Raw genomic sequence first — 121,896 nt, forward strand, 5'->3', positions numbered from 1 at the left:
CTTTTCAGAAGCTAAGGAAATCTAGACTTGTCAAATTTTGCTAGACTTGCGTGGGCTTTCTTTAAGATATATACTTCAGGGTCTGTACAACAGACTAGCTCCAGGTTTATTAATAATGATAGGTCAGGCATGGATAGGGTAGGGGATGGTGGAGTGGGAAAAGGGTGGAGTACGATATATGGGTGAAATGATACAATGGTGCTGGAAATGATACATTGGTAATTGTGGGATACACGATACTCTTACCCAAATCACCTGCTATGCATTTAATGACACCTCACCTCAGGGTCATGTTTGTCAAATATCGGAAAGCGAACTGTGACAAGTGTTTCAAGTTTGCTGCTAAAAATATCCTCTGAACATACGTCTAGAGATGGCTTTTCCTTCGGAACCTGCTCTGAAATATTTATGGTGGAAAGGTTTCTGCTTAATTTGATGTGATCTTCGACATTTGGATGCATATTGTATCATGATCCATGCATCATGATAGCATCTTGTGGCCTTACTGTATTGTGTCACCCAAGAAGGGTGAGAAATGGGTGGGGGTGGGAGAAGATGGGGGTAGGGTGGGGTCTAAGATTTGAGCCTGGCAGATGCATTGTGGGATTAGGAGAGAATTTTGCCTTAGGTAACATTATTAAAGTTACCTGTTTCAAAACAAATTTTTAAATTTTCTTAATATATTAAAGAATGCTTTTTAATGAATATTAGTTATGAACATGTAATGTGTAATACTTCTATGGAGAATGTGACAATACAATGATCTATACTGGACAAAATAGGGTAAGGCGATTGGTATTTTTATGATTGATATTTTATCAGTGTGTCATTGAGTAGATAGATTGTTATTCATAATTTCAAAATTTGCATATATCCCTTAATATTTTTGTCCAGTGTAAATACCCTAGGGTGTGATTCAGCTCCTCTCTGTGACACTGATTAGCATGAATAATAGTTTGATTGATTTTGAGACCAACAAGCAACTCAGTTTTTGTGCTTAGAAACATGTTAAAATAGAGAGAAATGGTGTTGCTGATTCTTTTCTCTGCAGACATTGTCTTGATATTTAGTTTGGTGCTGAAATTATTCAGAAGATCCTGTTTGTACCAGCTAATGCTTAATCTTGACGAGGGATGTAGGAAATTGCTCTATTTAAAACATAAACTTTTGTTTGTGAGCAATACCCTATTTTTATAACATCATGACACGTAACCAGTTTCTTGGGCTGTATGTTCTCCAATTAACCTGCGCATGCTCCAACTGATTTTCACTTAATGGAAGAAATACTTTGAAAAAAGAACGCAATACAAGTCAGGAGGCTGTTTATTTAATACTGAGGACATTCAGAAACAGTTAGAGGTTTGCAGGTAAAAGTTTCTACTACAAATACGCCATGACTTGTGGCATAAATCGTCAATCAGTTGATCGACCATAAGAGCATACAGTTGCCAATATAGTTCACTGTCAATATCTGTATTGGGCCTTGTGTTGTCATAAGTTATTGTGTAAGTATCGATCAGGAGTGTTGAGTAATTCAATTGAGGCAATTAACCGTCACCCACGAGCGTGGGAATGGCCAAGGTGTGGGATTATGACAGCAGCTATGGAAGACAGACTGTATGCAGGCATTTCTTGGTTGAATTGTTGTACTTGAACGGTTTGGAGATTGTGCGATGAGTAATAGAACTGGTCATGGTTGGGTAATGGACAGAAACATATTTTAGAAAGTAGGTTAGGTCAGAAGGCTGCTGTTGGCATCCCAGGACCAATTAGGTGTTCAGCAGATCTCTGACATTCAACAGACCTCCAGTCAACCTCCAGCAGACCTCAGACCTTCAACAGACCTCAGACAGACACCCAGCAGACCTGTAGACCTCCCAACAGACCTCCAGCACACCTCAGACAGACGAGAGAGAGTGTTGTAATCAGGATGGGGACTTGGATCTATGTTCACTCTGTCAGTCACTGGATTGTCCACACCATCAGGACACCACTGCATACCAAGATACCATTATCACGTTCACAATACTGAAACACACCATGGAACCACACAAAGGTGCAACACCCACCAAGATTATATGTACCGTAACACCAATGGTCACTGTTTAACCCAGCAGAATATGGGTACCCAGTGGGATACAGTCATGTCGCTATAACCTGTTAGCTCTTAACAGATAGCTTTGGGTATCCATTTTCTTTTTTGACCCACAGTGTATAAATTGTGTTATTAACCTGAGATTCATAGACCTACATTCTTATACATTTATGTACATCATACTGTGGTAACTATCTCACTGAGTGAATATACACAGCACATTAGCACGTTAAGCACACATGTGCTTGCATCAAAATGAACATTAAAACCAAGTAACATTACAACAGCACTTGGCAGTCTATTCAGGGGTCACTGGAAAGTAACTGGACTTTTTTATGCACATCAGTCTACGAGAGCTGTTGGTGAATCATTGCGGCTGATGTGAGCTGTGATAGGGCCTAATTTACTACCAGTGTCGACTGGACTTTGTTGGAGCAATACTTCCTTTCATTAAGTCCCAGTCCGGATGTAGTAGCTGTGCAGATGGTACACAAGTCGGGCATGACATTTAAACAGAGGTTTTTTGACACTTGCACTATGAGATGACCTGTGACTTGTTGTGTAGTTGTTAGGGGATGTGTATCCGATATTTGTTGCGGTTAGGGAACATGTATGTGATGTTCATAGTGGTTAGGGGATGTATACCAGTCATTTGTGGTGGTTAGGGAATATGTATCATTTATTTGTTATGCATATTTGGTACGTTAATTACAATGTAGACTTTAGATACAGTGGACACTGTCTAAATCAGACTTTGTCTGTTCAGAGTATTCCAGTATGCAGACATCTGTAGTGATCAGGGCCTACGTGCACAAAGTGATTTTAATGCTATGACTATCTGAAGCTTATGTTAGAGAATGGGAGTAACAATCATTGAAGCGCTAAAATTGCTTTACGTAAATGGGCCCAGATGGTCATTTATTCAAATCCCAGAGATGTCTTATCAATGGCCTTGGTTTGTCCTTAACCAAAGTCATTGGCTTCTCTACTGTAGTAAAGGACAAAGACTACATCACTTGATGCTTGTCTTCCATTACTCAGGTAACACGTTCGTTATTGTCCCCATAACTATTATTTGCTGAATCTTTAGGCAGGTTCATACTTTGGGCACAGTCCATGCAAATGTGATGCATGACACAACGTTTTGGACTGTGGGCCTCCGACCTGTTTCTAGACATTGTGAGCTGCAGAAGGCAATGTCAAGAGCGTTGACATAGTTCTTTAGGCTCATTAGACTCCGTAACACTTTTTCTTAAATTTATTTAAATAACTGAAGAATTAAAAGAAAGATGTATATTCTGCATCTCTACCTAGTCATTTTGAAAAATACTTGCTTTGAGTGGCATGGATGAATTGTTGTTCAAAACAGCAATGAACTAGTCTCAGTCTAATGCTGTTTAGAAAACAACTCTTTGCATTGGCATTACAACTTATGCAGTTGAACAAATATTGGTTCAGTGCAACTGTCACGATACGTCTGAACTCTGAACAGCTAAAGATTGCTCCCATGTTAAATATGCTATGGGGACAGATTGATTACCAAGCTATGGATCATGTCTGCAATCTTCACTGATCTAACTTTCCAGGTTGTTATCAAGTCATTTTTTGGCGTCACACATTGGCCTTCTTGAGTCCAGCAGATGAGGGGCTTGGGTTGCCTTATTGTGATGAAACATGACCAGTGACATTATATGCATAACAATGGAATAATTTATCATCTTTGAGGATCTTGAGCTTATGAATATCAAGCAGTGCTAACATAATAATTGAGGATTGAACCTTGTTACACAAGTCTATTGACTGAGCTCCTGATAAGCTGTAGTAAATACAAAAATGTATAACTGCCTAATTTGGGAAGGATCATCTTTCTCAGTCTCTGAACTGTATTTTTTCTCTTCGACCTAGTCTGTCTCATTGTCCCTTAACCACATTATTCTCTCTACTGTTTAACTCTCCCTACAATGGTAAAGCCCAAAATTAAGCAGATTAGACTTCCTCTGAGTCTGCCTCCTAGGGCTCCTTTTCAATTTAAATGGGTGTATAAATTGCATCAATCAAAAATATATATACATGTATTCAGAGACTAAGGATTAGTCTACCTTCGACCCAGTCCATGCTCCACTGGTAGGATCCCAACAAAGCAAGTCTAGATTTGCCACAGGTGCAGAAAACCTGTCATCTCCCAGGGCTGAGTTTCAATTTATGTAGAGCTGTTTGTTTTAATTAAAACTATTTATTCTTGGATTGTCCCTGCATTTTCAGAGCGTGATCTTTTTGTTAAAAACTAAAGTTCCCTTATGAGCTGGAAAAAGACATGGGACTGTCTGCATGAAGCTGTCACAGTGTTGTATATTTGTATATATATCACTTCAACCACTGCTGCAACCTTTGACCTGTGTCAAAGTAAATCAAACCAAAGGTGTTAGGAGAAGGGGAAATAACATGGTATCTTAGCAGGCTGAATATGTTCTACTTATGTATCTATACATTATTAGTTCAACACTAGCCATGTGTTTACTAAGCAAATAGGGTTCACCTTTACATTTATTCTGTCAATTAAGAGAGGATGAGGTACAACTCCAATCAACAGTTGCAGGCTGAAATATGTCCTGTCTTGGATGGCTTTGTATGGGTTTTTTAGTTAAACTTGATGTATGGTAACTTCATTTTAACACCATCATCCTTTCAAATGTAAAGCTTTACAACTGTATAGACAAACATATTTACTTTCTTTCCTGAATTCAGTGACCTTATGGAAAGTCATCAAACTGATCTCGTCTAAACAAACTTGTGATCTTGGAAACGTTGTGTACATGTATATTAATGTCATATTTTAGTCCACAAAGATACATTAACTTTTGGGTTGTATCTGCCATCTTGGCATGTGAAGATGCTGCTGTTGTTGTTGATGGTGAAAACACTGATACTGTATGTTGCTGTTGTAGCCATCATTTATGGTGTTGTTTGTGTTGCTGCTGCAACTTATGTATACTTTGGCATTTATTTTAGTTTCTATTAATTGGTTTGGTTTACAGATCTTAAGTGTGAAAATCAGTAAGCATCAAACTTGGCGTACTAAATGCTGAAGTAACGTAAGTTAGTTACTTTTATGATGACCACACATATAACTGACTGATATAGCAAGCTGTCTTATCAAAACTGCAGTCTGAATACTTTAGTTGAAATATTGTGATAATTAGTTATCCCCTTGATTTTGTTATTAACCATTGCTTAGTCTGTTAAATCTTGTATTGCAGAGTTACTCTCTATTTTCCAGCACCTGTAAGCTGTATTTACTGGTTTTATCATAGACTGGTGTGTTATTGAATTATGTGCAGGACTGTCGTAGTTCAATCTATGCTACATTTAACTTCATGACTGGAAACTGAAACCAACATGTCACTGAAACCAATCCACTGTAACAGTATTATTATTAAGCCAGGTTTTATATACGTGGACACTGATGTGTGGATATATCGGCCCTGGACATAGATGTGATAGGAAGGAGCACATCTCCTTGCTATGCTCCTACCACTACCACTACCATCCATGGGGCGCAGGACAAGTGTTTTCACGGTCACTTCAGAGCATATGTTTACACACAGATAAGATAATGTTGATGTAATTGGCTAGTAAACCTGTTCACAGTTCTAGGTCCCACCTGTTTACTTGACGAGATGGCAGGTTGAGAAAGGTCACAGCTGTGTTTTGTGATTAATCAGATGTCCCAGTTGATGCTATGATGAGTCTATTGGGTTAAATAGTATGAAAATGTTTTCCTGGGTCCTTTGAAATAGATGCCCAGAATGATACCACTAGCCAGAAGTTAGTGATTTCTGAATTTATGTCCAACCATCTTAAGCTACACAATACCATGACCATGTTAACGTTTGTGTGGGATATGGAAAGCAGCAACTAAAATGGGTGCTTGATGTCTACCTTTGTTACTATCATCAAAAGTTAACCGACTGGCTGTTACTGACTGGGTAGTTTTGTTGTTGAATGAGCAAGACCGTTTACATGTGTTACAGTTTTGCTGTTTGGGGAGATAAAGAGTGAAATACAGTTTAACATTTTTGGTATGAATATCCTGAATGGAAAAGGTCTGTGAGAAGTTAATTTGAACAAAATGTCAGTAATACTGTTCACAGGCATTAGCCATGGTATTTCTATATCCTGGAATCTTCTGTTAAAAAACTCTGTAGGTGTAAACTGTAAGAATTAGAACACAACAGACAAATTGGAAAAGTAGATGTCGCAACATGACTTGCAAGGTTTCCATGTATCTTTCTCAAGATGTTTGCCATTTGTGTTCATGAATATTTATTGAAACTAAGAAGGTGCAGCTGATTCAAATACAACTCACAGATAACCAGATATTAATATTGTTTCACTTCTTGTGGAAGAGTATGGATACTGATATTTATTCCCTGTTGCCTCAGGGTAATGAGAGGTTGGTTGTTCAGCAGAGACCAGCAGTGTCTGTAAGTTAGGGTTGTGATCCATCAGTTTGATATATTCTGTCATATTTCTCATGTAGATTCTTATACTTACCAGACAACAGAGCAGGTATAGCTTCCTAGCTGATGCATCACCATGGATACTATGGTCTTGGGGTGCATCTCTGAAGAGACTGGGACTTTTCATCAGTGAATCAATAGGATAATGGGCAGCCACTTGTTTAATTGTCCACTTGAGACCAATAGCTGTCCGGTGCACTTTTCTTCAATTACATTTAGTTGTCTGGGGAATAGTTTTGGCATGTCCATCCATGTTTATCTGTAATAACATTAGTCTTCTGGGAAATGTTATCTATATAGTTGTGAGGTTTTGAATATTAGTGTTTAAACCTCTGTGTATCTTCAAGACTGAATTATTTTGTACTTGTGGTACAATAAGCTGATAATTATTATGAATTATGTTTATGTTTGTCATGGAAACTGCATAATTTGTGTCTTTGTGATGAGGTCATTTTCTGTCAATTTCATGGTCACTGCTTTGATTTGCTTGTCATACTTTCAGGCTTGCTATCAAGATTAATCTTTGTCACATTTATGAATGCTCTCTGCAGCCTCTGATTATGTGATCCCTGTTATAGGATGCTCAAGTTGATGGCTGCCTCTGACCAGTGGCCAGCTTGATGATCATATAGATAAGTTGACGCCTGCTTAATGAATGTCCAGCGAAATGGCCAGCAGATGAAGGTTATGACTTTGAAGTCACCTCCATCAGCCTAGAGGGCACTCTGTCATGTAGTGATGTAATGGCTGCCATTGTGACCAATGTTATCTCAGCTGGTTCTCTGACAGCTGGGGACGGAAGGACTTCCTGATCAAGGAGCCTCTTGATAAAATCAATGATTGGACTGTTTGTCAAAACTTTCTTTCATTTGTATTCTTAATTTTTCGAAAAACATTCTAATATAATTGTATTAAAGTGTCTTGTCCACCATGAGTCTTTTTGCCTTGAACAGAGTCTTGTTATTACTTATCAGCAGGTAATTTGTACCCTAAAACTTGATCAAAGAAATCACAGCCCATACCCACCACAAGTATCAGCAGAGGGTTACTTAACTAGTGTTCGCATGAATGCAGTAACCTATGTGTTTCAAGCAAAAAAATGATAAAAACATGCAAAAGAATATTTTGAGTGCATGTTTTGTACACATACATTCTGTTCTACCTAATTTTGAAAAGTATCTTAAAACAGCAACATCCAAAAATAACCAATAATTTTTGAAGTGTTTCAGGATTATAATGAAAATTTCATGTGCAAAAGATTGGACTACATACGTATAAGTTTATTTCTGCATGCCTTGTACAAAACCTACTGCGAACACTGCTTGTGATTGTGAGTAGGTAGGAACTTACGCTGCCTTTAGCAGTATTCCAGCAATATGACAAGGACACCAGAAATAGGCTTCACACATTGTACCCATGTGAGAAATCAAACCCAGTGTGACAAGCAAACACTCTAACCACTGGGCTACCCCACCACCATGGCAAAGTGATTGTGTGTGTTGTGTATCACTGTATATTTAATCTTTTATTTATTTCTGCTACCTGAGCTTATGAGACTGTGGAAAGTTTTTGTTGGACTACAGGACTTTTGGCTTAAGGGTTTACTGTTCATTTGTTTCCACTTCTTGACATGACTGAATCTTCCCTACAGTCTGTTTGATTCCATTTGAGACCGATGCATAGCTCACTAACACAAAATCTAATAATTGCAACAAATTGCACAGCCACATGAAATCGACAGACCAACTCTGATGATGTGTCTGATAATTTGGGAAACCTGAATAAAAAAAATTCTGTTTTACAAATGATCATTATTTTCTTGTCACCTTTCCCTAGCTTATATGAGTGTGTGTGTGTGTGTGTGTGTGTGTGGGGGGGGGGGGGGGGGGGGCACTTGCTGGTAGAACAGCCAGGTAATTGAACCTTCCCAAGGTATTGGTAACCCTGGTCTGGAATTTATACAGGACTGGAGTCATTTTGTCATGCGAGTGAGCTGTGTGAACTGGTTGACAAATAGAAAGTCTTGTTTTGTTAGAACTGCTGACTTTGACCATCAAACTAGGGGATAAATCTAATTTGGTATGTTTACACAGATAATGGTAAATAAATACTCCAGCAGGAAGTTGTGTTGTTCTGTTGCCTGTCCCAAGTTCTACAGAGTGATGGGCATTTGGGGATGAAGATGAAGGATATATGGGTCAGTTTTATTTGGAATTGAATTCTTCATTGACAGGATGAAGTAGAGCATCTAGTGTAGTTTGAAAGGGACTAGTTTCAGAGACTAGTTGTTAGTCTGCCAAGGTGTAGGAAGTTGAGGGTACGAGTGTGTGACGTGTGGTGATATTGACACAACCACACTGGACCTGCTGTAGTAGCATTGCCTTGAAAACCCAGATTTACTGTAAAACATGCTTAACGTAAGTGAGTGATTTTTTTACAGTGCTGTTAGCAGTGTTCCAGCAATATCACAGAGGGGAACATGAAAAATGTTCTTCACACATTGTGCCCTTGTGGGGAATTTTGTACCTGGGTCTTTGACATGACAAGCGAATGACCACTAGGCTACCCTGCCCACCCTTTTTAAAGTGAATGACATAGGCTTACAATATATATCAGGAAAGAAAAACAAACTTTTCAGAAGTCAAACATCTTTAATTAAATACTGAGGAATTACTGAATGGAAAATTGCACAAAATGTTGAGGTCTCTCTTGAATTTAGACAATGCTTTGAGAATGTTGGTCCTTCTCCCAGTCTTCACTTAATGTTATATATGTTAAACATTTCAAAGAAAACAATTCATAAATATCAGCATGTTGTCTAGTACTTATTGAAGTACTTATTATTGGATATTTAAAGGAATGTGGAATAAACTGTAGTACATTTGAAGGCCTTGATTTGAAGGTGAGCCCAGAAGCTTGTCAAATTTTGTTCTGAAATTTTGTGTGTATGAGATGTGTGTTAGAGGTATAAAGTTACATAATGAAAATTGTGCAATAATGACATGCTTTGATTTCGGTGTAAGTCAGAGGAAGGTTTTTGTCCCTATCTTCTCAACATTAATCAAAACATAAAATCTTAGTGCCATTTTGCCCATCATCAAACGTAGAAAAGTTATCTTCCTCGTTTCAAGTCGACAAATGTTCACAAATGAACAAGCTGTTAGCAACATGATCAAGATTAGCTGTTCCAACAAATGACTGTGTCGATCAGTCATTGCTCGAGTACATCATCCGTGCACGGTAGTGTGAATGATCACGTGATATGTCAGTTAATTACATCTCAATTATTGCTTCCTCCTCAAGTGCCTCCCATTGTCGCAAAGTGACCCTTCAATCAGACGCTGATGAGGTTGCATAACGCTGCTGGACACTATCCTCAGCACACTGCTGTCCCTGTTGACACAGTGCCTGTGTCAGTATCACAGATAACATTGATGGTCATTAGCTATGCTTCACTGACCTGGGGGGGAAGTAGGTTGCCATGGTAACCAGGTGTGGTATTGTTGCAAAAAGAGGCTTTGGTTAATAACTTATTCAGTAGGGTCAATTCAGTTCAGTCGTTATGTTTGTGTTGTTTTATAAGAAGTTTCTATTATAATTAAGTCAGTTCTAGTCTTCTGTTCACAGAGTGTCGCTGGAGCTTGACAATGAAACTCATCAACTATCTCACTTGCACAGTATTGAATGTAAGAGAGATGATTTGGGTCAGAAGGAATGGTTAAAACAATGGCTTCAATTCAGTATTTTTGATACTTATGCTATTCTATTTGGAGAAATCTGAATAACATTTATCTTTCTGATATGGATATTTCCTTGCAATTTCGTGGTCACAGAATACCTTTGCTTGTAATGGTTTCAAGGTTACTCTTGACACTATACTAGTTTATAATCATTGAAAAGTGTTGGCTTATAGCATGATTTGCTGGGGCTTTCTACCTTGTCAAATGCTCTGTTTGAAATATTTCTTGATAAGCAGTGAGAAACAAAACACATTAACTTTGTTAGATTTAGTAAATGAATTTTTTCCATGGAATCAATTTTTTGCAGCTTTTGCTCCTCATTTTGCTGGATATTTATCTGCACAAAATTTGAATCAAAGGACAGGTATTTGAATTATACAGCCTTAAATTACCTTGAAAATATACCTCCCATTAAACTGGAACGATAGAGTTTTAAAACCTGGACAGTTGTAGTGTGGGTGTAATACGAACCCTAGGTTGAGAAGTCATGTGACTGTCATGTGTCATGGTGCATGTCAAATGTGACAGGTGAAACTATGGCAGGGCATTGATGATATTTAGTCCATGGATATCTGGGCAGTTTCGCTTGATATCACTCTGCCATGGCCCAGACTGATAAATGAGACAGCGTAATTCAAGGTCAACTGGGTTCAATGCAGAAACCAAATGGATGATGTCAGGGTTCAAAATAAGGGTAGATTTTTCAAGAAAATCAGTCAGAAATGTTGTTTATGTGTTATTTTATTAATTTGTTTGTGTTATGTATGTATACTTTTAGAAACATAAAATGTCTTACAGAACAGATACTTCCAGTGATAAGGATCATGTAAGTGTCTCTGAAGAATCAATGTAAAATTATGTGTGGAATGGAAATGACAACCAGACAAAATCTCCCCGAAAGTGCATTGTAGGACAACTCTCTCTCTCTCTCCCTGTCTCTTTCTCTAACACGCACAGAGAGAGAAAGACAAAAGCATTCACGAGTGTAACATAAGCATTTATATTTGTCCATTTGTCAATATTTCAAGATTCAACAAGGTCAATAAGCACATAGCACATATTTGTAGCACATGGGTCATTAATATAATACCATATCTTCACCAACCTTGAAACAATCAAGGACAGATTCTCATATCGGCTAATGTACTAAGCCCAGTGAAGCATTGTAGTGTTCGAAATTGACACAGAGATGATGTCTTGCCCCTAATGCTCGAATATTCAATTTAACTATATCCATTGGTTACTATCAGGACATACATGTAACAACTTGACCATGTTAACTGTTTAACAGGATACAAATAAACACCGTCTCTCTTGTCTTGTGGAATTTTCTATCATGATCATTTTGGCAAGTGAACATTTGACTAATTTGCGTTCCTTGTTTCCTTCTTCCTTATTTATGAAGTGGGGTGCTACAGATGTCTCTCAGTCTCATATTTCCGTTGTGGGAGTTTTAATCTAAGCGATGAAATTTCATGATGGTACAGGGGCTGTGATTGTCTTTGGCCCATAATGTTTTCAAAATAACAGGTTTAAGAATTAATGCAAATATTTTGCCAATCATTTGAATAATTATAGGTTCTAAGAAATAACACCTTTATTTGGGTTTTGCTCATCTTTATGGATACAGCATGAAAACTTTAATTGAACAAATTTTGAATGCTGATTCAATTCAAGAGTTTCAATAATGGGATATATTTTATTCAGATTTTAAGGTGCTCGTTTTCTAGTGTTATAGAGATTGTTACTCATTCCCGGTCTAGATTGTTTTCGTTGTTAAAGAATATCTTTTGTGGGTTGCTTCTTGAATAGCAATTTCAGCGTGGTAGGTTGACAGTTTAACTGCAGGGGTTCCAGTGAATCACAATACTCCTTTCAATTCATAAAATGGCTTGACAGTTTCCTTAGCTCAGTCTTGTGGGAAAGGTGAAAATAGACACGTCGTGAAAATGAATATTTATTGAATTTTTTCATCTCACTTGATATATGTCTTCTTTTTAAAATGTTATTTTATCCATGTGCAACAAAATTATTTAGTAGAAGGGTGATGGGCTGAATATTGTATGTATTTGGTCAGTCAAGCAATTGTTTTGAGTAGTATTCAAAAACCGTATGTAGACAACTTACATTTTTCAACCCCAAACACATACACATGCCACATTTTGTTGGTGTTTTCTGTTACTGATTCACAAACTATTCAGGAAGAATATATTTGTAAATAACTTCATGATTCAACTTGGTTATTAATAATTGTTCCTGAAAGATGTTTTTTGCATTCTTAGGGTGGACCAGCGTAGGCATCTGACCAGACGAGGGTGATTTTAGAGTGTTGTCCTGTAGAGCAATCAGCTTATTCCATTATGTTCATTTTTGTCACATTTCAGTATTTCAGAGTCAGATTCATAAAAAAAGTCTCGCTTAATTTGCAGAAATGCTTGAGCCTTGCTCTCTGAGGCCTGGAAATTCTGTCCATAGTTCTCAAGCTTTTAATCTTTTTGTGCACGTCAAGATGCCCATTTGTCCCTTGTGTACTCATGTCATTGAAGGAACTCCGACAGCCTGTAGACGCAGGTTTTGTGTCTCTCCATGGAAATGCATCACTGCCTACGGCAACCAACTCCAGGTGGTGTACACACAAGCAGGTGCTTTCTCATGTGTGTAGTTTCAGTTTTAACACATGTACTTATAAATACTGAAACAATATTCAAAACCTGTTCTTTTTGATGAGATGTATGACAAATGGTATCTTGATTGTAGCAGAGGTGATACTGGTTTAATGGTAGTTGGCTATGTGATGGATGTTTGTAGACCTGCTTTAAAACATTGTTGTTGAAACATCCAGCAGAAATTTTATGCTAAATTCAGCATACCATTAACAAACATTAGAGCGGCTGTTATCTTCTGAAGAACGTGAATGCTTTCAACACCAGTCAACCAGAAGCTTTTACTGTCAGACTCAGAAGTCTTAGATAGAGCCTATTTTTATGTGGAAAATATGAGCTTGTAAAATGTGATTGAGTGAATGAGTGAGTTTAGTTTTATGCTGCGCTCAGCAGTATTCCAGCCATATGGAAGTGTTCTGTAAATAATTGATTCTGGACCAGAGAATCCAGTGATCAACAGCATGAGCATCAATCTGTGCAACTGGGAACCGATGACATTTGTCAACCAAGTCAATGAGTCTGACCACCCTATCCTGTTAGTCACCTCTTACAAGCAGAGTCACTTTTATGGCAAGCATGGATTTGCTGAAGGCCTATTCTACCCCAGACCTTGATGGGTCGTAAAATGTTATTACTTCTGCTTCTCATGCATCATTTGAAACGTCTAATCCTACTGCTGATACTTATAAAACTATTTACAACTTGGATAAGTTTATTTTAAGAATGAGACCTATTTGTATGGATAAAACTTCTTTATTCTGTATAGTTGTTTCGACATTGATTCTAATGTCGGTTTCAAGCAAGTTTATTTTAATTTTACTCATTTATAGACCACAAAGGAAGCGATTGGGCATAGTGATCTAATCATACTTAAAACGTATTTAGGAAGAAGTGTAGAAAATGGACACATTTTTCAGTTATATATAAACAAGTCATATGGAAACCATGAAAAAAATGCCCAGCATATACCCAGTAGATGTTGACACATTCTTTAATTTTGGATGAATATATTTCTAACAGATGCATATTTATCAGTCGTGGATGGTAATTATTGTCATGTAAGCATTACCATTTTGGATTGTGCCAACAAGACTGCACTATTACCATCTCCCAAAGTAAAAAGCTTTATTGCCAACAAATGCTGCCGAGTAATCAAATGGCTACTGCTTGTACAAGTTTAACAGCGTTAATTATGTTAAAGTTAACTTTAACACGTTAATGTTCCATGGATTAGGAGAAAAGATGTTAACAGATTTGATTGGAAGAATTTACAAACTGTGTCACTTGCATAAGTGTGAAATGTGTTCCAATGCTGCAAATCAGATGCACATTGCTGTTGATCAGTCATATTGTCAACCTTTGAAGCTCAATTCCAACTATTGATCCGAATGCAGTCACAGTTGTAAAAATGCTGTAATATTCGATGGGAATTACTGTAACGTAATGTAACTTACATGCCATAAGAATGGAAATGTGTGATGTTACAGATGAAGATCATGTGACATCAGCACTGTAAGTAAATTCTGCTGGACAGTAACTACCTTTGATATATATGAGTTTGATGTAGCCATAAAAGTTTTACTCGTTGCCAAGGAAAAACTGTAAAAATGTCATGGACACAAGGGGAGATTACTCTCAGGTGACTGAATTTTTGCAGTCAGTTGTGGTTTACTCGAAGACAGCAAATACTTTATTTATGTGAAAAGTTTCAAAGAGATGGAAACAGTTAGGGCGGTATCCCTTAGCCAAACTACATAGGAGGAATCTTAAAGCTGTGCTTGTTTTATGAAGAAGGGCTGACATGTGATATCTAGTCAAGTGAGCAATAAGGTTGATGTATAAACAGTTGTGTTCATGTTGATTTGGAACAGTAATTACGGTAATTATGGGAACAGCAGTAGTTGAGAAACAAGATGACCTCACACATGAAGTTCCAGTGACCTGAACTCACATTTAAGTTGACACAGCCATGAAAATAGGATGTACACACACAGCCATTCAGCATTTAGATTCATTTCATTTTGAACTATGTCACAGACACTTAGGATTAATCAAATGGGTTAGACTGTTGCTCAGCTAAAGGGGACATTCAAAACAAACATATGGTATTAAATACTATTAACCTTTTGTGGTTTGTTTGTGACAAATATATATAGTCTTGCATTTGGAAGTCATATGTGTTGGACAAGAGGATCTGTCTGATCTGTGGATGGTCTGTGTGGATGGTCCGTCTGATGTATGGATGGTCTGTCTGATATATAGATTGTTTGTCTGGCATGTAGATGATCTCTCTGGTGTATGTATGGTCTGATTTATAGATTGTCTGTCTGGTGTGTGGATGGTCTGTCTAATGTGTGGGTGGTATGTCTGATTTGTAGATGGTCTGTCTAATGGATGTCGTCTCTTTGTTGTTTAACATGTCACTCAGCAGACTGTAAATAATCAAGTTTGACCAGGCAACCCAGTGATTGACATCATGAACACCAAACTATGCATTAGGGATACAGTGACATGCGTGAAACAAATCTATGGGCCTGACCACCTACTCCAGTTTGTCACATCTTACATTCACAAGGATGGGCTCCTGGCTGTATCATACCAAAATATCTTGAAATGGTACTTGTTACTCTGAGGGATTTAATAGAGGGATAAAGTAAGGACGAGCGAGTCTATGGTCAGTATACTTAGTTCAAGGGGGTACACACGTCAACTAGTGCACATGCACTAGACTACCGGGGTACATCTGCTCTCCCTTTCACATATCAAACTGCCTACTTCGTGTAAACACGTTCTCTGAGCCGGTCCAACTTATTGTTGTTTGCCAGTAATTTATTTTAGATGGTCAGCATAAATATTATGTAGAATTATGTAGGACTAGCTGCACATGTTTTAACTCCAAAAAATTAATTTTACGTTGAAAAATCATGTTGTGCCCATGACAAGTCGGTTTTCATTTCGGGCAATCAAATTATGGTTTTGTACTTGTCTGTGGTCAGCTAGATAATTTCCACTTGTGGTTTCTAACTGCAAATAAACTTGGATTTCATTGCATATCTGCTCAAATGTAGATATTAAATTTTGCAATGATAATAGAGTAGAGTTATCTTTCTTTACTACAGATCACTTTTTGCTAAATAGTCCAGTCAACATTAACGTCAGCTACCAAGTTGATTTATTCTTTCATAATTACATCATCATAATTATGTCACAAAAATCAGTGTAAGTGGAAAATTAGTTAAGACAAGTTACTTATTAGTCTTGTGGCAAGTGGCTTTTAAAAAAATTTGAACCCCTGTAGCATGATCCCAACAAGCTAACACGGACTTGTGACAGTTCTAGAGCTACCATCTGGTGTTGGAAATTGGTTAAAACCTCATAATTGGTCAATGGTTAAAACCTCATAATTGGTCAATGGTTTATTACAACCATTCAATCATCGAAAAAAATAAATGGTTAGTGTCCTTTCTCAAATTTTTCTGTTGTGTTTCTCAATGCGCATAAAAATATAGAAAAATACATGTAGATTGTTGGGTTTTCTTTTTCACAAAATGCATTTGCAAATTTCACATCTTCGCAATAGGACAAGTAAGTTAGGAACATATATTTGCTGGATTTAAGATGAATCCAATCATAACTTTGTACAAGAATGTAGTGCGTATGACATGTCATTCAGTGACGCAGACAAAACCAACCTTGAGAAAAATATTGTGAGTGCAAATAAGTGTACAAAAATTGTTTGTGTTCAATAATGAAACAGCATCGATTGCTTGGTTGTTTTGTCAATGCAAGCTATCTTCGATTATTTCTATTAATTGGACCACTACTACTGTGATCCCTTTGTGAACTGGGTCCTGAGTCTTCACAAAGTGTATACCCTGGTAGTCATGGTGTGGAGTATATAGGATTTCGCTTCTCCTTGAAGAGAGTGTTATACTCATCTCCCTTCCATGTAGTGTCTCTTGGGGCAGAGATTTTACAGGAGATTATCTTCTCATGATCAGAAATTTCAAACCTAGACTAGTAAAAAAAAACCCTTGTGGACATGGAGTTGCATGTTTTCTGTCAAGATTTAAAAGATTATCTTGATTGAAATTGCCCCAATGATTTAAAGAACTGGGTGTTGATTGCTGTTACTCAAGTTAAAAGATTTTGTTTAGAAACTGTAGAATTAAAAGTATGTTATGTTTTGTACATGTGAAAATATGAAGTGGTATTTTAAATTTTACATGTTTAAAACCTAACATTACAAAAGTATAGGCAGGGATCAAAATTTAGTTTTCTTTGAGTGTGCCTCATTAGTTCTGTCATGATGACTTAAGTGTGCCATTTCAATTTTAGGTGTGCCATTAATTCATGGTATGTTAAACTGAACTTCAAAACATTATATGACTTGAAGTGAATGTAAAAGTTTGAATTGCATTGTAACATTCACTAATAAATCTTTAGTAATAAAGCAGTACTAGTTGTGTATTTTTGTTTATTTACTGACCTCAAAACTTTAAAAAGACATTGATGAGTAGCTGTCTGTCTGACCTGTACACTTTATCATTGGTAACTGTTTGTAATGTCATTTTAAATCATGAAAGATAATAATGGTAAAACTTACTTTAATGCACTTTCGCAAACAAATTATGTGTTCCATAAGGGCACACAGGCGAGAATTTAACCATGCCATTTCAGTCTTAGACATGCCATCAGTACAATGGCACTTATGATTTTAATCCCTGATACGGGTGCTTAATGAAATTTTTTTATGTGTACATAAATGTTTCATTTTGTGCATGTTAGGCAATTTAAGGTGAAACATCCATGTGAATGTATATGGTTCTATTTATAGAAGAAATTTTTAACAAAATGTTGATACACAAAATATATCAGCTGAATGTTATTAGATTCTTTTTAAAGGTATAAGTAATTGGACTTTAAAGCTTTATGTCAGTAACACAAAGTCTTCAGATTTCAGAGTCTTTGTGAAGGTACTTATATGAATTCCCCTGATCACACAATCACACGGGTGTTGTATTTGTACAGGTACAATGGCAAACACGCCCCGCCCAGTAGTTGTTTTTGCTGCTGATGTTCTGACCTGCCGCCATGTTTATGTAGATACAGTAATGCTGCTTCATTGTGTTCTGTTGTTTCAGTTTTCTTGACTGGGCTTATCAAAAGTTTAGTGGAATGTTGTATTATGTTTTATGAATTGGAGGGTGGATGATTAACTTAGAGTCGCATTTTGTTTGTGGTTTGTCATCACACATAACAATATTCCAGCCACGTGCTGAATGTTAATATTTGAGTCTGGACCAGACAATCTGATGATTGATTTTTTGAGGATGCCACAGACCTTTTCAGACCTACACATCGTGAATATTCGACATCAAGATTCGACCTCACATTTTTTAAATCCGTTGGATGTATAAATGTGTCATGCTATATTGAATCCATTATTTTTCATCTTCGTCTTATTGATGTAAAGAAATTCTTCTTACGATCTGTGCAGATGCTCAGTTAACAGACGTTTCTCCTTGAATCTAATTGAATACTCTTCACATATTTCATAAGAGATAATGATCTTGTGGTCAGGCTCTGTGTTTTGGATGATACATGTCTTTGTTTTCCAAATGCTCTTCAGGTCAGTCACTGAATTGCTGCTCAAGACTCACATGTTAAGTCCTTTGTCATGTTGGAAAATTGTTTTGTGTGTCTTGGAACATCAAACAAACAACAAGAAGACAGTCATCAATATCCCCTGCATTACCTCCAATTTCAGTCTAAGTCACACTTGTTGCCATGGAAATGCGAAAAATATTTTATTAAGAATACCCAAACTACCAAAAGGCACCAATACACCACCAAATCTCTGTGTGTGCCAAGTTTGGTGAAGAAATATGGAATGGTTTTAACGTTCTGCTCCGGAGAAGATAAATGTGCACGGACGGGGTGCATTTTAATACCCACCTCAAAGTGCATTGTTGGGGATAATTAAAACTTATAATAATGTTACCCAAGGTTTTCAATTTAAATCTAATGACTGAAGGTTCAGTCCCAGGTCATGTGAACATGAATCAGATCATTGATATTAAAAAATATATTACACAATCCAAAAACCATTAATTCATGGTTTTGCTGACAGGTACTTAAAATCCAAAGCACTTTGTGCTTTGATGTCAAAATGCAACAATATGTTTTAGTACCTCTTAAAATCACAAAAGGATCCTGAAAATATGAAGTAGAAGCCACTTGACTCCCAGGAAATATGTGAACTGTGTGGCCTTTGTCAGTTATGTCCTCTGTAGCAAGTTGGTGAGTTGGTTCATTCCCTGGCAACCATGCTAGTCAGTGGTCAGCCATATGATAGTCAGTGGTCAGTCAGGCATTTCAGAGAAAGAAGGAGATAGCATATTCTGCTTGTCTTACATCTTGCTTCACAGCACACCCGTTTGACCTCTGACACACGGCCATGAAGATGAGTCAGTGGTCAGGTTACCCACAAACTGACCCCACAGGACAGAGGGTGAAGGCTTCATATAACACCTTCCTTGCAATAGGAAAGTGTGGCACCTGAGGTGAAAATATGGACAATGTGTCAGCCTTTGTATCTCCCTCTCTCACCACCTGTTGACAGCTGATGTGTGATAAACTCAGATACCAAGGGGAGATAACCCATGGACAGTCAGTCTTTAGATTACAGAATGGTGATGGATATGCTACTGAATCTGAACATCTTGGCGTCAAGTTTCCATTTAGATCTCTAAATCTGACAGTTGGAGGGGTGCTTTTTTCTGTGATGGAAATTGTTCTGATAATTATTCTATTGCTACCTGCCATGTTATCATACAAATCTGAAATTGATGATGGCACTCCTTCCAGGAGAGATTGATAACAAGATTCAGCATTAAATGCACAGTGATACACCACATTTCTCTAGAGATAAATAAAGCATTTCTCTCAATAATACTAGTTAGAAGCCTGTATGGAAACTACCATATAGTTTATTCCCCCAAATTCACATATTTAGATTGCAATATTACCTTAAAAAAGTCAGAATGACGACTGAAAATTATTTCAAGCAAACCTCACAGGGTTATGTCTCAAGGTGAGCTATATTTGAATATCTTACAATTGAAACCAGTTCGTCAAACATCAACAACACTGCATGTGACAGTTTTCAATGCATGATGCAATCGTTTACATTCCATCCATGGCAAGTGTTCTCTGTTTGGAAGTTGTTTTTAATTATCGATTTCATCTGTGGACCCCAAGACCCGCGTTATGGCGAGGGATGACTGTATAGGCCAAAATGGGTGACATTGTGCCTCACCAAAATATGTGATATTGTTGCTTTGAACCTGGTACATACCATCTAATTGTTCAGATAACTCAAAACTGCAAAGTGCTTTGCTTTTTTCATTATGTTTAAAGACCATGGTTAGCTCCTCGATGGTTTGCCATTGCTGGTTGAAGGCATCGGGCCAAACATGGATGTTACCGTAAAATGTTGTGGTCGTGTTTTACGCAAAAATCAGCTAAATTCCAGTTATTTGGCAACAGTTTGTAAATATCAATTCATTGATCAACAGCATCAGCATCGATCTATGTCAACCATGTCAACGAACCTTATCACCTGATCCTGTAAAGCACCTCAAGCAAAGTGGTAGAAAATTTGAGACGAATGTTGCAGAAAGTGCTGACTGTCTTGCCATGACCATTCATAAGACTTTTCTTTGTTAAGATTAGGTACCAGCAACTTTAAGGAAGTGCCTGGAAGAGATAGGATGTGTGCTTGGTGACCACACTGATGAATGTCATCATATTCATGGATTGTTGCTCACAGTATCAACCACTTGATTGTCTGGTCCATATTGGATTCTTTACAGGCATAAAGGTAGAACAGTGCTGAGGGCACCATTAGCAAGCACAAAATTAATAGCAATGGTTTTGAAATATGTGCCATATCGTTTACAAGTCAAACAGAACTGAATGTCTCCTGCAGACTGTGTTTCTCAAGAACACAGTAGGTGGCAAGTTGAATGACTACAGTGTAGTAACCCTGCTGTACAAATCAAAACAACTAGCCTCCTGTCACTGAATAATACCCTCTCGGGTACATCTTATCTCATGTAATTCTGCAATAGACGATGCTTATATCGCTACATACGATGTGGATATCACCCTTTATAAAATACATCACCATGTACAATGAAATTCTGACCTATGCTTATCCACACTGTGACAGCTTATTGTGTACAACAAATGTGTAATATATCATGTATACAATGGTGTGTATATGAGCTGACAAATTTTTGAGGAAAAGCATGAGGTAAATTGCTGAAGCATGGAGGCACTTGTGAAAAGAAAGAAAGATTTCTCTCACTGCTCGTGACAGAAGTGAACCATCAGTTTAATGGTGATTTAATGCCATACTTCATAAACATCTGGAGAAATATTCTGATAATTTTTTAGTGTACTTTTTGCTATTGTTGCTATGAATTTGGTTGAATGTAAGAAATAATTTCAGATCACATGACCAACGTTTCACATGTAGTTGCTAGAGGGTTGTGTAACAAAATATATTCGTTGAATATTTTTAAACTGCTGTGATGTTTGGTGTTTAATGCTGCACTCAACCATATAATAGCTATGTAATGAAGCCTTTAAATATTGGAAGCTTGGGCCAGACAACCAGCATATCTTTCTGACTACCTGATTGGTCTGGAGGTTGTCATGTGACCGTCGACAGAAAAGCATATTAACTCCAACTGAGATCCGACCAAAAGTCTTATTGGCTTGAGTTACTGTGACATCAAGCTATGACATCAAACTGACATCAAGCTATGACATCAAACTGACATCAAGCTGTGACGTCAAGCAATGCTGGCAAGCTATGACACCGTTGTATTGTTTACATGTCACAGCTTTGCTGACATGATGTTATTGGTTTGTAGTGAAAATAAAATGACCTTTTCACTAAATGGGCATGTTTTGGTTTTCAGAAGTTTGTTTTTTTGAATTACATAAAAAAATAATTACAGACTGATGAATTTTGTCAATTCCTGTTTATATGGACCTGCGAAAAACAATATTGACTTAGGACGAAGTGTTAGAGAATACTCTGCCATGCAATGACGACTGTCAGTGTTAGAGAGTATACGGCCATGCGATTATGAGAGTCATTGTTAGAGGGTATACTGCCTTGAGATCATAGCAGTTGAACAGCCAGTGTTAAAGAGTACACTGCCATGCATGGTAAATGTAATAACAGCTGATACCAGTCATGTAATACAAAGCAATGGACAATCCATGGCACAGGTGGCTAGTACAAAACAAGATCGGTATAATGTTTAAATTTTACATGGTATGATTAGGTATTCTTGGTTAAATCATTTTTCAATGAAAAGCCTATAATTTCTTACTTTTGAATAGTGAAACACATGTAGTGTTTCTCAAGGGTTGTCGTCTGGTTGTTGCTGACGGCAGCTGGTGTTTTGATATTGATTTAATTTTTTTTATAGGAAATATGAAAATCCGTTGGTATTGTGACCTGACAAAGAACGTAGTTGTGGTGGGTGGAGGTGAAGTTGATGTTGTGTAGACACAGGTGCTGCTTATTGTACATGTTCAGTCTAATTTGAAGGAACAATAATACCCCAAACGTAATGCCCTTTCAGTACACTAGCTTTTATGTTTTACCTGTTCAAAGAAGGAGTAGTTGACATTTCCCCTTCTAATATGGTTCTGCTGAGCTAATTATATACTCCCAAGGGAGTTGAGATTGATAATGTGATGTCCCGTTGAGATTGACATCCAGTGATCGAGGAAAAAGAAAATACTAGCACCTTGAGCAGGCCCTAGTTACGTGGATATGTGTGCAATATAAACATCTGATAATTTAATGATTTAATTTTATTTAGTGTCAGAGTTATGAGTCTGATTGGTTCAACACTTTGAGATCAGGGCAATCCACATCTGTGAACCAGTATTCAAATATTGTTGGGATAAGAAAACCTTTAGCCTTTTTGTGTGTGTGTCTATTTTATAATGAATGGGATTCAGCTCCGATGGCAGCCATTAAAAACTTGAGTTGATAAGAGAATCCAGTGATTGATGTTGTTCTCAAGGACCAACAATTTTGGGTCAGGATGACATGCAGACAGTCAGTCCTGTCCAGTTAGCGGACAGTCTGATCTAATCAGGATTTTCTTTGGCAACCACACAGGGCTCTGTGTTCCAGGACAGTTGGTCTCGTTGTACACAGCGATCATGTGGCATGTATAGTTGACAATATCAGTGTTGGGGTGGCTGGGGGTATCGTTGGGAGTATCGCTCATAGTCAACTGATTTTCACCTGCCTGCTTGATGTTAGATCCTTTCTGTTTTTGTAATACTGCATTCAGCAACATTCCCACTGCATGATAATGATCAGCAAATAATCATGTCAGTGCCAGACAATCCTGTGATCAACATTCATGAGCATTGATCTATGCAACTGGAATTCAGTGACATGTGTCAGCAAGTCTTTTTGTCTGACGACCTAATCCTGTCTTAAAATTAACATGACTTTCTGAAGACTTAGTTCTAATCAGGATCTTCTTGGGAGTGCAAATCCACACTATAGACCCTTCTGTATGAGGATGGGATTCAAATGTCAGTGTCCCAGCTCGAGAACACTCAGTGTTGTGAGCGTGTGAATTATTCAGTGACGCTCATGGCTGTTCGTTACACACTTCAGATGTGTGACCTCTGTTTGCAGAAGAGGGAGGTCATGATGAGCTGGAATGTCAGAAATGAGCAAATAAGATGAATGAAAGATTCATGAACAGGGAACATGCACTTAGACGAAACAGGATACTGTGTCAATGTCAGATCATCTGGAGATGTCAGAGATGTGTGAATAAAACACTGATCTGTATTGATCTTCAGCAACTTGGTCTTGTCATATGAAGCCACTGATAAGATTGTGTGGTCAGGTTTTAATGCATGTTACTGACTCTAGATTGTGAAGATAATGTTCTTGATGTCATTCACTTGATTGTCTAGTCCTGATATGATTGTTTACATTGCCCTAATGTGGCCTGACTGTTTCTGTGCAGAGCAGTGTTGTGCAAAGCCAGACTCTAGGAGTTGCATGTCTGCCAGTTCTCTGTGCACAACCTTGCTTAACTTGAGTCATTATTAACTACATATGCATACATATCACTTATTGAAATAGGTATACTTGAGGCAGTGAAATGTCACAAGAATGTTAGCCGAAGATAAGAATGAGTGAGTGAGATTAGTTGTGCGCCACATTTAGTGTTTTTACAGCAATATCATAGCAGGGGCACCAGAAACGGGTTTCAAAAATTGTAACCATGTTGGGAATGAAATCAATGTCTTTGGCATAACAAGCAAACGCTTTAATGACAAGGCTACCCCACTGCCCCTTCAGATGAAATGATTTTATGTTCATTGAATGCTGTAGTGGTCAGGTGTTAATGGCTGCACAGTGCTTGAAATTAGGGAGGGTTGGATACACTGACCAATCTGCATGGGGCCAGGGCCATGTTCAGAGGTTGAAATTGGCGCCCATTGTAAAACTGAGACACAATCTTTGATGATCATTATCGGGAAATACTTGTTACAGGTGTTACAGAGATTTTTGTCAAATTTTCTTTGTTCAGCAAGTGACAGAGCTGAGAAGAGGCTGGGGTTTTTTTTGTTGAAGTTGGACAGTAGCTGAAAATTGAATGATACGGGATGACTGTTTTATCAACTGCAGACCAAGTCCTTCGAAGCTCAACAGTATTTTCTGAACTGTTTGAAAACTGATGTTTACGAGTTACTGTCCAATTGCAACTCAGTCACAGATAGCTGTATGTGAAATACCTGATTTACATGTTGACCATTATCAGATGAATAGACAATCCCACTAACAGCTGTTTCCGGCTGTGAACGGCCAATTTTCATGTTGTTCCTTAGAGGAGGGTTATTCATTGGCTGCAGTAAATGGTCTCCTGGCATTCAACATCCATTTGTGGGAATATTATACACAAGTTGTATCATTTAAAGTTTATTGGCGAAATGATGAAGCAGTAGCAATAGTGTTTGCAGATTAATGCTAATGTATACTGGAGATATTCAGGCTGAATGTTCGACTTTGTAGGCATCTTGAAGTTTAATGACAGTAAGTTACAGTAGCTGAATAAGGGAATTATCATGCTTCCTTCATTTGACAGAGAGAGGTTAGTGCCATGTTCAGCTATCTCACCTGTGTGTGCCTGTGGATATTTGGTCAGAGCAAGTAATCTTGTGGTCAATAACATGAGCATGACCTATATATATATGGGTTATAGTGACATTGTGGCTGATTCGCCTTTAGGCCTGTGAAAATTTTGGTTAGAATTGGTCTTCAGTAACCCTTGGTTGTCATTAGAGACGACTAATGGGATTGGGTTGTGAGGCTTGCTGACTTGATTGACACATGATCATTGGATTGCCTGGTCCAGACTCAGTTATTTACAGACCACCGCCATATAGCTGAAATATTGCTCAGTTTTATGTAAAATTAAATCTGTCATTCTCTGAGTAAAGAAACTTGATTCCTTAATCTCAAAAACCCTTCCTTTCCACCCCATGACTAATAATGGGATCACCTTATCTTAATGCTTAGAAATATCCTCAATGACCAGTGCGGATCATACTCATTAGCATAATTAGGTAGGGTAATAGCCATGGATTGTGATTGTTAAAGGCCTGTTTATGGTTGTGTTATGGTAACAGCAATAATCGGAAGGACCATTTATTGCCTGAGTTTACTTGTCAGGGGGGCTATATTGCCCACTTAATGGTCTGGGGTTTAGCTGTGCCCTTAGGGAAGACAAATGGTGCCTCGGTAATGACTTCACTCTGGCCTCCCCAATTTGCTTCTGGCAGAAGACTGTTTCCTTGTACTAATTATAAAGAAGTTTGATAATTGTCGGGTAGTTTTTGAACAGAAGCAAAGAGTTCTGGCTCCGAATATGAAAATTATTTCACATGTTATTTACACTGACCTAGGACATGAACTCAAGAAAAGAAAGACTCCATTTCTAAATTTGAGTTTTTCAAATGCCTAAACCTGAAGAAATGTAGACTTGCTGTAACACGACAGTGAGGGTTGGGTAGTAGAGGGGGGAAATAATCTGGTTCAGGGTCTGTGAGATATACAGGGGTTGTGTTTGACAGTGTGAAGAGCTCAACATCTGAAACAAACATTTGTTATGTGACAGAACTGAAGCATACGAAAGGTTTGCTTGCAGTTTGTGCAGTTTGAGGTATTAAATATACTGAACAGGATTGTTGTTTTTTTCACTGAACAGATGGCATTCAGTGACAGTCATCCAGAAGTAGGGTTAAGTAGCCACACTCCATTTCCTCCCCCCCCCCACCAACACACACACACACTCACCATACTGCACGAAATGGGGAGGTGGGGGAAGGGGGAGTGAGTTGTCATCTTCTTGTATTTAGTTGATGATGGATTGGAACTAAGAGGACGTGATACACACAATGACAGTCAGAATGACCCTTCTCTTTGCTGCTGCTGACCCACATGTTTTATAAATGGACATTCTGTTAATAACAAATGTGGATTAGTAGGTTAATGTCAACCAGAAGTCCACTGGCTGACTGGGTTCCATTAGAAGCAGAAAGGCCCTAGTTGCTGATGTTGAACAAAACACCATGTTGACGGTCACTCTGGAGAGGAAGAGGGTTTTTTGTGAAGTCTTTGGTGACACTCCCCCAACACACACATACATTTGGATGAGTGGTACATTTGGTTAGGTGGGCCATTGTGGGCACTTCTTTATGACTGCAGTAGGCATGGAGGCAATGTTGATCCTATCTTCTGCTTACTCAGGTGTTGTGATATTGAAGGGGTGGGTCAGGAGGTGGGTCAGGATGGGGTGAATTAGGGTGGTGTGGGTTATGATGGAATGGGATGGGCCAGAGACAGTGGTTCGGGGAAGATGGACTGAAGGGGTCATCAGAAACACACCACAGCCAAAATCAGAATACAGACATAAACCGTAGGAATTCCATTCTGAACTGTCTCATTTCCTTGATTGGAACTGTGATGCTAATAGCATCAGATGCATTTGATTACACTATGTAAGTAATGTGCATACACTTCAACATGTTTTATCAATGTACAATACCACTAAATATCTGTTGAACACGAACAACTGTATATGGTTTCCTTTTTTCCTTTTGAATACTGACTCATCCCCTATTTAGAATACTGCATACATTTTTGTATTTTGACTTTGACCCATATATCTGGATCATAACTGGACCCAATATTGAAGGTTGTCGACCCGTGAAGGTCAGGGGTAGAATACTGGCCTTCAGCAACACATGCTTGCCATAAAAGGCGACAATGCTTGTCATAAGAGGTGACTAACGGGATTGGGTGGTCAGGCTCACTGACTTGGTTGACACATGTCATCGGTTCCTAGTTGCAGAGATCGATGCTCATGCTGTTGATCACTGGATTGTCTGGTCCATACTCCATACTCAGCTATTTACAGACCACCACCATATTTGCTTGAATATTACTGAGTGTGACATAAAACTAAACTCACTCACTCATATCTGCTGTGCCTGTGGTGACAACAACCCGTAAGTTGGGCTGACACATAGCGTTATGAGTAAACTGTTGTAGTGACAAATGGACCCCAAATTCGAGTCTTGAAATGACTGTATAAGAATAAGTAAACAATTCTGGTTTGGTGTGAAGGCTAGAAGCAAGTGACTCTCATCCAGAAGCTCAGCCAGTAGCTCCAGACTAGGTCCACATTCAACTCAAGCATGAAAGTCATAAAATAAGTCATAACATCCTGTCCCAGACTTGAACAGATTTGACGGAAAATAACAGTTCTGTTCATTGAAAAAATTTCTAATCTGAGCCCCGAGACTTGGCACATATTGTAGACACTTATGTTCTGTATTGAATATTTGGGGGACTGTAGGACAGGCTTTCTCCTTATCAGCCCTTGGGTTGACAATTCAAGGTTTAAAGGTTTTCAGGTACTACAGGAGCAAACTGCAGGGATGCCTGATGACCCTTTATATTTTGAATAATGTTCTCTTTGATGTTGAAGCTAAGGGGACACAGTCATACCATAGATAGCCATTGTAACCCACAGTTGGGTAAGGTCGGTAGATTCACTCGTTAATACACTTTGTGGTGCAAACAGTCTTTGAAATAGTTCTGTGACAGATCCAGTGAGAACACATTCCCAGCAGCCTGTGAGAGGAGGAATGATAGATGACTGGTCAGTTCATTTATTTCATGTCATCCGTGGCTTTGATCACTGATCAAAATGTCAATCACTTGATTGTTTACAGTCTGCCATGACATGTCTCAAAAAACATCAGCCATCATAAATAAAGGTTTTTGAAGTAAATGCAAATCTTGCCGGAGTCCTCTGAGGAACTGTAAAGCTAATGCCATCTGTATAATTTGGTTTTATTTGATTGTCTTTGGTTTGATTGTCTTGGTGTAAAGACCCAAGATTGTGGTATTTGATTGTCACAGTTGCTCTTATCGGGATTGTGGACGATGACTTGTGTCGATGTTTATTGGGGGTGATTTGCATTTGCATTGACAGAAACAAACACACCAGCAATTATTCAGCTTTGGAAGCTGTTAGCTGTTTGATACAGTCCGCCTTTTATTTGCTTGACTGCCTTTGATCACCTGAGTCAAAAGGTCACTGCAAGATATGAAAGAAGTGGAGAAATGTTCATCTGGAATTAGCATAAGATAATTCGGTCAAGGACATTTCTGCTCTTGCATAATTGGTGTGGTTTTGTTCTTTGAAATAGCATGAACCATAAATTATATGAATTTTACATTTTAGAGAAAGATACCAAAATTTTTTTGTCTGTAACCAAGGTGACATTTTAGACTCAATAATCAGATTTAACACAATGAATTGGTATTTCCTACACTAATAACTTATGAATAACTCCTGAACTGTGTCTGTGAATGTTGAGTTATGTCAGTGTCTGCGTTCCAGGTTCAGGTAATTGGTTGAATCTGACACATGCAAACTAGTGGTCAATAATGTGAGCATCTCTCACTTTCAGAGCTGATGGGGCATGTTGACAACCAAGAATTCAGTTACCATGTGGACGAGGGAACTCTTCTGCCCTGTAAATCACACTGAGTTTTTCAGTGTATAGTAATGATGAACAATAGGTTTGAAGATATTCTCAGACTACTTAAGCCCAACTTTTGTTATTTCAGAACACGCAAAGTCACTAATGGTAATAAACTATTGTGGAAAATACACCTTGCACTTAAATTTACACTGTTCCACTTCATTGCATATTATTACCAATAACAATTTTATGTTGTATGTAGCGTCAGTGTGCAATGCTTCAACCCAAGTAATAAGCCAAGACTCTTTGTGCAAAGTTCAATAAACAGTCTGATGCTGAGAGCACGCAGCATTCCTTCAGGACAGGTATTATTAGAGTTCAGATGGAAGGTTGAATATAAATTGAAACGCCCCTTTTTTTCCCTCCATGACACCAGCACAATATCTGCACAGAGGTACACCACCGACAACATTGTTACTTACACTCCTTCCCACTCTGATCGCTCAGCTGTGACAAAATTCTAGGGAAAATGAGCATGTTTGAACCGTAGTTGTAATTGCAGTCACTCTGACGTTAGATCATTCACGGCACAAAGGAGCTTCCCGTTGGCCTGTGAAACTGCAAATATTATTAGATCACAATGGACTCCGATTGGCCCAACATTCACTTGTCATACTGTCTGTCAAATGTGCAGATTCTCGGCTTTCACCTTTATTGACTACGGCAATGGGGAAGTCATTGGGTACAGACTACCATTGATCAGCTGTTACAACGAGGGTCTGACGGATGGGCTCATGGTCATATTTTACTCATTTTTATGCAAAAAAATATGTTATGAACTTTTTCTGAACATTATTTGTAAAAGTAATAAATATTTGACTTATTCATGTTGGTTAGTGTGGGGAAACCAGTCCCATGTTCATGATCTCGTGAGTTGATAAATATGCAAATCACTAACCAGGAACTACTTTCAAATGAAAAACATCATTGTATTACCTTCCGTCTCAGTAAGCTATAGACTGATGTTCATTTCATGGAATGAAAGATGTTTGCCCGTGTGTAGACATGTCTGTAGACAAAAATAGCAACAAGTCATTGCATTCTACATGAAATGATCTGGTTACTCAAACACTGTATTCTGAAACAGTTTCTAAACCACGTCTTGAAGTGAAATTATTACTGATTATTTATTTCATCAATCGTTTTATGAATAATGTCATATGATAAAGGGATTATCACTCTTGTAAATCACATAAATTTCCTGTAAAAAGGAACTGAAAGTCACATTAAAATTAGTAATTTCAGATGTTCTTTTCCAAATCATATGTCAGTCAATGAAACATTGTCATTTAAGATATGAACTTGCGTGGTTATCCTGTTGTTCAGAGGGTGTTATGTTGTCACATCGTCATTGAGTCAGCAATATTCGAGCTATATGACAGCAGTCTGTAAATAATCGAGTCTGGACCAGCCACTCCAGTGATCAACAGCATGAGCATCAATCTGCACAATTGGAAACTGATGACGTGTCAACCAAGTCATTGAGTCTGACCACCAGATCCTGTTGGTTGCCTTTTACGACAAGCATGGATTAGTGATGATCAATTCTAACCTGGCTCTTCACGGGTCGTGATTGTGTGATGTCATAAACAATGGATAATGCTGTTAATGTTTGTATTGTTTTCAACTACACTATGTAATTTGACTTCCCAGTCTAAGTAAACTTATCCTCAGTACTTTTCATTACAGTCCACTACTGAGTCTAACAAAACCTTGTGGGAGGTCGCGTCAGGTAACCTTTGAGATAGACCAATCAGAACACAGCTTACCAAATCATGACAGTGCACATTCGCACATACCATTTGAACTTTTTATCTCAGAAAGTTTCATACCTGAACAATTTTGAATGCTATTTAGTGTATGCTCGCTTCGAGGTGATGCACACGGCGTACATACAACCATGACAACGGTGAGTAAACAGTCGCTGAAAATAGTGTTTTGGGCAATATTCAAGGATGTCATCTTGCGGAAATATTAGCTAATGGTAACCATGTCAACAGAAACGCCAGAGCGTATATACTGCAGGTCAAATAACTGTGTTATATGCTGATTTTTGTTTGTGGAGAGATCTGTGTCAGTGACGGGAATATTGTAAAGTCCCTCCGATCCCTAAATAGTAGCTGTTGTCTGATCGGTTAAATCTATTTAACCGTCTCACGTTTGATTGGACGGTCATTGGTCGCTCAGGGGTTACCTGACGTGACCTTCTACTAGGTTTTGTTAGATTCAGTGGTGGAATGTAACGAAATACATTGAGACTAAGTTTACTTGAGACTGAGACTGTTTGACTTCCAATCTGTTATAATGCTCATGTGCAACTATCGGAAAGCAGTTTGTGTGTGGATAATATTCCTACCTGCTTCGCGCTTGGAAAAGTATTCGCCCATCATACTGAAGACCTGGGATACAATGGGTATCTGGAATCCCCACCCTGACATTGGTGAAATATTGCTAAGAGTGGTGTTAAACTAAAGTCACTCACTCACTCACTCCATCTCGAACATAGGAAAAAAATCTGTGGATGTACAACTTTTAGGATACAATAATTGCAATATTCTTGTGTGGACCTAAACATTGTTATCAAGCATGTGATTCCCAGAATTATCTCTCTTTGTCAGCATATCAACTCAGAAGTGCCATTTAAGAATAATCAGATGATCAGACTTGCAGACTTGGTTGATGCATGTCATTGTAGTAAAAGTACATTGATGCTCATGATGTCAATCACAGGATTGTCAGCAGAGAACCTCTTCAGCTATCCCTCCATATAGTTTTCTGTAGTGGAGTGTTGCATGAGCTAAATCTTCATACGGTTCCATCTAGTGGAGTGCTACATCCATCCCTGTGCCATCCTTGTGGAGACTGAAGGCAATCTACATCACATGCACATCACATGCACAACATGTGTCAGGTCAGCCTTGACAAACACAACAGTGTATATGCAGTCACACGTTATGTTTTCTTGTTGTGATTAATATGTACCCCTGTAGTGCCCCTCATCATTCTTTTCCTGTTTTTCTGTACAGAGGTAATGAACCGTACGACTCAATGGGAATACAATGGTGTTAAGCTGTTTCCAGTAAAGCAAACACCACACCCTTACAGGGTCTTCCAGCAGGGCTAACATCATCCCTTACAGGGCTTTTCGGCATGTGAATCATACATCAACTAACAAATGACTTAACAGACTCTTTCAACGGGTGGTTATGACTTCATCTGACCCCAGGCTTATATTTACTAAAACAATCACCAATATTTCAGTCCAATCCTTCCCCAGCTCCTGCTGCACAACCCATTGCCTGTGGGGCACTCAGTCATCTATAGAGCTCCTTAGAGCTGGAGAGTCCCTTAGTCCTTCAGATGTCCTTAGTCCTTGGGGAGGTCCTTAGTCCTGGAAAGTCCCTTAGTCCTTGAGATGTCCTTAGTCCTGGGGAGGTCCTTAGTCCTGGAAAGCCCCTTAGTTCTTCAGATGTCCTTAGTCCTAGGGAGGTCCTTAGTCATAGAGAGGTTGTCAATCCTGGGAAGGTCCTCAGTCCTGCGGAGGTCCCAGAAAGTCCCTTTGTCCTGGGGAGGCTTTTAGTACTGAAACGTACCTTAGTATTGGTGAATCTTTTCTAGCTGACGAGACTTCCTTTTGGAAGGGAGAGTTGTTTAGTATTAGGGATCTCCTTAATACTGGAAAGTTCCTTAGTACTAAGTAGCACCCCTTAGTACTATGGAGCTCCTTAACAATAGAGAGCTCTCTCTACCAGAGAGATCCTAAGTACATGGAAGCTCCTAAGTAGTACTGGGTAGTTCTTTAGTAGAACTCCATTATACTGGAAAAATACTAAATCCTGGTGAGCTCCCTAGTCTTGGAGAGTTCCCAAAGAATTATCAACCTTGACATAATGTTTTCAAATCCTTATTTCAGATATGAAGGCTTGATGCACCTTTTACAGTTTTACAGCTATAATCATATTTAGGTTTCATTGTGAACACTGAACCGTGTGGTCAGTGTTGGCTGAGTTCTGGGCTTTGAATCAAAGAAGATATTTAGTAAGAAATTTAAACGGACAGTGTTCAAAAGACCTTAATAGAACCACATTACTTTATGGTTTTTTAACCCCACCCCTGTAGGGGGTCATAACAGAGCTATTCACTGTGTACAGAAAAACAGATTACTGGTCAAACATACAATGTACAAGTGACCAGAAGAGATTCACTGTATCAGTTGAATCCCACCCTGTAGAGCCTCCTAACCTGGTACTCCACAGTGTACATACAGAATAGAGAGCAAGTAACAAGAAATTAGATCCACAAGATTTCATGGTCTTTGAATCCCACCCTGCAGAGCCTCCTAACATGCCGTACTCCACAGTGTACAAACTGACAAACAGATCGGTGGGCAAACAGACACAGTATATAAGTAACCACACAAAATCCAGACCTGTATTGTTTGACTAATCTCCTTGTTAGTAGTTGTGGGGCAGTTCTTCCTGGAACGTCTGTCAGTGCGTGCTTTGATCTTCAAAGATGGATGTTATCACTCCTGAGCAATGCAAGTTGTTAATGTGTTCTGCAGCTGATAGCCTCCACTTGGAACTGTTTGAATTGTTAATCCCTGCACGGATGATGTCAAAAGTGATGTTATCTGATGTAAAATTGTCTTTGATCCAATGGATTGTAGGGTGATGTCCAAGGAGGGGTAGATTTCGCATTTGTTGTAGTCGATAAATTATGATCTATTAGTAACTATGGGTTATCAATGCGGAGGTGTTCTTTTCTCACAGGTCGACAACCTAAACTAGTCTGTGATCATCATTAATGATCTATTGTTGTGGGAAAATCACTGTCTATCAAACCATGTGACTGATATCTTCTATATTGTGGGGAAATTTCTGTCAAACGATGTGGATGATATCATAAAGTTGTGGGCAAATCTATATATCAAACCATGTGGATGATATCATGAAGTTGTGGGCAAGTCTCTGTCTGTTGAACCATGTAAATGATATCACAATGTTGATTCTGAGTCAGCAAGTCAGTCGAGGGTTCATTTTGTGCACTTTGTAAAACTATCACAACCACAGACCATTCTTGAAAGTTCTGTAGAAAATATTCATCAGCCATAACAGGAGTACATCCTGTAATCTCATGGTTATTCCAGGGTAATGGAGGAGTTCTTTCAACAGTGTATCTGCCAGGCAGACACTCTTTCAGATTCCACATCAAGAATCAGTTCAAGATTTAAGTGGTTACTCGATGGCCTAAGACGCTTCTTATTATATGTAAGGACTAGCTTATCTCAAGTGTAGGTCTGCTTGACCAACATTCTCATGTTCTGAAAACCAATGGATGATGTAATCAGTGTGTTGAGGACATTCACCGTATAGTATCACTTACTAACTACCAGTGGTAAGAACTTTTCTCAAGATTTGATCAAGTTAAAATATCCTGAAATAATCAGGACAGGCAAGTTCCAAGATTGATGTAGAATGTTGACAACTGTAACTGTTTGTCTAGGAAAAGATCAAGCCTTTAGTGTGCATATCTTCATAATTTTTTTTAAATATCAGTCACAATGAAAAAAGTTAGTCATGAAATTGTATTCAGAAATGCTCAGTTGAAAGAAACTTCAAGTGTGTAATGATCTTGTCTTTCAGTTTCTTGACGAAGAATTCAATCCTGGAAAATCTGCATGACCAATAGACTGTGTTTATATTTGTTTGAAATTGTCAGTGGAAATATTGTGGAATAAGTAAGCTTCACCTTAAATGTTTACATCACTATAGCTTCACTATAGCTTCATGTAGGATGATCATAACATTACAAAGAAAACAACACAAACTACATCAACAATGCAAGTGATGGGACCCGTGAAGGTCCTGGGCAGAATAGGTCTTCAGCAACCCATGCTTGCCATAAAAAGCGACTATGCTTGTCGTAAGAGGTGACTAACGGGACCAGATGGTCGTGCTCACTTGATTAGTTGATGCATGTCATCAGTTCCCAGTTGCTCAGATCGATGCTTCTGCTGTTGATCACTGGATTGTTTGGTCCAAACTCGATTATTTACAGACCGCTGCCATATAGTTGGAATATTGCTGAGTGCAGCTTAAAGTTAAACTAAACTCACTCACTCACCCACCCACCCACTCACCCACTCACCCACCCACCCACCCACCCATGTGGATGCCCTGGAACAATGTGTCCAATATCAGGTGTTCAAGGCTATGAGGTAGCTGTGTCTGCTGGCACAGCCACAGATAACAGAGGGTACTGACCAGTATGTACAAGATGTGTATGGAAGTCCAGCTGTGTCAGCACTGATATGACCATGCTGAGTCTCACAATAAGTACACCTTGTCTGATGACCTTGGTGATGATCTGCTGACAGACTACCTGAGTGGCTAGATTTGTTTACACTTGACATTATCAGTGGCACTGCCAGTGTCAGTATCTCACCTACTGTGATTGTAGAAATACCCTTAAACATGCTGACTACCTCTCACAAGCATACTTGTAGTATCAGTTCTGACCTAATTTGTCACTATGAGTTATCTCATAGCTATTTCAGTGGTATTTTAAAACAAGTGTCATGTTTGCAGAATAAGGGACAAGAAACAAACATCTCCTGATGCTCTTTTTTGCATCTGATGTAGCTAGAGATCGATAGCTTGTCATGGCAATTTCGATCAGAATTGATATTACGAGTAAACTTGTGGTGGCAGTCAACATGTTAATAGTTGTCATCCTTAAAGAATCTTGAGTTTCACATTTTCTAATGTCAGACATTTTGGAGTCATTTTTCGATGTTTGGACTTAACAAGTTTATTTTGAAAAGGTTTATGGTATTACAACAATGAGTCAGCTAAAGTTTAGCTCTTGTATCTAAATATCATTATTTCAGTAAACATAATACCATCTAAAAAATTGGTGAAACAAAATATTTTTGTGTCACAATGGCAGATATATACATGAAAGTACACATTTTAGTTTCAAGTCAGTGGCAGTGTTGTTTACCAAACATTTTTACTCTTGAAAAACAGGGTTACAACTGGTCTTCAGCAACCCATTCTTGGCGACTAACGGGATCGGGTGCTGACTTTGTTGACACATGTTATCTTATCCCAATTTAGTAGATTGATGCTCATGATGTTGATCACTGGATTGTCTGGTCCAGACTTGATTCTTGACAGACTGCCACCAAGTAGCTGGAATATTGCTCAGTTTGGTATTAGACAGCTACCAACCAACCAACCAACCAACCAACCAACCAACCAACCATTCTTACTTGGCTGCAGGTGTGGTGTAATGATACATCATGTTGAAACTGTTGAAAATCAGTGGAAGGATCTGTCTGTCTGTCTGTCTGACTGTATATGTTGTACCTGCTCATACTGGCATTGTCAGATGGCAGTGAAAGGTTAGGAGTCCTTTAGCGTCATCTGAAGGCTTGGAAATCTTATAATGGCTTTTTTACCGCATCACAGCAACCTGTGGGCTGAAGATAGATAATACCATGAACCTACTAAATAGTGAGAGAGTAAGAGAGAGATGTTTATATTAGTCTCACTTCTGGTACAAAGTCATTAGGCGCAAATATTTGGTGAAGATTGTGATAGTGTATTTAACTGTTGTAAATATTCCCAAGGGTCAGGAGTCAGTTGCATGTATGAGAGGAACCTCTGTGAAAAGCCAGGTTACAACTGGCCTTCAACACCCATGCTTATCGTGAATGGTAACTGTAGGGATTGGGCGGTCAGAATCGCTGATTGATGTCACTGTATCCCAGATGATGTCAAACACTGGATTATCTGGTCTTTACTCCGTTACATAGCTTGAACACTGCTGAATGTGGGATTGATCAACAGTTGAACATAATGAACAAACAGATCTGAGATGGAAGTTCGGCAATGGTGGTGGGCTTGTTATCATGGTTGAGTAGGAAGCAAAGGGGGTTGGGGTTTGATTGACCTTACCCTACTCCTCCTCCCAATTGTGTGTGGTCAGTGTACTGTAGACTGACCACCGCTGGACCCAGCAGGATCAGTGTCCATCTGGCTCTACATGTAATTACACTTCAAGTAGACAACTTCTTTCCTAGCAGAGATTCAATTTGAGGTCATTTGATTCACATTTCAAGGGTAATTGAGGCTGAATCGAATCTCAGCAGGAAGCATTACTGTTCCTTCATCCCCAGTTAAGATGTGGCAGTTTACAGAAGCTGTTGATCTTGGCAAGTTGATGTGAACAGTCTTCTGTGTCTAGTGGGAGTAGTGTGGCAGGAGAACTAATATATGCTCTCTGCTGTGAAGATATTTCACAGAAATAGCATTTTGTCTTGATAAAATATTAAAAAAGAGTATGGAGACTGTTCCTTAACATAAACTGCAGTTATCTAGACTATAATTTATAGACTTAGGAGGGCTGTATTTTATGTTAATGTATGTATTCTTATGTTCTATACCGGTATATGTTTCACTGCCTATCTGACTGACTGTGGTCAGAACAGACTAATGCCTAGGCTCTGAAATGAACATATTTCATAGAAAAATGTCGTTTGTTAATTATGTCTATAAAATATGATAAAACTAGACCAGAGGTTATCATTATTTTCAGAAAATGTGGAAATGTCCACTTGTCACATATTCTAGACTTTCATGGGTGGCTTTGGGCACATTTGTTTCAGGGTGTGTGAGACAGACCATTGTCAGTATTTAAGATGTATTTTGTCCATTTAGTTTACTGTGCTTTAGGGGTGGTGGGGTAGCCATAGTGGTTAAAGCTTTTGGTTGTTTCGTTGAATACCTTGGTTTGATTCCCCACATGTGTACAATGTGTAAAGCCCATTTCATTGGTGTCCCATTCTCTTCCCACAGAGGTTACTCCTGTCATATCTTCCTACGTAACCTCTGTTCTAATACGGCTATATTTCCCGGTCAAGGAGAAATCCCCTTGCAGCAAAAAATTGCAACAAGAATTATCTCCCTTATTACTATCCAATCAGAACACGCATTAAATAGACTTAGCTCCAATATGGCTGCCCCCATTGGTTGGTTGATTCATCAACATGCGAAGGAAAGATTCAGTATTTCATGTTTAACTGAAAATCAGAAATTGGCAATAGAGAGTGCAGGGATCAATCGCCATGATGTGTTTGTAGAAACAAAAACTGGTAATGGCAAGTTTTCCCAATGCATTCGGAAATTACCGAAATCTTGCGAATGATCACTCTTGAAACAACGTCTCTGATTGCACAACTAAATCTGAACGCCTCCAATCGCGAGCCTTGAACACTCGCACCATGAAAGGGCCATAATTAGAACAGAGGTTAGGTAGGAAGATATGACAGGGGTAACCTCTGTTGGGAAGAGAATGTTGGTGTCCCTGCCTTGATATTGCTTGAATATTTGCTAAAAGTGGAGTTGAACTAGTCACACACTGTTGTACTGTCATAGTTTGAAGATGTTTGCTTGGGATCAGATGAAACCAGGCTTGTAAATCCAGGAGTATATGAGATGTGCTGCTTCAGGTAGACTGCAGCTGTGTTGTGGATCATTCTGGTGATGACCTTTGTTAACCTTGACCTCATAGGTTGAAGGTTAGATTGGCCTGTTGTGGAGTCACTGTCTGGTACAGTTGACAGCTGTGTGACCTTGTGTCATGGTCTGAACCAACAGGTGGTTGATAATATGAATAACAAAGTATGTTGTGGTATGACACAATATACATCTGTGCACACAGATGTGTACTAGAGGTCAGTGGCCGTGATAGTGATATGAAACAGATTTAAAAACCTTTCAAGTCGTTAGATAGATACTTATGCACCTGGCCACTGTTCTTATTGAACATGTGATTTAAGGATCGGAACTACCTAAGTACCTGTGTACTGACTTTGTACACAGGTCCTAAAGTCTTACAAGCTTAGGTGAATCAGACATGCTATGTTCAGATCCTGTACAAAGTCACTGATGTAGTTGAACAGTATTTGTTGTGGTCTCTACAGTGAGTCCTGTAATTAACAGCATGCCTCTGTTCCCAGCAAGTAATCCTTCACTTCACACTGACAGGTTGTTGGATGTGATCAGCCTAGAGAGGAGCATTGAAGTCCTAATTAAAGGCTGCAGTGATTTACAGGTACATGGGCATGGTATATAGAACTATCACAGCCACTGCAGATAACAAGATGTGAACTCTCTTGGCTTGTATTGACACAAGCCATATGTGGAGCCTAACAGGTTGAAGTTTTATAGTGATGATAAGGTTAATTCGCTGAACAAGGTCACTGGTATCACTTGCCTGTGGTATCCTTCCTCCATGGCTTTGCATGTGTTTGTGATAGGTGCCACCCCTGGAGCAGAATGTGCTTATCCTGTGTCATCATTAATTCATTCATGATGTCACAATATCACAATATCACAGATTGACTTTAGTCAAGATTTCCTGATGATCATAGAAATGGGTTTTTGTCACTGTTTACTCTGTGTGCAGTATGGTTGTGAGACTTGTGGCTTGGTAGTCAGTGCACCTGAGTGTTCATTCCATCACCCACTGGTTCTGCTATATGGTGACCACAGTGATGTGACTGTGATATGAACAACTCTTTGTCAACTCACACACCCTGATGCTCGTTCCATCAACCACTGGTTCTGCTACACGGTGATGTTGCTGTGATATAACTGCAGTTTTTCATGATCCATCATGCTCTTGCTATCAACCAGTGGTCCTATTACCTTGAGGCCACAAAGGTGTGTCTGTAATATAGGTGACTGTAGTTGGTCATGATCATCCATCATGCTTTTGCTATCAACCACTGGTTCTATTACCTTGAGGCCACATTGATGTGCCTGGTATATAACTGATCACACTGAGACCTCCACGATGTAACTGTGATATAACTGATTCTAGAGGGTCGCAATCCACTCACGTATGCTGGTGCTCATACCATCAACCACCAGTTCTGCTACATATAGACCACCGTGAATTAGCTGTGATATTCTGACAGGAAGTGGATATGTTCCACTTTCTCAAGAGCTGTTTTACGGTTCTGATAGCTTACTGATTAATTCTTCACAACTTTCACCACCCAAGTCTTACAGCTACTTGAACGTCTGATATAAGATATTAAATTGTTATCAGTCTAGAGACAGAAAGTTAAGCTTGTATCTGGTCATGATACACCCATAGATAAACCTTTCCACCTGTTGCCATGATAGATAATCTTGATAACAACTGATTTCAAATATCTACAGCAAATTAGTTGATAAAACAGGTACTTTTGCAGAATCTATGCTTAAGATTCATAGTCTTTTCAAGCAGACCCCAATACAGATCACCTCAACTGTGTTTCAGTAATAAAACTGATCGTAAGTGGAGACTTGTGCTTATGCTTAGTCAATGAATATATATAATTTGGATAATAACAAATAAACTCATTCAAATTAAAAAGGAGACCAAGTGAGTGGGAAGATGCAGGGGATATGTAGACTTGCTTCATTTATGGCTTTAGCTAGACAGGGAGGTCCAGGCATTGGGGAAAATGGTGTGGTTCAGGGACTATGAGGCAGACAGGTGGAGACTGATTCGGTAGTGTGGGGGAGTGTATCCAGATGATTGCCAACAGCATCAAGGTGGTTTCTGGAACTGGATGAGAAACGCCTCCATCCTCATCTGGCCTAATTAGCAGGTGAAGATCATTATTTGGTGTCATCATTCTAGTTGCTTGAGACTTGATTGACTTTGTCATGCTTGAGGGTCGTTTAAGGCTACTGGATCTTTGTAATGCCTGTGTTGTGTTAGTAGGAACACTAAAGGTAAACAGCTTCAGGCGTGTTCACTTATGGGTAATGGCAGTAGAGTTAAGTAAGGATGTCACTGTTCTAGAGCAGAGATTGTTAAGTGTTAGTACTTCAGAAGTGTTCTCTTGTGAGTAAGGTATGAGAGTAATTAAGGTTTTGACTGTTCTAGAGCAGGAGGTTGTACGTTGTTAGAAGTGCTGTTACAGTTCACTAATTGTAGCCCCAGGGGATCCGGCATTAGAATTTGTCCTCTATTGCCCCAGCTGGTCACAAATGACGACTTAGTGTTAATGGTGGATCAGATGGCAAGTGTGATATTTGTATTGTGTGTCTTTATACCTGGAGGGAGCTGATTGTTGGGTACATCGGTCAGTGATTGTCTTGTCAGACTTGATTATTTAGAGGCTGGGATGTTGCTGGGATATTGCTAGGATATTGCTGGGATGTTGTTACGATATTGCTGGGATGTTGTTACGATATTGCTGGGGTATTGCTGACATGTTACTGGGATATTGCTGGGATGTTATATGGATATTGCTGGGATGTTACTGGTATGTTGCTAGGATATTGCTGGGATGTTGCTGTTAATGTTGTTAGGATATTGCTGGGATGTTACTGGGATGTTAGGATATTGCTGGGATGTTACAAGGATATTGTTAGAATATTGTTGGGATGTTACTGGGATGTTGTTAAGATATTGCTGGGATGTTACTGGGATGTTGTTAGGATGTTGGTGGGATGTTACTGGAATGTTGCTGGGATATTGCTGGGATGTTTCTAGGTATTCAAATCATTTGGTTTTTATGTTTTATTTTCAAAAATCTGTTGTATTATAGCTCATGTATAGCTGTTGTATTATGGCTCATCCCAAATATAGCATATCTTACATTTGACTAATTTCTAAATGACATTGTGGTTTCATATTACAGTTTCACTGTTTGTTTGAGGGAAATTGCCAGGGCAGTGATTGAATTGAACTGAATATTTTTTACATTAGATAAATGACATAACTTGACTATTAATACCTATGAAGGTTCAGGATAGAATATTGATCTTCTGTAATCCATGATTGTCATAAGAGGTGATTGACGGAATCGGGTGGTCAGGCTCTCTGACTTGTTTGACACGTCATCGGTTTCCAATTGCACAGATTGATGCTCATGCTCTTGACCACTGTATTGTCTATTACAGACTTGATTATTTACAGCCCGCCGCCATATAGTTAGAATATTGATGAGTGTGATCTAAGACTCACTCACTCACTTGATGATTTCAATTTTGATGTCAAGTTTTCAACACAATGAAGAGTCAGTCACTTTGTCCTGCCTAAAAGCATTTAGGTGCAAAGTGGAGTATTTCAGAGGTGATTATTTGTCAGTTGTATGGATGATTAGGACAGCAGTGTTATGTAGGAGGAATTACAAGCCTCACCCTCCTTAATGCTCCAGGGGTAGGGCTAATGAACACTCACTTAATGAGCCTCAATAAGCAGCTCAGTGGGCCACAGTGAGGCTGTAATGGTGAAATGGTGAATACATCACACTCTCAGTGTGCCGTAATTTGTGAGTTTGCTTGTTGGGAGCAGTGCACTTCAGTAGGACTAGCTGTTGTTGTCCTGTCCTGAACTGCTGCTGTTGTGTAACAAAGCCCAAGTCATTCTGGAACATTTTCTCACTTACGAATATCTGAAAACTAACATCAGAATCAGATAGGCCAGTCTCACCATAAAACACCTAATTGCTCTATAGTTAGTAAGTGTAACTATAAGTGAGTGAGTGTAGCTTTAGTTACTTATAGCAATATCCCAGCGATATCATGGCAGGGAACACCTTAAATAGGCTTACACATTGTACCCTAACGTGGAATCGAACCCAGTTCTTCAGCATGATGAGTGAACGCTGTAACTACAAGGTTATAGATACATGACATCTCTGTCATGAGTGCATGACATCTCTGTCATGAGTGTATGACATCTCTGTCATGAGTACATGACATCTCTGTCATTGAATACATTCTGCCTATGTCTTGAGTACAAGAGATCACAGTCATGAAATCATGAGAATTGTCTTCAGTACAAGAGATCACTTTCACGAAATCATGAAATCTGTCTTGAGTACATGAGATCTCTGCCATGCAAGATCTCTGTCTGTCATGAGTACATGAACTCATTTGATTTCTATGATGAATATATTATATGAATGCAAGAAATCTCTGTTCTGCATGTATGAGATCTCTCATGAATGCCTGAGATTGCTGTCATAAGTGCATGAGATCTCTGTCGTGAATGCATGAAGTCTCTGTCGTGAATACAGGTGCTAGCTGTGATGAGTGCATGAGAGATCTCCATGAACCTGATACAAAAGACTTCATCCTATGGCACCCCTGTAGCTGTGTAAGTAAGAACTGTGACAGCAGTATGACACAGCCCAGTCAGATACACCAGGTAGTCCACAGAAGGATAGCTACAGGTATTCTATTTCTGACTTAACCTACCTTGACGGGCTTCCAGCTGATCCTGATTAATTAACCTGGATCATTCCCTGTGACACTGATTTGTCAAAGCAGATCTTGTGAACATGTCTCCATTTGGATGTTTCCACTCCACAGACACACATGGATGGGATTACTCAGTTCGAAGCTTTACAGGTGTCAGATGGATAACTATTCCTGTGTAACGACCTGTATGAAGGTGTCCCTGTGAGACAGTGCTCGGAATCTGAGTGATGTATTCTGCTTGACTGTGGAGTGTTCAGCCTGTATTATGTATTCTTCCACAATGTCTAAATGGCATTGTGTGTTCTATGTCCACGTATTTTTATTAGTTTCACTTTGTGCATCAAACTTTTTCATTGATGAATATAATTCTAAAACACTAGTGCCAGGTGTTGCTATTTAAGATTACGTCTGCAGACAATGAATATGCTGAATGAGAGGACACTTGTAATGGATCTGTTTGAGCTGTGTGAATGCTAATTTGTTTTCCTTTTTTTCTTCAATTTCCATCACCAAGTTCAAATGTTTAAACCTGTGATCTGGAGAACGGTCCTCTAATGCACTGCTGCTTCTGTATTGAGCATTACTATATTCTTGTGTCTGGTGGGTTCAAATCCCAGATTCAGCTCCATTATGATTCTGGGTTTGTTTGTGCCACACCCACATCAAATGCATGAATCACTTTTTATACTGATATCAGGCCTGATAAATATAATGATGTTACACATGACTTCAGCATTTCATCCCAGACATGAACTTGTGTTTTAGATTGAGACCTTGTCATAATACGAATCACCGGATGATCAAGTCTGAACAATTAGGGAATCCAGAGATTATCCAATACTTTGGCACCAACCTCTGTGGCCCAGCAGTCTGTGATTGTCAAACACTGCAGCTGTCAGTTCAGCCGAGGGTCAGATACTAGACTGTTTGTTTAGCATAACATCCACTCAAAATGACAACTTAATAAGACACCTTAGCCCAGCAAGGTCAACAGATTTGGGATATGCTGGAATGTATGTCAGTAGTGGAAGTCTGGAGTTGGACAGCATGTCGTTGCCATGAAGAGCATACTAGGATAAGTTCAGTTTTTCTAAGATATCTTCTCAGGATCAGCAAGTGATGACCTCTTTGGATTTGTCCTGAGCATGTCACTCTGCCAGAAAGTGTGGAAAGGCAGTAGTTTCAGCATTATATTTATAGGACCTGGTGGTTGTGACTTAAGATCCTAGATTGTCTTTCATGCTGCATAATCTTAAGCTGAGTTTCATGGAGAGTTGTCTGCCTTTCCTGTTCCAGGATCTGCTTGTTGTGGGATCGGTTCCTGTAGATTGTCTGTCATGGTGCATAGGTTCTCTGTTATCACCATGTTGTACGACATATGCAAGGTGGGCAATGTTGTGTTTACTGTAGTAACTTCAAGCGAATATGGTTACAACGTGTGAAGCCAGCCCATTAGTGTTGTCCCCTGCCATGGTATTGCTGGCATATTGCTGAAAGTAGTGTAAAACTTAACTAAACTGACTCACTCACTCATTATACTTGTCACTAACTGTTCACTTACTCATTCGTGTTGGTGCAAAACAGTGCCATTCATGGTGATAATTATTTAGAAGCATTCTACGAAGGAGTAGACTAACAACTAGTCTCTGAAATAAACATACTTTACTGTAAAAAGTTCATAGTAAAAAAAATAATATAATGAAATTGAGCCCTGAGACTTTCTTCATTTTCAGAAGCTAGGGGAATCTAGACTTGCCACATTTTCTAGACTTGCGTGGGCTTTCTTGGATATATTTGCTTCAGGGTCTCTATGACAGAATAACAGAAGAGTACATCCATGGTGATAATTGTTTGGTCGTATGCTACTGAGGAGTGATGTCCTCGTTTAATCATAAAGAGAATTTTCGTGAACATTTTGGTTATATGTTTTAAATTTAAAACAAAACATCAATCTGTATGTCCAAGACATCTTTAAATTTTATGTTTAATATATTCTGAAATTATTTGTTTCCCATCTTCTCATTGAAATGTTTATGGATCCTGCCCAAAAGAATAACTTGTTGGTAGATTTTTCATAACTGTGAAGAATTGTAAAAGAATCATGTTTAGGTTTGATGACTACATAAATAAAATATCCGTCTCTTGGATTGTTATGTGTGTTTTGACGTCCTTGTTTTGTTTTAGCGTCTTGAATATCAAACAGTTCCCCAACAGAGTGCACACAAAATATGCATTGCCTACATCAAATAGTTCTGTGAAATGTTATTTTCAGCTAAACTAATTTCCCCGCCTATTCTGACAGATGTGTTAAAGTGCAGAGCTGTGATTCAGTTATAATTGTATTCAATGAACCAGAGCTGTAACATGAAAGAGTTCTAAGAGAAGCAAACAGTAATTTACAGATCAGTAATCCACAAGTGATAGCATCATGAATATTCCACCCAGGATTCTGCACAGAGAGGAGCATGTAAACGCTGAGAGGGCCGTGAAATGACCATGTAGTCTCTGAAAAAGTAAAATTTTGATGGCAACAAGGGACTTCATTTAAGTTGAAATTCAGGTCATGTGAGAGGGGAGATTCTGAACCTGAGGAGAGACTGTGGGACAGACCTGAGATGACCTGTACAAGGTTCCACGCCTAGGCTCATGCTTGCCTGTCTCTAGGACTGAGGGGCCAGGGATGAGTCTGGGTTCTATTGATTTATGAGTTCCTTCGCAGCCATCACACTGACCGCAAGCTTACTGGCCATTGTTTCTGACCGGTCACAAGTCATCTTGACATCTGCTGTCAGACCGGTGGTTGTGACTGGGTGTCCAACACATGGCTGTATGCTCTTCTTCACAGAAGATACAAATTATGTATTAACTGAATTCAATGGTGATGGAGTAATCTCATATAGGATTATGAAACAGCAACTTTGTGAACGTGTTTTAAAGACCAACATATCCTGTCAATGTTGACCCATGAAATGTCTGGTGGCTGTTGAGTTATTGATGTATGGAATTTCCAAACAGTATTGGCTCTAGAGAATTTACACTGTAGTGTGAAAGCTCCATTGGCAGCATATAAATGATTGACCCTGATTGTTGGACAGTTTTTCAATCTTCAAAATCCTGTGTGGTAGTTATTCTCTGTCACTGGAGTGGAGAATTCATCATCTGGTGTTTTGCTGAAGATTTGTCAGAACACGGGCAAACCACATCATGCTGGAGGAAGCGTTAAGTTTTGTCCACTGATGTCTTTAGTGGACGTTGTGGAAACAAGTTATCCACAGGCCCATGTGGCAGAGACATTAACTGCCATGGGCTTAGTGTCTTGATGGTTTGAGTATTGACCACAGTGCAATAACAGCAACCTAGCTGAGAACTAGAGGAGATAATTCATACATGTGCTGGCTCCTGGTGAGATTATTGGTACTTGTGTTGGCTCCAGAGCAGATAATTGGTGCTGGCTCCAAACTCGAGGCACATACTGGGCAGTGATGCAGGGAAACGTTTATTAAGGAAACACCAATCCAAGATCAGTTCTGATACAATCAGTTCAACACACATGTGGGAGATTTCGACACTGGATTAAATCTGTGACTGCTTTATTGGAGAGTGCTTGTGACCTCCATATAATAATCATTGCTCATGAAGGATTCCATCACACTAAGTGAAAATTGGATAACTCTCCAACATATTTATTGAATTCTTCATTAAACAGATACACTGGAAACTGGAACACCACATCAGGAGTGCAAGACTCAGTGCTGAGGATGTAACTCGTTATCAGGGCTGACCATCTGCTGTATATAGAACCATACAATTGGAAGTGAGATTGGAAAGTATGTTGTCATCTGCATGAGTGAAGAAATTTAATAAGAGCAGTATCAGAAGACCAAACTCTGATTTTTTTTTTAAATTGGACCCAGGAAAGTGTCATCCATGGGCAGGGGACTGTGAGTTCAGTGTGGTAATCTTGGAGATTATATTTTATAAGATTGCAGATTTGGAATGTTATCTATCATTGGGTTACCTCCCTGATGTTAAGCATAGGTCATTCTCTGCCACATGTTGGTGCATAGTCAGGATATTTGCCAGGGCAGGCATCACAGAGCTTTCCTTTCCATAGATCATTCAATAATCAGATCTGCCAATACATGCTCTGTTGAAGCTAGCTGCTGCACTTAGGTTTGTCCTGCTGCCAGAAGAAGTATTCATCATCACTCTTGAAGATATTCTGGATATAGACAGTCACATGACTTGATGCAAATAGACAGGAAGCTAATTGAAGGTTAGATCGTGGTTACATACACCCAACTGGGAGTTCATCAGAGACAACTGCCAGGACGATAGATAACCAGAGATGTCTGTGAACTGTCAAGCTTTGATCCTGATGAACTTGTATTGTGGATTATGTTATTGATCTGGTCCAGAAACATCAAAGACGTCTGTACATGTTTGATTGTGTGTTTTTTTCTGTGATGATGTTGACAACTGATAATTGGCCATTGACAGGCAGTGTTTCTTGAAGATTGGAGAATGAAAATATTGAATGGTGCACAAAAGTCTGGATTGACTGTGAGCTAAAATCATTGACAGTTGAGATTTCTGGATAATTGACACACTGACAGACAGACATATGTATGGAGATACTGCATGACTTCAATACATTTCAAGACAGTTTTTTAAGAATTGTGAATGAGATTCATATATATGCTGATGTGTTGTTACTGTAACATTTTGTGAATATAATTAGACATTCTACTGATATGATACTGCCAAGTAACAGTTTTGAATAAGTTGGAAGTTTTCCTTTGTGGACTGTGAACCATACGACCTGGTGACACCCAGTGAGAAACAACAAAGCCGACCACAGGCCACCAATTATTCCATGATGCCTCACTCTTTCCTTCTGCTTCTCACAGGTGCTTACAGTTACAAACATATGTTTCGCTAGCTGACTGAGTGCCAACAGCCAAAAATAAACCAGTATCACTCTTCAGCCTGGGAGATTGTTTTGTGTGAAGGAATTCTGAAGAAGATAGGAGGAGGCAGGCATCTGCATTTGTTTCTTGGACAGGGACTTAAGCTCAGTTTGGATTTTGTCACATTACCATTGTGTTTCTTAGCTGGTGACATGTGAGTCTATGGTTCTAGTTGATGGCGTCATCTGCAGATTCGCCAAACACGCTTCGACAGCTGAGGGCAAAGGCGATTTGGCTGGGTGAGTCTCGATAGTTGTTGGTTGCAGATGATTGCATAGATTTGAGTAGTTACCATGTAGGTCAGCTGATGATACTTGTTCCTGAATCAGATTTCCAGGCAATGGCTGTCTTTTAATGACCACCAACTTTTAAATACTTAGAACATATTTTACTTTTAAAAATTCAGAATATTGTTCATGGTTGGATTGCGTGAATGTTTTCATCTTAAAACTTGTAACAGTTTTCTAAACATTATATGTGTATTTTCACAGTTGTCAAAATGTTTTAACACAAAACTTTGGCTGACATTGACTTCAGAAATCGAGTTCAATTTCTATTTTCTTATTTGTCAGTAGCCCAGCTGACAGTAGCACACAAAGGATATGTTGTACTACAAGAGTTGTATACACATAGTGTCCTGGACCTAGACCTGCATGTTCTCTGAAAAGATTTACTTTTGGTAGAAACAAATGTCAGTATTTATTGAAAATGTTGTGCACTGAGATGGGAGTAGTCTGTCTCACAGTCCCAGAACCACATCCCCCCCGCTGCCTTGCCTTCCTGGCAATGCTAAAGACCTAAGTATGGAGCATCTGGATTCCCTAGGGCTTCTGTTCATTTTAAATGAGTTTATTTGTTTCTGTCAAAATTATATATATTTTGGGCCTAAGCATTAGTCTAAGATGGAGGGTTCAGACCCTGCAAATGATCTATTCTTGATTCATTTATGGCTCTTGAAGGACAGAGGCTGGAGTGAGGGACAATAATATGGTCCAGGGACTGTGACTAATCTTCTAAAATCTTCTAAAGGGATACCTAGTTAAAGATGGTTTTGGTAAAATTGTCTTCTACAACAATACTAAACACAGCTTCCTCCATGATGTATTGCTATCAGATCACTCACGAGATGCCTGGGAGAATTCTTCTGAAAGCACACTGGGCAGGTTGAGGGTTGTTAAGTGTTTTTCGTGTCAATCGGTTTGACATTTATGTTTGTGTAGTATCAGCAGTTATATATTCATATTTAGTAGCACATGTGGGTAATTATTTTCAGAGAACTGTTACATTTTGTAATGGAATAATTTCTGTATGTTGTGTTGTTAAAATAATTTGTTGAATCAGGATGAATTCTAATTTACATTTGAAAGTTGTTATGAATAGTTAAGTTCATTTGAAAACAGTGATATTTTTGTTTAATGTAAAAATTACAATTTGTAGAGAAAATCACAACTCATGGACTTGTATCACAAGCCTATAATGTCATCTTTCTGTAAATGTTTTTCTTCAATGACGCATACACATGGAAATGGACTGATGAAATGATGTAGTGAAGTGTTGGTCTAGTCAAGCAACCAAGAGAGTTACCTCCCTTCGGCATATCAGGATTCTTCAGTTAAACGTTGTGATTTGTTTAGACATGGTCAGTGAATTCCCCAAAGTGCTTTTCATCTGTTACATTTGTTTTGAAGCTGATGTGATGTTGGTGTCAATGTGCCTGTCAACTTGTGCCATTTGCATAGTTTCATCTGTGGCAATATATGGACCTTAACTGATTGGTCAGCTCCTGGGTATGATTGCCACGAAAGGGGATATAGTGTATTGGGTGATGAGTCTTCACAACCTGGACCCTGTTCCTCAAAGCGATCGTAGCACTACGACTCTCATAACTCCTATACTTTTGCATAAACTTACGACTGTCATAGCACTACAGTCGCCTTAAGGAACAGGGCCCTCGCTTGTTTCTTGAAACGTTCATAGCCCTACGAACTTCTGAAACCCATTCACATTGGCTACTGTCAAAGTTCTGAATTCTGAGGGCTTAGAATGTTTCAAGAATAAGGGCCATGGTAGATACCTGTCTATATAGCCTGACTGTGTCACATGTTACTCTTCATATCAATCACTGATCTGGTTCAGACTTGATAATACCCTTGCTGTCACATAACTGGAATATTGCTGAGTTCTGCGTTAAACGACAAGTCAGTAAGACACAAGCCAGTAAGACGTGTTTAATATCCATGCTCTCAGCTGTCAACAGTTTTTGAGTGGTATGTTTCATGAAAAACATTGTTGATGCGAGTGCGAGAGTGTTGTGGTAGAAGACATTCCTCAGTACATGTCTGTCGGTCTTGTGCTCATCCATCTATAACAGCTGTCACTGTGGGTGATATACGTGCTTATCACATACTTATCACCAGTTGTGCTTGAAGCACCAACAATCACTACTTAGACACCAACACCCAGCTGTGCAGCTACATCTCAAAACAGTATCATACTTTAATTTGAAATAGTTTAAATTTTTCAAATACGTACCAGTCTGTGCATTGTTTGGTAATGGTGACCACAATTTATACATAACTCGATACCCCATTGCGGAATATTTGTAGAGGGTGTTCACAGCTTGAGGGTTCCCTTGTCTAGTTTGAAGCAGATCTCATTTAAGTCATTTATTACAAACTTTATGTCCACTTCCGTTAATTACACTAACAACTGATGGTAATTATCAATGATGCTCTTTGAATTATGATTAAAACTTCTTTCCAGTATCCTCTATTATGATATCTGAATTGACCATCAATGACATTTTGAAGACCACAGAATGTGATTTGATGTATTTTATTTACAATTCCAGTAGAAATAGAGCTGAATATATACATCCAGTAGCTGACTAATGATCAGTAGATGGAATTTCCTGTGAACCATTATATGTATATGTTAGATGTTAGTCATCTTGCAGGCAGTTTCTAGACTAAACGTCTGTGAGACCCACCCTAAACAACATGTACTCATTAGGCTCCTGGTGTTCAGGGGCTGCATGGCCATCGTTAACTTTTATATGTGTAGGTCAGGGAATGACTTAGGTCAAGGAATGTTCACAGCATGATTTTTTTATTAAGGATATTTTCTGCGCAATTCTTTGTTCAAGGATGTCCTCTGCCCAACACTTTGTTCAAGGATGTCCTCTGCCCAACACTTTGATCAAGGATGTCTTCTACACGACACTTTGATCAAGGATGTCTTCTACACAACACTTTGATCAAGGATGTCTTCTACACGACACTTTGATCAAGGATGCTCACAACACTTTGATCAAGGATGTCTTCTACACGACACTTTGATCAAGGATGTCCTCTGCCCAACACTTTGATCAAGGATGTCTTCTACACGACACTTTGATCAAGGATGTCTTCTACACGACACTTTGATCAAGGATGTCTTCTACACAACACTTTGATCAAGGATGTCTTCTACACAACACTTTGATCAAGGATGCTCACAACACTTTGATCAAGGATGTCTTCTACACGACACTTTGATCAAGGATGTCTTCTACACGACACTTTGATCAAGGATGTCTTCTACACGACACTTTGATCAAGGATGTCTTCTACACGACACTTTGATCAAGGATGTCTTCTACACAACACTTTGATCAAGGATGCTCACAACACTTTGATCAAGGATGTCTTCTACACGACACTTTGATCAAGGATGTCCTCTGCCCAACACTTTGATCAAGGATGTCTTCTACACGACACTTTGATCAAGGATGTCTTCTACACGACACTTTGATCAAGGATGTCTTCTACACAACACTTTGATCAAGGATGTCTTCTACACGACACTTTGATCAAGGATGTCTTCTACACAACACTTTGATCAAGGATGTCTTCTACACAACACTTTGATCAAGGATGCTCACAACACTTTGATCAAGGATGTCTTCTACACGACACTTTGATCAAGGATGTCTTCTACACGACACTTTGATCAAGGATGTCTTCTACACGACACTTTGATCAAGGATGTCTTCTACACGACACTTTGATCAAGGATGTCTTCTACACGACACTTTGATCAAGGATGTCTTCTACACGACACTTTCATCAAGGATGTCTTCTACACGACACTTTCATCAAGGATGTCTTCTACACGACACTTTGATCAAGGATGTCTTCTACACGACACTTTGATCAAGGATGCTCACAACACTTTGATCAAGGATGTCTTCTACACGACACTTTGATCAAGGATGCTCACAACACTTTGATCAAGGATGTCTTCTACACAACACTTTGATCAAGGATGTCCTCTACACAACACTTTGATCAAGGATGTCCTCTGCCCAACACTTTGATCAAGGATGTCTTCTACACGACACTTTGATCAAGGATGTCTTCTACACGACACTTTGATCAAGGATGTCCTCTACACAACACTTTGATCAAGGATGTCTTCTACACGACACTTTGATCAAGGATGTCTTCTACACGACACTTTGATCAAGGATGTCTTCTACACGACACTTTGATCAAGGATGTCTTCTACACAACACTTTGATCAAGGATGTCTTCTACACGACACTTTGATCAAGGATGTCTTCTACACGACACTTTGATCAAGGATGCTCACAACACTTTGATCAAGGATGTCTTCTACACGACACTTTGATCAAGGATGTCTTCTACACGACACTTTGATCAAGGATGTCTTCTACACGACACTTTGATCAAGGATGCTCACAACACTTTGATCAAGGATGTCTTCTACACGACACTTTGATCAAGGATGTCTTCTACACGACACTTTGATCAAGGATGCTCACAACACTTTGATCAAGGATGTCTTCTACACGACACTTTGATCAAGGATGTCTTCTACACGACACTTTGATCAAGGATGTCTTCTACACGACACTTTGATCAAGGATGTCTTCTACACGACACTTTGATCAAGGATGTCTTCTACACGACACTTTGATCAAGGATGTCTTCTACACGACACTTTGATCAAGGATGTCTTCTACACGACACTTTGATCAAGGATGTCTTCTACACGACACTTTGATCAAGGATGTCTTCTACACGACACTTTGATCAAGGATGTCTTCTACACGACACTTTGATCAAGGATGTCTTCTACACGACACTTTGATCAAGGATGCTCACAACACTTTGATCAAGGATGCTCACAACACTTTGATCAAGGATGTCTTCTACATGACACTTTGATCAAGGATGTCTTCTACACGACACTTTGATCAAGGATGTCTTCTACACGACACTTTGATCAAGGATGTCTTCTACACGACACTTTGATCAAGGATGCTCACAACACTTTGATCAAGGATGTCTTCTACACGACACTTTGATCAAGGATGTCTTCTACACAACACTTTGATCAAGGATGTCTTCTACACGACACTTTGATCAAGGATGCTCACAACACTTTGATCAAAGATGGTCATTGTACAACACTGATCAGGATGTTATCTGCACAACACTGATCAAGTATGTCTTCTGAACAACACTTTGATCAAAGATGGTCTTTGTACAACACTGATCAGGATGTTATCTGCACAACACTGATCAAGTATGTCTTCTGAACAAAACTTTGGTCAAGGATTCCTCTTCTCAACACTTTGATGAGAATGTTCACAACCTTTTTGTTAACGATGTCCTCTGCACAGCACCTTGATCAGGATGGTGCCTGCACAACACTTTGATCAAGGATGTCCTCTGCACAGCAGGATCAGGATGATCAGGATGGTCTCTGCACAACACTTGGATAAGGATGTTTACAACACTTTGATCAAGGATGGTCTCTGTACAGCACCTTGATCAGGATGGTGTCTGCACAGCACTTTGATCAAGGATGGTCTCTTTACAGTACTTTGATCAGAGATGTCCTCAACATAAGGGAGGATCTTTGCAAAAAGCTTTTCAAGTAGCCTATTACTATCAGCAGCAAGACAAGCCTGATGAGTGTAAGAGACCAGCTGGAAGTTGTGAACACTCTATGTAAGAATGTAGACCTACATGCTGATTCTATCACCAAGATGTGCCACAGGATATTTCATCACCATTGCTGAAGTGTTGCTGAACAAGGAGAACCACACCTGAGTGGCAGATTTGATGGTCAGCTGTATAGGAACATGTGCCCAAGGTTTCCTCAAGAAAATATACTGTCTTTAGTATCTGAAACATATCTCAAGGTGCTGGTTGTGTATGAATGTCTTAATATGACACACGAAAACTGGATTCTTCTTAAACATGGTTGATTGTTTGGAAAATGCTTTCACTAAAGGAGATTCTGTAAGATTAATTTAAGAACCTGCTAAGGGAGATTGTTCACTGCAGGTTGTGTTAGACGGGGTATCCATTTGGCAGATTGAGTAAAACAGGTTGTGTAAAACAGGTTGTGTCAAAGAGATTGTGTTAGGCAGGTTGAGTTAGGCAGATTGTTTTACCTTGGCAGAACCAGTTAGTCTTCTTGTCTCTGAAACCTCTTAGTCTGCTTGTCTCTGGAGACCTGTTAATCTGCAGGTGATTTATTAACACTTAAGACAGAGGGGGCAGAGGCATTCAGTTTGTTGTGCAGAATTATGCCCCTTAGGCAGGCCAGAATCTGCTCATGATTTTTGTTATGGTTTCATTATGATTTCGGATTTGTCAGCACCAAAACGTCTTTTGGAAGTGAATGTTTATGATCTGCGCCACTTTAGACTTCCCTATCAAACTAATTTACATACTGTGGGAGTACTTATTATTGTTCAAAGCGGTTTTAAATCAGAAAAGTAGCAATGGTGTCTCTTTCAGATCATGAACATATGCCTCTTACAAATATTACATCCAACATTGAATACACTGCATTTCAAACAAGAAGCTGTTTTCCAACCCTGCCAATCTGTCGTTGCTGATGCAGAACGTAAACAAGTTCTGCTGCTGAATCAATACTGCTGCTCTCAATGTCCTGTTCAGGAACTAAGCTGCTCAGTATTTTATGTCAATACTCATCATCATAACTAACCATGACTAATGAACGTCTCATCCCAATCTCATCTAGACTATGTTGAGTCTCCAAAACAGCACAAGTACTATCTGACCCGTTAAGGTCTCTGGGTAGAATAGGCCTTCAGCAGCCTATGCATGCCATAAAAGGCAATTATGCTTGTCGTAAGAGGTGACTAACGGGCTCAGGTGGTCAGGCTCGTTGACTTGGTTGACACACGTCATCAGTTCCCAATTACGCAGATCAATGCTCATGTTGTTGATCACTGGATTGTCTGGTCCATACTCGATTATTTACAGACTGCCGCCATATAGCTGGAATATTGCTGAGTGCGGCATAGAACTTCACTCACTCACTCACAAGTACTATCCTCCTCCACCTCTTCTTCTTCCTCCTCTTACTCATTATCATCAACATCATCATCATCGTGTCATCTACACACTGTTAAAACTTGTGTATGAATTAATTTCTTCATCTGTGGACAAAAATATTGTTACTTCAAAGGATCACACCGGTTAAATCCAGTAATGTTTAACAAGATGGATAGTTCCAAACGAAGGAAGTTGTATATTTTTGTCAACACTGAGCTTACGGAACTGTAAATGTTTCAAAACATGTCTGCCGTGTTGACATGAAAACTTTGTATTTCCTTCAGCACAAGCAGTAGTAGTGACCCACCAATAGGGAACACAATCTTCTCCTCCACTCTCTGCACTGAAGCACTTGAAACAGGAGGAGAATTAGTTCTGTTGTGAATATTTTTAACCTTCAAACGCTGCAAATGTGTTTCTTTTGTTGACTCTCCACATGCCGTGTTGATTAGAAGCTCTGAATGTGTTAGGTAAATAATTAATCAATATTGATACCTATCCTCATCGTTTATGTTTGTCAACGTTGCTGCCATGCTGGATTAACTACAAGAGCGATGGTAATTATGGCAGAACTGGAGCAGTGTAGAAGTTTGTATAGGCTCTTTCGGTTCTAAATGTAGTTTGTGACATTAGAACTTTACATTTACTTTGCGTGAATTTTTAAGGAGGAGTGTGTTTGCTGATACTGGGTAACGTCACCATCTTAAGAAGTGTAATCTTGTAAATTACTCTGGGTTTCTGGGTCAGGACACATTGTAACCATCCAGTCTTCATTTAGTCGATTAACTGACCATTACACTGGGTCACCTGACCTGATGTGTGTCCACTAGTGACCTTGAAGATTTAGATGGGTGTTATGCTGCTCAACATGGAGGACCATGTGCTTAAAATCTGTTTACACACGTTGATGATGGAAGATGGTCTTCAGCATTGTATCATTCTTTGAAAAGAGAAATGTTTTGTGTAGTCAAGAGATTTTATGTTTTGTTGGATATTCCAACCCTATGTTTACAGTTCAACCAATGTTTACAGGTCAGTCCCAGATTTACAGTCCAACCCTCATGCTAACAGTTCAATCCCATGTTAACAGTACAACCCCATGTTTACAGTACAACCCCATGTTAACAGTTCAATCCCATGTTAACAGTTCAACCCATATGTTAACAGTTCAACCCATGTTTTTAGTCCAGCCCCCATGTTAACAGTTCAATCCATGTTTTTAGTCCAGCCCCCATGTTAACAGTTCAATCCATGTTAACAGTTCAACCCATGTTTACAGTACAACCCCATGTTAACAGTTCAACCCATGTTAACAGTTCAACCCATGTTTACAGTACAACACATGTTTACAGTACAACCCCATGTTAACAGTTCAACCCATGTTAACAGTTCAACCCATGTTTACAGTTCAACACTTGTTTACAGTTCAACCCATGTTTACAGTTCAACCCATGTTTACAGTCCAGCATCAGTGCAGGTAGCTGTAGGTGTATACTGATCACTTTAAATAGTAATGAAAAATATACTATAATAAGAGAGCAAGTGAGTGAGTGAATGAGTGAGTATTGTTTTACGTGAGCACTATGCCACCAACATCACTGTTGGGGACACTTCACAAATGGGCATCAAACATTTTCCCCATCTGGGGAATCAAACCCAGGCCTTTGGCATGAAGATCGACCAATTAACCACTAGACTACACCACTAACCGTTTGTAACAAGAAAAGCAAATACCGGGTATTGTTTATGACATGGGTGTAGGCATCAGATACAGCACTCAGGGAACCTAAGGTGGCAATCCAAACTGTATTCATATGAAACCACCACACCTAGTCAGTTACCACCAGATCCTCGCCAGAAACGCTACATACTTAATGAGCAAGTCCTGATTACTGGTAGCTTGTTTAGAATTCTCTTGATTAATGTTGCTGCATATGATTTTGCTTTACAACATTCCATGCATTCAAGTGAAATACAAATTCAAAAGTAGAAACAGTAAGTTTCATGTTAGTCAAAATGAAGTGTCTGATGTCTACGTCATGTGGCATGAAGTGTCTGATGTCCATGTCATGGGACATGAAGTGTCTAATGTCCACGTCATGTGACATGAAGTGTCTGATGTCCAAGTCATGTATTGCATGAACTGTCTGATATCCACGTCATGTGACATGAAGTGTCTGATGTCCAAGTCATGTATTGCATGAAGTGTCTGATATCCACGTTATATGAGGGCATGAGGGAATGCCTTTGATTACCTGTTGTTTTTTTTTGTGCCAGTCAGCTATGTCATGTAGGGGTATAAATAATCAGTTTTGTCACCTCTTGCAGTAAGCAGCAGACGTCTTCATCATCAGTGAGGGGCTATTCGATCATGTTCCAACAGAATGGTCACGGGTTTGAGTTCGAAGCTTGTTTCATGGTTTATCAGTGCCATACTGGTGCTCCTGGGTGTCACTGAGATGGTAAATGTTCCTATCTGCATCTCTTCAAACTTTCTTCCCTCATCTGAACTGTAATGATCCGGGTTAGAACTGATCTTCAGCATCACATGTTGTCGTAAGAGGTGACTAATGGGATCAGGTAGTCAGACTCATTAACGTGGTTGACACATTTATATCATCGTATTCATTTTGCAAAGATGGATGCCTATGGTGTTGATCACTGGATTAATTGGTCCAAACATGATTTTTAGAAACCACCACCATATGGCTGGAATATTGCTGAGTATGGCGTTAAACAACAACCCAACCAGCCAACCAAATCTTCCCTGACCAAGCTATCTTCACGTAATATGATTGATATAATTGTTAACATGTCTGTCGCTCACTACCAAAACCAATGTCACTATCAGCAGCATTGTACAATCAGGTCTGGCTGTTACACCATTCTGTGTTTCTGTTTCTTGTCTTTATTCAAGGATAATGTTCAGATGGAAGAACTGATATGTTTACCCCCAGTGGAAACATTATCTGTAGGGTTTTCTTAAAATACGTACTCTATCTATAGGCGAGTTCAGCACCCCCTTCTACTTCGGCTCGGATTTCAGTCAGGATTCTTCACAAGCGGAGAAGTTTTATGGAAATGTCTGCTAGCTGTGGCAGAAATTCTTGTGGGGTTCCAAATGTCATCCTGCCTCCATCTTGGTCTAATGTCAGCCGGTCTAATGTCAGATCATGCAGCTGGGATTTGTTATGTCTTTTTATGTTCAAGGTGAAGGATTAACATATAACGTTTTTGTCCTTTTGCTGTTCTGATGTACTAGATTTGTTTTTATGGGTAAATATTTTTAATCAACTAGTGACACAGTTGAAGCCATGAAAACTGGAAAAGTGTATTATCATTTTGTGGTCATGTTGTCGAGAGTGACATGTCGTTGGCCACCCAATCACATTATGCATGTTCAATATGCAGTGTTAAATTCTCAATGTGGGTCCTTATCATCACTCATAAACAGATTCAGCTTATATATAACTGATAGCCAGTTCCATTAACCTGTAACTCGTTATCTGATCCATACAAAGCTATGATGCCGTAATGGTCAAATAGGTATCGCTGGATTGTCCTAACACACTCTGATAATAAGTCTCACTACGCTGAATGTCTGTGTTTACATGAAAGTTATAGTAGTCTCTTGGAGTAATCCCTGAAAATATATTTTTTTCCTGAAATTATATCTTTCCATAAGTCACAAGCAAGGTATATTGGACTTTATTAGCTATTGACTCCTGTACTCATCTTAACAGTCGGTCACAAGTGATTCATCTCACCAAATGCAGGGATATTGTATTGCAGGCCCTAAGATCTGTCTCTTGGTTTTTTATACATGACCCGTGAAGGTCATGGGTAGAATAGGCGTTCAGCAACCTCTGCTTGCCATAAAAGGTGACTATGCTTGTCGTAGTAGATGACTAACAAGATTGGGTGGTCAGGCTTGCTGACTTGGTTGACCAGTCATCGGTTCCCAGTAGTGCAGATCGGTGATCATGCTGTTGACCATAAACCCTATGTCTCATGACATCCTTCATTCTTGTGTCTATTATCAGATTTTTTAAGTCTTTTTGCTTCTGGGTAGCAGTTTACTTAATATGACAGAAAAGACATTCAGAAACAGTGACAGGACATAGTCAGTGAAACATTTCCAAGTCAGTTTCATGACTGTTTTATAGACAAGGAGATTCTTTAGTCCAGAAAACATTTATTTCACTTCCTGTGATGTGGGTACTTAAGCTTACCTTCTCACACGTTTCTAAATACTATCAGTCAGTCTTCACAATAGCCACCCAGCTTTAACAGTGGATAAGAATCAGCTATCAGCAGTTAGTGTTATAATAACAGTACCTAGGTATTGTGGTTTAAGCTGGCGAGGTCAGCTGATAGCATCGAGGGTCAGTACTCTACAGCAGCGTGTGGAGGAATGTAGTTACTGTGTCATGCAGGGTTACAGCATGTTTATCAGCTGTATCAGGGCCTTGCCAGATTACTCTCATATTAACAGAAACTGTGATAATCAAATCTGCCCGCTTACTCTCAGTTGGCCTCTGAAATGAAAGTAGTTAAAGATTTGTTAGCATTTACCAAACGAGTCATGTTTCTACAAAGCAGTGTGTGACTGTAACTGTATTTATTCGGAGGCTGCAGCAGTGTATTTATCTCACTAGACTTGCACAGGTTTCTAAGGTTTATATAATGATTTCTAAAAAATATAATAGATAACACACTCTCGTAATGTCCGCTTGTCTACACTTGCCTCATCAAAGGATAGAATTACTGTACATCCACTGGCTCAGGTTTGAGTTCAGCCTTGGAGCAAAGCTATTATATCACCAGCCATACAGGATAGGAGATTAGAAGCGTTAGTAACCCTGACATAACACTTCTAGCCTTGATCATGTACTACTATCTGGACAACTGTTCTGAGTGATATTAACCCAGGTCAACAACAAGCATGGAGACAAGAAATCATCACAAGGAGTTTTTTGTGCATTTCCACATGTTTGAAATAAAAATGAGAGCAGCTCCAAAATGTCTGACATTGTCGAACTAATGTCAGAGTAGATAATACAGCCAAGGGGATTCTTCATTATATATAGGTATATAGTCACAATATTGTCCTAGCAATGTTTTCAGGTCTGTCGTATGTCTATTCTAGTCTGTGATATGGGAAACTAAATGGATCTGATGGTCCAGCTGTCACTTGATTGGTTAACACCACGAGCACCACTGCCATACTTCTTTGTGTTAAACTAGTACAGCCCCTAGACATTCCCGTTTGTCATGTTCATTCTTGTCTGTGTATTTAGGGCACGTTTAACTGAATATTTGGTGTATCTGAAGGGTCCAACTAGTTTCTACATGCTCAAGATAATCTATCAGCAAGAAAGGTTGTACTTTCAATGACATTTGAAAAAGAATATTTCATTGCATTTCATTGGATGTAATAAGTGTCAATCTTTCTTGATGTTCTGGACAGCCAGATCATCCATTAGAGCAAGTACGGTACATTAAATGTCCCAGCTGCAGTAGTGGAGGATATAAATATACATGACCTTTTAATTAATAGTGTTTCAAATGTATTGACACGGTTAGATAAAAGGGCAGCTTGTGGTTAGTATGGCACATTTCATGTTAGTGAGATTAATTACCTCCAAAGGAGTCTGTGTCTCAAATAGTATCAAAATGAGCCAAAACTGAAAAACAACAGAACATTTATGAAATCAAATTTGTTATGGAAACCTGATTGTTGAAACAGGTCCTCATCATCGAACCTGTAAACTCTGGAAATATTAATTGAAATCGTTACTTGGGTCTCACATAAAAATTTCAAGTCTTTACAGTTTTTGTTACATTTGAATACCAACAATAGCAATTAGCCATGTGTGATGTTGATTCAGAACTGCTCACTGGTAGTTACAAGTAATTAGAACGGGTAAACCTGGCCATGTGGAACTCGTTAAAACGAACTCCATGGGCTAATGGTGTGCCAAGTCATGCTATGATTGACTGATTTATAAATGGAATGCTGTTATTTATGTTTCGGTTTTCAACAGCTACATTGGTAGAGTCTCTTCTTCTTCTTCTTCTTATTATTATTATTATGTCATATTATTTGGGTATTTATATAGTACTACAGTGCATCCCATCTACATGCATTTCCCTTGATCACTGAATGTCAAACTCAAATGACGCATTGTATTATTAGTCTCAACTCCCTGGGGATCATACAACTCTTACATCCACCAGGTCCACCAAGTTAGTATGACCCTCCCATCCATAGAAAGTTGTTTTGCAAACACAGTGGTTATTTGCTGCCTGCAAACAATGTGCTGACTGGTTGGACAAGATGGTCGTTACTGGGTGACACTGTGGTCAGTTATTTATTAGAAACTCACCTTTCTACATATACACAAATGTATCAGAATAAATTAGCAGTATAATCATCTATACAAGTGGGCAAGCAATTGCACTACAGTAATTGGAAATACACTTTTACTTAGTAACTGCAGGGAACATTTGTGAAGATTTTAATGTGCCTTCATGTCTGTGTATTCCGTCATAACACGTGAGTCCCTACAGTGGGTAGGTGTTGCACCCGAAGCTCAATTAGGACAAAGGGTCATTTTAATGCATTCAACAAAAACACTGAAGTGGAATGTGCGTACTTGTATGTGTGATTGTAAACTGTAGCTGGTTTTTGATATCTTGGGTTGTTTATTGGTTACCTGTGTTATTTGTAGCAACTAAATTATTTACAGTGTGAGGTATGTTCCGATGATGTGTGATAAGCAGTATGACGTATTTGAATGAGTTTCTATTCTAGTTTAAGTTTGGTTTAAAGAAAGAATGAATTCTAGCTGTCCATCCTGCAACTGAATGCAGTGCTATGGATCATGTGGTTGCCATGGCAACATTTACTGTCTATGTTTTTGTAAAGACATACAATTGTTGTAATTTTTCAATGGATATCTCAGATCTGAGCCCAGATGAAGACGACAAGGACACAGTGTGTGACATGACTGCTTGTGTGATCACAGACAAATGGTGTGGACTATTGCTTGAGCCGTTGACCACTGGTCCAGCACATAGACCACCATATTTACACAGTTATGGAAGCTTACTGATGTTTTGTCGTTTGTAATAAAGACTTTTTTTTCTGACTGCAGTTATTGCTGTGACAACTCACCACTCGGTGAAACAAAATCGCTGAGGGATTTTAGAAGTGAATTTGACATTTTTTCTAAATTATATGTACATTTCTGTATGTATCTTTGTAGAAACTGCATGCCAGTGAGATTTGCATCTTGCATCTCGAACAGTTAGTTTATTTCATAGAACATATATATTTTATAAAATATTCACAATGAGTCTTTAAGGTTCTGTGACTGAGTGATGTATATATTGCCATATTTATTATTTATTGTTATTTTTCTTGATATGTATTTCTGTGGCTATTTGTGTCACTTCTGTATAGAGTAGGCAGCGGAGTTGTGAGGACTACGTGGTAGTACACGATGTGGCAGATGCTGCAAGCTGTCCTAGATACTGTCAGTTATTGAGATGAGGATGCACATGGATCAAGTTTCACTACTTGCTGTCCTGAATATTATAGAATATAGATTGAGGTGGAATTGAAGATTGACATTTTCCCCAGCCCATTTCTAATGGTTTCAACACTCCCAACCCACTGCCAAAGGGTTTCAACACCCTCCAACCCATTGCTAAGTGTTTGAACTTCCCCAGACCACTAGCCAAGGGTTTTCAATGCCCTGGCCCTTTTCTCATGGTTTTGACATCCCCAAACCTATTGTCAAGGGTTTCAACATTAGGGAGTAAGTTTTTATTTTGCTCTGGTTTTAGCAAAATTCCAGCAATATCACAGCAGGGATTTACATTTACCAATGTGTGGAACTGAGACAGGGTCTTCAGCATAACAAGCAAATGCTTTAATCACTGGGCTACCTCAGAGCTCCATAACGCACAGACTCAATATTCTGTTTCCTTTTTCAGAACTTTTGCCTGGCATTGAAGACTTCCTGGTGAAGACTTTGGCTGGGGAAAATCTTTCGTCTGCTGCGGAGGAGAAGCGCCAGTACTTCGTCGAGCGTCTTGATATTCTCAAACTCCCACCTTCCATCCCACCACGACCTAGTAAGTCTCAGGAATTGTTGTATACTGCTTGTTTAGAATCGACCACAAGTGTATGGCTCAATCTGGTTGCTTGGAAAATTTTGTTAATGGGTTTTGTTGCACCTACCTCTACTGGACCCTTCCGGGTTTATCTGGACTGGTCAGATTTTGTTTTCATAAAACCCTGTGTCATGAGTTATGCAATGTTCACAAATAGCGTTTGACCCTCTGACAAATCTGTCAGATTTTGCAAAGGTCCAGTAGAAGTGTACAACCCACCGGCCCCAGTGTCTCATTGTATATTTCACAGTGACTTGACTGAAGTTGTCATATGTGACATGTCACACTTTTTTTAAAATACATTTTATATTTGTTAGTAATTTCAATGCCAATTTTAAGAATTATTAAATCTGAAATATGTGTTTATTTTTTACTCTGTGGGTCCTATGAATTTTCAGTGGGTCAGACAGACATTTGAAACTTACAGGACTCAGTGTCCTGTTACTTTGATACACCATTCGTGAACGATGGTTATGACATGTAGAAAGATGACAGTGATGCTGTTGTTTCTTCTCATCTGGAAGTCAGTGCTTATTTTCATTCTTTGTAAGACAGTGACCCTGTAAGGAGAGTCCATAGATTGAATTACTGATGCAGGAATTCCTGTCTGATTCTTTGTGGTAGGACCCATGAAGGTCCCGGAGTAGAATAGGCCTTCAGCAACCCATGCTTGCCATAAAAGGCAACTATGCTTGTCGATATAGGCGACTAACGGGATCGGGTGGTCAGACTCTCTGACTTGGTTGACACATGTCATCGGTTACCAGATGCCTATGATGCTGATCACTGGATTGTCTGGTCCAACTAATGGGATCAGGTGGTCAGTTGTACAGATCGATGCTCATGATGATCACTGGATTGTTTGGTCCAGACTCAATTATTTACAGACTGCTACCATATAGCTGGAATATTGCTGAGTGCGGCATGAAACTAAACTCACTCACTAACTCTTTGTGGTAGCATGTCAGTCATGTGATCATAAATTTTCAGGACAACACTGCTCTAGAAAATTCCATGATCTTCTTATCATTGTCTACTGGGGCTGTTGAAGACCTAGCTAGTTATTAAGCATTATAAGAAGATGTGTCTGTAGGGTGCCAGATATTTTCCCTTATAATCAATGCTTTGGATAATGGAAAACAAAACATCTTGGAAAAGTAACTTAGTGTAGTCCTTATTTATGAACTGATAAACTTTTCCCAAGGCATCTTCTGATGTTTTGTCTTACAGACAGGAAGTCGTCATCAGAGCTCATAGAAGAGGATGAAGCTCCTATAGAAGAGGAAAAGGACGTCATTGACACATCTGAGCAGCCTGAAGACTTTGCAGCTTACCAGCGAGAGATCTCCCGTAACCTTTTGTCAACCGTCATCCCACCCACAGAGGTCTCGGACGCAGAATCAGAACAGGTACCTCTGGAGTGTTTGTTCCTGAAGGTCATTTAGTGGGAATTGTTGGTATAAGAAGACATATGTCTGGACGGTTCTTTCCTGAAGTGCAGTTAGTGGGACTTGCTGGTGTCAGAACAGGTATCTCTGGCGGGTTCATTCCTGAAGGGCTGTCAGTGGGAGTTGTTGGTATCAGAAGAGGTATGTCTGGACTGTTGTTTCCTGAAGTGCAGTTAGTGGGACTTGCGGGTGTCAGAACAGGTGTCTCTGGAGTGTTCATTCCTGAAGGTCATTTAGTGGGAATTGTTGGTATCAGAACAGGTATTTCTGGAGGGTTCCTTCCTGAAGGGTAGTTAGCGGGACTTGGTGGTATCATAAGAGGTATCTGTGGAGGGTTCTTTCCCCAATGGCAGTTAGTGGGACTTCTTGGTATCAGAACAGGTATCTCAGGAGTGCTCATAGGGCTGTTAGTGGGAATTGTTAGTATCAGAACAGTTATCTCAGAAGGGCTCCGTCCTTAATGAAAGTTAGTTGGACTTGATAGCAGGAGCTCAAGGAAGAAAGTAGTGATTGTGATTAGACTTAGTCCCCAACTTGTGCTTATCAGCTTAAGGGACAGGTCACGTTTCGTGACTTGTCATTGAAATCTGACTATGTAGACTGGTCAGTCCAATTTATGTGGATTCTAGTTAAAACTTGGTCCATAGCAACCTGTTCTTGTCGACTTAACAACAGGTAAGACCTAACTTGGCAGTGTTTGATTTCACTGTTTACAGCCAGTACTTGTGCATGTGAATAATAAGTAGTTCAAGTTACCTTTGGTAACAGGTTGCAGTCAGTGCAGGTATCAATACATCATCCAGTATCTAATAGCTAGGTCTCATCGTGTGTTTTAATTGGGAAGTAAATGAATAGAAGTGGTATGTTTCTCTCTGCATGAAAGCAGAAGCTTTGGTGAACTCATAGACTAGTTACTTTGCAGTAATCATATAATTTAGATTTTTGAAAAAAATGCAAAATTTAAATTTATCATGATGGGGTCAGGTTCTGGTGAATGTATCTGATACTGAGTGCTTGCCATGAAATTGTTAAAATTTATATTTCTTAGTAGAACCAGTGACATTATTTTATGTTGCAACCAAAATTTTGATGGTGTATCGAAGCATTGCACTTGGTGCAGGTACTGAAAAAAAATAATAAAATCTTATCCTTGGTTGGTTACATGGCCTTGTATCCTGACTCGATAGACTGATTAACTGGTGATTTGGATTCCTGGAGATCAGGGTTTAGAACTTGTCTCCAGCAACCTCTGCCTGACTTTCAGAACAGGAGGTCAGACTGGATGACTTGGTTGATTGCAAGTCAGATATACCCTGATCAACTGCGGTATAAATCCATGATGATTCCTAGAGATTGTGGATTAGAACCATGCTGGAGATGAGAGTCATGGATCAGTACCCTCAGTTACCATGTTGATTGCATCATTTGCGTCATTCACTGTGTGGGCCACAATGTGTTATTTTAGCATGCTATACTGGTGGATTATTGTTGAGTGTTGTAATAAATAACAGGCGAGATGACATGAGGTTAGGTGAGGTGCGTGCATGTTGTTACAGAAGCTTGATTATCTTGAACATGACAATTCACTCACCTCACCTCACCATCTGCCAGTGTGGTGTCCATGGATGTTGTTTAAAGCTGCTGTTGTTAGATATATGTGATAGACAAGCTGTCTGTATTGCAGGGTGTTAAAGTCTACGATGACATTGACATTGAAGAGCATCTGGACAGGTGAGTTCTTCCTGACAAGTTCATCCCAACCATCTCAGTCCGTACAATTCTTTGTCCTACTCTATAGCATTATTTTCTAAGTAACATGCACTTTCATAGACCATTCTCCTTAATATTGTTACCAGTTCACTAGTCATTCTTGTCCAAAAGTAGAAATGTCACATTCAGTAGACGTGGAATATTGCAGAGTGTGGTGTAAAACTAAACTCACTCACTCAGCAGAATGTGCACCAGCTGTATGTCATTCACAGTTTCTCCTGGACTAATGCTTAGTTTCTGAATAGATATAATCTTGATAGTAACAAACAAACCTACTATAAATTGAAATAGAGCCCCAGGGACACCATAGACTTGCCTCATTTAAGGCTTTGGCAATGCAGGGAGGGCTAGGCAGTAGGGGAAAGTAATGTAGTTCAGGGACTGTGAGACAGACTACATTGCAGGGAAGGCTAGGCTGTGGTAAAAATAATGTGGTTCAGGCACGGTGAGACAGTCTACATTGCAGGGAGGGCAGGGCTGTGGGGAAAGTAATGTAGTTCAGGGACTGTGAGACAGACTACATTGCAGGGAAGGCTAGGCTGTGGTAAAAATAATGTGGTTCAGGCACGGTGAGACAGTCTACATTGCAGGGAGGGCAGGGCTGTGGGGAAAATAATGTAGTTCAGGGACTGTGAGACAGACTACATTGCAGGGAGGGCAGGGCTGTGGGGAAAATAATGAGTTCAGGGGCGGTGAGACAGATTACATTGCATGGAGGGCTAGGCTGTGGGGAAAATAATGAGTTCAGGGGCGGTGAGACAGATTACATTGCATGGAGGGCTAGGCTGTGGGGAAAATAATGAGATAGGGGGCGGTGAGACAGACTACATTGCATGGAGGGCTAGGCTGTGGGGAAAATAATGAGTTCAGGGGCGGTGAGACAGGTTACATTGCAGGGAAGGCTAGGCTGTGGGGAAAATAATGAGTTCAGGGGCGGTGAGACAGATTACATTGCAGGGAAGGCTAGGCTGTGGGGAAAGTAATGAGTTCAGGGACATACTAGGTTTCTAGCCGTCAGAGGTTCTGGGGCAGTCTTCAGTGGTTATGTCCATGCTTTAACATAGAGTTATGACAGTCACAACAATAAGACCATATTTGACATCCACAGTCATCATCTTTGGATGATGTAATCCTGACCATTGTACCACTGAATGTCTCCAGACTTCAAGGCAGTATTCTTCACTAACCAAGACGGTAGCCTAGTGGTTATAGCGTTTGCTCGTCACTTTGAAGGCCTGGTTATGGTTCCCCATGCGAGTACAATATCTGAAGCCCATTTCAAGTGACATGCACTGTGATACCACTGGAATATTGATAAAAGTGGCATAACATCGTGCTCGCTCACTCTTTAATGTGTCATCTAAAACTTACCCAAATTGTACATGTTGGTTTTGTGTCTGCAGACAAGACGATGAAGATAAAGATGAACAGGACCTGTATGAGATTCCAGTGGCTCGGCTCCAGCTGTCGGAAGATAGTGCGGGCCAACAATCAGGTGACCGATCCAGTCTGGCCACTGCCGCCAGCCTGGATGAACTTGCAGAGGAGGTGGCCGACATCCCCGTACCCCCGCCCCTTCCACCTCGGCGCGACCGAACTTCCTCCGATCTGACCAGCTCGGGTGGGGGCGAAGACAAACCCCCAGATCTCCCTGCCCGCCCACCTCCCAAGATTGATGTCTATGATAAAAGTGATAAGTCTGAGAAGAGTGACAAGTCTGACCACACAGAGTATACTCTAGGTAAGTCAATTAAACTGGCCCTGTTGTCTGGAACTCTGCAGTTTGCTGTGCAGTTGCCTCCCTTGTGAATGACAGAATCCTGTGATCCTAGTCATTATTTACAGACTGTCATCATGTAGTGGAATATTGCTGAATGCGACATCAAAGAACAAACAGATCTTTTGCAAATTATTGTGTCAAGGGCAGCTATAAAATGAAATTTAATAGTCCCAACAGAATTTTCAGGCTCCCAAATTGATATGGTTATATTTGAATTCAAAGAAAGTTTTTCAGCTCTATTCATCTGAGAACATGAAAAAGGTGACAATGAGCATGTCAGTTGGTGATTGTCATGTCTGTTAGTTGAGTGTTTGGGGTATGGGACACTTGCTGTTTGGGGTAGTAAGTGAATCTGAAAATCCTTGACATATATACACACAACTCCTCTCCACCTGTAACCATCAATCAAGACACAAATCCAAAGAGTTTAAATGCATCTTAACATTTTTCTATGACATTAGATTAATCCCAATTGGTCCTTACATTTGATAGCGATGTCATGAGTGAGTCATGCTTGAAAGACTTCACCACGACTCACTGCTTCCATTGTTGTGCACCAGGTAGTCTGGTGAATGTTCATCTTATCAGGTCAGCATTGGTTGACATTCACATTTTGATATTTATGATCCCTTGTTAACCGGAGTAGAACTTAAACATTTGCCTTTAGATTCAATAGCAGTTAATGGAAACAGGCGCGGCATAAAGGCATATTTTTCAATGGCACCTAATTTCAATAGGTTATTCAGTCTTCCAGCATGACATTTCTGTGGCTGTTCATCACTAGCTGCACCCAGAACAGGAGGTCATTGACACCCTTTTGTGGGGACACGTGCTCCATAAGGGATGGGTTCCAGCTTGTTGTTTAGAGTTGTCTCCTCTTTTCTGGGGACATGCTATGTCAAGCTATTTGTTTCCTAATGGTGTAGGATAGTCATAATCTAACCGTCATATCTTCCAGCAGAAGTCATAGGTTGAACAAATGACAATCATGAATGCACATTACAGTCGTGTATTAAACTACGTGATGTGAGAACTAAGCGAAAGTCATAGGTTGGACAGTTTAATGTTAAGAGCGCCGACCATCGTAACTGCACATCACAGTCATATATTGAACAACGTGATTTAAGACCTATAACCATTGTAACTCCAAGCAAAAGTCCTAGGTTCAACAATATAATGTTAAGAGTTACGACCATCGTAACTGCACATTAGAGTCATGTATTGAAGGAAGTGATTTAAGATTTACAACCGTCTCCAACCAAAACTCATACTGAAGTTGTATCTGCGACCATTGTAACTGCATGTAAGCATGTAATAGTAATGCACTTTCACAAATTTTATTGGACATTCGTCTGTATTGTGACCAAATGTCACAAACAGCTTCAGCCCTGTGTCGTGGCGTGAAACTCGTGATCTCATCTGCAGAACATGGGACTCGGGTCAAAATATACCAAAAATAGAAAAATATACAATAAGATTACAGTGAAGAAATTGTTTCATTCTGACTCATGATGAGAGCTGTTCAGAATGTTTACAAGAAATACATTATGTGTGATTTGCAGCTGCGGTCTGACTCATGGTTGTGTTGTGCCTTGGACACAATGATGGGAGTGGAATATGAGGATTTAAATGAAGCTTTAATTAAAATTTGAATTTTCAAAATTTCTGCTTTTTTTTGGGGGGGGGGATAAATTTAAGAAGTGTTTGTTAATGTTTGTACTTAACAATCAATATTTGAGGTGCCTGTATGGATTATAGTATACAGGCAGAAATGAATAATATTTAGATACTGAAGCATCACCCAGAGATGCCAGCTATGACTTTATCATAGTCGCTATGAATTTTCGCATTAAACTTCGCCAATACGATTGTACAAGAAATTGTACAAAATTTGAAGAAGACGTTATTAAATTGACGATATATAGACAAAAACATCTATATGTTCAGAGAAGTGTCTGTTACATCATGTATAATGTAGAGCGTGAACTGTAAATGTTTGTGGTTGTGCATTGATATTATCAGTTGTGCATTGATATTATCAGTTGTGCATTGATATTATCATTGGCTGCTTTGGATGGAAATGGCTGAATGCTTGTGTGAATTAACCTATCTGTACCAAGCAAAATAGCACTCAGCAGGCATAACCTGCTAGAATAGGTGATATATCAAGTTACTTGAACTTTCATTCATTAGTATTCAGTGTGACAGTGGAATTTGAAAAATGTTTTAAGGATATCTTGTTATGCATTGTGTCTTTCTGTGGTCGACATCGTGAAAGAGGATTTGTATAGATCATATCAAGATTTTCTTGCATAAGAAGTCTATCAAGTGTACATTGTCGTGGTGTAGATTAGATAAGATAGACACTGGTAGGTCTAACCTCTGTGAAATGTCACATAGCTGTAGTCCAGGGCCTTGATTTTCGAAGCTCTCTTAGCGCTAAGGTGGTCATAAGGTAATTTTAATGTATGGCCCTGGTCCTCAGGTTATCATGCAGTTGTACATGAACAGGTTCCCTGTTATTTAACACTTAGAGAACCTGCACGATTGATCTGACTGGGGATCGTGATTGGGTGTCATATTACCTCTGTGTGTATACCTTATATGGCTGTTGTGTGAATATAATGTTTGAATAAATAAGTTTGTTTGTAGCTAGGGAGATCTGTACCCTGCAGAGTTGTAGGCACAGGTTTTCAAGGTGTCCCTATTCTGTTTTCAGAGTGTGTTGTTACACAGTCTTGCATCAGTACATGATGGCCGTTATTAACTGTGCTCATGTGTAGTAAATAACATTTACCAAGTTTAACTGTCATGTCAACACTGATAGCAGAGTACCTTGTCAAGCTGCCATGCATGAGTGCATTAATTTGGACCTCAAAATTCAACACATTTCACTTTAGATCGTAATACAGGTAACAAGCCAGGGAATGATGAGTCATTGTAGTCAATACGTGTGTGATTTTCAGTCTACCATGACACTTGGCAAACAGGTCAAATCCATGTTATCAACATTCAAAACATCAGCATACTCAGATACTACTGTTTACATTGTTCTTATTTCCAACTCTGTGTGTTTCCTAGTCTCCAACAACCTCGAGCACCACACAGTGGAAACAAGGCACTATATAAATCCTTTATTATTATCATTATTAATACTTTGAAAAATTGACCCCCCCCAAAAAAAAATCATAAAAGAGTAAGAGCATAGACTGATACTCTAGTGGTGTATCTTGTCTATTGTAAGGTATCCTTGTGTGATGTTTTGAAACATCAGTGTAGTGTGGTACCCGTATCAGGTACTGTGTGTAAAACTGTTTGTGAGGACGTTGGTATTGATGGCTGGAATTTACGTGTTAGGTTAGAAGTTGGTTTCGATCCAAACACCTGCTGGTGTCATGTGTCGACACTACCATTGTCTTCCTAGTAAGGTGATCTACCTACAGTTGTTGGCGATCAACAGCCCGTGTTTTATACTTCTTTAATTGGAATGTTTTAGCTTTGCTAGTTTTACATTCATATCTGTGATTCTCTACTATTTTTACTGTCCATCATCAACAGGTTTTTATCTTCCAAATGTTCTTTTACTTTTTGTTGTGTAAATTTTTTTTTGTCACGATATGGCTGAGATATTGTTGATATGATGTTCAGTATTAGCTCACTCACTGTTGTCGCCTGGTGTCATGTGTCGACACAACTACTGTCTCCTGGTGTCATGTATCGATACAAGCACCTTCATCTTGTGTCATGTAACAAGTAGCACTCCTAACACAATCACTGCCAATAAACACAGTTGTTGAGAGGATGGTGAGTTGGCAGGAGTAATGGCTGTAGTTTACATGGATCAGTAGATCTTGTGACTGACTCATCGTACCACAGTGTCAGGCAGTTATGAACTTCGAGCAGGCAGTACAGCGGTATAATTTGTATTCCCCGGAAATCACTAGGTGAAAAAAATGGGAGAGGCAATTCAGGGTTACTGGAAACTTTGAGAGGCAATTCAGGGTTACTGGAAACTTTGAGATATTTAGAGTGAGTGAGTAACCACCTTTGTCTTAACCTTAAAGACGCAGATGACAACATCTGTGATGATGAATATGATATTTGATAGCTTTGAGTGATTGATTGAGTGAGTGAGGTTAGTTTTATACGGCACAATATTGTTAATAATCGAGTCTGGACCAGACAATCCAGTGATCATCATCATGAGCATCAGTCTGTGCTATCGAGATCCAATGACGTGTCAACCATGTCAGCGAGCCTGACCACCTGACCCTGTACCGTAACAGTCTTGTCAAGGTGTCAATGAAGTCCCTGGCCACCCTTTTCACTAAAACACCCTCATGAAAATGACACATTGGTACATTTCTGGTGTCCCCTGCCATGATATTGCTTGAGTATTGCAAAAAGTGTAAAACCTTACTCACTCAATCTTTCGCTCGCTCTCTCACTCACTCACTCACTACTGGTTTCCCCTGCTATAATATTGCTAAAAGTGGCATAAAACCATACTCGCTCCCTAATTCACTCACTCACTCACACATGCATGCACGCACACACCAGGATCTTGTGATGTGAACCAACTCTCACCCAGAATCCCACACAGGGTCCACACTGGGGCATGATGGGGTATCATGGATCGCCAATGGACACAACTTCATAGTTGTCAACCTGGCCTGTTTTACGAGAACAGAAAATATCTTGTGATACTGGCCGAAGGTGTGATTCTCACAGTGTAAGATTTCTCACTGGAACTGATACACGTCTTTTAAGTATCTATGATTTAAGTTGGGTACCCCACCCAGGCACATTGTTTGACTCAGAGCTGGCCAGGTTCTAGTACCCTTAATGGTGATGGGATTGACTATGGATACCTCGATACATCAAGGTTGCAATTAATATGTTTTGTGTGAAAGTTGATATCAGCTTTTTATTCTCTCAGAAAATCTGGAAGTGATGCATCATCATCCAGCATCCCACCTTAATGGGTGGAGTATTTGAAAACTGAGAAAATGTGTCCTTGGTTTTATCCTACACATTATGTTTTACGGGGCTGGGATTCAGGCATGGTGTCAATATCACCTTCAGCACTCTGTGGTATTACAATATGTAATATTGTGGTAAGGCCAGGTCAGTTTTATTACTTACTTTTGGATCTGCTTGTCATACTTTTTCAAGAACAGAAAAATAATATAAACTTATATTTTCCCTGCTCAAAAAATAAAATCCTAATGTTTTCATTTTCCAAAATTGTAAAATGTTTGGTGTTTTTTTTTTTGCCTCATGTACACTTCATAAGTTTTCATAAGTAAAATACTTTCAGTGTTTAAAAGGAATATCACTTTGGCAGGTGTTGATCACTGAATAGCAGGATATCAATGTCTGTGTAGGGGGTGTCTTTTATTGGATGAGTTGTCAGGAAGATAGCAGATAAAAAAGGAAGGAGGCTGTGGAAATTTGACCTTTCAGCTTCAATAAATTCTCACAAGGTCTGTTTTACTCACAATGTTTAAAGGTACAAGTCTGTAAATCTTTTTGTAAAACTTCAGATTTATTAATTTCAAGGGACTGTGAAACATAATATTGTATGGCTTTCTAATGGAGGGTGTTAGTTTGTAAAACTAGTCCAAAGACTTAAAAATGGTACATTTTGCTGATGAAGGTGTTTAGGTTTGTCAGTAAAACCAGGAGTATTCATGATTAGGTTTGTCAAGAAAACCAGGACTGTTCATGATAAAGTTTGTCAATTAAACCAGGAGTATTCATGATAAATGGAACCAGGTTATTTATCAGAAAGAAATAAATAGATTGATCCCTGGCACAATGAGTACAGAGGCTGTAATGGAATGCCGTTATAACAAGGAAAATAACTAACCCATGAGTCTTACTTTTATGAAAATATCAAATATTTGAGCCAGGCTCTAGAACAGATGTTGTGGTACAAGGATCCGGGGTATAGATGGTGATTTAGTGGAGATATTGTTCCCTGGTGCACTGAGGATGGAAGTCATGCTATGATGCCTTTAACGTTGTCCGAACATCAGAAAATAATCATACCAATCTTGTTGTTGCTTTGTAATGACTCAGGGTGTTCTTATGTAGTTGCAGAACATATCATATGACATTAGTCTTTGACAACAAGATGTATAGCTGCCTGAAGTGGTAAGCCTTGTACATGATTGTAAATGATTGTACATGATTGTAATCCTTGTACATGATTGTAAATGATTGCAAGCCTTGTACATGATTGTAAATTCTGCATTCATTCTTCCATGTAATGTTGTTTCAGTGCCAGGTGACAAGGGAGACTATTCTTAGTCTTGTCAAACGTGAAATAATTTGAGGTGCATTCTTTGTAGCTTTAAGGATTTGCATTCATACAGAAGAGTGTGCATTTAGCTGTGTCATCTCTCGTTCATATGAGGTTCTGTAGCGGTCACAGAATCTCCCTCACATATTACAGATGATGCGTCAGTCAAGTTATTTGTAGTATGCACATCTTGTGCTCTGAAGCAGACATAGAGTGAATTACCTGAGGTAATGACTTGTATAACTGTCACAAGATGTCTGCTGTTGTAAACTTGAACGTTTGTGAATAGGAGGTCATTAATGACATATTTTGAGAGAGACGTATTAGTTGTGATGACTGATCTTTCATGGTCAGTGAACAGATACATTTGCTCTGACAAATATGTCATTTTTACTGAAGGGATTCATATAGTTTAAAAATTTCAGTCTTACAGTCTATATCTCATGAGGTCTGAATTGAGTGTTTGTCATTTGAAGCCCAGCCTCAATGTTCATGTTAGCTACACTTTCTTCACTAATCACGAAAATAGATCTATTTAATGAGTTGAGTTGTTCATCGCATCAGCATTTTTTCAGCCTGTAGAGCGTTAAGACCAAGTCTGTATGCATAGGCATTTCAAGTATGAAGCTTCAATGATCTGAGCTGTTGAATAGCATGTTTGTTTTTTCATTAAGTTTTCACAAACAAAGAATGTCAAAGAACCAATATTAAAATTACAAAATAAGCCATTTGATTTACAGAGAAACAATTTATGGTACAAGTCAACCTCTATCAAGTAGTTAACAAGGAGGTATCCACTCACACAGGTATTTACTGAGGAAAATAGACCAGCTTTCATGGATCGTGGAGAAAACAGTTTACTCTGACAGACAGCCCAGCCTTCATGGATAGTGGAGAAAACAATTTATCCAGACAGTCCAGCTTTCATTGATAGTGGAGAAAACAAATTATCCTGATAGACAGACAGACCAACTTTCATGGATAGTGGAGAAAACAGTTTACTCTGACAGACAGCCCAGCCTTCATGGATAGTGGAGAAAACAATTTATCCAGACAGTCCAGCTTTCATTGATAGTGGAGAAAACAAATTATCCTGATAGACAGACAGACCAACTTTCATGGATAGTGGAGAAAACAGTTTATCCTGACAGACAGACAGACAAACAGAAAGTCTTTCATGCATAGAGCAGAAAACATTTTACTTTGACAGACAGACAGGCAGACAGACTGACTTTCATGTATAGTGCAGAAAACAGTTTACTCAGACAGACAGACTGGTTCTCATGGATAGTGGAGAAAACAATTTACTTTGACAGACAGACGAACTGGCTTTCATGGAAAGTGGAGAAAGCAGCAAGTGGAGAACACTTCTTACATCATCAGTGAGAGTAGATTCCATTTCCAGATATATTTGCCTCTATGTTACGTGATTTGTCTATTAAATGACACAAAAGACACGACATGATAATGCTGAATCACTAGTTGTTTTATTGGCATTTTCTCAGTCTTAGAAGTATGGTCAGTTGTGTGTTGTATTTATCTTTACTCCGTATAATTACCCAGCAGCCTTTGTGTGCAATGTTGCCATTTTTCAGTCTGGATAATGTTGGAAAAAATACCATAGGTTAATTCTTGGGCGACACAAAAGATATTTGTTTCAAGGACAAAACGATTTGGCAATTACATGGTTGTCAGGCTTGCTGATGTAATACATTGCAGTGATCCTTTGGCAGAGGTCTGCATTGTAGTTTGTTTCACCGCTTCTTTTGACATGTTTTTAAGATAAATTTCAGATGTAATCTAATATATCATGGGTAAACTTACATCAATGGACTCTCAGGTCAGGGGCAGGTTTTAACATTTTCTCTCTGATATCAGAAATATGACCCTGTGTTGTGTTTTGTGCAGTGGACATTATTTATCTCACCTACCTTAAATTCATCAGTGAAACTGACACTATTTTCTGGTGATTTTTTTGTTGCACATGGATCTTTTTTTTGGAGGGGACAACATGATTTCAGTGAAACATAAAATTGGTTGTATAAACCATAAGTTTGTGTTTATAGGATAGTGACTGAATATTGTTTTAAGCCACAGACTTCCAGCAGGAGCAGCTCGTGTAATCAACTGTGGATCATCTACATATATGACTGAGTACATGAGCCAGAATATTTTATTAGAGGCGGTATAAGTTTTGATAACTATTTCATTTCATTCAGTTTTTCCAAGCAGCATAGCAATATATTTTTAGATCTAATTGTTTTAATGATATCCATCATACAGAGTGAACTTAATTTTTTTGTTTTTATGTCCCATTTGCACGATTAATGCTCTTTGTTGCAATCATTGGATTGTCTGGTCTTGACTATCATTTACAGTCATCTGTCGAATAGACGAAAAATTTTTAAAAAAAACCCAAACAACACTTTTGTTTCTTTAACCTGAAACTAAGTTTTTGTTTTCTTCTCTTATTATTTTTTTCTTGATATGCATGACCCCTACTTCTTTGAATCCCCATAAGAACAAAGTCTGGACTCATCCATGCCCCATATGATCCATGCCCTACATATTCTGTTCCCCATATGATTTGTATCCTAGGTGATCTGTTCCCACATGATCTATGCCCCATATGATCTGTTTCGCTTAAGTGTCTATGTCTCATGTGATATGTTCTCCATTTGATCTATGCCCCATATGATTTGTGCACCATACAATCTACGCTCAATGTGATCTATGCTCTATCTGATCTGTGCTCAGTATGATCTATGTTCGATGTGATCTATGCCCCATGTGATCAATGCTTCCTGTGATCTGCACCCCATATGACCTATGCTGTGGCACCATGGACCAGGGTTGGGAATAATGCCCATCACAGACTGGAACCATATTGAAGTTGGCAGTTAGTGGAGGCCTCGACAGGCCATGATTACATCAGAGAGTGTATGAAACCTGATAATGTCATACGTGGGATACGAGGGTAGGATAACATATGGTTTGGATTCCATTAAAAGTCTCTTGTTGATTGGTGTCGACACATTTCTGTTTATTCTGTGGCACACATATGGAAACTGACAGAACCATGTAGACTGTTTCCGCTGGTTGCCAGAATCTGACGGGGACGACTTACCTACAGTAATATGTTGTATGAGTCATGGTTGTGTGGAAATACATCATTGTTTCATTTTCCATATTATTTTCATTACTGAATATATATCAGATGAGACTTTATGATCTAGGACAAGTTGCTATTGCGAAGTATATCTCCTGAAGTGTCAATTTTATAAATTCTTGAATATCAAATGTCAGCTGAGGAGTTTGTTCCCCATCCCTTATGCTTGTCTTAGCTGGAAAAAACAGAAACATAATTTTGGTGTATGACCTGCCTAGATGGATGCTCATGCTATTGACCACAAGTTTGCCTCATGACGGCTTCAGGACAAGATCAGGGTATTGTTGTTTGTAGAGGGAACTGTGACTGGATGTTGTATCTCTAGCAGTTACTGGCAAGACAGGAGCTTTATCTCAAGTGGAAGAGCTGGATCAGGGCTGTATTATCCAGGAGTTATGTCTCTGTAGATAACAGTCCATTGTCTCGTGTGGGAAGGACGTACATCGTGGCCAGATGTCATATGTCTCTCTGTAATAGCTGAGCTTCTTTGAAGTGCATTCAGTCATCTGGTTTAAAGCACCTTGGCTCAGCCAGTTGGTAGTTTCAGCTTGTTTCATTTGAATTATGAAGTCTTGATCTGTTCTAGTATACAATGTACATCAGTTCGGCTGTTCATGATAGCTCTAGTTACAGGGAGGATGTGTGATGTTTTTCACCATCATACATTCACTGTAACAACATTCTGGTGTATTATATGATCTTTCTTGTGGCCTTCACAAACTTAAAGCATCTTGAAAAACATACAAGAGTTTCAAAAGTAAACTGTAGAAGTTAAGGAACCACTTTGTTTTCAGTTCTGGTAAATACATCCACAATGTAGGATTCACCCTTGGTAGGATGGGAAGATGTGTCTGTTGATGAAAGACTCTTGTATTTATGGACATATACAGTCTTTTGGGCGCTCGCTGACCCACAAAAACAACAGGAGATAAGAAACAGTAGCCATTAATTTTGGGGTTGTTGGTTTGTTTTTCTTTGAAAGGACAAAGACAAATGGCCACTTTCGTGTTGCAGTCTGACTCAGTTTTACATTGATGTATTGTTGGGGGATGTTGGCATTTGTCTTCAGTTTACCTGCTTACTATCAGCAGTCTGGTGCTGAGCTCTCAACCACTGGTTTAACAGATCCATATCTAATGGTCTGTTGTGGTTCAACCGAAGTATTGCTGTGATATCATGGAATTATTGCTGTGATTAGGCTGTAATGTTGTGATATTTATGGAAGTATTGCAGTATGCAAAATAGTTTCCAAATTATGCTTGTCAGTGGGTTTAGCTATGCCTGAAAGTTACTAGCCCACAAAAAAATTCACTAGCCCAAAATTTGAATGTAGAAACTAGGCAAGATGTTACACAAAGGTAAGCTACTAATATGATAATTATTTTTATCAGGCCGTAATCTTGCATGATATAAAAAGTGAAATGTAACTTAGGTCATAGAGAACACTATATTTACAAAATAAGCCCATGAAAATTCACCACCAAGTTGGGCCAATGACTGTTGCGATAACTGGCTCAGGTGGATTTTTACTAGCCATGGGCTAGCAGGCTAGTTGCTATTTTACACAGTGAATTATTGCCTGGAAATGGTCGTAATGTTAGGGGGACATTGCAGAAACGTGAAACATATGACAGAAGTCACAACAACTGAAACACGACACTCTCAGACTCCAGTAAGAAACGATGTCAACAATTATATATTATTTTTAGCTTCATGTATAGATGGTGCTGTGACAGTTTCTCAGTGTGGGTCTCACTGTGCCTGTTGTTACTTGTCTGCAAGTCTCACCGTTTGTTCTTCCAGATGGCGGAGACAGCACCAGCTATGAGTCTTACGATGAGGACAACCAATACCATGATGTTGAGCTCCTCAACAAACTCAACATCAAGCTGCCAAAGTAAGTTTCTCTGAACTCCTTGCCATTTCAGACGACATCAACTTACAATATGTTAGGATATCTCACATCACTTGTCACTTGACTGACATTTTCTGTACATTTTAATATCCAATGGTGTTGACTGTGGTTCAGGGCAAACCAAAATATGTCAAATTCCATACCCTTTAAGCTTGTAGAGTTATCTCCCTTGAGCATGCCAGGATCTAATGACTAATGATTTCACTCTTTGAACCTGCTCACTGGTTTCAGCAACTTCTAAACATGTAACACCTGTTTCCACCAGTTATGAAACAGCATCATACCTCTCTCATGGACATGCTTTTTCTACAGACGTCCCAAGAAGAAGTCCAACAAGTTGAAGAAAAAACTGAGCAAATCCAGGTCATCATCAAGCTGGGAGATCAATGTGCCCTTCAAGAAGCTGGAAGATATGGCTCTGTCAGGCGACCTCCATTACAGGGGCAAGTTGTCGTGGACACGCAAGCTGGTTGCCCTCAGCAATGGCAACATGGCCTGCTACAAGCCTGACAAGGAGACCAAGCCACAACTTGTGGTACGTTGAGGAATCTTTAGTTGCCATCTTTAGGCTCAAGGTTGTGAAACTTGTGAACTGTATGCTTTTATCATAGTTTGGAAACTGAAAGAAACTGAAACTCAAAGAAACTTCTATCTCCTGATGCAACATCATCATAAAGAGGGTGTTCTGTGTTGCAGGTGCACCTGACAGGGTACGAGGCTGCTCTACATGAGAAAGAGAACCGAAAGGGATATGAGATCAAGTTGACCCACCCTAACTGTGACAGCCACGTCTTCGCCGTTGACTTCAAGGAGTGGGCGCAGCTGTGGGTCGATGTAAGTGTTGCTGCATTAACTGTAGATCTTCTACAAACACTGTAATGCTCAGGCATCACAAACATTAGCTCTTTATCTCTCCAGCTTTATTTTCTAAGAGCCAAAGAGTAAGAAGCTGGAACAAATACAAATCATGTTTTGACAGTAAAGCTGGAATCCAGATTGGGCGCATACAGTACTAACAATCAGTCATCATAACTTCAGAGAATCCAGAATATCAAATATTACAACATCTCTCCACAAGAACTGTTGAATAATACTTTGAGGTTTATTGTTGACAGTTAAAAATCTAAGATTTGATATGAGAGTTCCTATTCGAAACATAAACAAGTAGCCAGATACAGACCATGTGCTTTTTCAACAACAATGCTTTTAGTTCGATTTACAAATAAATAAAGATTGTCATGACATAAACAAGGGCTGAGAAGTTACGTTGATGACTTACGCATGATATAAAACATAAACACTTACATTTTGGTTCCTCTAAGGTTAATTTACGGATAAAAAACATCAGCGACGGCAGACACTGTCCAACAGACGTCAATCAGCATGAGCGACAGTTATAAATCACCATTGCCCTGACCGGGAATAAACTAAATCAAAACGGCCCTCGTACAACCCTGTTACCATGTAACAGCACAAACACTCCTCAAATACATCACAGGCGATTATTAAGTACACTAATCTGTTCAGGTACAGATACCTTCTGAAAGAATTAAAAATAAATTAGAATACAATGAAATCAATGGTGAAAATCCAATTATGATTGTGTCCCAAATGGAGATTTGTATACAAGAAACATTTTAGATTAGTGCTTGAAGTTTGTTCTTCAGGTGCTGAGATATGTTTTAACTTTGTATGGAAACTTCCTTTCCCCTCACTTGCTCATACCACCCACTCTCATCCTCATGTGGATTTGGTGGGACATGATAGTCATCCTCTTTGACTTTGTCGATTGTGTGTTGTGATCGTGATTAGGCCCAGTGGGATAGCCGATAACCTGCATTCATTTCAACACATGGGTACAATGTGTGAAGCTTTTTTCTTGTGTCCCCCAGCGCGTCATAGCTGGAATATTGATGATAACTGTATAAAACCATATGCATACTCAATTAAAACCATTAAGAAAATGTCATTGCATCTTGTCATGTCTGTCCACAGCACATCAACATTATGGCTAAAGGGTTACCTCCTCCTACCCCCTACCAACACCTGGCTCGTACCAACTTTACCCAGCAGAGTGAACATGGAAGCAAGGTAAGTGTCCACCTGTTGCTAATTGTGTCATTAACTGGGAAACCAACTCATTACTTACACATACTGATGGCCATTTGGGTCCAAAAACATAAGATGTTGGTCTGTATGCTGAAGGAGATAGCAGTATTTGGGAGATTTTCAGGAATATATATTTCAGACCAGATCAGTTTATTTTCCTTTTCAGTGGATTTGTGTTTGTATTCATTTTGAAAGCATGCAATTTCAATTTTAAATTTAGATAAAACTTCCATTTGAAGTGTTTATTTTATTGTTTCTTAAAATGACCTCAAATCAGGCAGTATAATATTTTGAATAAATTGAATTTAGAAAGAAATTCTTTCATCTACCTTCAAGAAATTTATGAAAAGTTCAGTATGTGAAGTGTACAGAAAACTGGATAAATTTGATGGAGCTGTATTGAAGAACAGTAACCATTTGAAGATAGTTTGGTGACGATGTATTTTAACATAGTCAAATATTGTCTCATGGTGTTTCTTTGTCATTCCTTACAACAATTCTCTATGACTGATATGCCATAATTACGTATTGTGCAACAGACTGAAGACAAGAAATAACTTTGGTACACCCTTTGTCTCAAAATGCAACAGGGTGGATTAGATTGTCTGGCATGGCATGTAATGACATGTCAGTAGGTGGATCCCACGAACACATCATATAGCTGGAATATTGATGAGTTCTTCATGATAACAATTACCTGAAAACTGTTTCTTTTCATGCTTTACAACTGAAATATTTTCAACAGAGAAATAACAAGTATCATCGTAACAGGAAGGTAATGAACAATATGCTTCTTGTTCTAACAAAATAACCAGACATTGTTTAACTATTAAGTATAGAAAACAAGGGAGACAGTACTTCACCCTGCAGGACAAATGAACCTGATCATGATTGATATGCAATGTACAAAGCAGTTGCCCCTTTCACTTATGTATAATGCTGGTATTATTTCATAATAATTTTAGATTATGAACTCGGTTATAAATGTTAATTTGCTAGATTGTACAGTTAAGTGTGTTTTAGTTCTGATTTGTTAAAAAATATTTAATCTGAAGGACATTATGTTTCTTGGCTTTTGTTACATTGAGATGTATATTGTGTTCCCCTATAAACTTATTATTTGTAGATATGTGATTCTAAAACACATAGATAGTTGTGATAGTTTGTTTTGACATAACCTGTGTGTGTCCCAGACTTACAGACTTAATACTAGAGATCATGCCCATGAGCTGTCATCCAGGCTTTCACTGAGCCCCCAATCATGTTGATGAAAATTTGACAAGTGACTCATTAAACAAACAGTGACCAGAAAAAACTTCCTTTTCACATTTTACAACTGAAATATTTTCAACAGAGTAAGAGAATGTATCATCGGAACAGAAAGGTAATAATGAAGATGGCTTCTTGTCTTAACAAAATAACCAGACATTGTTTAACAACTATTAGGAGAAGAAAATGTGATAAGAATAGAAAACAATGGAGACAGTACCTTGCCCTGCAGGAGAGATGAAATTGATTATGATTGATGTGTAATGTACACAGCAGGTGCCCCTTTCATGTTTCTAGGACCCATTCAAGCGATCACATCAGAAATCATGAAATAGCTACACTTTTTGTTTAACTGCCTTTAAAAGACTCTTCATTTATGATAAGCTGGAGGCAAAGGCTGCTTCAATGTTAAAAATATTGCAAAATATCTGGGCTTTTTGGACAAATTTCTCATGGATTAGACATTTTGGGTGGATGAATATGTTCCATATTTGTTCATACCATATTTTATTCAATGAAAATTGATTGAAAAGTTAGCATCTAATCTATTGATGCTTGTGTTAGTACCCCTCCTTTCATTCTCCATTTATAAAAAGAATCACAGTATATTGATATGTTGGTAAATAATAAAAATTGTTTTTCTGAAAGATTTGATCGAAATGTGTCAGGACTTAATCAATTTTGGACTAAATATGAACGAGGCCGATCTATTAAATATTTGAAAATAAATTTTCTGCCTTTCGTTACCATGGTAATAGTTCTGAAGGTAACATTTCTTTTGTTATCAATTACATGTATTAGTTTGTCTTGATACAGCCTCAATTTTAGCCGTTTCTTAAAGCAGCAATATCGTAGTAGACAAGTTTTATGTTTTGAATACTTCTCATTACAATCATTATATACTCGAGTGTGCAGCAGCCCATCCTAGCCTAGCCTATCGTGAAATAAATAAGTGGTGAAGCTTTCACACGCTGCACCTCCAAAAACTTGGATTCAGTTCCCTGAATACTCGTGGAATATGGCTAAGAGTGGTGTAGGAATGGTCACCACACACTAATGTCAATTTCCTTGTTGAACCCTTAATTGGTTAAATATGGTGCAAATAGACTGTTTTGTGCAGTAACTAGTCCTCAAAATCTGTTTTCATCATTCTGTCCAAAATCATATGCATATAGTTCAGCTTAAACTCACATCACTAGAAACTGTTTGTGAGATTAAAATAAAGTTTACCTTCTTGAACACTGCATTTTAAGTAGCAAATGTCTCAAATTAGAAAGGCCATAGTAAAAAAGGTGTCGACTTTTATTACAAATAGTTTCTTGGATTTCAAGTGTTGAATGTAGCAAATTATTACTCTAATGTCCAACATCTACTCAGTAATGAAAAGCCTACTTACTCACGGAAATAACACCTACCAACTCTTGTACATGCACTGCGACATATTAATTGCACCCTACGTTAAGTAGGTAACTGTTTGCTTACGTTTAATCTGCTTGAGTCATATGATCCAATTGTGAAATGTTCAACCGAAAATATGAAAAACAATCTGCTTGACAAGTAAAGCTGTAACAGTTTATGCTTGACTGTGTGTTTTAACCAACCTGACTGACATAATCTGAAGTGAACTTTAACCTCTCAAAATGTTGATATTTATTGCACTGGCAATAACACTTGTTTAAAGGTAATTTGTTACAAATAATATTGAATAATGATGGTAATATTGCATAATAATTTTAAATGGCAAACTCAATTATGAATGTCATTTTTGTTAGATTGTACTGTTTAGTGTGGTTTAGTTTTGATATAATAACTAAATGATATCATCTCTGAAGGTTATGTATGTAGGCTTTTGATACTTTATGATGTAGCATATTGTGCTGTCCTATAAACTAATTATTTGTAGATGTGCGAATTTACAACACATAGATAGTTATTAGCACATTTGATTTGATGTAAGAGGCATATTTTTCGACTTACACACCTGGTTGATATTACCTTGCCTGTTTTAAGACAGGATGGTAAATTCATTAAAGACCACTTATTTGTAGACCCACTTTCAGGACCCATGAAGGCCCCGGGGTAGAATGGACCTTCACAAACCCATGCTTGCCAGTAAAGGCGACTATGCTTGTTGTAAGAGGCGACTAACAGGATCGGGTGGTCAGGCTTGCTGACTTGGTTGACACATGTCATCGGTTCCCAAATGCGCAGATCAATGCTCTTGTTGATCACTGGATTGTCTGGTCCTGACTTGAATATTTACAGACCGCTGCCATATAGCTGGAATATTGCTGAGTGCGGCATAAAACTAAACTCACTCACTCTCTCACCCACTTTCAGCTTGGTCAATTACTTTTGGTCAATCACTTGTTTGTCCGATCCAGATTTGAATATTTACAGCTGGATGGAATGTTGCAGAGTTTATCATTAAAAACTGACATAACAATAGACATTTTGTACGAACAAATATTGATTAGATTATGTTTTGTTTTGTGGTCAAGATGAATTTATGGGACGACAGTACCTCTGATGGCCGCTCCAAGACTTTAGACTCGTCTGTTTCACAAGGGGCAGTTAATTTAAACATGACAACAACTCTTGCTCGGTGGGACTGGAAAACTTTGTTCTACAACTGGACGTTCCCTATAGACCATTTCATCATGGGTCTACGACGAGTAAGATTGCACGTTAACATGTCGAGAATGATGCATTGTGGGATAGTTCAAGACTTAAGAGTGATGCTTCATTTTTAACAGTGAGACAGTTATGCATTGTGGGTTGAGAAATTTTATTTTGCCTCGTGGAAGTAGCGAACAAAGTTTAAATATACTAACTGGCAACTTGTTAGAGATTTTTGAGGTTATAGTTCTGTGTCATGGTTGTGATTTATGATCATGTAGGTCAATGTTTGTTTAGTGTTTGTGTTCTGATTGTTGCTGTTGAGTGATGTGTTTGTTTTTGGTAAAAGTCTAGTTTAGTTTCCCCCATCATCATCATCATCATCACCATCATCATCATCATTTCTGTCAGCAAAGCATGTACTATATTTGTCTTTGTTTACATTTGTAAACGTCAAACCAGTGAGAATACTATGTTAGTGTCGCTCTAGGACAACCTTTGCTTGTAAGAGATGAAGAGATCAGATGGTCATCAGGATCAGTGATGTCGTTAATGGTGTCATTGAACTTGTAACACCTGGATCTTTGCTCATGATATCAATCCCTCGATAGATTTGTCACATAGTTATTTATTTATTTTCTTTCTATATCTCACACACAAACACAAACACACACACACACTCAAACACACACACACACACACACACACACACACACACACACACACACACACATGGCTTTGCAGTTTATATTTGTCATCAAAATTTGATTTTTTCCTCATCTGTCTTGTGCATCTTCAGTCCTCACCTTGCTCACTGTTGCTGACATCACCATATGGTCGTCACTCAAGTGCATGAGCCTATTCTCAGTGTTTTACAAACCCATGTGTTCTCATTTCTCATTGGTTCTCATTTCACATTTGTTCTCATTTCTCATTGGTTCTGATTTGACATGTGCATTCACTGTGCATTGTGCTTCACTTCAGTTTCACCACTGCATGTTTCATGCACTCATCACTTTGCATTTGTGAGGTTTGTTCCTTTCTTTATGACTCTGCTGTTCCACCACCGCTGTCAATACAGAAGAACAATTATATATATCTGCATCGTGTTTCAAGTGTCATTGGAACTTCATTCTGTGTCTGCAGATGCCTTCTTGCCAGATGATGTCCATCTTTGGTCAGACTTCCGAATGAAAGTTTACAAAGAAAAATGTTTGCAGATTTGATTACTTACAGCTCAGAATCACATGGATGGAATGTTGCAGAGTTTATCATTTAAAAACTGACAAAAGAAACTGGACATCATGACAGCACTTTACTATAGTAGCCATTTCTGTTGCCACTGAAAATATTTTCCCATTTTTATATGAATTAGATTTACTTTTCGGTAAAATCAGCTCAAACTTGAGAGAAGAGTTGGCTGTCTACCCAGCTGTTGTCTTCTTGAAAAAATGTTATCATGAGTCCCCCATTTTGTTTTCTTTAAAAAAAATGTTTATTCATCGTATGCTGTCTTGAAAAGAATGTGCATGAGAAACATTTGGTTTTGTCTGGTGGGCCTTAGGATGGTGAGTCAGTGTGCCATGAGGAGATGACAGTTCATTATCTATCATATTGGAAGTTTTGTTTGCTTTAACACTCATCATGTCCTTTTTTTGAAATTCTGTCTATATCACAAACATGCAAGAACATCTTCTAAACATGATCATTTGCTTGATCAGACTCACTGGAACCATTGTTAGGTTCTTTAAGACTTGTCTCACTTTAATGTGTACTGAGGCATAGGTCCTGACTATAGATCCCATTTCAGTTAGAATTTGTGGTTTGAAAACAACGTTAGAATGATTCCTAAACAAAGCCTTCAGCATGGAAGGCATCACAGAGCGTGGATATGTTGTCAGTAGCCTGTATGTAAGTGCTCCTTCAGAGGTAAATTTGTGAAAATGGCCATGTTGTACAACACGTGATATCAAATAACGTGCTTTGCTTTTCTTGCATGAGTTTATCCTGAATAAACTTATATTGAATAAATTGAAGTGTAATCCAAGTTTAATCACAGTCTGAGGTCTATGAAAACAAAAAGCCAGAGCAAGACCCAGACTGTTTTGATGGAGACCTGTTAAGCGGCTGGCTGCTTTTCATCCAGATGGCTGATCGTGTTGACCCTAGATGTATGTGGATGTCAGGGTTTCACTCTCATGAGGAAGTTATGTGTGTATATATTTTGAAACTAAAGGATTTGATTTGACAAACAGTGTTATAGAAACATGTTGAGTAATGCATTGTGAACAGCCTCAGAGACTTACATGTGGAGGCCATTTGTGCATCCTCCTCTTGGTGACAATATGTATCCTGACAAACAAGGATAAGTTGGACTGGCACTGAGAATGTGTTTATGAGAAGGTGGTCAGTGTAGCCAGTCGGTATTATTCTGACAACTTGGGGCTCCTTTGTTCACAGTGGCTAGCACCAGGTGGCAGCACTCATGCATCCTAATATGGGGGAGTTGTCAGGTCGCTGCTCAACTTATCCTTGCTTGCCTGTATATACTAACAGATATAAAATACTCAAGTTTTTAAATATGCCATAAGGTGCCATAAATTCGATGAGCAGTTGAAGAAAAGTGAATGATGAGGCGCAAACACTGTCTCAGTAAGATTCTGACAGGTAAAACAAATAGTAATGTGCATCTGAGCTGAAGAAAAACGTCTTATCCTTTCTATCATTTAGAATTCCAGGTTTTCTCCTAATCACTCACTTTATCCAAATCAAATGAGAATGAATTTTATGACTTGCTGTGATCTCGTGGGTTTTAGTGACAATTAGGGTAACCTATTGGTTTAGACCGTTTCTCATCTTACCCAAAACAAGGATTCCATTCCTCATGTTAAGTACATAATCCGACCATTGTTTGCCTTTCACACTACACCGGTTCCCATCGTTATCATCAACCATTGTGGCTTTCTGCCTACCCATGTCTGAGTGAGCGTGGTTTGTGACGTCACTTCCGTAAACATATGGACACCGCTATAATGTCTGAAGTGCATTTTTTGTATTTCTGCCATAAAATTGCTAAAATAGTGCTTGGTCCGAGGGCACCTGTAAATGCTTTTTGGTCTGGAAGAAAGTGCTGCAATTCATTTGAAGGTAAATGACTGCTGAGTGAATGAAACCTGAAAAAGGTCCCCCATGTGCACCAAACGATTGACTTTTGAAGCCTGCTCTTGATTCTGTTCAGTTGGAATGTGCATCAACTGGAGCTGAAGAAAGAAGGGGGCAGAACTCTTGCATATCAGACTTAGATCTGTCTCTTTAAAAGAGATATGTACCTCTGTGTGTCAAAAGGTTACTTCAGTTCCAGTTAGCATGGAGACTCTTATCTTGGAACTGGAACAGTACGGATGTCAACATGAAAATTCAGGGTAGAATAGGACTTCCGTAACCCATGCTTGCCACAAAATCCATGCTTGTCATCAGAGACGACTAATGGGATTGGGTGGTCAGACTCACTGACGGGGTTGACACATGTCATTGGTTCCCATTTGTGCAGATCGATGATCATGATGTTGAACACTGGATTATCTGGTTCAGACTTGATTATTTACAGACCAGCATTATTTGGTTATTTTAGTGATTCAGCTTCGTGCTAGAGATATCAAAAGTGGTCTTACTAAGTCTCCTTGAATGTACACAAACCTGTCGTAATTTTTAAAATTGTCTTGAAACTCTGGCAGTAGAACATTTCTGATGATCAGCAGTGGTTTTCTTCTTGCAAGGTGAGGATGACATAAGGAGGGGGACAGGCTTCTGGGTGAAGTCTACTCATTAATTTCTGGTTTAATTTCGTAATATGTTCAAGAATCCAGGGAGATTGGGAAGTGGAAATTCTCATCGTAGATGATCCTGTGTCTTCTGTGAATGTTGTTGGGGCACTGGTGGTTCTTCATGGCTGCAGACTGTGTGGGGTATAATTGTAATTTGTTTCACCATTGTGATCTGTTTATGTCGTGGTGTGAATCGCTTCCTGCATAATCAGGTCAGGGGTCATCTCAAAAACTTTGTTTCCAACATGCATATCAAATGAATAATTTCACTGAAATACCAAACATAACTGTTTGTAATTTTACTTCTGAAGCTGATATTTAGTTTCAGTATTCCTAGTTGTAGATTCATGGTTTCAAGATTGAGTTGAAACTGATGTAGATACAACACTGACACTTAAAAGGCCATGTTGAATGATGACTCATGGTTGTTGTTTATATAGTGGATGAATTGCTTGTCTAAGTTCACTGGCCAGGACTGCTTGTTATGAAATATCATACAGTGTTACAATCCATCAATATTCACCAGCCTGGAAGACTTGTTAGCCAACAAGTACAATACAAGAAGCAATCGTCTCCTGGTGGTGAAAAAACATGAAAGTTGTTTTAAAATACCACTGACGTAACTACAAGACCACTCATAGTGGCAAATTCAACCAGAATTGCTACTATCGGCATACTTGTGAGAGGCAGTACATGTTGAGACATGAGCAGAAAAAATACAGTTTACTAAATCCAAATAAACGGTGAAATGAAAACGAAAAGACAACAGTTTTAAGGGATGTGATGATTCATAGAAAAAAGTATTTAATGACTCCAACCACCTTTACAGAATTTCTATTAGACAAATTCAAAAGTTACTAACCAGCAACTGGTGGGCAAGCGATTAAATCGAACGGTGTCGATGTATCCTGAATTTAATGGAGTGACTGAAATTTAACAGGATGGGGTTAAACTTGTTTTCTGCACAATGTGCATTTTCTGTGCTGGAACGGGTTAACTGTTTGTGGGGCACTTGTCATCACCTACAATGAGTTATCATCACTCACTTGGGTGATGGCACACTGTTCATAAATGCCCATTGTTCTACAGCCCAGAGGTTGGGTGAGGGTAGGGAGCTGGTGAAAGTGTTCATTCATCACACACCGAAGTCCCAGACAGTATTTCACATGGGTCTGTTACACTGTTGGCAAGCCACCTCTACTGGCTGGTTGGCAAGACTTGTTGAGGGTGACCTTAACCCTATCCCTTTTAATATACTATTGTGTGTAATACAGGTGTTACTGAAAAAAGGACGAGCGTTCAAGTGTTGCAATGAGCTCGGTCAACCGGAGTAGGACATATCTTTTAAGGCCATGTACAGAAAAAAATTGTATGAGTAATGTAGGCTTTTTATGTATAGTATTCGGTATTGTTTGTCACCTTATGCATACCGTAGTCACTCTTTCAAGCACTCAGTCCCCAAAGGAACACCCAAACCGTAGTCCAAACTTCCACACCAGCCATAAATACAATGTATTAGCTCCCTTCATCTAGATGAAAATATACATTACATCTTATTGTCTCTTTTTTAATTTGCCTTTTTATTAAAAATTCAGACAATTTTAAACCATCATGGGTTCTAAGTAGGTGAAATATGTTAGTTTGTAATGTAAGAATGATAGGATCAACTGATTCCTTGTCATTAATGCATTTGAAATTTGTAATGATTTTAGCCCATTTGTACGAATGATAGTTCATTCGTTCGAGTAGGTAAACAAACCATATTTGCTACATTGAAATGATTTCAGAGTTTGGTAATCTTGTTCAGATTGAGATGCTACTTATGTAGGTCTGATAGGTGTAGTCATTAATGGCCCAGTTTTGTAAAAGCAGAGTTACCTCCCTTAGGCATCTCAGATCCTATTATCGTGGTTCGAATCTCAGGATTGGTGTGATCATGCATCTTGGTTTGTCTGTCATGGATCAGTAATGCTGTCATTTGGAGACCTTAGAGATCTTGTGCAAAACAGTCTTTTCACTATGTGCATAGTTCTCATACCTTTATGAGTGAGTGAGGATGGTTTTATGCTGTTTTTAGCATAAAATGAGCCAACACTTAAACCACGAGGCTGCCCACTCATACCTTAATATGATGACACCCGTGGATATCACTTACAACATCTTAGGTATTTTGGTTTTTTTGAGTTATGGAAGTAATGTATTTTCCTGATATGTTGAAAACCTAATGATATTTTTGTCTGCCCTGAGATTATTGCTCATGTTTCCATGGCAACATGGATATCCATCATACAACTTTGACAGTCGTGATTACCTCACCTGGTTGATTATCTGAATTTGGGCAAGTGTTTCTGTTTCTTAAGAAAAGGAGCTCCTGCACGGAGATTACAATAAGCTTCTGTTCTGGATTCAACACGGTTGTTTAATCCTACTGTTTCAATAATAAGGAATAAAACATACATCATTCATTGAAGGTAGACCGTCCTAGCTGTAAGAGAAACTGCAGAGACCTCAGATAATTCATCATCTATCCCAGCCTTAGATGGCCAATTTGGACAGTCCATTGGTCACCTCTTGGGTCAAACGCAATTAGCGGGAACAATCCCGGGGAATTATTCACAATTTGTGTTCTTTATGTGTGCATGTCAGACGGTGCTTCCTCCAGATGAAAGAAAGTCTCACTGACTACATTGACAGATTGTTTATTTCCTGTGTCGATATGTCATTATGAAATTAGATCTCATTAGCTGTCCAGGCTGTCTCCATGAATCATTGGAATTACCAGAGTGAAGATGTTGCCAAGATTCACACAGGAGTGGAATCGTGATTATCTATTTCAACTGACATATCTACCTTATACATTCATGATTGTTTTTAAAGGGGTTAGATGTGTATTGGATGGCCACAATGAAATTTTGTCATTATTACTTTATTGGTGTTAGAGGATGTTAATGTGTATTGCCTGTCTTGATGCGGGGCAGAAGTGGCCTCCAGCAACCCATGCTTGCCACAAAAGACGACTATGCTTGTCATGAGAGGCAACTAATGGGATCAGGTGGTCAGGCTCACTGACTTGATTGACACATGTCACTGGATGCCAGTTGTACAGATCGATGCTCATGATGATCACTGGATTGTTTGGTCCAGACTCGATTATTTACAGATGCGGGGTAGAATTGGCCTTCAGCAACCCATGCTTGCCACAAAAGACGACTATGCTTGTCATGAGACGCAACTAATGGGATCAGGTGGTCAGGCTCACTGACTTGACTGACACATGTCACTGGATGCCAGTTGTACAGATCGATGCTCATGATGATCACTGGATTGTTTGGTCCAGACTCGATTATTTACAGACAGCCATCATATGGCCGGAATATTGCTGAGTTCAGCATAAAACTAAACTTGCTCACTCACCCACTTGCTAACTTCATTGTTTTGTAATGGTGTGAAACCTGTCCTCTTCCTGTTGGCATGCTTCTCAAGAGCTGAGTGTGATTTTCATCGCTTCCCAATTGTGCAGATCGATGCTCCTGCTGTTGATCACTGGATTATCTGGTCCAGACTCAATTCTTTACAGACCGCTGCCATGTGGCTGAAATATTGCTAGGTGCGGATTAAAACTAAACTCACTCGCTCTAAAATGGTCCTCAAAGAAGTGAATGTATTCTGGGTCTCAGACAGCCTGCAAAACAAGCATTTTTCACTGGGATAATTTTGGGTTTTGAGCAGTTTGAAAACATTTTGATAAACCTGTGAAAAACAACCTATGTCTATGCTTTTTAGATAAAGTGTGTGATTACAGTCACATGACAGTAGTGTCAACACCTGGCGGGATGAGAGGGGGCATCTCAAAGTCTTCTCATCATTTATAGTTAGATTGTAAGACAGATACGTTGGTGAGGTAACTAATTCTGTGCTGTCCATGTGGAAATATGGAAACCCAGACTGTTCAGTTTTAGACACATCCCCTCCTTAATGTGTCCTCATTGGATGATTGGACACTGGATGTGATGCATCAGGATGCATGATGTAAACAGAGTCATACCAGCTACAGAAACACACTAGATAGAACTCTGGTATGTTGATAGTTGATCACGAATTAGCAGTTTGTAATAATTGATTTGTACCAATACTCTCAAAATTCTTTTTGAAACTTTTCATCTGTTTGATGCCCAACTTCTATGACAATTTAAATCTATCTGAAACCTAGCCCAGGTTAAACCTTGTATTTGAGATATATCCGTCTGAGACATATTTTCTATCTGACACAAGACATATTTTCTATCTGACACACTGCATCACTTTAAAACCAAGTTGTTATTTGAAACCTGTCTCATATTTGAAACCTGTACCCTGTTCCAGAAACCTTATATTGAGGTGTTGCTATTTTTGTGAATTGAAGCCCTGGTAAATTTCGAGTCTGTGCACCTGTGAGAGACATGTTTTGAGATTCATGATTGTGAATTTCATAATCTGTTTGATGCTTAGCATCTGTATATAACCAAAAACTGCTGAATCATCCCTTGTGTATTATTATGTCTGATATTACAATCTATATGTATGCATTAAGGCAGCAGTTCACAAAATTTAAGTGCTCAAATGAAGCACTAAATATTTGTTCAGGTCTTTTGAGAAAAAGTTCTTTGTCAGGTCACTGAAAAATAATAGAAAACAAATATGATAACATGTTTACATGTCCTCTGTTGACATATTCAAAGTATTTTATGAAAGATTTCTCTATCTTGACTATCATCAGGAAAGTAGTTTCTTTGATGTTTTTATACACTTGGCCGCAGGCAACAAGTTGAGTTTACATAGTGAACTGAAGATATAGAACACCTGAAGCCAGTTACAGAGACGATGCTCGTGTGTCACCAGGTAGAATCTATGTCACATGGTTCAGCAGTGTCATTTGTGCCAATGTCTGTTGATTTACAGCACATCTGATACCAAAATACAGGACATTTTCACTCATCAATTTTGGAATCCTGCCTGTTGTGAGTGAGTGTGTTTAGTTTTGTGCCACACTCAAAACGGTCTGTAAATATTCGACTCTGGACCATACAGTCCAGTGATCAACAGTATGAGCATCAATGTATGCAGTTGGGAACCAATGACGTGTCAACCAAGTCAACGTGTCTGACCACCCAATCCTGTTAGTCGCCTCTTAAGCCAAGCAGAGTCTCCTTTTGTGGCAAGCATAAGTTGTTGAAGGCCTGTTGTACCGTGGCCTTCATGGGTCCTGACTGTGAGTCAGTGGAATCTTGACTGTTGTGAGTCCGTGGAATCCTGACTGTTGTGAGTCCATGGAATCCTGACTGTTGTGAGTCAGTGGAGCCTTGACTATTGTGAGTCAGTGGAATCCTAACTGTTGTTAGTCAGTGGAATCCTGACTGTTGTGAGTCTGTGGAATCTTGACTGTTGTTAGTCAATGGAATCTTGACTGTTGTGAGTTCGTGGAATCCTGACTGTTGTGAGTCAGTGGAGCCTTGACTGTTGTGAGTCAGTGGAATCCTAACTGTTGTTAGTCAGTGGAATCCTGACTGTTGTGAGTCAGTGAAATCTTGACTGTTCTTAGTCAGTGGAATCTTGACTGTTCTTAGTCAGTGGAATCTTGACTGTTGTTAGTCAGTGGAATCTTGACTGTTGTTAGTCAGTGGAATCTTGACTGTTGTGAGTCAGTAGAATCCTGACTGTTGTGAGTCAGTAGAATTGTAATAGAGTCATGTCAGTCATGATGCTTACATCCTGTTACAAAACCATTAATCAAAGCTACTTCAGCACAAAGACTTTGTAAAGATAGATTTGGTAGTAACCCTGTAAGTCATAGCTATGAATGCATGGTCCCTATGCAGTCTGACGCATCAAGACCTTGGAAATGCATGATGGGAGCTAGGTGTATAGCAACCTCATGGTACTGCTTGACCGAAGTTCACAGATTGGAAAAAGTGGTCTTATTAAGGCTGATGGGTCTTAAAGCGTTTGCTTGTCACACCAAAGACCAGTATTCAATTCCCCACAAAAACGATCTGTAGAGCCCATTTCAGGTGTCTCCCCACCATGATATTGCTGGAATGTTGCTAGAAGCAATGTAAAACCAACTAACTCTCTCTTTCTAATGGTATGAGCTTCCAATTCCAGAGTCCCATTTCACAAAGCTCTCGTAAGCCTGAGAATTCGTAACTTTTCTCTTAGCATTCATACCTCCAATACTGTAACATAGAAAGTTGAAATGCTACGAGAGAAGTTACAAGAGCTTAGGCTTACGAAAGTTTTGTGAAAGGGGGCCCTGGTTCCAACAGACTTGAGTAACACTGTGTGTGTATAATGATCTGTCTGACCACTGTTTGGTTCCTATGCCTGGATAGTGGTAGGAGATCAGTGTCATTGTCCCTGTCCATGGTGTTCAAGGTGTTAGAAGGTAGTACTTATTTCCTTCTTTGTCCTAGGTATGAACTTGAACATTTGCTGATCATTGTGTGTCACGTCATCCTGAACAAGCAGATCATTGATCATGATATCAGACCATCTGCTCCAGAGATGATTATATTCTGTCCTGCCTCTGCCCAGCCTTCGGACAACAAACAATAGATGATTCAATCATCATTCCTTTGGCTCCAATTTGCCCAGTCAACAGGTCCTGCTGTCAGTAAGTCTGGATGGGGTCTGTGTCTGGGGCAAGTGGGAGTTAAGAAAAAGTGTTCAAGTCACTGAAACATCGCCTTCATGTTGCCAGTTCAACTTTCATGATGTCAACCAGACTAGTTGCCATAGCAACACAAGGAAAATGTCTCAATGCTAAAATTACTAACATATCTCAAAATCATCTCTGTCGAAAAAGTCCCATGAAGATCAGAATTGGTCTTCTGCAACTCATGCTTGTTCTAAGGGGTGACTCATGGATTTGGTGGTCAGACTCGCTGACTTGGTTAACACATGTCATTGTAACCCAATTGCATAGATCAATGCTTATGTTGTTGATCACTGGATTGTCTGATCTAGACTTGAATTACAGATCATAGCCATATAGCTGGAATATCGATTAGTGTGGCGTAGAACTAAAGTGACTAACTCACTGTTGAGAAACAAAAGAGATCTGGAGAGCTTGAAACAAGTGTATTTGAAGTTTACACTTGTTGAATCGTGAACTAGTCTATTGCAGCACATGTGCTTGTGCTGTTAGGTTATGCATGTGTGCTTGAAATTGATGCATGTGGACTATATCATAATCAACCTGTTACTGACTTGGTTATTAAATCTTCAGATAATTACGTGTTTGACATTTTGTCAATATCGTATAACACGCACAATAATAGCATGCTAATTCTCCAGTCATCTTGATTAGGCTGACTGAATCCATCATTGTATTAAATCACAGGAGAATACAAATGGATATTTTCTGTGTATGTTTTGTGACTTAATCAGCACCTTATGTGGTTGTAATAACTCCACAGTGCAGATTCCATTTGTGAAGATACTGTATCTATATTATGGGAGGGTTTTATGGAAACTTCTGGGCAATTTTCTTTTTAAAATATCCATGAATTTATAGAAAGTTTTGCAATTGAAAATGGTATGTGTATTTTCCTTCAGGTATGATATGGCAGGGTTGTTATAAACTGCCATCGTATCTTTTTAGTGTTTAATGATAGAAGGGTCACGGATGAATAGACCACACTTGCTCTGGAAGATACTGTTATCCAGAAAACAGAATTGTATTTTCTTCAGATGAATACAAGAACCTTTCAAGACTATTAACTTCCTTTTGGACATTAGACTTTCTGTAAATGTTTCAAGTCTGTGTTGGTCTTGTATCCAAGACCAGCTTCCAGTAAAACCAAAATATTTGTGTCACTAACTGCAACATTTTTATGCAATATGCAGTTAGTTTTTTTACCTTTCACGGTACATTGGCCTGCTTTGTATGTAGAACAGATATTTAGCTCCATGAATTATGTAAGCCCATTTGTGTGCCTTTTTATCCCTTCTTTTCTGTGAATGGGAAGCTAGTGACACTTCTGGTACAGTATTCCGGGAATGGCCATCACCTCCATCCACACCTTCTACAAGGTTTAATCTGCATGGCATTAATTATGACTTTTGTACTGAATTCTTTATGAGAATGGCGTTTGAAGTAGCAAAAGTGTGTCAGTAGTCTGTAACGATGGATTTCTGTAAATATTTGGTGTTATTTTTCAGCCGGATCTGAATGCTTCCAACTCCAATCTGTCAATGTCCAGTGACGGCTTTGGGGCGGAGGATGGAAAGGCCAAGATGCGAGGTAACACTCTCACATCTAGTGAATCATATCTTATTGTGATACATGATGGACTTGCCTAGTCCCTGTCATTACACAGAACTATTCCTGACCTTGAAGTCAGCGATGATCATGAGTTTGGCACACTCAAGCCATCAGTGTATCTGATAAAGGATATGACTGTGTTTTTAATTAACTTTGAGATGAAAGTCAAGACAGTCACAGTTGTAACTGACTGAACAAGATCAGGCGGATCATGTACAGATGATGTCGCTGCCTGTTGCGCATTAGATAGTCAGTGTCATTGGACGGAAGGGATTTAGGGACTGCTCATAATTTATCTCTAGTGCAAGGTGATGATGTACATGTACAGTGTGAATGACCACCCCCCAAAAAAGGATTCTGTACAAAGTAAATGACCCCCTACATTTCATTACAAAATCAGTGCTGTGAAAGGGAGATAACTCTTGTACATGATTGAAGGAAGGAACATAAAATGGCTGTTGATGTTTCTTAGAGAGTGAGCATACTTTTAAGCTGCTTTTAGCAATATTTCTGCAAAATCGCATTGAGGGACACCAGAAATGGGCTTCACACACTACCCATGTAGGAAATCAAACCCAGGCATTGGTGTGACAAGAATGCTTAAACCACAAGGCTACCCCACCGTCCCTTGTGTTTTAAGTGTTTTTATTCTAATATTTCACTGTTGAGGGACTTTATCGTGGTATGAGTTAAACTGTCTGGTCTTAACTCCAATATTTACACAGTATAGTTCAAGTATTGCTATATTAGTGACACCAGCACTAAGCAAATGAAGACTGAAATGTTGTTAAAAATAAATTAGAATCTAGGAAGGTTGTCAGCCCGTAGAAGGACGTCATCCAGTCACACGAGGGTCTGGTCTGCTAGTGGTACAAGGGACATAACTCTCTTTCTTTTGTTGCCAGGGAACAAGGTGATGAGGATGGGATCCTTCGCCTACAGGGCAACACAATTTTTCGAAAGTTTGGGGAAAAAGAGTGGGAAGAGGAAATTGGCAGGTTTGAGTGTTCCCCTTGACAACGACCTTTCAACTTCTGGTATTGCGGAAGAGCGTTCGTTATCCTCGGAGAGCGCACCAGCTAACCTTTCATCACTCTCTGATTCTTGCACACCTGTTTTTGATGACCCTGTGTCACCTGAGGTGGCCATGGATGTTCCCAACAACACCAAACACCAAGGTTAGTGGGTACCATTAACCGCATGACATCTTAACACAATACAGTGAGTGTGAGCCCAAAATTTCAGTCCAGTGAATACATTTTCTATTCAGCATCAGTACCAATATTACAAATTCTTGTTTACTATGGATAATAGATAATGCATGTGGGTCATATTTCAAAATTATTCATTTTGTGATAGAAACTTTAATAGTTACTGAGTAGGTTGTTAGGAGTATAGTATGTTGGGTCTGTTATTGGTTGTTCCAAGAGGACAGAGCATATTGACAATTCTGTTGTGAATAAATGAAAATCACTAGGATTACATATAATCCCTCAACCACAGTCAGTTGTTGTGACATTACGTAAAACAGTTTGTTAAGCCAGAATATGATCCAGCTCACAGCTGTATTTTTGAGATGTGACAGTTTATGCATGTTTTATCTGTTCAGTAACATCCACAAGTGTTGTTCTTAACTTATTTGTTTTTTGTGAAAGGTGTCATCTTAGAAACTACCTGTTACATGAACACCTGATGGACACCCCTAAAACTAATATCATCAATTCAGATGTTTGTTTCTTATGTATAAACCTCTTTATCTTTTGGCATTTGTTTTTGTTGAAATCTAACATTTGATTTTTCTCTAACATTTTTCTGTTTCGTTTCCCTTGTTTTCCTAACCACTGTTGTGCCCAGTCATACAAGTATGTGTTTGTCACCCAAATGTTTGATTGCATGTCAAACCATTTGTTTGATACTGTGAAAACATTTCATGTCAGACAAACTTTTAATTTGTGTCCTTCAAGTTTTCAAACAGTTTTTGTTGTAGTGTCAAACAATTACAATCATCCAAACTCTCAGACTTCTTGTATCATGGAGACTGTCAAACAATTTTTGTTGTAGTGTCAAACAATTACAATCATCCAAACTCTCAGACTTCTTGTATCATGGAGACTGTCAAACAATTTTTGTTGTAGTGTCAAACAATTGCAATCATCCAAACTCTCAGACTTCTTGTATCATGGAGACTGTCAAACAATTTTTGTTGTAGTGTCAAACAATTACAATCATCCAAACTCTCAGACTTCTTGTATCATGGAGACTGTCAAACAATTTTTGTTGTAGTGTCAAACAATTGCAATCATCCAAACTCTCAGACTTCTTGTATCATGGAGACTGTCAAACAATTTTTGTTGTAGTGTCAAACAATTGCAATCATCCAAACTCTCAGACTTCTTGTATCATGGAGACTGTCAAACAATTTTTGTTGTAGTGTCAAACAATTGCAATCATCCAAACTCTCAGACTTCTTGTATCATGGAGACTGTCAAACAGTTTTTGTTGTAGTGTCAAACAATTACAATCATCCAAACCCTCAGACTTCTTGTATCATGGAGACTGTCAAACAGTTTTTGTTGTAGTGTCAAACAATTGCAATCATCCAAACCCTCAGACTTCTTGTATCATGGAGACTGTCAAACAGTTTTTGTTGTAGTGTCAAACAATTGCAATCATCCAAACCCTCAGACTTCTTGTATCATGGAGACTGTCAAACAGTTTTTGTTGTAGTGTCAAACAATTGCAATCATCCAAACCCTCAGACTTCTTGTATCATGGAGACTGTCAAACAGTTTTTGTTGTAGTGTCAAACAATTGCAATCATCCAAACCCTCAGACTTCTTGTATCATGGAGACTGTCAAACAGTTTTTGTTGTAGTGTCAAACAATTGCAATCATCCAAACTCTCAGACTTCTTGTATCATGGAGACTGTCAAACAATTTTTGTTTAGCAGAATGTCAAACTGCATGTGTCTTGCAAACTCAAAGTAATTTGTATCTTATAAACTGTCAAACACGTCAGTATGTGAAATGTCCTTAAGAGAGATCTGATTAGCTGAACAAACCCAACATTCTGTTTATGTGAAAAACCTCTCTCTGAATGTAGAGAGGTAACAAATTTGAATGACTAGGTGATATCTTGCATAAAATGGTAATGCACTCATCTTGATGTTACGTCATCAGATAATATGGTATTTCATAGTTCATACAGGGCACTGACCCTGACTAAGTGACCATACTCATGAAGATCTGGGTTAGAATTGATCTTCAACAACCTTTGATTGTCTTAAGAGGGCAGGTTGTTGTCTTGGTTAAATAATGTCCTAACTGCTTATAGGAATTATCAGCTTGCAGACGGGGTTATTCTATTTGGTCATGTGGACAGGGCATCAGACTTTGGACCAGAAGGTCTGTGATTCAGATCCCAGCGCAAGATTTTGAAAATTTGTGTCCACTGCAATTAGTGTCATGCTGTTGATCACTGGATTGTCAGGTCCAGATTTGGTTATTAACAGATTGCTGGCATATAGCTGGAATAACGCTGAGTCTGGCTCTAAACAAGAAAATCAACCAAATTAAATAACAATGTTATCAGGCTTTGAAGCTGGACGTTACTTTTGGTAAGTTAGTAGTGACATTGCCTCTGAAAATGTAGAGATAGTGACGACTATGGTAATGTCATTTCAGGTTATTTGAACATCTTTAGCTCCTTCAACCGGCGACGCTGGGGTAAGCGGTGGTGTCTAGTGAGGGAGAACATGTTCGAGTGCTACCGTAACGAAAAGTCCAAGCAGTTTGAGCTGAATCTGTTGTTGAAGAACTGTGTGTTTAGGCGTGCCGTGACGGAGACGAGCAGCGAATATGCCTTGATGCTGCTGGAAGATGGCAAGGAGAAGATAACTGTGGAGGTAGGAGTCCACCTTTCTTTGTTTCATTTTGCCAGGACATCTAGAACAAAAAGTCATCACATGTCAGCAGCAAAACTTGCAGAGTGAGTTGGTTAAATTTGCTGATTCATGGGTGAAGATGGTGTGGAGGTAAGCGTCAGCCAATCGTAAACGTTGTTGGATGCCACACTAATGGTATAACGTAAATGTTCATATCTGAACAAACTGTTATCCATACTGTCAGTGAAGTCTTCTTGCCATTCTATCTGATAAATAAAGTGAGTTAATGAGTGAGTTGGTTTAACTTGCTGATTCATGGGTGAAGATGGTGTGGAGGTAAGCGTCAGCCAATCGTAAACGTTGTTGGATGCCATACTAATGGTATAACGTAAATGTTCATATCTGAACAAACTGTTATCCATACTATCAAGTCTTCTTGCCATTCTATCTGATACATAAAGTGAGTTAATGAGTGAGTTGGTTTAACTTGTTGATTCATGGGTGAAGATGGTGTGGAGGTAGGCGTCAGCCAATCGTAAACGTTGTTGGATGCCACACTAATGGTATAACGTAAATGTTCATATCTGAACAAACTGTTATCCATACTGTCAGTGAAGTCTTCTTGCCATTCTATCTGATACATAAAGTGAGTTAATGAGTGAGTTGGTTTAACTTGCTGATTCATGGGTGAAGATGGTGTGGAGGTAAGCGTCAGCCAATCGTAAACGTTGTTGGATGCCATACTAATGGTATAACGTAAATGTTCATATCTGAACAAACTGTTATCCATACTATCAAGTCTTCTTGCCATTCTATCTGATACATAAAGTGAGTTAATGAGTGAGTTGGTTTAACTTGCTGATTCATGGGTGAAGATGGTGTGGAGGTAGGCGTCAGCCAATCGTAAACGTTGTTGGATGCCACACTAATGGTATAACGTAAATGTTCATATCTGAACAAACTGTTATCCATACTGTCAATGAAGTCTTCTTGCCATTCTATCTGATACATAAAGTGAGTTAATGAGTGAGTTGGTTTAACTTGCTGATTCATGGGTGAAGATGGTGTGGAGGTAGGCGTCAGCCAATCGTAAACGTTGTTGGATGCCATACTAATGGTATAACGTAAATGTTCATATCTGAACAAACTGTTATCCATACTGTCAATGAAGTCTTCTTGCCATTCTATCTGATACATAAAGTGAGTTAATGAGTGAGTTGGTTTAACTTGCTGACTCATGGGTGAAGATGGTGTGGAGGTAGGCGTCAGCCAATCGTAAACGTTGTTGGATGCCACACTAATGGTATAACGTAAATGTTCATATCTGAACAAACTGTTATCCATACTGTCAATGAAGTCTTCTTGCCACTCTATCTGATAAATAAAGTGAGTTAATGAGTGAGTTGGTTTAACTTGCTGATTCATGGGTGAAGATGGTGTGGAGGTAAGCGTCAGCCAATCGTAAACGTTGTTGGATGCCATACTAATGGTATAACGTAAATGTTCATATCTGAACAAACTGTTATCCATACTATCAAGTCTTCTTGCCATTCTATCTGATACATAAAGTGAGTTAATGAGTGAGTTGGTTTAACTTGTTGATTCATGGGTGAAGATGGTGTGGAGGTAGGCGTCAGCCAATCGTAAACGTTGTTGGATGCCATACTAATGGTATAACGTAAATGTTCATATCTGAACAAACTGTTATCCATACTGTCAATGAAGTCTTCTTGCCATTCTATCTGATACATAAAGTGAGTTAATGAGTGAGTTGGTTTAACTTGCTGATTCATGGGTGAAGATGGTGTGGAGGTAGGCGTCAGCCAATCGTAAACGTTGTTGGATGCCACACTAATGGTATAACGTAAATGTTCATATCTGAACAAACTGTTATCCATACTGTCAATGAAGTCTTCTTGCCATTCTATCTGATACATAAAGTGAGTTAATGAGTGAGTTGGTTGAATTTGTTGATTCATGGGTGATTGAGCGATGAGGAGTTTGGGTTTTATGCCACTTTTAGCAATGCTCCAGCAATATCATGAAGGGAAATACCAGAAATAGACTTCACACATGGTAACCATGTGGGGAATCAAACCTGGATCTTCAGAATGATGATCCAATGCTTTAACCACCGCCCCTGTTAATTCATGGATATACATCTATATATTTTCAGTTCTTCTTTCAAATTAGCGGAAATAAATCAGGGAACATAAAGGTTTGACCTTTCATACATGTGGACTAGTTTCCTTATGTCAGTGTGTTCAGTAATCACATGACCTTGACCTTCAGCCTCTGAGCAAGGATGAAATGGGTCCCTGGGTTCACGTCCTGATGGCAGAGACTGCAACAGACCACATCCCTGAAGGTCTCGACGAGTACTTCAACGACGATATCCATTCCAACAACTCATTCTCTGACCTGTTAGGCTACTCTGTGATAAAAAGCTGGGTGAGAGTTGCCTCCCTTACCTTGTAGATCGTAACTCAACTAGTTTGTGGATTGTAACTCAAGTAGTTGATGAAGCTGAAAATATAGTTTGATTTGAAAATGTAAAGGCTGAAAGTGTAGTTATATTTTAAAATGTAAAGGTGATGTAAAGTTGATGAAGCTGAAAATATAGTTTGATTTGAAAATGTAAAGGCATAAAACTATTATAACAGTCAGTGACTCTTCAACTAGTAAATATCTTAAGAGTCATCACAGAGTCTATGAACTGTGTTGGAAGTTTATTCAAAGTGATATTGTTGGCACACATGTCACATTTTAATATTTCTTCTTTGAATTTATCCATTTCTTGTGATTTACTCTATCATCTTTAGGATTGACGTTAATAATTTTGGTAAAGTCAATCAACAACTATGGCCTTTACACTAACCAATGTTCATAATGAACTGACAGATGAAACAAGCAAGCTTTTGTATCCTGACCAGTTGCCCTGTACTTGAGTTGAAATGTGTTAAATGAACTACGACTACAGTGTGTTTTCACTCTGACCTTTGACATGAATCGAATGTTTTATTTGTAGGAGCATGGTGGTGACAAGTCTCCTAGTTCCAGCAAGATGATGGTTGTGAGTCAGAAAGATATCCCGGAGGAAGAGAATGAGGAAGAGAAGCGTTTTGATACTTCCGCTTCTTCTCCACTCCTGGAAACTGACAAAGTTGTTGAGAATGGTGACGTTTACACTGAGGTCCAAAAGAAGGGGAAGAACTCTGTGTCAGAACTGTCAGCTGAAAGTCCCGAGGAATACGATGAGAGAAAACATACAACAGATAGTGGGTTTTATAGTGTCAAGGGTTCAAACTCGGACAGTGAGAGTGACAGTGGATGTGTCATACGTAGTGAGGAAGAAGCTCAGAGCTTAAGTAGTCCTACGCAAGAAGATTCAAAGGAGTTGGTGTCAGCTCAGAGTCCACCCAGCAAGAAGAAAACTGGTGATGTTGGGTCTGGGTTACATATACGGTTTTGTCTTGACTCCGAGAATAACAATGTAAAAGACAGTGGTGAATATGATGCCATTGAAGTGAAAGATAATAATAATTCTCTACAGTGCTTTGTAAATACAATACCCGAAGAGGCGTCTTCACATTCCGAGTCTGACCCTTCAATGAAAGAGGAATTAGAGTGTACAAAAAGTGTGGTGAATGGGAGTGATTCCATTGAAATATCAAAATGTGAAATGTTGAACTCAAGTAGTGATGCAGAAACTGTAAAATCCAACACAGCTTCCATGATCAGTTTATCAGACAAGTTGGAGTACAATGCCACTGCTGTGTCTGACTCGGACGAAGCAGAAGTCATTGCGGGTGAAACACAAGAAGACAATCACAGTGAAGCAAAAACTGAACAATCTGGGAATGGTTTGGAAGAAACTGCTGTAGATTGTCATGGAAACGACAACACTTCTTCCAGTTTCCATGACAACAGTGAGGATGTTCAACTGACAACTCCAGAAAGTAAGTCTAGGGAGATCCATGAGGTTGATAGTCTTTTACATGCTTGGGGGTTGGAATCCATTTTCAAACATTTCTCTTTAGACGTTGGTCATGCTACTTTTCCAAAATATCGACGTAGCATGCCACATCGTATCCCAGCTCAGGTTCACCGCGACCAGCAACGACGGCGGACGATTGGCTGTCCGCTTGAACCACAACGTGTTGACTTCTCGCCTTCTCAACTGCAAGAGGTCAACATGACCACTGTCAAGGAAACGGTGGTGCCTAGTCCAGCTCCTACCATGACAGTGTCAGGGTCGGACTCCCGATTTGCAGACTTTGAAAGGATGTGCAGTCTGTCGCTTGCCAGATTGGAAGTTCTCTTTCACAATAAAAGTAACAGTTTTTGGCTTTTACTCTGCCTTTTCATAACCAGCACTTGGTCCAGCGGGCCCCTGTCCCTTGTCCTCTGCTGAATCATTTGTAGACAAGAGCCTCAAGACTAGGGAGGGCAACATCTACAGGATTTTTTATATTTATATTTCAACAGTATTTTTTCATAAGTAATTTGAGTGCAAGTTACATTAACACTAAATAATCTCCTCTGAGTAAGATAATTGACCCTGTCAAAAATTTATGATTGAGGAATACAAATTGAATTTATGCTAGAACTTTTTGGACATATACAATACCTCTGTGTCACATATAAATCATATCAAACATGAAGAGTTTTTTTGGCCATTTAAATGAGTGATGCCATTATATTTTGTTGTTTGGCTTATAGTTGTTTTCATCCCATGAGTAGAATTGTAGTTTATTTTATGTTGCAAATAGCCATCCCAATATGAGTTGTAGATCCATATGCCTGGATGTCCCAGTCTTGTTCCTCTACGTTGTACCTGTCTCTGTTGAGTTGATTCTTTGCACGCCTCTAGGTCAAAGACCCACAAACCTGATTCAAGCTTTTTGTCATGTGCTGATGTAAATATTGGGATAAGAGTACAAGCGTTGATGGTATGCTGGTGATGGTGGCTGTCTGAGGTGGGCAGTAGATATAGCTAGTGGTAGGGGAGTAGTATGTGTCACTAAGCTCCCTTACAGTGGTTTGGGAGAAACAGGTAAAGGGGAATGTACTAAAAGGTCTGCTGATGAACCATTGTGTCAACATCTGAGAAATGTGTTGTAGATATGAGTCATTGAACAAGATGACAATGTGTTCATGAGATATACGTGAGTGATTCAAATCATTTCATTTGCTGTGCATCCATTTTCATCTATATTCCTTCTAGTAGAGCAAGTATCAAAAGCATTTGGAAATGGGTCAGTTTTAATTTCTTACTTTGTATGCTCTCTGGAACAGATGTATATCTGTGATGTTCTAGTTATGTTACTGTCCTTCGTTGACAGCATTGTATAATCTATCACTCATTATTGTTAATCTATATATTGTTTTAGTCAATATGGCTGAAATATTGCCAAAGGCACTTTTAATTTTAACTGACTCACTCTCTGGAACAGTGACATGAGATTTGTGCTAGCTTCTGTTCTGTTATGTACATTTAGGAGGGAAAGTGAAGTCATTTAATTGAAATATTTCACTGATCTTTTATAAATTTGACATGCACTCATTTGCTTTGATCATGACAGTATTATCTGTATAAATGAATTATATCTGGGGAAATGCCTTAATTTTTTGTCTTTATATGAACCACAATACCAATCACAATCTATGTCATGAAGCAACATATTATATTTGGGGCTGATCTGAAGTATTACTGAAAGGAACGTAAACTGACCACATTACAACTACTTTTGATCTTGATCTCCTAAAATACAAAACATTCATTCATTTTTCATGAAACTTTCATCTAAAACTTTGAATGCACTTAAAGACACATAAATCTTTTCATAATCCTTGACATGTTTACACTTAGATAAATAAGCAATGCTCTAGATCTACTTGTCATTTCAACTAATCATTGAGAATGTCCTGTCTAGAATAGTAAACTTTGTCTCCTTTCCATTGTAATAATGAGGTATATTGAGTCTTTAAAAACCACGTAAACAAATCACTTGTGTATCTGCTTTATGGCAAACTCCAAGTGTGTTGACAATAAATATGTGTGTAATTAAAGTGAAAGAAGTGTATATTACTGTTTCAGACTAGTAAATATTTCCAAACTTTCATCTCCATATATTTGTAAGATAAGGTATACACCTGTTAATATTTGTTGAGTTGTTAAGAAAAGTGTGCAAATATTTTATTTCAATTGTTAAATTTACCAACATGGGTGTAACCGAGTGGCCCTTGCTGTATCCGTCCACTGCACAAGTTTGGCTCTCAATCCTGTGTTTCCCACTGGTGTTCATTTCAAGGGGACATCACTCTGCAGTATGCATGGGCAGAGTTAACCCCCTTTCTGATGGTCACTCCACTGTTAGATGTGGAGCTCTTTGTGTGTGTGTGTGTGTGTGTGTAGAATGGTCAATCAATTAATGGATGTAATCATGTTTCTTTTTAATCATCATCAATATTATCACAGATGATATTCTTTAATATTAGTTATAACAATGTATTGATAAGTATTCATATACATTGTTCATTTCTCTAAGCGTTTTAGTATAAGTGAAAAAGAAGTTTTTATACATGTGCTGTATATTTTCTTATGCAATATTATTCATGAATAATTCCACCTGTTCTGCAAAATAGTCTTTCATTAGTCAATAAAAAGAAACATTTTGTGAATTTTTGTTTTATTGACCTGAATAAGAGATGATACAATTAATTTTCTGTTGTTTATTATTTTAGTCTCAGACACTAAGCCAAGTTCGTCAGCAGTGGATTTTGACAAGGATATACAACAGAGGATCGGGAGACTCAGAGAGAAGCTTGTGCAGATCAAACGCAAAAGGTAATGACAAACATACGCGAGTACCGGGTAGTAACTGAAGTTTGTCAATAACTATTATCTCTTTAAGGAGGACGAAGGGTCAAGAAAGGTGGAAAACCTCCCAAGCTTAATTCAAATCAATCAAACCAGACTTAGTTAATTTATTTTTTCATATAAATCAAACTGTAAATGAAAATAATAACACAAATATAGTAACTGTTTTCATGATTTTAGTTTGTGTTTGTCATTTAAGCTAAATAGCAAGTGTTACATCTAGACACCTTTTAGTACACTTTTAACCTGAACTATTGTGCAAGTAATTCCAGTGCCTGACTAAACAGTTCCCATCTGTGACGGACCACTGGGGTGGATGAGACAGGATTTTTGCAGCAAACTTGTTACCGTTATCCTGCTTTATCATTTCATTTCAACACAGTGCTGTAACAGTTACCCTTGGGAGTTTAAATCTATGCAAGATCATCTTATGGCTAGATCCCAATCTGTTCCATGTTTCAGTTACTGATTGTTTTATCGTTTGATGATTGATGTTTCATTTCTTCATAATTCCTTTTGTGTTTCCATTTTTCTTCAAATATGTTTTGTGACAGCATAAAAACGAGCCTCAGATTTTAAGTGTTTGTGATTGATGACTGATGTCAAGATGTGAATATTTCTGTAATCTGAGAACGATAATTTATTGAACGTAGTTGGATTTGAAATACTGGCATAAGTACGTCTTCCCAGAATTCCCTATTACCTACTGTGTGAGCAGCATTAAGGTTTGGCATTTCAGAGACTTGTGGGAAGATGATCTCACCTTTGGTGAAGGTGAAGGTCAGGTGCAGCTGCTGTCGTGCAGGCAAGTTCCTCACGACTAGGTGTGTTCTCGTTACACTAATCTGCATCAAGTGTTCTCCTGACGTCCCAAACATACCAGCATGCACTGTTGCCACATATACATAGAGAGTGCAGGAAGTGCTTGTGTTTGTCGGTCGGTCAAGATCAAAGTCAGTGACGTTGGTGGTGATGGCCTGTATTTATATGAAATTACTCACCTGCCTTTGAGATTTTAAGCGTATAAAAATCTTAGTTATTAAGTGATTCTAAATGCAATGATCATGCGACTGTCTTTACTAAGCTTGCATTGATAAGGAATTTACATGTCAGTAATTCAGATAGACGTAATGTAATAAAACATTCCATTATTGGTAAAGGTAAGGGGATGGGGGTGACGATCACTGAAAGTGCTTAATATACTTGTACACAGTTGGATCACGTATGTGTGCCAGGTTAGGTTGCTAGGGGTTTTGCTAGAAGCAAAGGGAGGTAATTCCAATCTACTTCTAATGAAGGGAGGCAATTCCAATCTACTTCTTGTAAAGGGAGTCAATTCCAATCTACTTCTAATAAAGGGAGTCAATTCCAGTCTATTTCTGGTAAAGGGGGGTAATTCCAATATACTTCTAATAAAGGGAGTCAATTCCAATTTATTTCTTGTAAAGGGAGGCAATGCCAGTCTACTTCTTGTAAAGGGGGGCAATTCCCATCCACTTCTAGTGAATAGAGGCAGTTCCCATCTACTTCTTGTGAAGGGTAGACACATCAACAGTGATTATTATTCTTCCATGGTTGAATGAATGAATGCTGTATGAAACGTATTTCACTTAAAGATAAGTATACATGTTAATGACATAGTTTAAATGTGTTGACCTGCATGTACAACCCATTCTTTGTACATAATACCCCAAGATATTCTTACTGCCACATGTGATATTGCATGTATTCTCTCCATGTCATACAGTAGTCTTAGCATCCCACAACATTAAATGATATGATAGTTCTTGGTATCTCAAGTACACTGGCGTCAGGCTCCCCTTTGTTCTCGGTGCACTGGGTACCTCCTGAACTCTTGACACAGATCAGGAGAGTGCCAGGGTTCTCCACCGGGAGCACAGCCCTTCTGACAATCTGGGTAGTGCACGGGGCTGCAGTGTTAGGGAGTCTACATGTACTTCCGAAAGTTCTTGGTGAGTTTGACCAGGAGTACTTCCTGGGAGAAGTCCCATTCGCTGTCTGGGCCGTGTGCAGAGGGGGCGAGGGCTCTGAGCTGATGATGAGCTTTACCAGCCCCCCTGTGCCAGGATCACCCCAACTCTCTGTTACGCATTTCTATCTTAATCTGTAGAACATAATAATGTGTACTTCTATAGTGCTGAATTCCATAAACCAAGTGCATGCTGAAAGTACATTCAGGTCATTATTACATGGATAACCCAAGCCACACTCGATGGTTATAGTCACGTGACTTATTCCACCAGGTACCCATTTTGTGGTACGAATGATTATAACTGCCAGGTCTTTGTTAAGCTGCATGACAGGATCAAATATAGCATCTTGTCGATGACATAAACTCTTGTACCAAACTTTCAATATGGCTCAAGTTATGTATGACTTGGAAATCTGACATTTTGTGCATGTTAAAATATGTTTGAGTTTGAAAATTTCCTAATCGGTTTGTTGCATTTGTGTTTCCTTTTTACATTAAGAATGTTTTCCTTCTAATTAATATTGTGTTTGATTTTTTTTTATGTCATGAAATTTGTTAACCACTTGTGTTTGCAACGGTTTTCTCACAAAGAGTTGTCTGTTTCATTCACCGAGTTGTAGGATTGAGCTTGCGTATATTCAGGACTCTTTGTTTTGAGATGATCTTTTGTATGGAACAGTCCCTGAAGTAGCATGATTACCTAGAGTTTATATTGCATCTGCAAGTTTATCAAATATGTCTATCTAAACTGATATTCATGACATGAATTTATTTCATTTGAAAAGATTTTAAACTTATAATTGTGTAGATGATTATCTAATGTTGATGGTTTTTCTGGGTTTGTCTGTATCAGCCTTGTCATCAGAAATGACTTAATGGATAATGCTTGTGTCCCTTGCACAGATATTGTGCTCCTGACATCAATCACTGGCTTGTCTACACCAAACTGTTTAAAGATGGCTGTCATATACTTGCAATACTGCTTAGTGGACCTACAGTATAGATTTATAAAATCTCCTACCTGTAGCTCCAATGGTCAATTTGTGAAGAAAAGTAGAGGTTTTGTTGATGTTTGTTGAGTTAATGAGGTGTCAATGAATGTTTTCCAAGATTTTTATGGTTTACTATGGACATGGTACAGAAAAAGTGGTTTCCTAAAATACTGCTTTCAAATATTGTTGATCATTTTGATGTCAGAGACACAGGATTTACACCGGTGTTTAAATTTTACTCATAGTTTGCTGACAATTCATTTGTTGTAGAATTGCTGTTCGAGACAAACGGCAGCGAGTTTCATCTACTGAGGAACAGAAAGTATGTGATGAAGAATACTCAAGTCTAGATAAGGAATGTCAGGAGACGGATACGGAAATATCCAACCTGGAACGTCAGCTGACCACACAAGCCTCGCTGTCATCTACAACATCGTCATAGCCTCGTCTTCAGCATATCCCATTATTCATCACAGCCTCTCAGTCTGTCTGATCAATCCCATCATGCACTGTACATTTATGTGTAGTTAGCTGCGATTGGGCACTGCGGTTGGAGAATACGTTGATGCTATCAAGTATTTGTTTGGAATTTTGGTATTGTTTGAAAATTACAAATTAAAATTCATCTCATACTGATAGTTTAGATCTTTAAAAATATTATCATTTTGTTTTATGAAATCGATGATATTTTGAAAAGGTTTTTAAAGTTTTGAACTCTGTGAAATGGTCAGCTTGTGTCTTTGCAAGGCATTTTAGTTGACCGTGATTGTACTGGGTGAGAACAAGTTCTTTCCCGACAGCTGTGTTCATTGTCTGCTCTCAGTTTGTCCATGTCTGTATCAGTGATGGTGGTGTCACTTTTCACACTTGCTTCCCTTGGGTCAAGGACATGAAAGAAGACAGCCATAATACTCAGTGTGATATATGGCCAGGTTATCGACAGCGAATACCATGTGATTGTACATGGCTTATATTCATAGCTTGCTTTGTTCAGTATCAGTGTGGTTTGTTTTACAATGACTCTGCAGTGTAAATATGTCCACAGTAATAATGATAATAATAATATCAATAACAATAATAACACATTGTTTACAATCCATCCAAGCAGAAGTGTGAGTCAACAGAGCACAGAGCAAGATTGAAACAAAATGGAATTCTCAACTCCCTCCATATTCAAATTTCATAATATATGTACAATGCAAAGGATGTTTATGTTTTTGAAAAATAATATATTCAGACTTTGCACAAGATACCGTATTTGCTGTATCAAGCGTCTGGGTCCTGTAGACACCCTTGAGTGATTAGTTGCAGTGTAGTTTCACTGATAACAAGTTTTTTTCTCAACGCTTGATCTCCATCAACAAATTTAGTTTGTTGTGGGTGATTTTAATAAGACTTTTAATATCACTTGTCTGCGACCCTCGGTGCTTTTCACGGCAAATATGGTAAATCAATGATTTTGTTGATACTCATGACAAAAAGCTATGCACAGAATGTTGACCTGTCTGTCGGCCATCTTACCTACTCCATCGAATATAGCTGTCGTAATACTCTTAATGACTTGGTGGTATGTTTTAGGAAAGTCAGGGTATCACTCATGTCACCAATAACGATGACCAGAGTGATACCATGTATCAACTTGTAAAGTTGATTCTGCAAATCATGAAATTAATGCGGAAGTTGTAAGTGTCCGTTGCTCTCATTGGTAAATGGTTGAATTATTATCTGAAAGTTTATAACATGTCAGTTCATAAATCTTGGAAACAGGGCCTAAGCTCCAAATAAACAGCTGGCTCTAGAGGTAGCGCTTGCCTAGAAGTATCTTGTTAAATGTGGTCGACTGTCATGATGATCAAGCAGTTTCAACATCCGTCAGCCTTGTACAGGTGTTTCTTTGCTCTTGGAACTTTGACAAGTATTCTTACGACTGCAAGAAAACAAATGAGCACTTGCTCTATGGAATAGTCCATTTGAGTACCAGCAGTTGTGATGATTTCATATCGTTGGTTATTTAGGTGTTGGATTATGTTATCCTGTGTACAAATACTTGGAACAGCTACTGGCCCTCTAGCCTGTAGCTATTTAAAATCAAGGCAGACCAGTTGGACATGTTCATTATACTAGCAGCTTAATGATCAAACCTGTGTCTACGTATAAATTTTGGCCATGTGAATTATTTTCATGTAACTTTCAGGCATAGCTACCCTGACTGGCAAGTGAAATTCAGAAACCAGTTCGATCACTGCTTGGAATATAGATATACTCGCAAACATTTTATAACATAATTTAGAAGAGAGTACAGCACCTACACTGTCCTGCAGAAACATTCCTTTCATGATTTACAGTACTACGCTGATAAGCAATATGTTTAGAACCAGCATGAACCTGACTCACTCACTCATACCAAGGGTTGATCAGACATTATTATCAAACATGTCTTCTTCATCATGAAATGTACAAAGACAGTATTGTGGGAAGCTTTTCTTCAAAACAGAATGGCAGATAGATATATTTTTCATAAAACCCAACAAACTTGATTAAGGTTTTTATTTGGTTCTGGGGTTCATGCATTGTCACAGAAAAAGGTGTGCCCTACATGTTTGATGGTTAATGACCAAATGAGGCCATTTACTTTATTTACACGAGTTTTATTGATGAAGTTACACATGAAATTCCTTTGTTGCACGTAATTTGAATTTGAAACAGACAATAGGATGAACAGTTTGGAAACGTCATATTTGTTTTAACGTTTTACATGTGTAGATATGTCAGTGTGGAGAGATAGGGATAGAGAGGTCAAGGTCAAGGATAGAACCAGAAACAGTTCCACCCTTGACCTTTGACCCTTGACTAGGAACAGTTTTATCACTGACTTATCCTAATAGTTTGTCCCATGCCTGTGACCAATACACGATTACAGGTAAAAAAGTCATTAGTCATATTTTTTTATATAGTCACTATATCGATTATTTTCTTGCACAATATCTAGTTTGAGCAAGCATTGGGTAGAGGGTGGAGATGGATTGAGGAGTCTCACTGATTCTAAATTTCTTTGTTCTGCGAAATGATTAATCAGTTCTGGCAATACAGTGTGAACAATTTGTGCATGTAATGGTGCATGCTCAAAATCTTCTCAACCAAATTTGTTCCCTTATTTATGATGATAACTTGTGTAAGTCACGTGTTACAGTGGTTAGTCACAACTGGTTTGGTTCTCAAACAGGATCCTCCCTTTGATTAAGATAAGGTGGTCTTGTTGGACATTTAATAGAGTAGTATTCAGTGCTAGACAGACCCATAATCGTCACCAGTCAGTGACATCTCGTGGCAGTTTCGATTTCGATCATCACTCACAAAACAAAAGGTTTGGAAATAGAAGTATTTCCTGGGAAAAAAATCAGATCAGAAATTATTTAATTTCTTTTGCTTTCTAAGAAAACATAAAAAATCTGAACATCCTGCTTAAGATTGGGTGAGTTATACACTAAATCTTTACATTCCATGGATGCATGTATGTATAATAAACCTTTTGTTTGGTAGAGTTGGTTGTACGAGATTATCTTGGGTTGAGTATTCACTGAAGCTAGTGCGTAGAGTCAAGAGAGCAAGATGGACATAGATCAGTCAAATATGCAGACAGATACCAAAAACATCACACATTTGTGTGACTTGGTGCTTGAGCTGGAGAGAACCACTGAAAAGGGAGGCGTTTGTTTGGCATATAGTTATGTATGGTGTTGGTGACCAGCTTAGAGAACACCTGATACGAAGGAAGCTGTCATAAGTTTGAGGTTGGATAGATCAGTGTAGGGCATAAAGAAAGATCGGGGTGTTGTGTCACTGTAGAATATTTGTTGTGCTGTTTAGACAATGGCAGTGTGATTTGTGTGATCTTTTTCGTAAAGAACTATTTTTAAGGAAGTCAGCATTTTGACAATTAAATTATTAGGGGTGGGGTTTGCCTGGAAAACAAGGAATCTGTCCAATGTGAACTTTTGAAGTGCTTCCTCACAACCACTTACAGACTTTTTTAGTTTTTTTGTGGGCAAATATTGGAATATTTTCCCCTAAACATCATCACCCAATATTCCACAATATTTCAAAGTGTTCCCTTATTTATGTCCTTCAGTATATTAGTCCTGGTTATGCTTGGCTTCAGCTTTACTGAAGTTTACAAGGAGCTTTACTGAAGTTTACAAGTTTACAAGTAGCATTACCAAGAAATCAGGATACTGTGTCACAGGCAAGGGAAGACTTATCTTCTCTCCCAAATGAGGACTTTTATTCATTTTCAGGTGCTTTTATTGAAATGTGCTAAAAAGTGCTATTTTATGAATTTAAACTTTTGTACAGAATGAGAGGTAAACATTCCAGGTTCCACTTTGTCATTTGTTGCATCATCAGGGATGACAGATGATGAGCCGTGACTAAGGGCACGTCTGCCTCCGCCGCTGTGATCCCTGTGTGTCTCTATAAGTGACTATAGACAATGGAAACTGGAGGCAGTGTTCAGCATGTTCTTTGTATATATTCTTTTTTGTTTGCTTTGTTTACAGTTTTGGTAACAATTTTACTGCAGCATCTACCTCTCTCATGAAAGAATTATATTTGATTTATTGCAGAGATGTCATACTCAGAGATTTTGGTAATAAATGTTGCGATGATGATTTCATAAATATAATTAAATGTCAGGAAGGGTGAAGGTTGCATAATACTCATCTCAGGTTGATATACACCACCTGTGTAAGACAGGCTCGCCATCTATGCAGTGAAACATTTCGTGAACGCATTCAGAGGGAGATAACCAAAATCTGCTGTAGTAGACATTTCGCTGTTTCCATGATAGCATGAAAGTAAAAAATAACTTTACATGGGAATTTGTTGAAAAAATGTTATAATTATACGTTATTTGCATAATGCTGGCAGAGAAAAATAAATCCTTTGTATCTTGTGTTTTGGTTTGGATTTGAATGAATTGATGATGTGCAGTGATATTGGCTTTCAATGGGTTGATTGCAATTTTCCCAAATGTTTTAGAGTTATCTGCCCTTGCTGTGGACTTAAGTTCAGCTGGAGAGCTGACACAGTGTGGAGTATGCTGATTGTAAATTGAGAAAAAAGAAACTGTCTACTCAATCAAACCAATATTATTTTGATTTTAACATTACACCTCTATCAATGCGAGAATTATTCTCTTGAACTGATTTTGAACTGAGCGTTGTTTCATTCATGGCTACTATCATCGCATAGACTGTCAAACTGCAACCTTGATTTTGGTGTGAATGGATATTCTATCAAAATGTTTCAACAGCTTTCACTAAAAGGTTTTACCCAGAGCTATTTTATCTGTGTTGTTGGGATGATAGACTCAACATGTTATTTCCAGGCTTTCATTAATTTGTACTCTATTATTTTTTCTTTCATCTGGGCATAAAAGTTGTCAAGTTGTCAATGAAGTTGTCTGTAAAATAATATGAAATAAGAGTGTTTTCACCGCTGCATAGTTTTGTTTGCAATAAATACAAGTCAGGATTTATATGAATATTATTTCGTCAAAGTGTGTTTTCATCAACTTTCATCAAGTATTTGGTGGATGTGGGAGATATATGGTTAAAGTTTGAATGTGGAAGAATATTTGTCCATGGATATTTGACATTACTATTGTTGCTTGTAGTCTGAAGTGAAACCACTTGTGTAAGAGAATCATTTTCCTTTATGTGAGCTACTGGGAGCTAACATTGCCATTTTAGGACCTATGTCTCTTCCACTTTTATCATCTTCTTAAGTATTTAGTTAACATTAGTTTTGCTTTCATAGTATTTACTAACCTCAGTCAAATATTCTGTTTGCCTAACAACAAAGTTTGTATCAATAAATTTTGCAAATCCTAAGGGAGTGTGTTTCAAGATGAAACATGTTCTTAGGACAATGTTCTGTTCAGTGTCTGTTTTTATAGACACTCAAGTTGTACAGAATAAATATGACTGTTCTTTCGAGATGTCTTTACAGTATTGTCACAGTGGCTGCTGGAGACGGTTTGTCACTGATGGTTTTTGTTCAACTTAATGGGTGCCGGGGCTGTAGTTGACTGGATTATTTGTTGGTTAGTTTATTGTTCAGATTGAATGAAATGAAAGTTTTAACAGTTTTACTCGTACAGGTTTCTTCTTTGTTCATCACTAAGAGTCCAGTATGACATTGTAGATACAGTGAGAAAAGTTATGCTGATTCTGAGAAAGGTGATGTCTCTGTGTTTTCATATCTTATCTATTCTTTGTTGCTGTGAAAGTCGTTTGACCAAGTCACACTTTTTGTACCATATGCTGTTGAATGTCTTGATTATTGAATCAATATGTCAGTCAATGGAGAGCCATCTTCACAAAGCTGTCTTAGTGCTTCAGCTAATGTCTATATTAGTGTAAGCGTAAGTAAAGATAGTCACAGTACTATGATATCTTTGTGTTGAACAAGGCCTTGTTCGCCTGTAATTGTAGACTATGAGGAGTGGTGGGGTAGACTGTTTGTTAAAATGTTTGCTCGTCATGCCGAAGACCCAGATTTGAATCTCACATGGGTACAATGTGTGAAGGTCATTTCTGGTGTTCCTCACCATGATATTGCTGGAATATTGCTAAAAGTTGCGTAAAACCAAACTCACTCAGTCAATCCAAGAGTCAGTGATAAGATGGAACAGGACCAAGAGTTTTGTTCTCCCGAAGCACTGTCCTAGCACTGTGACTCCCTCAGTTGTAGACCATGTATACATAGTCTTAATGCTGAGATTGCTTTTTTGAACAGGGCTCCAATGTATCATTTACAGTTTTAATGTATAAGTCAGATATTGTCAGAAGCCTAGGGATTGCAGTTTCAGCTTTTCATTTTCTTTTAAACCAATCATCCTCTGAAGGAACATGTAAACAGGGAAGCTGTTTCCATGGTGACGAGTTCCTGGAGGGCTCACTATGCTTGTGTGGCAGGGGCGACAGGATATAATATACAGGTTTCCACGTGAATATTTCATCATCTGTGTTGAGTTTATGTTAACCATCATGTCAGTTAATGAGCAGATCAAAACAGAAAGTTGTGTGGAAACTACCTGATATTACTCTTGTAAACTGACCTCTGTGACCGGCACATGTAGGAGAAGGGATTCTATGTTTCACTAGAGTTTATGCTTACAGAAAAGCCTTGTTTAAATGATATGGCCTATCATTGGGGCCCAGTAGGCCAAATTGTTTGGGGAATTTCTAGGTCATAGTTACTGTTCAACATATTACATAAGAATGATTCAAGGGTTGGTCGGGTAATCTTTTAAGCCTATTCTCCTAATTCCTACATGATCAAACCACTGCCAGTGGTTAATAGTATTCCCAATAATACTAGACGCTTTTCTTGCTGTGGGTATCAAATTTGATGGAAGTCCAGGAATCTTGTCAATACTGCATTGCAAGGTGTTGCAAAACCAGAAACATAGAGGTTATTTCTTACACATGTTGCCAAGCTTGTGTCAGAATGGTTCTGTGTTGTAGTGAATGGTAACATGTAGAATACATTTACCCTAAGTACATGGTTTGAAATATTCCTGTGAGGACATGGTCATTCTTGAAGGATTTGGGAAAGATCAGTAAGAGAAATGACAAGCTTCTTGTGTTTATTCCATTAGGTCTGGAGGGACCAAAATCCCAAGCCATTGAAGTACAGACTTTTGTGTACAGGAATTCTGCAGTCTGTTTCAAGAGGCTCTGAATGTTTAGCAGGGCTCTGTTGGGACAGGTTGTTTCAAGAACTCAGTGCAGATTATTTAAAGGGACTCTGCAGGTTATTCAAATGGTTACAAAATGACTAAAAGAAGATACAAATGTAAATAATTCAAACAAGCTAGTACATCCATCATTATGGCTGTATGGCTGTAAGACTTTCATTAAACCAGAACTTTGGTACAGTACCATTAACCTCGAGAGTCCCTTTAAGTATGTAGAGCTCAGACAGGTATTTGCTTATGATAATGTCTCACATCCTCAGACAGGGTCTCTTGAACAACAATGGAAGCCTGTAAACTGGATGCCCAATTGTTACAGAAAACTTGTCATGTGACATGTCTGCATGACCTGTACTGAAGATCAATCAAAGATTATTTGACGAGTTTCTAATACTGTTTTCTAACCCAAGTGACAATTTTGCCCTTATTGTAGTGTTTCACGCAAGTTTTATTTTTGGTGTTGAGGTTAGGTCAGGGAACAGGTGCCCTAGGCATATAGGACTGGAAGTTGATCATATTAGTCTCCGACCAAATCATGAGAGAGCACATAGTGCTGAAATTGTGACTTTTATATGTGGCGCCCCAGGCGAAGGCACCACTGCCATATGTCAGCGTCTGTGTAATGGACCATCTTTGCAAATAAAAGACAAAATCATTATGTTAATGATGTGTGAAGTTTATTCTTTGTCGAACTTAGTGTAATGATGGAGATAGGACCCAAGTACCCGTGACCATGTCATAGGTGTGGAATCTTGGAAAGAGAAACAGAATGCACATACATGCAAACACGCACACACACGCATGCACGTTGTGTCATTGTTGTGACATGACGCGAGGGCAATTCATTGAACAGTAACCATTGTGACAGGATTACTCATTCGTCAGTGTCATTAATGATACCTACGTCTCTGGAATGTTCAGTTGTAAATAATTGAGTCTGGACGTGACAATACAGCTATCAACAGCATGAGCATCGATCTGCGCAGTTGCGAAAGTCAGCGAGTCAGACCACCTGATCACATTAGTCGCCTATTAAGACAAACATGGGTTACTGAAGGCCAAGATTTTTAACCCCGACCTTCACGGGGCTTGTGCCACTTTCGTACATCCATCCGATGTATATTGCATATTGCAATACTTGTTTGAAAAGCATGTTGCATATTGCGACATGCCGGAATCCTGTAATTACCGCGCAGTCCAAGAACATCAGTTATACATGTTATCTTGTAATGTTCCAAGCCTTTAAGAAAAAGTAAACAGTATATCAATATTCACGTAGCTTTTGGAAGCGCTGTAATTTAACTCCATGTTGACCGAAATGAAGTCATATAGCATTCAAAAGCATACAAGTGTCAGGCTTCAAGTTTATGATAGTGGAGATGGGATAATCCACCATCACGCGTATGGTGCGTGACTCTTGGCTTTAGATTCACAGAAACCGATCTCCATGGATAGGACTCCGTGGTGTATCTATGCGCCATATTCTACCTTATCACTTGACTCCAGGCTAGAATGTCAGCCGAGTAGATCCAGGCGACCCTCCCAATGACGTCATTGTTCCACAAGAACAACTGATTACATGGTGAGATAGGCTGCTTACTTTCACGTGGACAATGTTTGGCTGAAATTGTCTTTTGTTTGTTGTTGGCGAGTATCAGAAAAAAACGGATTACGTTAAACTGTAAATTACAAATAGGTGCCGTTGTTCAGATGATGAAAGTCTCATGGGTAAATAGATTCTGCTATTCATCAGCCACTTTGAGGCAGGGTGACGAGCGAACGCTCTAACTCGATGCTCATGCTGTTGATCACTGGATTGTCTGGCGCGGACTGGTGTATTTACAGATCCCTG

The 121,896-nt window shown here is 38.8% G+C and overlaps 1 protein-coding gene across 2 annotated transcripts; it reads left to right on the forward strand.

The window, feature by feature from the left end:
- The first annotated feature begins 48,485 nt into the window (after positions 1 to 48,485).
- LOC137268145 (actin filament-associated protein 1-like 1) lies at positions 48,486 to 120,708 on the forward strand. Of its 2 annotated transcripts, none has more exons than XM_067802672.1 (18): positions 48,486 to 48,694; positions 63,842 to 63,982; positions 65,252 to 65,430; positions 67,154 to 67,200; positions 68,643 to 68,980; positions 80,299 to 80,392; positions 80,723 to 80,945; positions 81,107 to 81,244; positions 82,406 to 82,501; positions 83,265 to 83,294; positions 86,290 to 86,463; positions 98,431 to 98,512; positions 99,439 to 99,711; positions 102,218 to 102,438; positions 104,710 to 104,868; positions 105,446 to 106,376; positions 109,165 to 109,267; positions 112,556 to 120,708. In XM_067802672.1, exons 1-18 carry the CDS (start codon positions 48,631 to 48,633, stop codon positions 112,725 to 112,727), a joined length of 3,465 nt encoding a protein of 1,154 aa, XP_067658773.1. In that variant the 5' UTR covers positions 48,486 to 48,630; the 3' UTR covers positions 112,728 to 120,708. The 2 variants fall into 2 exon arrangements, with proteins under 2 accessions (XP_067658773.1, XP_067658774.1); XM_067802673.1 differs by lacking the exon at positions 112,556 to 120,708 and adding an exon at positions 110,040 to 110,269.
- Positions 120,709 to 121,896: the final 1,188 nt, after the last annotated feature.

This window comes from Haliotis asinina, chromosome 16, assembly GCF_037392515.1.
Source record: "Haliotis asinina isolate JCU_RB_2024 chromosome 16, JCU_Hal_asi_v2, whole genome shotgun sequence".
Lineage (NCBI taxonomy): Eukaryota > Metazoa > Mollusca > Gastropoda > Lepetellida > Haliotidae > Haliotis > Haliotis asinina.

Excerpts from the sequence above, each read along its gene's own strand:
- LOC137268145 (XM_067802672.1), top strand. The coding sequence starts at position 48,631 with ATGGCGTCATCTGCAGATTCGCCAAACACGCTTCGACAGCTGAGGGCA. Across the intron at positions 48,695-63,841 it reads GGCAAAGGCGATTTGGCTGG|AACTTTTGCCTGGCATTGAA; the intron begins GTGAGTCTCGAT and ends TTCCTTTTTCAG. Across the intron at positions 104,869-105,445 it reads ACTCTGTGATAAAAAGCTGG|GAGCATGGTGGTGACAAGTC; the intron begins GTGAGAGTTGCC and ends TTTTATTTGTAG.